Below are 123,880 nucleotides of genomic sequence, written 5' to 3' on the forward strand. Positions count from 1 at the left end.
AGTCTGTATTATGGTATAAACATTGTAAACTGTAACGTCGTTCGTCTGTTGTATGAAGAGAGTCAGACCGAAATGCAGCGTGTAGGTTATTCATGACTTTAATGAAGGAATAGCGGTACATGAAATAACTCAAAATACAAAAACAACAAACGGAACGTGAAACCTATTACAGCCTATCTGGTGAACACTACACAGAGACAGGAACAAACACCCACAAAATACAACGCGAAAGTCAGGCTGACTAAATACGGTTCTCAATCAGAGACAACGACAAGCACCTGACTCTGATTGAGAATCGCCCCAGGCAGCCAAGCCTAACTAGACACACCCCTAATCATACACAATCCCAATTAATACAAACCCCAATACGAAACACAACATATAAACCCATGTTACACCCTGGCCTACCCAAACATATACCAAAAACACAAAATACAATGACCAAGGCGTGACAGACCCCCCCCCCTAAGGTGCGGACTCCCGGACGCACTTCAAGAGCATAGGGAGGGTCTGGGTGGGCGTCTGTCCATGGTGGCGGTTCTGGCTCGGGACGTGGACCCCACTCCATTAATGTCCTAGTTCCTCCCCTTCGCGTCCTGGGATCATCCACCTTCTCCGCCGACCATGGCCTAAATGTCCTCACCCAGATCCCCACATAACTGAAGAGCAGCTCGTGACATAGGGGCAGTTCGGGACAGAGGGGCAGCTCGGGACAGAGGGGCAGCTCAGGACAGAGGGGCAGCTCAGGACAGAGGGGCATCTCAGGACAGAGGGGCAGCCCGGGACAGAGGGGCAGCCCGGGACCGAAGCAGCCCGGTACTGAGGGGAAGCCCGGTACTGAGAGGCAGCCCAGTACTGAGAGGAAGCCCGGTACTGAGAGGAAGCTCGGTACTGAGAGGAAGCTCAGGCAGGTAGTAGGCTCCGGTAAATCCTGGCTTGCTGGTGGAACTGGATGATTCAGGTTGTCTGGCCGATCTGGCGGATCTTGGCAGACTGTCACTTCTGGCGGATCCTGGCAGACTGGCGACGCTGGGCCGACTGGCGGCGCTGGGCAGACTGGGAGCACTGGACAGACTGGGAGCACTGGGCAGACTAGGAGCACTGGGCAGACTGGGAGCACTGGGCAGACTGGGAGCACTGGGCAGACTGGGAGCACTGGCGGCGCTGGGCCGACTGGGAGCACTGGCCGTGCTGGGCCGACTGGGAGCACTGGCGGCGCTGGGCAGACTAGAGACTCCGGCAGTGCAGGAGAGGAGAAAGGCTCTGGCTGTGCTAAACAGGCGGGAGACTCCAACAGCGCAGGAGAGGAGAAAAGCGCTGGCTGCGCTGAACAGGCGAGGCGCACTGGAGGCCTGGTGCGTGGTGCTGGAACTGGTGGTACTGGCTCGAGGACACGCACAGGAAGCCTGGTGCGGGGAGCTGCTACCGGAGGAGTGGTGTGTATAGGTGGCTCTGGATAGACCGGACCGTGCAGGCGCACTGGAGCTCTTGAGCACCGAGCCTGTCCAAGCTTACCTGGCTCGATGCCCACTCTAGCCCGGCCCATAGGAAGGGCTGGTATGTGCCGCAGCTGGCTCTGCACCCGCACTGGAAACACTGTGCGCTCCATAGCATAACACGGTGCCTGCCCGGTCTCTCTAGCCCAACGGTGAGCACAGGGAGTATGCGCAGGTCTCCTACCTCGCATAACTATTCTCCCTTCTAGCCCCCCCCCCCACAAATTTTTTTTGGGGCTGTTTTTCCGGCTTCCAACCGCGTCGCCGTGCTGCCTCCTCATACCTGCGCCTCTCCGCTTTAGCCGCTTCTATTTCCTCCTTGGGACGGCGATATTCTCCCGGCTGCGCCCAGGGTCCTTTTCCGTCTAATTCCTCCTCCCATGACCAGAAGTCCTCATATTGCTGCTCCTCACAATTAACAGGGAGAGTAGGCTCAGGTCTGACTCCTGACTCAGCCACTCTCTCTCTGCGCTTTCCCCCGTTACTTTCGGTTTTCGCTCTGTATAGCCGTGCTTTCCTTTTCGACTCCATACGTCTATAGCCCTCTTCGCATTGCTGTAGGGAATCCCAGGCGGGCTCCTGCACTCGCTCTGGGTCGGCCGCCCACCTGTCGATTTCTTCCCACGTAGTATACTCCATGCTTCTGCTGTCCATAACGTCCTCCTTTAGATCCTGCCAGTTCACACGCTGCTCGGTCTGTGAGTGGTGGGTGTTTCTGTAACGTCGTTCGTCTGTTGTATGAAGAGAGTCAGACCGAAATGCAGCGTGTAGGTTATTCATGACTTTAATGAAGGAATAGCGGTACATGAAATAACTCAAAATACAAAAACAACAAACGGAACGTGAAACCTATTACAGCCTATCTGGTGAACACTACACAGAGACAGGAACAAACACCCACAAAATACAACGTGAAAGTCAGGCTGACTAAATACGGTTCAATGACAAGGCATGACATAAACTCAGTTTCTGAAGGGTGAATACTTACATTGAAGGGATTTGATTCTTTATTATCTTTAAACTTTGATTATGGATTTTTTAATTGTATTATATACTCTGCAACTACTGTTAGTAAGGTGCCATGTTACTATTCTGATACTTCAGAAAGGACTTAGTCCCTTGAGAGGGGCATGTTGGGGATTAATCAGAATTAGTTGGGTAACATAGATAAGATGTTTTATTTTCATGATATGGTTATGAGTTATTTTTCATAAGAATGTTTTTTGTTGTACTATAGTGGTGGCCATTTGCAATTATCTGTTCTCTGTCAGGACTAAGTTGCTTGGGCCGCAGAGAGGGGAGAGGTCAAGGTGTCATCATGTGTAAACATATCTTTTAAACCATGTGAAGGGATGATTGATGGGGAACCAATTATCTCTTGGCTCCACTGTGTCTGTGTGCCAGTCACTCCCTACTTTTCCCATCGGGGAGAGGAGGAGGGCAGTGTCTGGAACCATTCTATGTTCCCTCTCTCGTTGCCCCTATCTTGACGTAAAGGCTCACTTTCCTCTCCGTGAGCTTGTCCAGAATTGGTTGTATTTAGGATGGGGTATCTAAAATGACAATTTGATATATATCATTAGGTGGGGGTAATGTCTTGGTACCATTTTGTACCAAGGACGAGATAAGAGCTTTGTTTTGGAGACCAAACTGAACGATAAGTTATAGCCAATTCTGTCTGGCTAGGGGATATTCCTCTCTGAACTAAAGTCTTTCTTTGTGTAAGTTCCTAAGACCTGTGGTTTGTCATGTCAACTAGGGGGGCTGGATCTTTGCTATAAAGGATCCCAGTTGCCATTATGTTGACTACTCTCAACTTTTCATTAGAGATACTGAACTGTTGAAAGTCAAAATGCTATTGCAAAAGCTTAATTATTATTAAAGGTGAATATGTAGCATAACTCTGACTGGTGTGTGATTTGCTCTCTCATCATTTGGTAAATGAAAGACAGGGTCTTTCAGCACGACAATGATCCTAAACACACCGCCCAGGCAACGAAGGAGTGGCTTCGTAAGAAGCATTTCAAGGTCCTGGAGTGGCCTAGCCAGTCTCCAGATCTCAACCCCATAGAAAATCTTTGGAGGGAGTTGAAAGTCTGTGTTGCCCAGCAACAGCCCCAAAACATCACTGCTCTAGAGGAGATCTCCATGGAGGAATGGGCCAAAATACCAGCAACAGTGTGTGAAAAACTTGTGAAGACTTACAGAAAACGTTTGACCTCTGTCATTGCCAACAAAGGGTATATAACAAAGTATTGAGATAAACTTTTGTTATTGATCAAATACTTATTTTCCACCATAATTTGCAAATTCATTCATTAAAAATGCTACAAAGTGATTTTCAGGATTTTTTTTCTCATTTTGTCTGTCATAGTTTAAGTGTACCTATGATGAAAATTACAGGCCTCTCTCTCATCTTTTTAAGTGGGAGAACTTGCACAATTGGTGGCTGACTAAATGCTTTTTTTGCCCCACTGTATTTGTTTGGGGAAAATGAACATTTTAATTTTATTCTATAAACTACTGACAACATTTCTCCCAAATTCCAGATAAAAATATTGTCATTTAGAGCATTTATTTGCAGAAAATGACAACTGGTCAAAATAACAAAAAAGAAGCAGTGTTGTAAGACCTCGAATAATGCAAAGGAAATAAGTTCATATTAATTTTAAAACAACACCATACTAATGTTTCAACTTTGGGGTGACAGGGTAGCCTAGTGGTTAGAGCGTTGAACTAGTAACCAAAAGGTTGCAAGTTCAAACCCCTGACCTGTTCTGCCCCTGAACAGGCGGTTAACCCCCTGTTCCTAGGCTGTCGTTGAAAATAAGAATTTGTTCTTAACTGACTTGCCGAGTAAAATAAAGTTTGGAAGAGTTCAGAAGTCAATATTTGGTGGAATAAACCTGATATTCAATCACAGCTTTCATGTGTCTTGGCATGCTCTCCACCAGTCTTTCACATTGATGTTGGGTGACTTTATACCTCTCCTGGCACAAAACATTCAAGCAGCTCGGATTGATCACAGTCCAGAGGTTTTCAATGGGATTCAGGTCTGGAGATTGGGCTGGCCATGACAGGGTCTTGATCTGGTGGTCCTCCATTCACACCTTGATTGACCAAATTTCACAGTGGGTGTGAGACCTGGGGAGGCCTACAAGCCACATTATTTTGGTCTGACAACACTGCATCTGTTTTATTATTTTGACAAGTTGTCATTTTCTGCAAATAAGTGCTCTAAATGACAATATTTTTATCTGGAATTTGGGAGAAATGTTGTCAGTAGTTTATAGAATTAAACAAAAAATGTTCATTTTACCCAAACAAATACCTATAAATAGTACAACCAGAGAAACTGATCATTTTGCAGTGGTCTCTTCATTTGGTCTAGAGTTGTATATCTGTTTCTGTGAGTTGCTTTATTATGTTAATGTTAATTATTATGCATGTGGCAGTAGTTAAGTTCAGGACCATATAGGGACATGGATAAGTATAGGGGAGGGGATCAGTAAATAAGAGATGAAAAGGCCTTCCCTCTGCATTTGGATTAAAATACTTGAAAATAAACTCAACAGTATAGTACTTCAAGTACAAGCATTGTGTGCCAGGCTTCAGCAAATATTGGAAAAATATTGGAAGTTTTTTTTTCTTATCACAGAAACACAAAAAAATTGCTTTAAATTAATAATAGGCGTAGTATTCCGTTCAAAATCAAATACATATTTTTAGTGAATGAGATGAGTTTAGGTATTTGTGCTCTGTTGTAAAGATAGCTTAATTATCATTATTCATTTCACAGTATGGGAATGGTAACGCTGCCAACTGGCAGGCACAAACCATGTCTGTTCGATTTCCTCACTCAGTAATGACTGTTCTGTAGCAATTTCCCTGAGGCAACTAGTTTCCTAGTAACATATGTCTTTAAAAGCTTATATGTGCTCTGTGAGATAATTATGGTAACTGCCCTCATGTTTTCCTAGACGAGAATGACCGCACATTTTCAATGAGCACAAAAGGAAGTGCGATTGTTTTTATTTTTATTTGTTTTTGGTCATTCTGTACTTGGGAAATGGAAGAAGACATCAGTCATTTCAGCAAGTTAATGGTAAAATTCCCCATTGAGTTTGAGCATGACAAAGTGGTTATTTTAAAGACACATTCAAACAATGCATGTTGTTCTCTATGTTAAAACCAATATAAATGAGTTAATCACTAAATACATCCTTGAAAAAAAAGGAAAAAGAAGAGTCATTTATATCCATTCGCCAAGAGAAATAAGTGCACTTCTGATAACCAGGGGACAGGAGGACATGAAGAGGAAGACTAGATGGGGAGGTAGAGAGATGGGACAAGAGAGCACAAAAGAAAAATAGGAACAGAAATAGGGATTGATTAATAACAAACCTCTGACCATTCCCTACTTAATTATTATAAGTATTTACAAAACAGGCAACTTTTAAAACCAAATACTGCAGACCACATAAGATCGAACATTTAGAGTACAAATTCAAATATCATGTGAACTATTATGTAAAGCAGTGGATCCAAACTCCGGTCCTCTAATAGCCCCAACAGTACACATTTTTATTGTAGCCCCAGAAAAGCACACCTGTTTCAACTTGTCAACTAATCATCAGGCCCTCAATGAGTTGAATCTGTTATGTTTATCCAGGGCTACAACAAAAATGTATAACGCACACGGAAATGCATGAATAAAATTGATTTAATATGACAAACGGTCAACATAATGCTTGTCTGTGCTTTCTGTGGAACCACTTTGGCAAAAAGACACTGAACCCCTAATCGGATGATAGTACCTTATATGGTGGCAAAAAAGTGCTGTAATAATGTTTGTTTATCTAGTGTATCTGCATTTAATTAAAGGCATATGGTGTACTGATGAGACTTGCTACTTTTGCTTTTATACTTCCCCTTTGTCTACACGACTGACTCATGGTTTTGGACTTAAGACAAAATGCTGTTATTCCATATTTAGCAGGAGACTGAACTAAGCTGTAAGAGACAAGCAGGACAGATGGTTTCGGTTTATTTTAGAAATAGTGTTGAGATATCGAACACTTAAAGTACAAATACCATGTGAAGAATCATGTACATCAGTGGTTCCCAACTCCGGTCCTCGAGTACCCCCTACAGTACATATTTTTATTGGTCCTCATTTTGCTGGAAGTTCACTGGAAGTTATTTTCCACTGGCTTCCTTTCCTTGTCCCCTTTCCTTCATGACCACAGATTAGTTAAAGGATTGGTTATATCTCCACCTACACCTTGTTTAATTAACCTATACTCACAAGAAATCAGTGTCATATTGAGGAGGGGTGACTAGGAAATGAAGCTATTCCATACAACTGGGACATGGCTATGTGTTCCTGTCTTACTGCAGCAGGAGAGTGCTGCTCAGGACCATGAGGAAGGTGGTTATCAGCTGTACCAGCCCCTGGCTAAGGAGGTTACTGCGACTGTTCTCATACTTGTTGTTGTTGTTGTTGTTGCTGTCGCTGCTACGTTCAGCTGTCTGCTTCTCCAGGAAACGCTCAGAGTAGTTCATGTACAGCTCCACACACTTACGGTTCTTCAGCTGCTCCACCAATGCAGTGTAGCCAATCTCCTCAATGCTCACTGTGAGGCTGTCATCCTCCTCCTTACCCGTATCCTCTCCAGCTATCTCCACAGAGGCTGGGGTGAGGGGCTTCACTGTGTCTGTTCCCTCCTGGTTGCTAGCTGGACTGCTGTTTCCCACCTCAGGAGTGATGGGCAGGCTCTGGCTGTTGGCTTCCTGGGGGTTGTTCCTCTGGTTGTTAGGTGTGGCCTGGGAGTCGCTGCCCTGATCCTGCAGAAGGTCGTTCCTCTTCATGCAGGTATCCATGAAGCTGTCGTAGGACTCTGCCCGCGGTGGTACTTTGTAGGTATAGTCCCAGCCATAGTCGTTTTCATCTGTGGAGCGTTCACCGTATTTGCTGTACATGTAGTTGTTGTAGGACTGCTCCTCCTGAGGGTTGCGGAAGTTGAAATGTGGGCGGGGGAAACGCCCAAGGCCATAGCCTACTGCCATACCTGCCACGGCCCCAACCCCTGCAGCCATAAGAGCCTTCTTAGCAAAGCCCTTGGACTGAGTAGATGGGTAGTGCCCCATATTCTGAACTGAGCGTGAGAATGGAGAGCCACCTCCCATACCCCCATGCCCACCTCCATAACCATAGCGAGGACTGAGGATCTTATTGTTTGGGTTCCAGTTGGGTTGGTAACCTCCTCCCATCCCTCTACCAGGGTAGCCCCCTGCCTGCCCCCAGCCAGTATTTCCCCCTCTTACTGGGTAACCTTCAGCTGGGTATCCCGGGTTGACTCCTCCTCTCCCTGGGTTCTGGTTGGGGTAGCCTCCTGCTGCAGGGTAACCACCCGCTGCTGGAATCTGTTTTGGATAACTCCCAGGATTTGCCCGGCCTGGATACTGCTGGTTGGGATAGCCACCAGCAGCTGGGTATCCTCCAGCTACAGGGTTCTGGTTTGGATTTCCCCCAGGATTGGCTCTGCCTGGATACTGCTGGTTGGGGTAGCCACCTGCAGCAGGATAGCCACCTGCAGCAGGATAGCCGCCTGCAGCAGGATAGCCACCTGCAGCAGGGTATCCACCTGCAGCAGGGTATCCACCGGCTGGGTTCTGGTTCTGATTGGTACCTCTCCCTGGATAACTACCTCCTGCTGGGTATGAGTTGGGGTTCCTGTTGGGGCTCTGTGGTTGTCTGGGGTAGCTTCCTGTCTGCGTGTTTGATGTTTTTGATGGCTTTTTTTCTGAACCCCTGTTGTCGGATGAAGACTTTTTGCTGCTGCTACTGCTGACACTTCTCTTGGCCCATGTAGAGTCAGTATGAAGTAGAGCTAGGAGGGCCAGAGACACAAAGGCCAGCTCACATAGCTTCCCCATGATGAATGCCCTGGGGGAAAAGATTATGGAGTCATTTACATATTTGGACTAACACAGAACCCAAACCGGCTGCGCGTGTGCGCCACATCGGGCATAGATTTATTTTGTCCCCCTACACCAAACGTGATCACGACACGCAGGTTAAAATATCAAAACAAACTCTGAACCAATGACATTCATTTGGGGACAGGTCGAAAAGCATTAAACATTTATGGCAATTTAGCTAGTTAGCTTGCACTTGCTAGCTAATTTGTCCTATTTAGCTAGCTTGCTGTTGCTTGCTAATTTGTCCTGGGATATAAACATTAGGTTGTTATTTTACCTGAAATGCACAAGGTTCTCTACTCGGACAATTGATACACACATAAAACGGTCAACCGAATCATTTCTAGTCATCTCTCCTCCTTCCAGGCTTTTTCATCTTTGAATTTATATGGTGATTGGCATCTAAACTTTCATAGTATTACCAGACAACCGGCAACAGGTTCATCTTTCAATCACCCACAAACCAATGTTGAGATAGGACGTGGGTACCTGCTTCTATAAACCAATGAGGAGATGGGAGAGGCAGGACTTGCAGGCTATCTGCGTCAGAAATAGAAAGGACTATTTTAGCCCTTGGCAGTGCAGACACTCTTTGACACGGCGAGCTGTGTGGGTGCAATAATTGAATAACATAGATTTCTACATTTATTTTGCAAAGCTCGGGCACGCGACCCGAGCGGTGTGGTCAGCCTGTTAGTCCAATAATCTTTCTGAAGCCTTATTCCCTTATTTCTGTTTTTATTTAAAACTGAGCTCGCTGACAGTAAAATGTATTTGCTTAATTATATGTATAAGCCTACTGTGTTGTTTCCAGAAAAAATGTTTACAATATTCTCCTTAAAGTAACAGAAAATAACATAGCTGCGGGAAGATGTTTGAAGGGGGGTTGCTGAAAGAAAAATCGCAGGTGTTACTGACGGATATATAGGTCCGCTAATACCGGACTAGTAAAGGCCCAGTCCACTACCTTTGTGAAGAAAAATAATAGTTTCTAAAGAATTTATATTTTTCGGCTTTTATTTCAAGCTAATCAGTAGGCTAAATGTAATCAAATTGGCTACCACGGTGCCATAAAAGACAACAAATATCCACTGGAAGATGTACTTGGCTGTTTTATGTATATACAATATGTAATCTCTTTTACCTCAGATATAACTGGAGCATGAAGGAATATTAGGCTATTCACGCAGTTCAATTTTTTTGGAAGCGGACCCGTTATTTGCATATTATAATACGGTTTTATTCAATAAAATTGCGCTATAGCGCTTTTATGCACGACAGGCTGTATGTCACCTGCTACTTATTTACAACGAATGGGAATATCGTAAAATAACATACCCTTGCTGATTCGAGACGATTCTGTTCCTTTTGAAGAAAGTAGTGTTTTCAATCTAACTGTTTCTGTTATGATTCTGTCATTCACTCACTGCTTTCATCCAGAAGGGAGGGATCTATTTATCATGGATCACCGCACATAGTCTATTCGTCCCTGTCATGGCACTCATGGCGGTGACAATATTAACACATTCTGTCCCTGTTATAAGCCATTTAATACAGACTTCAGTTCACTCTATATTTGATCAACATTTAGGCTAGGCTAAGCAATCAATTTGAAATCCGCTGTAATGTGAATTTACGCGCAAATCCCATTTGCTTCCAATGCATGATTCAGCTAATGTCCAATGCATTCAACCATTTTAGTGCTAACAACTTCTTATAGGAATGCTTACTCAATTTATTGCCATACTGCTACACTTTTTCCAACAACACCCACTACGGATATTACTCATTGTCCCCACTCAGGGACTTTCCATTGGCCTGCTACTGTAGCCTGTATGTGTCATACAAAGAGAAGTGATACAAAATCACAGTGGAACTCAAAACAACTGCTATCCAAAGTTGACATGTTGTGAACACCAGGTGGGGACAAATGGATGTATATGTTTGTGTTCAGGAATTATTCAAATCAAATTAAAATCAAAACAAATTCTATTGGTCGTGTACACAGATTTGGAAATGTTATCGCAGGTACAGCGAAATGATTGTGTTTCTAGCTCCAACATTGCAGTAATACCTAGCAATAGAAATAGTAAAATAAAAACACAATAGGCCTCCTACACACATAATCCAGAAAAATTAAGAAATATCAGGACAAGCAATGTCAGAGACTGGACTATAAATATATATACATATAATGTATGTATATGCATACAGGACCAGTCAAACGTTTGGACACACCTACTCATTCAAGGGTTTATCTTTATTTATTTTTTGACTATTTTCTACATTGTAGAATAACGGTGATGACATAAAAACTATGAAAAAACACATATGGAGTCATGTAGAAACCAAAAAGGTGTTAAACAAATCTAAATATATTTTATATTTGAGATTCTTCAAAGTAGCCACCCTTTGCCTTGATGACAGCTCTGCACATTCTTGGCACTCTCTCAACCAGCTTAATGAGGTAGTTACCAGGAATGCATTTCAATTAACAGGTGTGCCTGGTTAAGGGTACATTTTGGAATTTCTTTCCTTCTTAATGCATTTGAGCCCATCAGTTGTGTTGTTACAAGGTAGAGGTGGTATACAGAAGATAGCCCTATTTAGTAATGATCAAGTCCATATTATGGCAAGAACAGCTCAAATAAGCATAGAGAAAATGACAGTCCATCATTACTTTAAGGCATGAAGATCAGTCAATCTGGAGAAAAAAAACAAGAAGGAGAGTGATGGAGTGCTGCATCAGATGACCTTGCCTCTACAATCACCCAACCTCAACCCAATTGAGATGGTTTGGGATAAGTTGGACCGCAGAGTGAAGGAAAAGCAGCCAACAAGTGCTCAGCATATGTGGGAACTCCTTCAAGACTGTTGGAAAAGCATTCCTGATGAAGCTGATTGAGAGAATGCCAAGAGTGTGCAAAGTTCCGGGATTCTTCCGATGGCATTGAGGAGAACACCACATCAGTCACTGGCTTTATCAATAAGTACACAGAGGACGTCATCCCCACAGTGACTGTACGTACATACCCCAACCAGAACCCATGGATTACAGGCAACATTCGCACTGTGCTAAAGGGTAGGTGCGGGACTCTAACCCGGATGTTTACAAGAAATCCTGCTATGCCCTGCGATGAACCATCAAACAGGCAAAGCATCAATACAGGGCTAAGATTGAATCATACTACACCGGCTCTGACGCTCGTCTTATGTGGCAGGGCTTGCGAACCATTACAGACTACAAAGGGATGTACAGCCGTGAGCTGCCCAGTGAAACGAGCCTACCAGACGAGCTAAATCACTTCTATGCTCGCTTCGAGGCAAGCAACACTGAGGCATGCATGAGAGCGTCAGCTGTTCCAGATGACTGTGTGATCACGCTCTCCGTAGCCGACGTGAGTAAAACCTTTAAACAGGTCAACATTCACAAGGCTGCAGGGCCAGACGGATTACCAGGACTTGTGCTCCGGGCATGTGCTGATCAACTGGCAGGTCTCTTCCCTGACATTTTCAACATGTCCCTGACTGAGTCTGTAATACCAACATGTTTCAAGCAGACCACCATAGTCCCTGTGCCCAAGAACACAAAGACAACCTGCCTAAATGACTACAGACCTGTAGCACTCAAGTCCATAGCCATGAAGTGCTTTGAAAGGCTGTGGGTGATCTGTTTGAGCGATATGCGAATTGGAGTGGGTCTAGGGTTTCTGGGATAATGGTGTTGATGATGCAATCTCTATGGCACTCCACTCTGCCCTTTCCCACCTGGACAAAAGGAACACTTATGTGAGAATGCTATTCATTGACTGCAACTCAGCGTTCAACACCATAGTACCCTCAAAGCTCATCACTAAGCTAAGGATCCTGGGACTAAACACCTCCCTCTGCAACTGGATCCTGGACTTCCGGATGGGCCGCCCACAGGTGGTGAGGTTAGATAACAAAACATCTGCTACGCTGATCCTCAACACTGGAACCCCCCAGGGGTGAGTGCTCAGTCCCCTCCTGTACTCCCTGTTCACCCACGACTGCATGGCCAGGCACGACTCCAACACCATCATTTAGTTTGCAGACAACACAACAGTGGTAAGCCTGTTCACCAACAACGACAAGACAGCCTATAGGGAGGAGATCAGAGACCTGGCCGGATGGTGCCAGAATAACAGCCCATCCCTCAATGTAACCAAGACTAAGGAGATGATTGTGGACTAAAGGAAAGGGAGGACCGAGCACACCCCCATTCTCATTGACGGGGCTGTAGTGGAGCAGGTTGAGAGCTTCAAGGTCCTTGGTGTCCACATCACCAACAAACTAGAATGGTCCAAACACACCAAGATAGTGAAGAGGGCATGACAAAGCCTATTCCCCCTCAGGAAACTAAAAATATTTGGCATGGGTCCTGAGATCCTCAAAGGGTTCTACAGCTGCAACATCGAGAGCATCCTGACTAGTTGCATCACTGCCTGGTACGGCAATTGCTCGGCCTCCAACCGCAAGGCATTACAGAGGGTAGTGCGTACGGCCCAGCACATCACTAGGTCTAAGCTGCCTGCCATCCAGGACCACTACACCAGGCGGTGTCAGAGGAAGGCCCTAAAAATTGTCAAAGAGCCCAGCCACCCCAGTCATAGACTGTTCTCTCTACTACCGCATGGCAAGCGGTACCGGAGTGCCATGTCTAGGAAAAAAAGGCTTCTCAACAGTTACCACCAAGCCATAAGACTCCTGAACAAGTAATTAAATGGCTACCTGGACTATTTGCATTGTGTGCCCACCCCCCAACCCCTCTTTTATGCTGCTGCTACTCTCTGTTTATCATACATGCATAGTCACTTTAACTTTACATTCATGAACATATGTACATGCTACCTCAATTGGCCCGACCAGCCAGTGCTCCCGCACATTGGCTAACCGGACTATCTGCATTGTGTCCCGCCACCCACTACCCGCCAACCCCTCTTTACGCTACTGCTACTCTCTGTTCATCAAATATGCATAGTGACTTTAACCATATTTACATGTACATACTACCTCAATCAGCCTGACTAACCGGTGTCTGTATGTAGCCTTGCTACTTTTATAGCCTCGCTACTGTTTTTCACTGTCTTTCTACTGTTATTTTTATTTCTTTACTTACCTATTGTTCACCTAATACCTTTTTTGTACCATTGGTTAGAGCCTGTAAGTAAGCATTTCACTGTAATACCTGTTGTATTCAGCACACGTGACAAATAAACTTTGATTTGAAGTTCTCATGAAAGCAAAATGTGGCTACTTTATAGAATCTGAAATATATTTGGATTTGTTAACACTTTTTGGGTTACAACCTGATTCCATATGTTATTTCATAGTTTTGATGTCTTCACTGTTATTCTACAATGTAGAAAATAGTCCAAATAAAGAAAAACCCTTGAATGAGTTTGTGTGTCCAAACTTTTGACTGGTAGCTCTCTGTTCACAACGTTCACATCAGCAAACTTCTACAAACGCAACATGTAAAGTGTTGGACCCATGTTTCATAAGCTGAAATAAAATACATTTCACAGAAAAAGTAACTCTGTCATTAATTTTCACGTTTTGAAAAATAGATCTTATTCGTGCATCGAACTGACTGATCTCTCCTTGAATGATAAATACTTTATTGAAGAATCCCTATTGTTGACCAATCACCAACGAAGGGGCGTAGACTTCGACTCGAAAAACTCACCGAAGTCCAAAACATCGTTATAATATATGCACAAACTCTACGAACTGTTTCGGCTGGGAAACATGCGGACGACTTCGTCGGGGGCACAATGCTGTTTTCCTCGAAGAGGGCGAAGAAGGTGTTTAGCTCGCTCGGCGCGAGGCGCTGGCTTTCCCGTTGTAAATCCGTATGGAGTCCCTGCCTCAGCCTACGCCTTGTATCTGAGCCTTTGAATTGCGACTCCACCTTGTCCCTGTAATGTCGTTTTTCCTCTTTGATTGCTGGAGGTCGCAACTGGTCTGTTTGTAGGCTACACATCCATTTCCCAGTCTCCTTGCAATGATTAAATGCAGTGGCTTTCAGTTTTGCACGAATGCTGCCATCTATCCAGGTCATACATAAAGTCGCTTGAAATGTGCCTTTCGTCTAATTAGGCAAGGAGTTCAATGATGGCTTTGTTTTGCAATTCAAACTACTCGGCGCACGAAGCACTGATGTAGGCTTTAACAGAGGGTCTGAACTCCCGGTGTTCCTGACAAGTAAATAAAGCGCAACTCTCCTAAAATGGATTTGCTACCGAGAGCAGGGAGAGCCTGCATTTGCGTGCGCATTAGTTGTGACGTCGGGCAAACGAATCACAAGACTGGAGGACCAGTATTGAGCTGTGTTTCGGGTGTATTTGTGTGTGACTGTGGAAACATGTCGGCAAGGATGGTGCACACCGGAGGACCCGTGTCAATGAAATCCACCAAAACTTAAAGAACCAGTGCAAATTGTGCAATTTCACCCTATAAAGAATTGGACAAACGCCGGCGACCAGTTTTACGATTGTGTTATCGGTCTACTGACTCGTGCGTTTTATTCAGTGGCAGAATTATCCAAAACGAATGTTGGAAGAATAGTCTCCAAAAGTAGACACGGGACGTCGAAAGTGGAGAGAAGGTCTCGGCAGGTAGAGACGGCCGCTCGCTCTTGGAATGTTATCCGTACTCTCCTATGGCAGACTGGTTGCGAGGGCTGTCCTTGGCGGACTCTCTCAAACTGATGGTCGGGACTACAGTCTGGTCACCGCTAGCTGCGGATTTGGGAAAGACTTTCGTAAGGGGATCTTGAAGAAAGGGATGTGTTACGGGGATGACGCTTGTTTCATTGCCCGGCATAGGTCCGCTGACGTCTTGGGTAAGTATTTTAATACTCCGTTTATCTGTTTGGTGAAGACACCGTTGAAGTAGCCAAGCAGTCGTGGATATTAACAAAATACACACTTAAATATGCTACGTTTTTTGGGGGATAATAGCATTTTTCAAATTTGACCTTCATGTAGCCTAGCACATGTCACTCACAGTCATGTCACGAAAACAAAAGGGGGTATTCCCTACCCTTTTCCGGACTGAACCTCTGTCTTAAGTTGGCCCCATTTTACAATACTTCTACGGTACAACTGTGGTTTGCAGGACTATACGCGACCGAGAAACATTGCGGCGCCTTGAGTTGTCAAACATATGTATACTTTGTTGAAGAAAAAAAATGTGTACTTTGTTGAGTAATTGTAACGACCTTTCACCTAGAAGTCTGGAAAAGCCCCCCCAGTGCTACTAGTGGCGATAATGTGAACATGTAGGCTACATAAAGTAATACTATGTATACACCATCTCTTTTATCAGCGTGACAAAATGTGGATGTTGAATTTAGAAATAGTGTAACATTTGCTACTAATTGTTCGGATATTCGATGCACATAACAATTGGATCGTTGCGCAAGCGTTACACTAAAGGTATTATTATGCTATTGTGACAATTTCAGGAGAAGTGAATATATCTTAATATTCATTAGCTATCAGTTGTTGTGGATTTTACAAATATTTCACGAACGCTTAGGGGGATCTGTCCCGTGCTTTTTAAAGGTCAGAACGGTTGAGCATGGAGGCAGCCATGTTGCCAGGACAATTTCACGTTTCGTGCTCCATTCACAACCAAGTGGGAAGTTGGTAATTACCGGATGGAGGCATTAACGTGCTTTGAACTCGTTGAGAACGCCGATTGGCTAATGGCCAACAAGCCGTGTCAACCATAAACTAAAAGTACACCTATCATGCTCCCTCTGGGCACAGACGTTAATTCAACGTAATTTGATTTAAATGACGCGGAAACAACGTTGTTTCAACCAGTGTGTGGCAAGTGGTTTTGGAAACAGATTATAGTGTTCAAAAACCACATTAATAGAGATTTTTATAAATAATGTTTTGTTGCATTTAACTGCCGAAAAGGTTGTTATCAAGGTCATTAGTAGGTGAGATCAGCATGTGGAAGGAGTCACAGCTCAGGGATGATAGTTTCCCACTAGTAATTACCAGTTGGAGGGGCATTCAAGTTGATTTTTTTTCCAGTTGTACATGGGTAAATACCACCTTTCCATTTGGTTATGAACACAGCTTCATAGATGCATGGGAAAGTGCATTTGTCCTTACATCAACCACCATGCATTGTCATTTTACCAATTCATTCATTGAAACAAAAGTGTCTATTTGAAACCCATTAAAATTACTCAATTAAATCACAAGAATGCAACGCATTTGCACAATAGTAAGAATGGACAAATATCAACCAACACTTAATTTGAGAAGATTAGGCATATGCTTCTCGGTGTTGAGCCTTTTGTTACTTGCAGAAAAACACATGCCACGTGGTTCAGCTGGGGGGGATGAACAACTAACTGGCAGTTTTATGGATGACATTTATATCTCTAACACTCTTATTGTACATCATTGAATAGAGTTGGGGTTAAGCTAATTCGTCTTAGCTTGGTTTAAAGATGCACAAATCACTCACCCATTTCCTGGTTGCTAAAATTCTAGTAGTTCGCCTAGTTTCAGTTTGTGACAAAACATGTATAGTTTAGAGAATCATTGTACCATATAAAAACCGCTGTGAAATATATATTTCACAAAACCAAACATTCTGTATTTTCAGCTGTTTATAGCCTTTGTACAAAACTGAAAATAAAAGATAGAACAGATGTACCGCTTCTTAGACTTGCTTTCAATGAGAATGACAAATATATAACTCACATTTCTATGTGAATTGTCGGTTCAACCAAAAAGTTACATATTGCCGCTTTAAGTTGCCCTGTTTTGATAAGATGTAGGCCTAACCAATGTTTTCTAAAAAAAAAATCAGTTACTGAGCAAATTTCAGGACTGCTGAACGCGAACTTGAATTTTGTGAAAATCCTGTGCAATTTACGACGTGTGTTTCCTGTGAACACTGAGGCTGTTCCTGCTTTAATTCACTGTTTTAAGTGGCCAAGTAGGCTACTGTGGCTATTTGATCATAATGTAGGCCTACCAGAGTGGCCAAAAATAAAAACAATAGCCAAAATGCATCACTTAACATGGAAATAGCTGTTCTATCATTCAGCATATAGTAGCAGCCAATGTGTGGTGTTCAATGTAGGCCTACATTCCATGAGCCCAGAACTACACCGCAGGACCTGGTCAATGACCTGTAGAGAGCTGGGACCACAGTCTCAAAGAAAACTATTAGTAAAACACTACGCTGTAATGGATTAAAATCCTTCAGCGCACGCAAGGTCCCCCTGCTCAAGCCAGCGCATGTCCAGGCCCGTCTGAAGTTTGCCAATGACCATCTGGATGATCCAGAGGAGGAATGGGAGAAGGTCATGTGGTCTGATGAGACAAAAATAGAGCTTTTTGGTCTAAACTCCACTCGCCGTGTTTGGAGAAGAAGAAGGATGATACAACCCCAAGAACACCATCCCAACCGTGAAGCATAGAGGTGGAAACATCATTCTTTGGGGATGCTTTTCTGCAAAGGGGACAGGACTACTGCACCGTATTGAGGGGAGAATGGATGGGGCCATGTATCGTGAGATCTTGGCCAACAACCTCCTTCCCTTAGTAAGAGCATTGAAGATGGGTCGTGGCTGGGTCTCCCAGCATGACAACGACCCGAAACACACAGCCAGGGCAGCTAAGGAGTGACACCATAAGAAGCATCTCAAGGTCCTGGAGTGGTTTAGCCAGTCTCCAGACCTGAACCCAATAGAAAATAGTTTCTGTACCAAATATTAAGTTCTGCTTTTCTGATGTATCAAATACTTATGTCATGCAATAAAATGCTAATTCATTACTTAAAAAATCATACAATGTGATTTTCTGGATCACATTTTTTTTATTCTGTCTCACAGTTAGTGTACCTATGGTAAAAAATTACAGACCTCTACATGCTTTGTAAGTAGGAAACACTGCCGATTTTGCAAGTTATGAGTTGTTCTCCCCACTGTAATTGTGGTATCAGTAACGTCATTGGTTGATCGAGCCTGCTGTCTGATCAAAAACTTAATGGTGCCATGATTTGTAGGGAATTATTGTGGCCTTTGTGTTTCCTCGATTGCACAATCACATTAGTATAGAGTATATATTGTTGTCCTTGTTAAATAGAGCCAATGGACTTGACTCAATGATATTCCTACAGTGCGTTCTGCAAAGTATTCAGATCCCTTGACTTTACAGCCTTATATAAAATATTTTCTCCTCAATCTACACACAATACCCCATAATGGCAAAGCCATAACAGGATTGTAGACATTTTTGAAAATGTATTATTTACATAAGTATTCAGACCCTTTGCTATGAGACTCAAAATTGAGCTCAGGTGCATCCTGTTTCCATTGATCATCTTTGAGATGTTTCTACAACTTGATTAGAGTCCATCTGTGGTAAATAGATTGGACATGATATGGAAAGGCACACACACCTGTCTATACAAGGTCCCACAGTTGACAGTGCATGTCAGAGGAAAAAACCAAGCCATGAGGTCGAAGGAATTGTCCGTAGAGCTCAGAGAAAGGATTGTGTCGAGGCACAGATCTGGGGAAAGGTACCAAAAGATGTCTGCAGCATTGAAGGTCTTTAAGAACACGATCTCAATCATTCTTCAATGGAAGCTGGCTGCCCGGCTAAACTGAGCAATTTGGGGAGAAGGACCGTGGTCAGGGAGGTGACCAATAAACCGAGGATCACTCTGACAGAGCTCCAGAGTTCCTCTGTGGAGACTGGAGAACCTTCCAGGACAAGCATCTCTGCAGCACTCCACCAATCAGGCCTTTATGGTAGAGTGGCCAGACAGAAGCCACTCCTCAGTAAAAGACACATGACAACCCGCTTGGCGTTTTCCAAAAGGTACTTAAAGGACTCTCAGACCATGAGAAACAAGATTCTCTGGAATGATTGAAACCAAGATTGAACACTTTGGCCTGAATGCAAAGCACCACTTCTGGAGGAAACTTTTCACCATCCCTATGGTGGTCCTTGCTAGGGCTGTGGTGGTCATGAGATTATGACAGCCGGTGATTGTTATTCAAATAACTGCTGGTTTATCTGTAATTTACCATTAATTAACAAACACTTTAAGCATCGCTGGCTTCCATGCATAGCCTACAAGACACTGATGAGGACCTTTGGAACATCTACATTTAAAAATAGTCTAATACATCCATTTTAATATAGTCTACACCATCACAATAAATCAATTTATTTTAGGCAGGTTTCCGAAGATCAGGAGAGTATATTCTGAGTCGTCCTTATGTTAGGCTCTAATCTGGCTATGCCATATCGCTGTGGGCTACACTAGTTCATTTAGCAGTTAAAATTTGCATGTAATTCTTGTGGCATTATTTTAAATGATTGTATACTAAAAACAATACGATAGATCATAGTTGAATAAAATGGAAATAATATTTTTCCCAAAACAATTTGAGTGCGCACACATATTCTGTGATGAGCGGTTAAGGAAGAAACAGGTCCTCCTATATGTTTGGTTTTGAGTTATTTATGCAACTTTAGTTGTGATATAGCCTAAGTTTGTATGTTTGGATTTCTAATGCATTCTAAAGCTGCATAATGATTTGAAAAAGTCTAATGAAAGGGAAGCGCTCTGCTGTTTCTTTCGCAGGCTGCAAACACTTCCATCAGTCTCTCATTCACAATTTGACAAACACTTGATATGCCGCCACAGTATTCTCAGTTTAAACTGGTCTTTACATATAGCCTACTAATATACAGTACCAGTCAAAAGTTTGGACACCTACTCATTCCAGGGGTTTTCTTTTCTTTTTACTATTTTCTACATTGTTGAATAATAGTGTTGGCATCAACTATGAAATAACACACACATATGGAATCGTGTTGTAACCAAAAAAGTATTAAACAACTTAGTAGCCACCCTTTGCCTTGATGACAGCATTGCACACTCTTGCCATTCTCTCAACCAGCTTCATGAGGTAGTCACCTGGAATGCATTTCAATTAACAGGTATGCCTTGTCAAAAGTTAATTTGTGGCATTTTAGCCAATCACCTGTTGTGACAAGGTCCGGGTCGTATACAGAAGATAGCCCTATGGACCAAGTCCATATTACGACAAGAACTGCTCAAATAAGCAAAGAGAAAAACAGTCCATCATTACTTTAAGGCATGAAGATCAGTCAATACAGAAAATTAAGAACTTTGAAAGTTTCTTCAAGTGCAGTTGCAAAAACCATCAAGCACTATGATGAAACTGGCTCTCATGAGGACCTCAACAAGAAAGGATGACCCAGAGTTACCTCTGCTGCAGAGGATAAGTTCATTAGAGTTACCAGCCTCAGAAATTGTGGCTCAAATAAATGCTTCACAGAGTTCAAGTAACAGACACATCGCAACATTAACTGTTCATAGGAGACTGCGTAAATCTGGCCTTCATGGTCGAATTGCTGCAAAGAAACCACTACTAAAGGAGACCAATAATAAGAAGAGACTTGCTTGTGCCAAGAAACATGAGATATGGACATTAGACTGGTGGAAATCTGTAATTTTGGTTTGATGAGTCCAAATGTATGGTTCCAACCACCTGGTCTTTGTGAGACGGAGAGTGGGTGAATGGATTATCTCGGCATGTGTGGTTCCCACCGTGAAGGATGGAGATGTAGGGGTGCTTTGCTTGTGACACTCAGTGATTTTATGTAGAATTCAAGGCACACTTAACCAGGAATGCTACCACAGCATTCTGCAGCGATACGCCACCTCATCTGGTGTTTGCTATCATTTGTTTTTCAACAGGACATTAACCCAAAACACACCTCCAGGCTGTGTAAGGGCTATTTGACCAAGAAGGAGAGTGGTGGCCTCTACAATCACCTGACCTCAACCCAATGGAGATGGTTGAGTTGGACCACAGTATGAAGTGCTCAGCATATGTGGGAACTCCTTCAAGACTGTTGAAAAAGCATTCCTCATGAAGCTGAGGAGAATGCCAAAGACTGCAAAGCTTTAAATGCAAAGGGTGGCTACTTTGATGAATCTGAAATATATGTTGATTTGTGTAGCACTTATGGTTACTACATGATTCCATGTGTTTTATTTAATAGATTGGATGTTTTCACCATTTACACACAATCCCTCATAATGACATTTACACCCAATACCAAATAATGACCCTGCACATCTATTTTCAAGTCTCTCCAGAGATGTTCGATCGGGTTCAAGTCCGAGCTCTGGCTGGGCCACTCAAGGACATTCCGAGAGACTTGTCCCGAAGCCACTCCTGCGTTGTCTCGGCTGTGTGCTTAGGGTTCTTGTCCTGTTGGAAGGTGAACCTTCACCCCAGTCTGAGGTCCTGAGCGCTCTGGAGCAGGTTTTAATCAATGATCTCTCTGTACTTTGCTTCTTTATCTTTACCTCGATTCTGATTCGACTCCTAGTCCCTACCTCTGAAAAACATCACCACAGCATGACGCTGCCACCACCGAGCTTCACCGTAGGGATGGTGCCAGGTTTCCTCCAGATGTAACATTTAGCATTCAGGCCAAAGAGTTCAATCTTGGTTTCATCAGACCAGAGCATCTTGTTTTTCATGGTCTGAGATTTCTCGGTTTGGCTGGGCGGCCAGCTCTAGGAAGTCTTGGAGGTTCCAAACTTATTCCATTTTAAGAATTGAGGCCACTGTGTTCTTGGACCTTCAATGCTGCAGAAATGTTTTGGTACCCTTCCCCAGTTCTATGCCTCAAAACAATCCTGTCTTGGAGCTCTACGGACAATTCCTTTGACCTCGTGGCTTGGTTTCTGCTCTGACATGCACTGTCAACTGTGGGACCTTATATACAGATGTGTGTGCCTTTCCAAATCATGTCCAATCAATTTAATTTATCAAAAGGTGGACTCTAATCAAGCTGTAGAAACATCTCAAGAATGATCAAAGGGTCTGAATACTTATGTAAATAAGGTATTTCAGTTTATTAATTATTTTTTGCTAAAATTTCTAATCCTGTTTTTAGTTTTGTCATTATGGGGTATTGTGTGTAGATTTATGGGGAAAATGTTTTATTTAATCCATTTCAGAATAAGGCTGTAACGTAACTGTGGAAAAAGTCAAGGGGTCTGAATACTTTCCCAAATGCACCGTATGGAAAGTTGAGAATACACATAGTAGGCCTAGCCTATAGAAAGCTCAAGCGATCCTATTTTCATCAACTGTTTTCTCATGCAAGCAATTGCATATCCTATAGAAATGTTGTGCCACAGGATCACTTATTTTATTTCATGCATTAACCAGCGATGAGGAACTGGCTCTCGCTGCGCAATAGATTATCCTATTCCGCTCCAACTCTGAATGCCAGAGCTCTCATGAATTGTTTGCGTTGATTTTCAATTTGATTTTCATTCATTTCAGAGTGATTAGGGACAATAGAGCGCAGAGTACTGGCCATGACCAACAGGCTGTTAGCAAGTTTGGTATTCTACTGATGACCATCAGAGGCATCAGAGCACAGTTTTGGAGAAGCTTATAGTTACCGTGACTCAACGGTCACATGGAATTTAACTGTGCTCATGACTCCTGACTGCAGGTGTAGCGGTAATACGGTCACCGTAACAGCCCAAGTCACTGCAGACCCCATGGATTGTGTGTGTGAGGGAGACTATCAACGTTTCGACGCACATATGGATAGAGGGGTGCTGAGAAGGAAGGCAAATGACAAACAAGTTGTTTTGCTGTGGGAAGTTGGCCAGCAATATAAGCTGTCTTTTAACACAAGGTGGTGTTGTTCAGTGTAAGTTCGTGATTGATTTTGCCATAATGAGGCTTGCTAGTACCGCTACTAGCCTAGATGAGCTAGCTAGCTTTGTTTACTATACCCAAAACGTGTTATAGCCCAACGTTATAGCTAACGTTAGCTAGCTTGCCTCAGTGCATTTCACTAGGAGCAAAACTAAAGAAATGCTTTGACGAAGGGTAAATGCATGACTTTGGCTTTCTCATATTAGTCGTAGAGTAACTACCGTTATTTTGTAGCTAGCTAACATGTGTCTGGAGGTGTGTAATATTAAGCATCATGCTGCTACAGTAGGAATACAAATGCTACACAATGATTGCCCATGAACTAATAATGTTTTTTGTCATTCTCTAACAGACGATACTGCTTTGTGCCCTACAGATTAGTTTTGAGTTTGTTCTACTTGGGGAGAAGCTAGGCAGAGGACACCGAATCCCCTTGCCTGCGTGTGTTGTCCGGGCCAGATGAACAAATTATCCCTCAAACGATGGGCAGTACAGTACGTTGGATACTGTTAGGCTCTAATTTTTCAGAGTAAATAACTCACGGACTCTAGGGAAGCTTAACCAAGTTTAATTCTTCCCAAAGGGTCGTTACAGCTGCAATTCAGACAAAAACATGTTCTTATCATCACAAGTGTATATACAGTTGAAGTCGGAAGTTTACAGATACTTAGGTCGGAGTCATCATTTTGGCAAGTCGGTTAGGACATATACTTTATGCATGACACAAGTAATTTTTCCAACAATTGTTTACAGAGATTATTTCACTTATAATTCACTGTATCACAATTCCAGTGGGTCAGAAGTTTATATACACTAAGTTGACTGTGCCTTTAAACAGCTTGGAAAATTCCAGAAAATTATGTCATGGCTTTAGACGCTTCTAATAAGTTAATTGACATAATTTGAGTCAATTGGATGTGTACCTGTGGATGTATTTCAAGGCCTACCTTCAACCTCAGTGCCTCTTTGCTTGACATCATGGGGAAATCAAAAGAAATCAGCCAATAACTCAGAAAAACAATTGTAGAACTCCACAAGTCGGGTTCATCCTTAGGAGCAATTTCCAAATGCCTGAAGGTACCACGTTCATCTGTACAAACAATAGTATACAAATCAAATCAAATTTTATTTGTCACATACACATGGTTAGCAGATATTAAATGCGAGTGTAGCGAAATGCTTGTGGTTCTAGTTCCGACCATGCAGTGATAACCAACAAGTAATCTAACTAACAATTCCAAAACTACTGTCTTATACACAGTGTAAGGGGATAAGGAACATGTACATAAGGATATATGAATGAGTGATGGTACAGAGCAGCATATAGTAGATGGTATCGAGTACAGTATATACATATGAGATGAGTGTGTAGACAAAGTAAACAAAGTGGCATAGTTAAAGTGGCTAGTGGTACATGTGTTACATAAGGATGCAGTCGATGATGTAGAGTACAGTATATACATATGCATATGAGATGAATAATGTAGGGTAAGTAACATTATATAAGGTAGCATTGTTTAAAGTGGCTAGTGATATATTTACATTTCCCATCAATTCCCATTATTAAAATGGCTGGAGTTGGGTCAGTGTCAATGACAGTGTGTTGGCAGCGGCCACTCAATGTTAGTGGTGGCTGTTTAACAGTCTGATGGCCTTGAGATAGAAGCTGTTTTTCAGTCTCTCGGTCCCAGCTTTGATGCACCTGTACTGACCTCGCCTTCTGGATGATAGCGGGGTGAACAGGCAGTGGTTCGGGTGGTTGATGTCCTTGATGATCTTTATGGCCTTCCTGTAACAACGGGTGGTGTAGGTGTCCTGGAGGGCAGGTAGTTTGCCCCCGGTGATTCGTTGTGCAGTCCTCACTACCCTCTGGAGAGCCTTACGGTTGAGGGCGGAGCAGTTGCCGTAACAGGCGGTGATACAGCCCGCCAGGATGCTCTCGATTGTGCATCTGTAGAAGTTTGTGAGTGCTTTTGGTGACAAGCCGAATTTCTTCAGCCTCCTGAGGTTGAATAGGCGCTGCTGCGCCTTCTTCACGACGCTGTCAGTGTGAGTGGACCAATTCAGTTTGTCTGTGATGTGTATGCCGAGGAACTTAAAACTAGCTACCCTCTCCACTACTGTTCCATCGATGTGGATAGGGGGGTGTTCCCTCTGCTGTTTCCTGAAGTCCACAATCATCTCCTTAGTTTTGTTGACGTTGAGTGTGAGGTTATTTTCCTGACACCACACTCCGAGGGCCCTCACCTCCTCCCTGTAGGCCGTCTCGTCGTTGTTGGTAATCAAGCCTACCACTGTTGTGTCGTCCGCAAACTTGATGATTGAGTTGGAGGCGTGCGTGGCCACGCAGTCGTGGGTGAACAGGGAGTACAGGAGAGGGCTCAGAACGCACCCTTGTGGGGCCCCGTGTTGAGGATCAGCGGGGAGGAGATGTTGTTGCCTACCCTCACCACCTGGGGGCGGCCCGTCAGGAAGTCCAGTACCCAGTTGCACAGGGCGGGGTCGAGACCCAGGGTCTCGAGCTTGATGACGAGCTTGGAGGGTACTATGGTGTTGAATGCCGAGCTGTAGTCGATGAACAGCATTCTCACATAGGTATTCCTCTTGTCCAGGTGGGTTAGGGCAGTGTGCAGTGTGGTTGAGATTGCATCGTCTGTGGACCTATTTGGGCGGTAAGCAAATTGGAGTGGGTCTAGGGTGTCAGGTAGGGTGGAGGTGATATGGTCCTTGACTAGTCTCTCAAAGCACTTCATGATGACGGAAGTGAGTGCTACGGGGCGGTAGTCGTTTAGCTCAGTTACCTTAGCTTTCTTGGGAACAGGAACAATGGTGGCCCTCTTGAAGCATGTGGGAACAGCAGACTGGTATAGGGATTGATTGAATATGTCCGTAAACACACCGGCCAGCTGGTCTGTGCATGCTCTGAGGGCGCGGCTGGGGATGCCGTCTGGGCCTGCAGCCTTGCGAGGGTTAACACGTTTAAATGTCTTACTCACCTCGGCTGCAGTGAAGGAGAGACCGCATGTTTCCGTTGCAGGCCGTGTCAGTGGCACTGTATTGTCCTCAAAGCGGGCAAAAAAAATATTTAGTCTGCCTGGGAGCAAGACATCCTGGTCCGTGACTGGGCTGGATTTCATATTGTAGTCCGTGATTGACTGTAGACCCTGCCACATGCCTCTTGTGTCTGAGCCATTGAATTGAGATTCCACTTTGTCTCTGTACTGACGCTTAGCTTGTTTAATAGCCTTGCTGAGGGAATAGCTGCACTGTTTGTATTCAGTCATGTTGCCAGACACCTTGCCCTGATTAAAAGCAGTGGTTCGCGCTTTCAGTTTCACGCGAATGCTGCCATCAATCCACGGTTTCTGGTTAGGGAATGTTTTTATCGTTGCTATGGGAACGACATCTTCGACGCACGTTCTAATGAACTCTCACACCGAATCAGCGTATTCGTCAATATTTCCATCTGACGCAATACAAAACATGTCCCAGTCCACGTGATGGAAGCAGTCTTGGAGTGTAGAGTCAGCTTGGTCTGACCAGCGTTGGACAGACCTCAGCGTGGGAGCCTCTTGTTTTAATTTCTGCCTGTAGGCAGGGATCAACAAAATGGAGTCATGGTCAGCTTTTCCGAAAGGGGGACGGGGCAGGGCCTTATATGCGTCACGGAAGTTAGAGTAACAATCATCCAAGGTTTTACCACCCCTGGTTGCGCAATCGATATGCTGATAAAATTTAGGGAGTCTTGTTTTCAGATTGGCTTTGTTAAAATCCCCAGCTACAATGAATGCAGCCTCCGGATAAATGGTTTCCAGTTTGCAAAGAGTTAAATAAAGTTCGTTCAGAGCCATCGATGTGTCTGCTTGGGGGGGGGGTATATACGGCTGTGATTATAATCGAAGAGAATTCTCTTGGAAGATAATGCGGTCTACATTTGATTGTGAGGAATTCTAAATCAGGTGAACAGAAGGATTTGAGTTCCTGTATGTTTCCTTCATCACACCATGTCCCGTTAGTCATGAGGCATACGCCCCCGCCACTCTTCTTACCAGAGAAATGTTTGTTTCTGTCGGCGCGATGCGTGGAGAAACCCGTTGGCTGCACCGCCCTGGATAGCGTCTTCCCAGTAAGCCATGTTTCCGTAAAGCAGAGAACGTTGCAGTCTCTGATGTCCCTCTGGAATGCCACCCTTGCTCGGATTTCATCAACCTTGTTGTCGAGAGACTGGACATTGGCAAGAAGAATGCTGGGAAGTGGTGCGCGATGTGCCCTTTTTCGGAGTCTGACCAGAACACCGCCGCGTTTCCCTCTTTTTCGGAGTCGTTTCCTTGGGTCGCTGCATGCGATCCATTCCGTTGTCCTGTTTGTAAGGCAGAACACAGGATCCGCGTCGCGGAAAACATATTCTTGGTCGTACTGATGGTGAGTTGACGCTGATCTTATATTCAGTATTTCTTCTCGACTGTATGTAATGAAACCTAAGATGACCTGGGGTACTAATGTAAGAAATAACACGTAAAAAAACAAAAAACTGCATAGTTTCCTAGGAACGCGAAGCGAGGCGGCCATCTCAGTCGGCGCCGCAAGTATAAACACCATGGGATCACGCAGTCGTCATCCCGTTCAGGAAGAAGACTCGTTCTGTCTTCTTCCTGAGTGGGATGGACGTACTTTGGTGCAAAACGTGCAAATCAATCCCAGAACAACAGCAAAGGACCTTGTGAAGATGCTGGAGGAAACCAGTACAAAGTATCTATATCCACAGTAAAACGAGTCATATATCGACATATCCTGAAAGGCCGCTAAGCAAGGCAGAAGCCACTGCTCCAAAACCGCCATGAAAAAGCCAGACTACGGTTTGCAACTGCACATGGGGACAAAGATCGTACTTTTTGGATAAATTAAACAAAAATGGAACTGTTTGGTCATAATGACCATCGTTATGTTTGGAGGAAAAAGGGGGAGCCGAAGAACACCATCCCAACCGTGAAGCACAGGGGTGGCAGCATCATGTTGTGGGGATGCTTTGCTGCAGGAGGGACTGGTGCACTTCACAGAATAAGATGGCATCATGAGGAGGAAAATGATGTGGATATATTGAAGCAACATCTCAAGACATCAGTCAGGAAGTTAAAGCTTGGTCGCAAATGGGTCTTCCAATTGGACAATGACCCCAAGCATACTTCCAAAGTATGGCAAGGTGGCATAACGACAACAAAGTCAAGGTACTGGTGGACATCACAAAGCCCTGACCTCAATCCTATAGACATTTTGTGGGCAGAACTGAAAAAGCCTGTGTGAGCAAGGAGGCCTTACAAACCTGACTCGGTTACACCAGCTCTGTCAGGAGGAATGGGCCAAAATTCACCCAACATATTGTGGGAAGCTTGTGGAAGGCTACCTGAAACATGTGACCCAAGTTAAACAATTTAAAGGCAATGCTACCAAATACTAATTGAGTGTATGTAAACTTCTGACCCACTGGGAATGTGACGAAAGAAATAAAAGCTGAAATAAATCATTCTCTCCTATTATTCTGACATTTCACAATCTTAATAAAGTGGTGATCCTCAAATGTATTAGAAATACAGTGTAGACATTGTTAATGTTGTAAAATGACTATTGTAGCTGGAAACAGACGACTCACGAGTCCTCAACTGTCAGTTTCATTAAATAGTACCCATGGCAGAGGAAGGTTGGGAAAAAGTGTTATGGACAGGCGAATATACGTTTGAGGTGTTCGGATCCTAAAGAAGAACATTCGTGAGACGCAGAAAATAATAAGATTCTGGAGGAGTGCTTGATGCCATCTGTCAAGCATGGTGGAGGCAATGTGATGGTCTGGGGGTGCTTTGATGGTGGTAAAGTGGGAGATTTGTACAGGGTCAAATTGATCTTGACGAAGGAAGGCTATCCCTCCATTTTGCAATGCCAATAGCCTGTGGACAGCTCTTAATTGGAGCCAATTTCCTCCTACAACAGGACAGTGACCCAAAGCACAGCTCCAAACTATGCAAGAACTATTTTGGGAATGCAGTCAGCTGGTATTCTGTTTTATAATGGAGTGGCCAGCACAGTCACCGGATCTCAACCCTATTGAGCTGTTGTGGGAGCAGCTTGACCGTATGGTACTTAACAAGTGCCCATCAAGCTAATCCAACTTGTGAGAGGTGCTTCAGGAAGCATGGGGTGAAATCTCTTCTGATTACCCCAACAAATTGACAACTAGAATGCCAAAGGTTTGCAAGGCTGTAATTGCTGCAAATGGAGGATTCTTTGACGATAGCAAAGTTTGAAGGACACTATTATTTACATTTAAAATAACATTATTTATAACCTTGTCAACGTCTTGACTATATTTCCTATTCATTTACATTCCATTTACATTTAAGTCATTTAGCAGACGCTCTTATCCAGAGCGACTTACTATTCATTTTTCACGGAAAACAAGGACATTTCTAAGTGACCCCAAACTTTTGAACGGTAGTGTACATGTCATACATTCCTGTTCCTTCATACTGCTGTGTAAACTCACCTCGGTTTCCGGAGCAAATAAACTGTCTTGAATACAAGCCATGTCTACTTATTTGCTACATTGATTGACTTATCGGTTTTATTTTAAACCTATTTTGTTTTAGCAATAAGATTGTATCTAGTTACTTCCAAGTACATTTAACAAATATCACAATGAATTGATCCAGTTGAAGTTGAAGTCACCACTTTATTGGTTTCTGATGCAGCTGGAATCATTTAGTCACTTGTCAGTACACTTGTAAATATTTGATTAAACTCCATATGTAAAAGATCGAAAAATATCTATACTACAATGCAGTTGTGATCATATTAAACATTCTATATTATACTACAACATCAATCAAACTTCCAGGCAGGGTCCTGAATGTTCTTCTGCTGGTGAACTCTGTCTTGTGTTGGGCAATGGCAGCTGGTCTGGCAGAAATTCATGAGCTCCATGATTCATGAGCTCCATGACACTTTGGCTCTTGCCAGCCTCGCGCAGTTCCCCCCCTCTTCCGCGTCAGATGATCTTTAGCTTGTTCCCAGCTGAAAGCTTTCATCCAATGGTTCTACAGGATCTGTACTACTAAAGCTGGTGTCAGCAGCAGGATTAGTCTGCAGGACAATATTTTACTACTGTCCCCATCAATACACACTCAAACAAGGTACTATATCCACCCATCCCCCTCATGTCAATAGATCATGCGTATTACTAACTAGAGGTCGACCGATTAATCGGATTGGCCGATTTAATTCGGGCCGATTTTCACGTTTTCATAACAATCGGAAATCTGTATTTTTGGGCGGCAATTTTTTTTTATTTTATACATTTTTTAAACACCTTTTATTTCATCTTTATTTAACTAGGCAAGTCAGTTAAGAACACATTCTTATTTTCAATGACTGCCTAGGAACGGTGGGTTAACTGCCTCGTTCAGGGGCAGAAAGACAGACTTTCAACTTGTCAGCTCGGGGGATCCAATCTTGCAACCTTACAGTTAACTAGTCCAACGCAATAACGACCTGCCTCTCTCTCCCTCGTTACACTCCACAAGGAGACTGCCTGTTACGCAAATGCAGTAAGCCAAGGTAAGTTGCTAGCTAGCATTAAACTTATCTTATAAAAAACAATCAATCATAATCACTAGTTAACTACACATGGTTGATGATATTACTAGATATTATCTAGCGTGTCCTGTGTTGCATATAATCTGACTGAGCATACAAGCATCAAGTATCTGACTGAGCGGTGGTAGGCAGAAGCAGGCGTGTAAACATTCATTCAAACAGCACTTTCGTGTGGTTTGCCAGCAGCTCTTCGTTGTGCGTCAAGCATTGCACTGTTTATGACTTCAAACCTATCAACTCCCGAGATGAGGCTGGTATGACCGAAGTGAAATGGCTGGCTAGTTAGCGCACGCTAATAGCGTTTCAAACTTCACTCGCTCTGAGCCTTGGTGGTTGTTCCCCTTGCTCTGCATTGGTAATGCTGTTTCGATGTGGTGGCTGTTGCTGGTTCGAGCCCAGGGAGGAGCGAGGAGAGGGACGGAAGGAAATAGTCCTATAATAACTACAACCTAAAACTTCTTACCTGGGAATATTGAAGACTCATGTTAAAAGGAACCACCAGCTTTCATCAAGGAACTGAAACGTTAGCTTTCTTACATAGCACATATTGCGTTTTACGTTCTTCTCCAACACTTTGTTTTTGCATTATTTAAACCAAATTGAACATGTTTCATCCACTTGAGGCTAAATTATTTTATTGATGTATTATATTAAGTTAAAATAAGTGTTAATTCAGTATTGTTGTAATTGTCATTATTACAAATACACACGTTTTTTAATATTTTAAATCTGCCGATTTTAATCGGCATCAGCTTTTTTTGGTCCTCCAGTAATCAGTATCGGCGTTGAAAAATCATAATCGGTCGACTTCTAATACTAACCTTCACACACACAATACACCCCCCCCCCCAATTAAAAAAACACTAGCCGGTCACCCATACCTTTCCCTCCTTACTAATAACTCTGCTTTTCTCTAATTTAACAATCAACTAAGCCTCCCAAATACAGATAAAACTACAGTAGAAGTTGTAGCCTACTTATAAACACACCACGTGTGACCTTAAGAAACAGACCATGTTTATGTCTAGCTCCAGTATATGTATTTGCTAATCATAGAGTCGAGATGACTTACACAAGTTCCTGGTTCTGACGTTTTCTGAAAGCTAGCTAGATTTTGGTTTAGATAAACAAATGTAGTTCGCTGACTAGTTATGTTAGCTAGCAAAGTTATCTACGTTACCTCTGCTTGTCTTCGTAGTAAGGTAACTGATGAAATGTTACCCCAGCAGCCTGTGCTTCCTTGCACATCCAGGTACTGAGCACCACACAACTTTACAGTTGTTATCAATCCAAAAATGAATAGTTATTCACAAGCCGATGTTCTATGAATGAGTGGCTGTTTCAGTGAGTAGCATTAGCTACTTGTTGACACCCTTTCTCAACTGGATCCACCTCGACAGGGGCGGTACTAGGTCTTGAAATGGCTATGAATTCTGAATATTGTGATTTGTGGTGACGTTTCCGTTTTAAGCTATAATTGTTTCCACCACACCATTTTTTTATTTCTAGGATTTAGATAACATTCAAACAGTAGTACCCAACATCTGATTTGGACCAAACGTACCAATGAGTAACACATGAGTTGTCAAAAGCCACCCTGCCAATCCCATCAACCAGTATACAGTATCAGTTCTCTGTTTGACAAGTATTATGAAGCTGTGGCAGGGTGTATTGCTTCTCCATACTATACTATATTCCCTGTGAATCTGGTGATGTTCAGAGAAATTATACTGAACAAAAATATAAACGCAACATGAAACAATTTCATTGATTTTACGGAGTTACAGTTCATATGAGGAAATCAGTCAGTTAATCCATGGATTTCACATGACTGGGAATACAGATATGCATTTGTTGGTCATGGATACCTCTGTAATTTATGCCTGCCCGTATCATAACCTCACCGCCACCATGGGGCCACTCTGTTCACAACCTTGACTTCAGCAAACCGCTCGCCCACACCACGCCATGCATGTGGTCTGCGGTTTTGAGGCCGGTTGGACATACTGCCAAATTCTTTAAAACAATGTTGGAGGCAGATTATGGTAAAGAAATTAACATTCAATTCTCTGGCAACAGCTCTGGTGAACATTCCTGCAGTCATCATGACAATGGCACACTCCCTCAACTTGAGATCTGTGGCGTTGTGTGTGTGAGGCAAAACTGCACATTTTAGTGGCCTTCTATTGTCCCCGTCACATGGTGCACCTGTGTAATGATCATGCTGTTTAATCTGTTTCTTAATATCCCACACCTGTCAGGTGGATGAATTATCTTGGCAAATGAGAAATAAGCATTTCTGTCATCTTTTATTTCAGCTCATGAAACATTGGGCAAACACTTTACATGTCACATTTATATATTCTTTTCAGTATATGAAAGTGTGTTTTAGGCACCAACAAACAGCGTTGCATAGCTAGCAGAGGGGACTCTCCTTGTATGGGCCCTGACTGTGGAATCTTTAATTTATGTGTGTCTGTATGGAGTAGTTGGCTGGATGTCCTTTATTTCCCTGGAAACCTGTCCTCTGGTACTGGGCTCTCTGTGAAGGAGCGAGAGTGAGAGGGAGGTAGGGAGGGAGGGGGAAGCTTATCAAGGTATGCAGTGTGTGTTCATGGCTTCTCTCTTCTTCTCTGCCCTCACCCTCCTTTTACCTAAGGTCTTCCACCCTGCAGCACTGCAAAGAAAGTGATTCTTTGTGAAATATTATTCTCACCTTCTCTCTCCTCTGACTGAGTCAGCTCCACAAAGACTGAAGGTTTTGTTATTGAGCAGCAGACCAAGCCCATCTGATGAGGAACAGGGCCCAGTAGAACTGGTCTTTTGGGGCTGTGCAGGGAGGAGTGACGACACTGCAGTGCGCACTGATGCCAGGCCCCTTCTGTCAGTCTGTGTGGCTCATTTGACCCAGTCTCCAGATTGATACTGATGTAACACCAGACCTGAGACCAGCCAAGTTCAAAGGTCAACAGTGTCCGTCATGCTGCCAAATCCCCAAATTACTCTTAAGCACTGAAGCTAAGTAGACCACAAGACGTATCACTATTAACCTACTCCATGGTGCTTATCAGACTGTCTCTCGGGCTCAGGGAGGGGCAGAGTAGGATCCCAGGAAGAGGATGTGGTGTCCAGGGAGGCCCTTGCCCTGGTAGCAGCACTGGCAGTAATGGGAAACCACAGTGTGTGGTTAATCGTATCGTGAGGCTCCAAGGTGTGTGGGCACCGGTCATACCTCCACCTTGTGCCCTACATTGAGAATGTTGTTGCAGCCCTGACTATTGCCTCATGGGCTACAACCAGTTTAAAAGGGAGAGTCTTAGGGATGTTATTTTCCGAGTCATTTTGTTTTTGTGTACTGTGTTCTAGAGATGCTTAACCCACAGGTCACATGGCTGTAAATCAAGGCAGGGGCCCCTGAGTTCTCCTTTTCTGGCCAATTTTAATCAAGTGGCTTAATTCTATTTATTTATATTGTCAGTCTCGTACCTTTTGGGACGTCAGTAGTGATGGCTTGTTGCTATGTACCATTGCTTGGTGTTTAAGGATCGGCTATTCCTCTTTTTTTGCTGTATTTGAGGGTTGACACAGACTGTGCTGAGAGAGAGAACCCCTTTTGTGCAGGGTTTATGGAGTGGACAACGTTGGTGTTATTACAGCTTTGATAGTAGAAAATGACTAGGGCAATACTGTTACCGTGGAATTGCATACAGCGTACTTTCTCTGTCCATCGCCGTTGTAATATACTGGGAAGCCAAAATGTTCTCAAACTGGAGATTTAAATGATTGAGAATCCTCCTGGTTTAGAGAGGCAGGGTAGCCTAGTGGTTAGAGCGTTGGACTAGTAACCGGAAGGTTGCCAGTTCAAATCCCCGAGCTGACAAGGTACAAATCTGTCGTTCTGCCCCTGAACAGGCAGTTAACCCACTGTTCCTAGGCCGTCATTAAAAATAAGAATTTGTTCTTAACTGACTTGCCTAGTAATATAAAAAAATAAAACTCTCCGTTGTACAGAACTAGTTCCTGTCTGCTTGTCACAAAAGGACTGTTTGAAATGCACCAATTTAAGATTTGAATTCTGATTACAACATGCGCTTTGGCTCTAGTTTTTTCAGTTAAGATTTACTCCAGGCAGACAATGTAGTGTATAGCCTATAGGCCTAGTGTTTACATTTGTTTGTATTTTACCCCCTTTACACTTTTTGATCTTCACTCATCGCTGCAACTCCCCAACGGTGCTCGGGAGAGGTAAAGGTGGAGTCATGCATCCTCCGAAACGTGACCCGCGCTCCTTAACACCCGCCGGCTTAACCGGGAAGCCAGCTGCACCAATGTGTCGGAGGAAACCCCGTTCAACTGGCAATGAGCCAGGTAAAGCCCCCCCAGACAAACCCTCCTCTAACCTGAATGACACTGGGCCAATTGTGCGCTGTCCTATGGGATTCGCGGCCGGTTGTGGCACAGCCCGGGAATAAACCCGGGTCTGTAGGTATGCTGCGATGCAGTGCCATAGGCCCTAAGTTGTTGGAAACTGACAAGCATTGCGATTCTATAAGGAGAAATAGTAGATTTGTCACTACCGGGTCGGCACACAGCAGTTACCGCTTTTGTTCTAGCAAGAGAACGAACGGCCTCCCACTGTGATAAGTACCTATCGGCAGGGAGATTCTCGGTGTGTTTTAATGCTTTACTGTGGAATTGCCCATAACCATTCACTGTTCTGATACTTAATAATAATAATAATATATATAATATATGCCATTTAGCAGACGCTTTTATCCAAAGCGACTTACAGTCACTTATACACTTATTTTTCTCTGTGTGTCTCAGGTGTGGCGGATGGTGTAGGTGGATGGAGGGACTACGGGGTGGACCCGTCCCAGTTCTCTGCCACCCTGATGAGGACATGTGAGCGACTGGTGAAGGAGGGCCGCTTCACCCCCAGCAGCCCTGTGGGCATCCTCACCTCTGGCTACTATGAGCTCCTACAAAACAAAGTACCCTTGCTTGGTGAGTACACATACTACATTCTCACTCACAGTATAATGCATATGGGGGGGACAGGTGAGTAATACACACTAGAGGGCGAACGATTATTCGGCATGGCCGATTTCATATTTTCATAACAATCGATAATCTGGAAATCCTTGTCTCATCGCGCACCAGCGACTCCTGTGGCGGGCTGGGCACAATACGAGCTAACCAAGGTTACCAGGTGCACGGTGTTTCCTCTGACACATTGGTGCGGCTGGCTTCGGGGTTGGATGGCGCTGTGTTAAGAAGCAGTGCGGCTTGGTTGGGTTGTGTATCGGAGGACGCATGACTTTCAACCTTCGTCTCTCCCGAGCCCGTACGGGAGTTGTAGTGATAAGACAAGATAGTAGCTACTACAACAATTGGATACCATGAAATTGGGGAGAAAAAGGGGTAAAAAAAAAATATACCAAAAAAATATATAATATTAATAATAATTCAGTGTTGTAATTGACATTATTACAAATATATATAAAAATTGGCCGATTTTTAATCTGTCGACATCTAATACACACACAGTGTAATGCATGTGGAGGGACAGGACAGGCCAGGTGAGTAACACACACACTCCAACTAACACAGGCCCGCTGAGCTGCACTATCAATCATTCCAAAAAGATCATTATAACAAAGCTTTCCTCCCTAATAATGTGGCCCTAATTAAAAAATTCTCCGCTCCCCAAGTAAAATAGAGTAAAGTTAAAGGTACTTTTTTTTTTTTTTACTTCCCTGTGTTCTAATTCTAAAGGTGCTGGAGATGATTCTTTGATTATGAACTGGACCTTGGAACTGAAATGGTGCCGTCCTTCAGTCTGCCACCACCCAGTTCCAAGGTCCAGTTCCAGAGGTCATTGGAACAAACACCTGACCAAGTCTGTAGCCCCCCCCTCAGTTACCATTTCGGTCCATTTCAGAGCACCTAAAAGGTCAGTGGAAGGAACAGTTACTGACGCTGCTCACGGGTCCACATGGTTTTTTAATGGCACTGGTGTGTAAACTTGACAGACTGAGGCCACATTTTTCAACTGAGACCCGACACCACAGGCAAGGCTGCCTGCTCTGAGACACTACAGTCCACCAAGTTACACGATGTTTGCCTATGAAAAGTGACCTGCTTCTTATTTTAGGATAGTGTGATAGCAGCTAAAGCCAAGGTCTGTGCTTGACTGTCCCTTCTGAAGGACAGTGGTAGATAGAAGCTGCATAGTGGGGACAGGGGAAGGACATCTGTTTTTAGTCTGTGCCAGACTGACTGGTCTAGCATGTGATCTCACACACCCCTTCCCTGCTGTACTGGATAACCCCACTTTTTTAAACACAAGTAGAAATGGATATCAAGTGATGGCAAACCACCATATGTTGGTATATTCCCTCTCTTCTGCCCCTCTCCACTTCCACAGGTAGCAGCACAGCATGTATTGTGGTCCTGGACCGAAGGAGCCACCAACTGCACACGTGTAATCTAGGGGACTCTGGTTTCCTGGTGGTGCGAGGGGGAGAGGTGGTGCATCGCTCCGATGAACAGCAGCACTACTTCAACACCCCTTTCCAGCTGTCCATCGCTCCCCCAGGGGCAGAGGGAGTGGTACTCAGTGACCGGTCAGTCTCCTTCACCTCCTTCTCTGACCCTCCACCTGGTCTCAAATTACCATTCGTATTGAGAAAACTGGCTTTATGGCCCCGCTATAGACTTTAAAATGACTAACACCAAATCAAAACTGTGTAGAATGTTATTCAGTTTCTTGACTGTGTCCAGCTTGCTAAAGCTAGACAGTCGGGAGAGCATTCAAAATTCCAACAGCTATAGATAGTTTACTATTTTGGGCTGATTTTGATGGTGAGGAAAGATAACACATTTTCAGTGCGGTCTGCTGGACCACCTTGGTAGACCGATTCCGTAACCCCCTGTGGGAAAAATGAGTTTGACCATCCCTGCTTTAGACGATATACCTGGAGCAAATGACGGGTTGTCATTGGAAGTAAGGTTAACATCGTATCTAGAATTTCCCTTCTCGTCAGTTCACAGAAGGATTTGAAAGGAACGGTGGGCTAGATAACGAATAAGCTTTGTCCTCATTCTGGGACTGTAATTATTGGCTCAATAACAGCCATGTGACGCTGTGCCCTTGTTTAGTTAGTTTAGGCCAAACAACAGCCCACCCTCCAATAGCCCCCAAGTCATTTTCAGCCTGGCCTGGAGACCACGTGAGCTCCTAGGTGCTGGCAGGGTATGTTTTCCTTCTCTCTTTTTTTTATTGAGGGGCCATGTGACAGCAACCAACCCCTTACTTCAGCTGTTCTGCCAACAGTGTGTAGTGCCTGGAACCATGCCAGACACGCGCTCACACACACAGGCCAGTAGCAGACGGGGCGGACCTTTCCGCTGGCCTTGTTCTTTTTCTCCAACCGGAAATCTCTGGGAAAAATAGGGATTATTTTGAGCTCCTCCATGTGTTTCTACATTTAAATGAGACCTTTATTGTTTTATATTGCAGTCCGCACTCTCCTATAGCGATCGCATTAACACGCAAACTTGCACAATGTTACATTATGCTTCCATGCATACGTACTTCTCAGCAGACACACCCTCACATGTTCACATTTGCTCTCTGTCTTTCTGATATGGAAGGGGTTTAATAAGGGGCAATTCCACAGTTTCGAGGGCAGAGGGTTACGTCCGGCTCCCCTACCCTATCTAGGAGCCAGAGATCATGCTGGGCCTGGCGGGCGGGCGGGCGGGCGGGTGAGTGGGGCTGGAGCAGGGCAGGCTGCACTGTGTGCCAGGGGGAATCTGCTGTCTTATTACCCAGCCATTATATCCATCTGAGGCACAGTCACCTTTTGACCAGATTCCTCCTGATCATATTTGTGAGGATCATGTGTCTATCTGGTAGCAGCTCTCTGGTGCCCTCTGGCTGGCCCTGATTAATAGTGCTGTCCTGTGTTCTCCTCCCCAGCCCTGAGGCCGCTGATAGCGCCTCCTTCGATGTCCAGCTGGGTGACATCATCCTGACCGCCTCGGATGGCCTCTTCGACAACATGCCCGACTACATGATCCTGCAAGAGCTCAAAAAGCTCAAGGTAACCCGTCGCAGTGCCTCCTAGCTGCTTTCACACCTACCTAAATCTACACATTCACCTTAGTAAATACCTGCACACATTTCTTTGTCCTCATGCTAATGCTTGTATTTCTCAGAGCGCCAACTATGACAGCATCCAGCAGACGGCACAGAGCATTGCAAAGCAAGCACACGAACTGGCCTATGACCCCAACTACATGTCTCCTTTCGCTCAGTTTGCCTGTGACAATGGCCTGAATGTAAGAGGTACGTATCAGGTTCTTGGGAAGTCCTTTCCGTCCCTAATAACACCTCCAGCTCCACTGTATTTTTATGCCCACCGTCAGCTTGCAGATTGGGTTATTCAAGGTTGACTTTGATCTCTGGAAAACCAATTGACACGTTCTCTTTTGTCTTGTGTCCTGCAGGGGGGAAGCCTGATGACATCACGGTGCTGCTGTCCATTGTGGCAGAATACACAGACTAAGTGTGTGTGATGCTTATTGGAACCGTTTACTTCCCACCATTCAAGTCTTCCACCTGCCTCCTTCTCAAGTGCACTGGTTCCTGTCGGACGGACTGCAGCCCCCCCCCCCCCCCCCCCCATATATCCCCTCACTGACCTTCCTATCTCACCGCCACAACATGGAACACAAACTCCTCACCACAGAATGTAGCTCGATCTGTATTCTTCCATTTTGTTTTGGTACTGTATTAGTGAGAGGAGGCAGGCAGCTAAGACTTTCTCGTGTTAATTGTGATGCACACGGTGTAGAACAGCACACTGCTTTCTTCCCCTTCTCCCATATCTTATTTCAAAACATCACTTAATTGGGACAGACCGAAGTGCAGTCCTGAATGCAAGGGGGGGGGTTGCTTTTGCGGGGAGGGACCCGATACGGGGATAGAGTTGGGCTTGGTCACCCTGAAACAAGCAGTGGTATTCTAAGTAAAGTAAGCCATGGTTTGTGGTTGTTAGGGAGATTTGAATGTCTGTGTTGTAAATCTGTGTTGTAAATGTCGTAGCTGCGTGATGATCTGTTCCAAGGCTTCTATGTGTGTGGCTGGATACTAAGACTGGGGAATTGAGCAACTGTGTTGTTGTGGGTTTTAGAGAGGGTTGTGACTTGTAATAAGAAAGGATGTAGATACAGTACGAGTTTGGTGATGTTGTCTTAGACTTGTATGAAGGGGTAGCTGGCCAGTACCATTTACTAGCGCCTCTAGCAGGGATTTCTCCAGAGTGTCACCTATAGGCTAGTCTGAAATGTCACCACATTGAGGTTACTGAAAAGTTCTGTCAGTGCACACAGCCGCATGGATTTGTAAATATTGTTTGTTGTGAAACAAGGCAGTGTGTCTTCACTTTGACGCTGATAATGATGCAAAGGATGATCATTTTGCTTTGTGACAGATGTGTACGAACGAGCATTCACAATCTATAAAGGTAAATATTCTCAATCCCTCTCTTCCGTGGGCCGAAAGAACCACGACATTGACATGGACCCGTTTGACCCGGTAATAGTGTCAGAACTATGACAGCATGTCTGCGTGGCACGTCTTTGTCGACGTGTGTGCGTGCGTGTGCACTAAGTGGGTGTAGGTTCTTGTTTGAATGTCTTTGCTGTTGATACGTGTTAACTTGCGAAGCTAATGCTAGCATCTGGGAATGCTTTCAACCGTACCAATAGGGCAGGTATGAATTATATATATATATATATATAAAAAAACAAAGATTTATTTTTATAACTTTAATGTTATTAGTTTGAGAGCCATGATGTGACGGTTGAAATGTGTCATCCAACATATGGATTCACCGTGTGATTCTTTTGTGACGCCTTATATAGGTCCATGGATGGCAAATACGAATCATACCATCTTACTACTCAGTAGGAATCATACCATCTTACTACTCAGTAGGAATCATACCATCTTACTACTCAGTAGGAATCATATGTGGTCTGTGTGGTGGGTGTGTCATCTCTAAAAAAATATTTTTTCTAGATTTGTTCTGTCTCCCAATAATGATTTACTTGCTGCTTTTATTTTGTCAGTTCAATGTGTTTGACTGTACATTATTTACGTGAATGGTGTGTGCGCCATTTAGTTATTTTTGATCATCCTGTACTGGTCTTGGCACGCTGTTGGTTTTTCTGCATAATAGCAGAATACACACACACCTCTCTTCATTGTTAGCCAGTGTTTGTTCTGTTATGATTATGAAGCCAGTGCACCAAAGAGGAGTATTCACTATCTTTGCCCCATTGATTTCATCTGGGTTTGGAGTAAAACATGCACCAATACTGTAACATAAAATGTCTCTGTATTTTCACATTGAGAGCATATCTGTCAATCCGTTTGACATGTAATCTGTCATTTTGCTTGTGGGGAATGATGCCCAGTTGTATTTTCGGTGCAAAACAGTCAGAAGACTACTAAGGTGTCTTTTTATTTGTGCCTAAAATGCAATGTGACCAGAACAGGGGCTTGGTTGTATTGGCATCTCTAGTTCTATGTGACAGGTAGTCCGTGAGCAACCAACTACAATGCAGTCTTTTGAATCCTTAAAGAAACCAAAGAAGGAGAGCCAAACTTCACAAGCATGACCAGGGTACATTTTTTTTTCTCATCTAAAACCTACAGTCAGGCTAACATGGCGTAATGGAGACCAATTAAGTTGTCACTATTTATCATCTTGCGTAGTTTTGCATAAAAATAATTTGAAAGAACATCAAGCAACCATACAGGCAAGATCAATGGGTACAATTAAATGTATGTTTGTGTACTAAATACTATTTCAATTTGGTTTTAAGTTAATTCTCTGTAGTCTTTGACTTCATTTCATGAATATCGTCTGTCCTATGCATTCTGTATTTGCATGACAAGCTGTCTTTGTCCCAGCTATTTGAACTACTGGAATTTGCTTACCTGCAAAGGTGCCACTGTCGCTCACAGCTTGCCTCTCCTCCAAATGTCTGATCAACTCCCCTTAATTTAAAGGTTGTCCTTCAAACACTTAAAACATGCACTGACGTTCATTGGTCATTCTCATATTTCCAGTTTGCTCTTTCCGCCAGTCTGTGGGGGTGCACTGTGTTAATGAATAATTACCTGATCTGATTTTGAGACAGTCAATGTCTATGGTTTAAGGAGACACTGTGTTGAAGCAGGAAGGGCGATGCAGGTTGAAGTGCTTTTATTGATAATGGTGAGCACCGATTCCGCCTTAACAAATAGATGTATCTTGTATGTTGCTCAATGTCAATTAAGTCCCTCTAATTCTGTCCACGCTCTTGACAGTTTTTCAATGGTGCTTCTGCTGTCAAGACGAGGTCTGTGTATTTTTCTCTAAGCAATGTTTGTGAGTATGAAAGCTACATGTGTGTGCGCAGTGTAATAATGCAGGACTAGATTCCGTAAATGTGTTTTCAAAGTTGCAAAATATTTAAATAAAGAATATAGTATTTATACTAAGATGCATGCCTCTTGAGTTTTTGTGACTATGCATTGATTAAAGGCTTAAACGGGAATTTCATCAAACCATCGCAAGACTGCATTTATCTTTTATCACATAATACCTAGTTTTTATACAGTATTGCTTTCCCCCTGTGTTATATGAAACCATCATTAAAAAGGACACAATGGCATTGCCTCTGACAAATTTCACTAGCAGTGTGAAACATTTCCTAGCTTGCAGATTAACATGCCCTGTTGAGGTCAGTTCTATATAGCTGGGATATTTTTCACATGTATTCATGGGAAGGTGCTTGATTAGTTTGCCTTAGTCATGGTCAAATGCTGGTCACCTTCCCAACCCATCAGGGATCGCATGACTGTCAATCAACCCCTTGCAATGTTATTGAATGCCTCCCAAGCATTCATCAAAGGACTTTGGTCTAATGTAAGATCTAACCTGACCATCATCTTTTGATGATCTTCCCTCACGTGGAAGACGGCTTATCAAAACCCAAAGCCACTGGTCCGGATTAGTCACCATTTTATTTTCGTTTCATGTTTGTTTTTTTGCAATTATGCGCCCAACCAATGAATCCACAGTTTGAGTGAGAGGATTAAGGCAGGGAAAAACCCTCAGAGTTACTGCAAATAAGGCTGACCTCATTTCCCCGCAGTTCTTAAGAAGCTTTCCCCTTCTTTGCGAATCCAACAGATTTCTAGAGTTCTGAATGAAACGGATTGGACCCTGTTGTTACAAAAGACAATACAATTCCTGTGTATTTCCCACGTACAGTTAACTTTTGCAAATATATTAATGAGCATTGGCATTGTGTCTGAGTGTGCGTGAGGCAAAGCTTGTGATTTTTTATTTGTGTGCTCCTGCAGCAGCATGTGACTGAACATGAGGGTGAGAATGAGATGGAAGGGACTGAAATCTGCCCCGTGGGTGAATGTATAACACTAAATAATTATCTAGAGCAGCGGTTCCCAAACGTTTTATAGTCCAGTATGCCTTCAAACATTCAACCTCCAGCTGCGTACCCCCTCTAGCACCAGGGTCAGCGTACTCTAAAATGTTGTTTTTTGGTGTCATTGTAAGCCTGCCACACACACACACACACTATACAATACATTTATTAAACATAATGAGTGTGAGTTTTTGTCACAACCAGGCTCGTGGGAAGTGTCAAAGAGCTCTTATAGGACCAGGGGCACAAATAATAATATAATAATAATCAATCATTTGGTTTTATTTTGCCATCTTACATATAAAACCTTATTTGTTCATCAAAAATTGTAGATAACTCACCACAGGATAATGAGAAGGTTGTGCTTGAAAGGATGCACATGACTCTGCAATGTTGGGTTGTATTGGAGAGTCTCAGTCTTAAATCATTTTCCACACACATGTAACCGATGTGAAATGGCTATCTAGTTAGCCGTGTGCACGATAATAGTGTTTCAATCGGTGACGTCACTTGCTCTGAGACCTTGAAGTAGTTGTTCCCCTTGGCTGTCGTCGATGTGTGCAGAGGGTCCCTGGTTCAAGCCCAGGTTGGGGCGAGGAGGGGGGAGGAAGCTATACTGTTACATTGATACTGTTGACCCGGATGACTTGTTGCTGCGGAAAATGAGGAGATCAAAAGGGGGGTGAGTGTAACTGATTTGAAATGACTAGCTAGTTAGCGGGGTGTGCACTAATAGAATTTCAATTGTTGACGTCACTCGCTCTGAGACCTTGAAGTAGTTGTTCCCCTTGTTCTGTAGGGGCCACGGCTTTTGTGGAGCGATGGGTAACGATGCTTCGAGTGTGGCTGTCGTCGATGTGTTCAGAGGGTCCCTGGTTCGAGCCCAGGTAGGGGCGAGGAGAGGGACGGAAGCTATACTGTTACACACAGTCTATGCTTGAATTTAGTTTTCATGCTAGTGAGGGCCGAGAATCCACTCTCACATCGGTATGTGGTTGCAAAGGGCATCTGTGTCTTTACAGCGTGATTTGCCAAGGCAGGAAACTCTGAGCGCAGCCCTATCCAGAAATCTGGTCGTGGCTTCTGATTACATTTTCACAGAACCGCTTGTTGCAATTTCGATGAGGCTCTCTTGTTCAGATATCGGTAAGTGGACTGGAGGCAGGGCATGAAAGGGATAACGAATCCAATTTTTTGTGTCGTCTATTCCAGGAAAGTACCTGCATAATTACGCACCCAGCTCACTCAGGTGCTTTGCTGTATCATATTTGACATTGTCTGTAAGCTTGAGTTCATTTGCACACAAAAAGTCATACAATGATGGAAAGACCTGTGTGTTGTCCTTGTTAATGCAGACAGAAAAGAGCTCCAACTTCTTAATCGTAGCCTCAATTTTGTCCCGTGCGTTGAATATAGTTGCGGAAAGTCCCTGTAATCCTAGATTCAGATCATTCAGGCGAGAAAAAACATCACCCATATATAGGCCAGTCGTGTGAGAAACTCGTCGTTATGCAAGCGGTCAGACAAGTGGAAATTATGGTCATTAAAGAAAACTTAGCTTGTTTCTCAATTGAAAAAAAGTGTCAAAACTTTGCCCCTTGATAACCAGCGCACTTCTGTATGTTGTAAAAAGCATTACAAGGTTGCTGCCCATATCATTGCATAATGCAGAAAATACACTAGAGTTCAAGGGTCTTGTTTTAACAAAGTTAACCATTTTCACTGTAGTGTCCAAAACATCTTTCAAGCTGTCAGGCATTCCCTTGGCAGCAAGAGCCTCTCGTGGATGCTGCAGTGTACAGAAATGGCATTGGGAGCAACTACTTGCATACGCATTACCACTCCACTATGTCTCCCTGTCATGGCTTTTGCGCCATCAGTACAGATACAAACACATCTTGACCACCAAAGTCCATTTGATGTCACAAAGCTGTCTAGTACTTTAAAAGTATCCCCTCATGTTGTCCTGGTTCCAGAAAAGGATGTCTTCCATAATTGACCCCCCATGAACATAACAGACACATACTAGGAGCTGTGCCAACCCGCCACTCCTGTTGACTCATCCAGCTGTAAGGCATATAATTCACTGGCTTGTATGCGAAGCAGTAATTGTTTCAAAACATCTCCTGCCATGTCACTGATACATCGTGAAACAGTGTTGTTTGATGAAGATATTGTCTGTATGTGTTTTTGGGCCTTTTCCCCCAGCATTGTCCCAGCCATATCCATGGCAGCAGAAATAATTAAGTCCTCCACAATAGAATGGTGCTTGCCTGTCCTAGCCATTTGTTAGCTCACCATATAAGAGCTTCTAGCCCCTTCATATTAATGGTATCTGTTTATTTTATACATGTCTTACTACTCGAAAGTTGTCTTTATTCTCGCTCAAAAACTCCTGTAGCTTATTTTCAAATAGGCATGTTTTGTTTCTAAATGTCTGCGCAAGAGTGAAGGTTTAACGCGAGAAAGTAACGGTTAATGTGATTGGATGTTAATTATTTGACTAGGTTACCTGTATTTTACATTGTCTTGTTATTTCGCTGAACACTAGATGGTTTCATTTGATTTTTGGCAGTGAAACGAGGCTACTCAGGCGATTTTTGAAAAACTCACCCAAATGTATAGCCCCGTTGGAAAATATAAATGTACTGTTTGAAAATGTAAAAAAATAAAAATAAAATAAAAAGTTCATCACATTTTTATTTGGCGTACCCCCGACGGCATTGCACGTACCCCAGTTTTGGAATACCTGCTCTAGAGTCCTCTCTTTCTGTCTACCCCTCTCTCCCAATCATTGTCTTGCACGTCCCTTTTTATATTTCATTCAGTCTTTAATATCTTTCTCAGTTCATCGCTTTATCTTCTCTATTTTCCCACACGTTTCAGACAATATGGCATATGAGCCTTTGTGACCTTGAACAAACTCACATGCCATTGTGTCACCACCCTAACAGCCCCCTATCTGCAGGCTATGTATTGAATACAGATGCCAAACCAATTTCCATATCCACCCACATGGTGAACAATGCTAAATGTGATGTGTGTTGTGATCTGAGCTCTTCACAGACCAGTGGAGGCAGAGTGTGAAAGGACTGCCCTGAAACCACGAGACATACATGTGCTATTGTATTTGTGCCAGTGCCAGGGTGCCACACACTGGGGTCAACTCAGGGGTTTTCAGTCCTCCACACATAGGCCCACTTATACTACCAAATATAGACTGACATCTCAAATTAGAGGCAACTCAAAAGTGAGTTGTGTGTAATCATAACTGGGACAGTGTCCAGGATGATTAGTGGTGTTTCCAGCCAAACAGCCTTGAGCATTATAAGTGCTGTATTATTAGCTATTATTATTTGGCTATTTATAAGTAGGTTTATTTATGAATAAAATGCATTTTCATTATATTCTTCTATTCCTATCAGGCATTATCCAAGACAATTGTTCAAACATTAACCTTAAAGGTGTCTCCCATATTTGCGCCAGAGGGTCTTGATATGAATAAGGTTAGCTATTTGCACTTGCACAGAAGAGGTTTAATATGGTCCTCCCCAAACCCACACATTCTCTGAGGCGGTTGTGGCCCTCATGGTAGGACAACATCAAGAGGGTTAACAGCAAACAAAGTCTGTTGACAGTTTGACGGTATCCCCTACCACCTGCACCTGTCATTTTGGAAGGTTTGAGGCCAGACCCCCATTTTGAGAATCATCCATTGCGTTAAAGTGTTATCATTCCATTTCTGTGGAATCAAAACCTCATTGCATTCAAAATTCATTAGAGACACTGAAAAAGAGACATTCACTTGCATCTCATGGAGCAGTAATTTAGGACATGTTAGCTAAATGCATCGATAGGTGGCGACAAATATCAACTAACACTATTTGCTGACAATAGCCATAGACATTAAAACCAAACACCCGAGATTTATGGGCACGTTCCAGGTCATCTTTGTTGTAGTTGCGCTGCGCAGATGATCTCACGAGCCCTGGACAAGTGTTTGGCTTGTCTGGAACCACATTCATATGATATGGCTGTCATTGTAAATAATAATTTGTTCTTAACTGACTTGCCTAGTTAAATAAAGGTTAAATAAAATAAAATAAAAATATGAACACATGCACAATATGTCTATACCATATTGATGTTGTTTCCGAGAACTAAACGTATCCAATCTTTGTCATGTACATATATTTGTATATATTGAAAGAAATATAAGCGCATCATGCAACAATTTGAGTTACAGTTACAATCAGTAAATTGAAATAAATTCCTCTTGCACTAATCTATGGATTTCACATGACTGGGAATACTGATATGCATCTGTTGGTCACAGATACCTTTAGTAAGTAAGTAAGTTAGGGGTGTGGATCAGAAAACCAATCAGTATCTGGTGTGATCACCATTTTCCTCATGCAGCGCAACACTCATTTGCATAAAGTCGATCAGGCTGTTGATTGTGGCCTGTGGAATGTTGTCTCACTCCTCTTCAATGGCTGTGTGAAGTTACTGGACATTGTCGGCAACTGGAACATGCTGTCATACACGTCAATTTAGAGCATTCCAAACGTGCTCAATGTGTGACATGTCTGGTGAGTATGCAGGCCATGGAAGAACTGGGACATTTTCAGCTTCCAGGAGTTGTGTACAGATCCTTGCTACATGGGGTCATGCATTGCCATCAATAAAATGCAGTTGTGTTCGTTGTCCGTAACTTATGCCTGCCCATACCATAAGCTCACCTCCCCCATAGGGGAACTCTGTTTATAACGTTGACTTCAGCAAACTGCTCGCCCACACGACACCATACACGAGGCCAGTTGGACATACTGCCAAATACTCTTAAACAACGTTGGTTGGTGGCTTATGGTAGAGAAATTAACATTCAATTATCTGACAACAGCTCTGGTGGACTGTCCTGCAGTCAGCATTCCAATTGCACGCTCCTTCAAAACTTGAGACATCTATGGCATTGTGTTGTGTGACAAAACGGCACATTTTAGAGTGGCCTTCTATTGTCCTCAGCACAAGGTGCACCTGTGTAATGATCATGTTGTTTCATCCGCTTCTTGATATGCCACACCTGTCAGGTGGAGGAATTATCTTGGCAAGGGATAAATGCTCACTATAAGGAATGTAAACCAATTTGTGCACAACATTTTGAGATAAATAAGCTTTCTGTGCACATGGAACATTTCTGTGATCTTTTATTTCATATCATGAAACCAACACAATTTATTTTACCAGGCAAGTCAGTTAAGAACAAAGTCTTATTTTCAATGACGGCCTAGGAACAGTGGGTTAACTTGCCTGTTCAGGGGCAGAACGACAGATTTGTACCTTGTCAATTCTAGGTTTGAATTTGCAACTTTCCAGTTACTAGTCCAACACTCTAACCACTAGGCTACCCTGCCGCCACAATACATGTTGCGTTTATATTTTTGTTCAGTATATATATATATATAAACAATAACGCCTGGGTGTGATATGTGGCCAATATACCAAGGCTAAGGGCTCTTCTTATCACAAAGCCCCAATGTGCCTTATTGCTACTATAAACTGGTTGCCAGCGTAATTAGAGCAGTAAAACATTTTTTTTGTCATAGTACGCGGTCTGATATACCACGGCTGTCAGCCAATCAGCATTCAGGGCTCGAAAACCCAGTTATAAATAAACGACCTCGAACATGGTCTTTGCTGAACTGACTGTCAGCTGACGCTAGCAAGCAGTGTCTCGGTCTAATTAATCCGCGCTAGGCCTGTCAGAGTGAGTTATTGATGAGAGGTTGATGCATATTGGCTTTCAATGGTTTTATCTGGCTGACCAGTCGTTCAACAACACCATCTTGCTTGCTAGTAACGGTAGAATTAGACTGCTTTTTGTGTTGCTCTGATTTGTGTTGGTGTTGTTGACAAATAATGGCATGTTTCTCAATGCTAGCGGTTAGCTACCTTTAATGCTAACCTAGCCAGCTAGCTTCTTTAGCGGTCTATCCTGTTCATTGATTCTGACTTTCCATTTTATTTTTAGTTAACGTTAATTGTTTGGTTTGCTAACTGTAGCTAGTCAAGAGTGGTTTTTGATTCAGACTAGTTAGCTAACTATTTCGCTCTAATTTAACTCGACGATGCTATGCGGGTTACGATAGCTAAGGACATGTTGACGACCATAAAAAAAACTTAACTTCAGACAATAGCTAAGCTTTTCACTGAAATGTTTGACTTAGAATTAAATAACTGGAGGTTTACTTGACTAATGATATTAGAAGTTAAGCTAGAGAGAGGGTGGTTTAAATGGCAAGAATTAGAATTGAGCCAGGTAATGGACTTCAGTCAGCAGAGTCCATCAAAAGTTTGGGGGGCACCAGAGAAAGCCTGGCACTGACAGATGAAGGCAACTCTTTCGGCTCGGACTCAGAACTAAATGGCTATACCAGCGAGAGACAGACGGATAAATATGGATTTATTGGGGGTGCACAACAATATTCAGAACAATCGTAAGTATGACCCGTCTGTTTATAATTTTCCACCAGCAACGAAGTAGTCTAGATCTGTGGCTGATAAAATGGTCAAAGTGCATCTTCCTTCCAGATTAGGCACTCTTTTCATCTGACTAAACGCACCACTTTGTTTGTAATTTTCTAATATTCACTTCACATTTGAATCAGTAGTAGCCTGTTATTTGCGGTATAACTCCAGTGGATGCTCTCCACCAAAGACACAGAGAATGGTAGACGCTCTTATCCAGCGCTACTTACATTAGTGTGTACATATATTTTGGTACTTTTTCATAGTCTTCCACCGTGGGAATCGAACCCACAACCCTGGCGTTGCAAGCGCCATCTACCAACTAAACCCCACAGGAGGACTTGGAGGTCAACAGAAAGTTAGTCCTCTCTTGTTCTGTGTTACTCAGAAGATGTAATTTGTCAAGTGACCTGCCATATTCTGTCTAGTCCCTTACTAACCTTTAGTAACACCTGCCTTGTCCAGAATGACCCCCTACCCCACCCGTAGCAGGTTTAGTTTGCTGCTCTGTGAACCTCCTTGAGGAAGCTGTGTACAGAGTGTCTGGTCAGACAAGATGGATGAGAAAGCCTCTGTCATGTAAGTCTCTGCATCACTCAGAGTAACTGATAGAATGAGGGTTGATACACCTGGGGACTGTGGAAGAACTGCAGGTCCTTTTTCTATCTTTTCACCCTCTCAGCAGCTACTCTCCCTGGGGTCCAAACAGGCTTGAAACAGTTAATCACCACAAAACACAACCACTTGGATCATAAATAAAACAATGTATCATACAATATTACTCTAATCTTAAACATTTACAATATAGAATCCAGAATACCAGTGCATCAGGTTGTGTGTGTCCTCAGTCTGCATTGTGCCATGAGGTGTTGTTTTATCAGTTTCTTAAATGTGTTTTTACTGCTCGCTTGAATTACTTGACATGGAAGAGTTCCATGTAGTCATGGCTGTATGTAGTACTGTGAGTTTACCAGAGTCTGTTCTGGACTTGGGGACTGTGAAGAGACTCCTGGTGGCATGTCTTGTTGGGTATGTATGGGTGTTTTGATCTGTGTTAGCTGTTTGGAAAGAGCTTTCAACACCAATACCCCTCAAAGACATAGTGATGCGGTCAATTTCTCCTCTACGTTGAGCCAGGAGAGATTGCCCACATTTACATGTGCACAGTATTCTGGATAGTAGCTCAAATCCTGCCTAAAGTCTTATTTGGAGTAAGCTGTTTACATGGACCTTTTGATATCCCGCTCAGAATATCCCTGTAACCATGAATAAACAGAATACCCGACCTCTCTAATACTCTTGTGGATGAATGGAAGCAAGTCCCTGCATCAATATCAATATACCAACATCTATTGGAAAACCTTCCCAGAAGAGTGGAGGCTGTTTATAGAAGCAAAAGGGGGACCAATTCCATATTAATGCCCATGATTTAGGAATGAGATGTTCAACAAGCAGTTGTCCACCTACTTTTGGTCATGTAGTGTATCTTAAATATATGTGGGTATTTGGCAATGTTTCTTAAACTTAGATCAGACAGAACATTTTCTCAAACTAAATGTGTTGATGTTAGTTGGCGGGGATCTTTACTTCAGCAGTATTGTTTTGATGCATTTCTAATACCTTAAGACTTTTTCTCGTAGATGTTTTCGAATACCCCTTTTCCATCTGTTGCTTATTCAACATGTTTGGGATGGAAAGGGGTAGGAAATATATGCCTTCATTTCTCATACTTTTAGCTTTAATTTGACACCCAATTTGACATGCTCCTATGAACTTTACATGTTGGTGCTCATGGGTCCTTTTACATGGAAATGGCCATTCATAAACACACAGGCTTTACTCAATGCTAGTGGTAGATCATTAGTAAAAATATACAAACGTAAGGGGCCAAGACAGCTACCACGAGGTATGCAAAACTCTTCCTGGTTTATGTTAGAGGCTTTAATTATAGAACACCCTGTTTTCCTTTAGATGGGTAAACGCTCGATCCACGGTGTGTTAGATGTAAAGTCATACATTTTTTTTTTAGCAGCAGCCTATGATCAATAATGTAAATAGCTGTACTAAAGTCTAACAAAACAGCTCCTACAATCTTATCAATTTCTTTCCGCCAATCATTTGTCTTCATGCCGTACATGTTGATTGACCTTCCGTGTAAGCGTGCTGAAAGTTTACTACGGGTTGGTAGCAGGCTGATTTGGTCAGCTGTTTGAACCAGTGAAGGGTGCTGCTTTGCTATTTTTGGTTAACGGTATGACTTTCTTCCCTCCAGGCCAGAGTGCTCATACTTTTCTGTAGGCTTAGATTGAAGAGATGGCAAATGGGAGTAGCAATATAGTCCACTACCATCCTCAATCATTTTCCATCCAAGTTGTCATTACCAGTTGGTTTGTCATTATTGATGAACAATATTTTCACCTCTTCCACATTCACGTTAAGAGTTAAAAACAACAATGCTTGTCTTTCATAATCTGATCAGTAATGCATGGCTTTGAAGGTTGAGTTTGTTGGTACGTCATGCCTAAATTTGCTAATCTTGCCAATGAAAGTCATTAATGTATTTTGCAATATCAGAGGGTTTTGTGATGAATGAGTCATCTACCTCAATGAAGGATCGAGCGGACTTTGCCTTTTTGGCCAAAATGTCATTTTGACTCATCCATTATATAATTTCTCTTTAGAATAGGCATTTTCATAAATGAACTAAAATATAAATGCAATTTCAATTGTTTTACTGACGTATAGTTCAAATAAATTCATTATTCCCTAATCTATGAATTTCAAATGACTGGGCAGGGCATAGCCATGGGTGGGCCTGGTAGGGCATATAGCCATGGGAGCCAGGCCATCCAATCAGAATGATTGTATTTATTTATTTTCCCACAAGGGCTTTATTACAGACACAAATTATCCTCAGTTTCATCAGCCGTCTGGGTGGCTGGTCTCAGACGATCCTGCAGATGAAGAAGCCGGATGTGGAGAGCCTGGCGTGGTACACATTGTCTGCGGTTGTGAGACCGGTTGGATGTACTGCCAAATTCTCTAAAACAATGTTTGAGGCGCCTTATGGTAGAGAAATTAACATCAAATTCTTTGGCAACTGCTCCAGTGGACGTTCTTGCTGACAGCATGCCATTTGCACCCTCCCTCAACTTGAGACATAACATTGTTGTGTGACAACTGTACATGTTACTGTGGCCTTTTATTGTCCCTAGCACAAGGTGCACCTGTGTAATGATCATGCTGTTTAATCAGCTTCATGATATGCCACACCTTTTAGGTGGATGGATTATTTTGGCAAAGGCAAAATGCTCACGAACAGGGATGTAAACAAATTTGTGCACAATTAGATTTTTTTTTGCATAAGGAAAATATCAGGTCTTTTTATTTTAGCTTGTGAAACATGGGACTAACACTTTACATGTAGCGTTTATATTTTTGTTCAGTATAGAATTTTCATTGTTGGACATAAGACTGTAAAAATACCAAAATCAGCTCAGATTTTTGTTTTGGAAATCTGTTCCCAAGTATTCCCACGCATAATAGAGGTGATCATATACAATTGTAAGCAAGGTTTAAGATTGCAATGTTCCGATTTTTGCGGTCAAAATCTTCAAATTGTTTGTAGTTATGTTCCAACCATCCGCTCAAGAAATCGGCCCGCAGCGGAATCTAGTTGATTATCCCTGCATTAGGCTATGGAAAATTAACATGGGTCTCATCAATAATCTCTCAAGCCCATGTGCTAGTGATTAGCCAGCTATTCTTTTATGTCAAATTTGGCCAACTTGGCTCTATTTGCTAGCTAAGGTTGAACAGTTAGAAGGGTGTGTTCATAACAATTTCTGTCTCCCAACTGTTTGAAAAGCATGTTGACCTCGCCACTTTGTTCAGATGTTGAAATCAAGTGGCCTACATTATTTCTCAATGAGAAATTCCTTTCTATAATTGTTTTATACTTATTGCACATTTATAAAACAGACTGAACAGCTAGTATAACAGTCTTTGGCTAAAATGCTGCTAGCATTATGTGGTACCCTGACAAACTGAGCATTTTCCAGAATCAATGTTCATTGATACACTTGTTTTAGGTGTCTGCCCTGCTCGCAACTTGAGTAGTTGAGACATAAAAAGGGTATCGTTAGAACTTAAACTTCTCTATTATAGTCAATATGTTTTGGTGTCCATGTGACCGATTCTGTTGCACCAAACACGGAGTTGAAACATCTTGTCAGAGGGGAAGATGCGACCTCTCAACTTTGTTGGTGTGAGAGGGTCTTGGTGTGTGTAAGCGGAAGAGGTGACACGAGAGGTTTCACTCTCGCAAATTTGTTTCTCCAAAATGAAGCGTGTGTTTCTATAGGCTTATTTTGGTCCTAATCTTGTCGCCTGCCTTCCCGCCTTTGGGGCAACGACTCATTGTTAGGACGGAGATATGAGCATCTTGTCATTATACACAGATCTCTGGTATAAATCGGAAGGTAGACACTAGAGCGAAGAAGACGAGACCAAAAATACAGCATGAGAACAAGCGAACATAAGAGCTCAAAAAGAACAACCTTGATTCTTGCTATACAGGCATTTGGAATATCGCGTAAAAACATTTTGAATTGATCAAATTTATCGCCAAGCCCTAACTTATAAATTGACTTAACTCATTCTGTTAACAAATCAGTAACCGAATTACAAAAAAAATCAGTAAATCAGTCATTCCTGCAGTTGAATTTTCTACAATGGCATATCATAGTAGTCACAAACAACAGTTTAATCAACTGTTACTGTCCTCCCTTTCACTGGCGTTCTGTTATGTTCAGCGCATAACTGTTTTATTTCTGTCCGTCTGGTGGTCTAAGTGTGAGTGTTAAAACAGTTTGGACAACCCCTCGCTCTCTCTGCGTCCCCGCTTAATGTTACCTCTCCCGGCTCTTACTGACACCTACCCCTCTCTTACATTAACTGGAACTAGCATCCGAACCGACACTGGTGTCATTAGACCTTAAAGCAGTTGAAATTTGATCAGGCCACCCTAGCCTTGATTTCGACCATACACAAACCAGAATTTCTGACCTGGCCAGGCCTTGATTTGAACGTCTATAGACTGTTTAGGTCTGGAACAAATCTTAACCCATCAGATGTCTGTTTGGATAGTACAGTGTGTAGAATACTACCCATTTTTGCAAAGCAGGATATTGCATATTTCTACATTTGTGTACCTATTTATACATTGCCATAAAGCGTGACATTCAAATCCATAATTATGCATTTCTTTGTAGTACAGATCAGGGACCATGATGTAATTCTGTTACTGGGTGTAAATCCACTTGACTTTTTTTCCCAAGGTGTCATGTCATAGCGGACACCCCATTCTTTTTGCGGACCTCGTTGAATCTTAATTTGGAGCAGATATTTAGCGTTGAAGGTGAGATTATACTGAAATTTCGTTACCAAACTTTTTATCTGCACAGTTCTTCCAGTAAATGTTTTTTTTTTTTTGTAAAATGTTCAGTGTAAATTGTTAAAATGTGTCCTTTTGCGTAGAGTTGTATGGTTTGTTAAACTTTGAAATCAATGGTTTTGTTTGGCATACATTAACATTTTAAGTGAATCTGTTAACTTGAAATTGCCCATCAACACTTAGAATGGGGTAGTTTTTTTATAGACTATAATAGAGCTGGGTGCTTTGGTTTAATTCATTGGCCTCTTCTGGTGATTGTCAGCCATTTTACATTTTTTGTGACACTCTCAGCCAAGTCATTGTTGGCTGTACTGTTACACATGCAGGCGTTTAGGACAGTCCAGCAGATTATTCTCAGTGGGCCCTTTGGCCCTTTGCTGCTGTCCATCAGTTGGTAGAGCATGGCGAGTCCATGAAGACTCTGGAAGTCCTGCAGTACCTTGAATAATCAGTTCCAGACATGTCATACCATGTAGGCTAATCTACAAAAGATGTAAATGTTTTCTCCATTGTAAAAAGCAAGATCACCATACAGACTCGTAGTTTATTGTTTTCTAGTTGTTTACTGCTGCCATGGTGACTTGACAACCTTTTGTGTATTATGGCATTGTTCTTCCCTCATTTTGCTTACCAGTGTGGTATGTTAGACTGGGTACTGCTGCCTTGCAAAACAGAATCCTGGCCTGATGGGTCACCTCTTGTTCTGAACAAATGCCTTCAAACTCGTATGCTTACAGCCTATTGTGATGTGCATTTCTCTCCAGTGTTTAGGCTCCCAGTGAGTGGTTGCTGAGCAAGAGTAGGAATGGCGAGGTAACAGAACTTCCCCTTACTTCTGTTAGAATTTCCTGTTTTTGTGTGCTTTGCGGATCGTGGCAAGTGTCCCACTGTTTTGTCTGAGGATGGATTTCCTGTGAGGAGTAGGAAGAGATCAGCCGCTGCCCCGCCCCTTCCCCCAAGAGTGCCAGGATGTGATGAAGTATACCACATCCCAGCACAGTGCTTTGTTTGTATGATGTTTTGTATTTGAGTGAGTGATCAGAATAGGGTTGGGCTGATATGATTTGATTGTGATTGACACATCTATCGTGATGTGCAAGACTATGCTCTATTTGAACTTTACACATCAAAACTATGTAGTTTAATCAGTTAGGCTCTATCAAGATGTTGAAAATGAAGTCTAAATTAACCAAGCCTTCTGTTTTTTTGCCACACAGTGAATATTTCATGAGAATCTGACTAATATTGTAAATGAGCACAAAATGCAGTCTGGAATGATTTGGTCGTTAACGCCGCAAATTATTTTATCGGATATCGTAACATTTGGAGTGACATATTGCACAACCCTAGCTCAGAATGATCATCTTTGGACTACACCTGTCCCTGTTTACCTAGTCTCCATTTCTGAGATCAACCTTGACCCGGGATACGTGTAATATGAAAGTCTTCACTAATCCAGCAAGGTTAATGCTAATCACTCTGCTTAGCCCTGTGCTAGCTGCTATTTCTCCACCTTGTAAAGCAATTGCTTGTGAGGCACTGCTGTGTACACCGCATGAGTGACCACTTCTGCTTTGTGGTTTTAGGTCTAGTATCTCATGTGATCTGATCTGGCCTGCTGGACGGAAAGAGAATGTAGGCCTAAGTGTTCAGCCCATTTGGTTGGATGTAGACTAATGACTGCAAGGCCGTCCCTAAAAGGAAATAAAACAAATGTAAACATAAAGCAGACTCGTCAGAGCCTTTTTAGGCTAAGAGCTTGTTAGTTTTAGCCTGTCCAATCTGTCATGTGTTATTGTTAAGTCTGCTACAGAACCCACAACAAAGAGGCTTATCTGGCTGTTCGGTCCTGCTCCATTGGAAGGGAAGGACATGTTGTCCTTCGCCTAATGCTGTTATGGTTACCACAGTTGCCACTACCTTGACCACAGTTGCTACCACTGTGACAGAACGTGTGTGTGTGTCTCAAATCAATTCCATTTAAGGGGCATTATTGGCATGGAAACATATGTTTACATTGCCAAAGCAAGTGAAATAGATAAACAATAAATGAACAGTCCACATTACACACACAAAATGTCCAAAAGAATAAAGACATTTCAAATGTCATTATGTCTATGTACGATGTAGTAATGTGCAAATATTTTAAGTACAAAAGGGAACATAAATAAACCTAAATATAGGTTCTATTTAAAATGGTGTTCACTGTTTGCCCTTTTCTTGTGGCAACAGGCCATACATCTTGCTGCTGAGATTGTACACTGGTATTTCACCCAATAGGTATGGGAGTTTATCAAAATGTGACACTTCACAAGGCTATGCTCACTGAGTCTGTACATGGTCAAAGATTTCCTTTAATTTTAGGTCAGTCAGTGGTCAGGTATTCTGCCACTATGTACTCTCTGTTTAGGGCCAAATAGCATTCTAGTTTGTGCAGTTCTGTCAATTATTTCCAATGTGTCAAGTAATGATCGTTTTGTCATGATTTGGTTGAGTCTAATTGTGTTGCTGTTCTGTCTCTCTCATTCATGTAGCCCTACAACAGACAACCTAGTTTCATTCATTCCAGAGAAAAGTCTTATGCTTAATTAATGAGTGCAAAAAAATCTGTCATGGTGGTTTTCACCCCTCTGCATCCACCTTGGTAATTTGACCACAGTTAGTCCAGTGTACTGGGTGTGTCAGTCAGCTGGTTACAATAAAGATGCTCTTCCTCTGAGCGACTCACACACGCAGCCTCTTTAGGGCCCCTTTGAACCACCCTCTCCTACCAAGGGAAGGAGCCCAAGCCCAGCAGTCCTCCAGAACCATGTCAGATTTCTCTTTTTTTAAATCTGGAGACTCAACAATGGCAGCTATTGTCCTTGTCTCATCTTTTTCTATTCTGGTTTCAATGGACACTACGATCATATGGCTCCAGTTTTCTAGTCGAAAGAGAGCACGCTCCTCTGGCGAATGATTTTCGGAAGCTACAGGTAGCAGCTTCCTGTGAGGGATGGGTCTTCCTCCTTCCCTGACTCGCCTCATTTCGTTGGTGTCTGCATCGTGTTTTAGACACTGGTGTGTAGCTGTAGCCTAACACTCTCTTTCCCCTGACTCCCACAGAGCTGAAGACATCCCTCCTGAAGTGCTGAGACAGAGAGAGGCCAAATGGCTGGACATGCTCAACAACTGGGACAAATGGATGGCCAAGAGACACAAGAAGGTCAGTAAGTCCAACATCTGCTGCTCAACACCGGCTGATAGGCTACCGAAAGCCCGATGCTGACCATAACCGCTTTCTTTATCGAAAGCATGTTAACCTTGCAAGCTGTCATGTGTCACCCTTTCTCTTATTGAGTAACTGTTATGCAGTAAGCACCAGAAAATATGTAAGGAAAGTAATTGAACACATACTTGAACAATCTACCCCCCTTGCCTGATATTGAATGTATTCCACTGAATGAATTCCCATGATTTTTAATCTCACTGTACATGATTGAGTGCTACTGTCACAGCCACTAAATCCCTGCCCCCCAGATGAAGCTGCGCTGTCAGAAGGGCATCCCCCCCTCGCTGCGAGGCCGGGCGTGGCTCTACCTGTCAGGAGGAAAGGTGAAGAGGGAGCAAAACAAGGGCAAGTTTGAGGTCGGTCACTAACCACCATCGCTACACACAAATTCATACAGTCTTGTACTTTTTCGCATGTGTATTCAGCTAACTGTGGTTTTTAAAGGAGCTGGACAGGCAGGCAGGAGACCCTAAGTGGGTGGATGTGATCGAGAAGGACCTCCACAGACAGTTCCCCTTCCATGAGATGTTTGTGGCGAGAGGAGGCCATGGGTGAGTATCTCATTTGATGTGGACCAATGGCTATTTCTCAGTACGTTTGTTTTTTTGTAACCCAAAATCGTGTGCAGGCAGCAGGACCTGTACCGTGTCCTCAAAGCCTACACACTGCACCGGCCTGAAGAGGGTTACTGCCAAGCTCAAGCTCCCATCGCTGCTGTGCTGCTAATGCACATGCCTGCTGAGGTCAGTCCACGCATACCATCCCTGAATATGCAAAAAACATTTGAATAGTCTGTTACTCACACCACAGCTGTGCTGAATTCATGTTTGTGCTTTATTTAACAGGATGCATTCTGGGGTCTGGTGCAGATTTGTGAGAAGTACCTTCCTGGATACTACAGTGTAGGGCTGGTAAGACTGACCACAGGTGTACCACACTGATACGCTAACATTTATTTACGCTAACACAAGGAACCAAGGTCACATGATGATGAGAATCTGCAGTTTGTTGGTTGTGACAGGGAGGGTTTTATATTGGGGTTTAAAGATCAGGCTTACCGCGTGCAGTTCGTTGGGTTTTCCCAAGGGCAGAGCTAGAGAGTAACTCAGAAGAGCTTACCTATCACTAAAATACAGTTAAACATTAATTCAGCATGTTTATCATTGTCTGGAACTTCCGTGTCTTGCAAAAGAAAAGCTGTACAATGTTAGGTGACAGTCATGTTGAATGCAGGTATCATATTACTGGGCAAGCTCTTTAGCTGGCATGTGCTGCTGTCATTACATGTCCTGTAGTCTGATGTCTGTGACCAGCTAATAACAAATGGCCCTGAGTGAGCGGGTGACCAGGCAATGTTGACCGGTTAATGAAACTGTTACATTTTTTAAAAAGGAAGGAGTCTGTTCTCTCTCCCCCTCACCCCTCTTTGCCTCTCAACCCCTCCATTTGTCTTTCTCCCCCCATCTCTCCATTCTGATGGGGGTTCCTGTGTGCTCCTGAAGGAGGCGATCCAGCTGGATGGGGAGATCCTGTTTGCTTTGCTGAAGCGGGTTTCTCCTCTGGCCCACCGCCACCTGAAGAAGCACAAACTGGACCCCATCCTGTACATGACTGAGTGGTTCATGTGTGCCTTCTCCAGAACCCTGCCCTGGGCCTCTGTGCTACGTGTCTGGGACATGTTCCTTTGTGAGGGTGAGACGCAGAATGTCTTAACAGGGTCTTTGTAGTGCAATATGTCTAATGCATGTGGCTATGAGACATGTATGACATTGGTAACGTGCAATGCATGTCATGCTGATTCCACACAGTAAACACTTACATTTTGTCCACATGAGAGCATTCTCTGAGAGGCACGCTCTTTAGACAGACTGACATGGACACACACCCCCAGCATACTCATAATCACCTACATTATAGACACATTCAAACATACAATAAAACACACAAATATGTCATACAAGACTCAGGACACTGCGACTTCATCTGTTTGTCTGGTGTTGTCCGGTCGTCCAGGAGTGAAGATCATCTTCCGGGTGGGCCTGGTGCTGTTAAAGTGCATGCTGGGCTCTCAGGACAAGCTGAAGACTTGTCAGGGACAGTACGAGACCATGGAGCTGCTCAAGACCATAGACACACGCTACATGCTGGAAGGATTCCTAGTGCGGGAGGTAGTGATGCGCAACCAACATCCACAGCCAGACTTCTAGAAACATCCATACTGGAAAATGTGTCATGGTTTTTAGCCACTTTGAAAATTGCTGACATGAATGCAAGGACTCTCATGGCTGTTAAGGGCTATGGTGTAAACTGAAAAGACCCTGCTGCCACCTAGTGGTACTTTAATAAAACTATGATATTAGTCATGATTTCTGCTACCTTATCAAGCAAGCTGATAAGAGTTTAAGACTGCTAGGTTAACCACTGCCGCTTATGCTCTGTCCCAGATTATAGAGCTGCCGTTGTCAGAGCGGGACGTTGAGAAGGAGCACCTGGCCCAGCTGCGGCGCTGGAAGGAGACCCGGGGTGAGTTGCACTGCAAGTCACCTCCCAGAATGCACGGCGCCAAGGCTATCATGGCCGCCGAACCACCCAGTCGCCAAGACCTGCGCCAGAACCCCACCATCATAGTCGAGTCATCCCTGGCAACCAATAAGAATGTGGAAGGCCAGGAGGAGGACAAGGCGAGGATAAAGACCAAAGAGCAGAAGAATGGAAAGAACGGCACCCCGGTGACATCCAACCCTGAACCCTGCGACACTTCTACCAAGCCCACCCCACCCCTCAAAGACCCACCCTTGCAGGGCTCCAATCAGAGCCTGATTAGCACAGAACATGACACCTACCTGTAGCAGATGGAAAGAGCTTGGACCAGCTGGGGATTACAAAACCTGTTTACTGCTCACGGACTCCAGATCTCCAGTATACCCTTAACCTCGGACCCCTTCCCACTCCCATCTTCTTGACTGACTCTTTCAATAATAGCCAAATGCGTCTATAGCAAAACACTCCATAAGAATGGAAGCCTCTGGTGTATCTTCCATATTGCCCTGGGTGCTACAACAAGTGTAGACTGTTGTTTTTTACACATGTATGGGGGGTGTCAATTTAATCATCAGTTGGAAGAGTGCAGCACTTCGTTCAGTGGACCATACGGATATACAGGCACTTTGGCTGAAGGTAGATTGTATAGCCTGCTGCTGAAATCAATCACGTCAGTTTATCTCAATCTTTTCTTATTTAAGTATTTTAGGCTGATTTCAAGATCAGGTGACATAACTATGAAGTCTGTTTAGGCAGGAGTCCTGGCCCTGTCCCAGCTGATCCGGGGTCATTACTGGATGCTTGAGCACTACGCCTGTTTGTCACTTAATATGTACTGTAGTATAAGACACTACATTGCCAACACACACCAATCCTGCATTGTTAGATTAACAGGAAATGTCAATAGTTAAATTGTAAGCACAATAGAATATAGTTCGAATACCCTAGGTTGCCAACATATTGTATAAAGATAAACGCTATTGTCATTCACTCATTGGTGCGTCTTTTTCTCTCTGGTTGTAGTTGATGAACACTAGAGGGCTCTGTGGGTCCATTGTTCAGCCCTGACCAATGAAGGACTTGAACGACAGGCTCAAGGAGAAACCAATCATCTGTATCATTTATAGTTTCTAATGAAGTTAATTAACATTTGCTGGACAATTCCTGTCACTAGACCAACAATTTGATGAGGTACCATGTTTATGTGTTGTAAGAGCCATGTTGTCTAAATCATTCCTTTAGTGTGTATGATTCTGTGCAGGTCTCCAGGAAACAGTCCGTGTAGTTATGTAGTGGGAGAAAGCCAAACGATGGAACGCTCATGTCATACTCAGCCATGTTGATTCTGCTTTGTCGATAAAATGTGCTTACGTATACTCGTTTTATTATATCTGTGCATAATTGTTTTATGTGATCGTCAATATTACGCACGGGTGTGTTAGTCAAATATTTGCCTTTAGATTAGAACTGCAGAAGTTATTTTCTGAAGGGACTGTTTCATATCAAGTAAAATATACATTAAAAAAATATTGAACTTATGTATGGTAAAAGGATTTCTGTAAATTGCTATGGATTTTCACACTTGCACATAGTTTAGAACTTCACATACTATAGATTTATATTTGTCTAAGATGAAGCACCTTGTTCCTGGTCAAGTCCTTTAAGAATAAAATGTACATTTTGTTTGTCTTCTGTAAAGTTGCCCGTGTTTACATTGTGTGACGTCTGTCCATGTAAACTCTAAATGTGTGGCAACCAACACTGACACCACTAATGTATTAGGTGTCTGTTGCACTTTTCATAATCGAAATCTCAAAACACTTCGTAAGCAAAAGACACAAGCTATATCATGACAGGTCAACCAATAGATGCCAAGTCTTTGACAGCTGCATCCTCTGCAGATAGAGGGTCAGTTCATGGCTTGAGTGGAGGAAACTGGTCAGGGGATGGCGATCTTGTAGAGTGCAAGTCTGGGAACCAGCCTGAGTCATATAGCCACTGGGCTTCTCTTCCACTCTGTGAAACACCCACTTAAGTGATGCCTCAGCAGCTCTGGGTGCCAGAACTCACCACACCAAGTTCAGGATAGTAGCCAGTAGTCCTCTATATGAGCCCTCTGCCTCCACTGTATTCCTCCATCTCCCATTCTATTCCACTCCTCACATGTTCTCAAAAGAACGAACTGGCAACCAGGTGAAATTAGAAAGCTATACGTGAGCTGTGGAGAGACAGCAGTTTTTCATTTACTTGTGTATACAATAGGGGGTGCCATTGCGCTTTGAACCGGAAACTAGCATGCGTCCAATCCTATTGAAATGTGCTAATCGTTGATCCTGGGACATGTTTTTTTACACCCACGTTAAGTGTGGATGGATCTTTTCCAGCTTGGACCACATTTGGGAATAGTGGATAGGCTACTAATGGTGAAGCAGTTAGAAAATGAAGCACCCTGGGGGCCATTTGGGAGATTCTCTGTTGCTGGAACTTAATCTGTAAACATTTCAAATTGTGGCCACCTACGTGTTAGGCCTTGTGTTGGTCTCATTGTAAGTATTACTCAGATCAGAATCCGAATAGTCTAGCTATCAACTTTCCACATGGCCACGGGTGATTACATAGTAAAAGCACTCCTTTCCCCCTTTTTGTTTGCTTATGAAACTACATCTCCCTGTATCTACTTGCTGTATCTATACCAAACCAATCACGTTTACATGAATACAATTCAATACACTTGGACTAATCTGTTTTGTCTGTCTCATTTGATATAGTGGGATATTTGGTGCAAACGAGAGTGATGGCAAAACCGAAAGGCCAGAGAGGACTGGACAGAGGGTAATGTGATCTCCATATACTGCCCCAGTCCCCCACCCTCCCACACACACACATTAGCCACTTCCTTGGACACCTGTTTCTCTAGGTCTTTCAGCTCTGAGCGGTATTTGCATCTCAAAGACTGCGGAATCCCACAACACGTCTTGCGTTAATGGATGTGCAGAGCCTGTAAAATGTGCAGCAGCACAACAATAAGGACAGCCTTCTCCCTCACTCTGTTGCATTTATCTAGACCAGGGTTTCCCAAGCTCGATCCTGAGGCCACCCCTGGGTGAACATTTAGTTTTTTTGCCTTAGCTCTACACATCTGATTCAAATAACTCCTCAAACATTGATTATTTGAATAACCCGGGGGTGCCCCAGGACCAAGTTTGGGAAACCCTGATCTAGACGGTCCTTGTGATCAGAAAAGCCATTTTCTCGCTCTTTCCCTTCAACATAATTTACATCGAAACATCCTGAAATATTCTTTGACTTTTTGATGCGGCTGTCTCACTGCCATAGATACTGTAACTTAAGGTAACAGACCTGAGATGTCTGCTCTTCATTTTGTGGTGTGTCCTCTCCATACACTTCCTATCCTTTGTAACGGAATACATTTTAGGGCCTCTGTGGATAGCCTCTTCCGTGGAGATGAAGATTTATTTACTACACCCCAAGGAAAAGGAGAGAGGGAATCCTCTCTTTCACAGATGGCCAAAAGATAAGATGTGAATTAGAGATCAGACGATGGAGTATTTCTTTCTCTTTCCTCCGAGCCACCATCATTGTGTCCAACTATCAGAGGATGCCTGTCTTTGGAAACTTTTCCATGGCTTCTCTCTTGTCTCCTTTTGGCCTTTCTCCTGTTTACTGGGATAAACAATGTATCTCTTTCTGCTCTCTGCCTGTCCCCCCCCCCCCCTGTTCCACAGAGACATTCAGACAGAGGCCCAGACTACAGGGGGCGTAATAGGAGACCAGTGAATAGCCTCTTAGCTAATCTGTGCAGAACAAGACTTGACCCAGACATGCCCCTAGAACCAACCCAACCTATGGGACCCAGACATACTGTAGCAGTGTAGCCCACTATAACCACTGAGGTATGACTATAACTAGCTACCCTTACAGACACTCAACATTTCCTTCTCAAAGTAGGTCGCAAAAAATCAAGAAATTGTTCCCGGTACAGTCATGTTTTAAAAGATTAGGATCCTGTGTTATGAATCCCTTGCTCATCATATTTCCATTATGTGATAAATGTTTTATAGGGAGATGTATGGTGGTGTGGAGGGATGATCTCACAGGGCCATATGTGGACAGTGTCCGTCTGGGGGATTACAGTCTGGCTTAATGAGCCCTAAAGCTCCTCAAAAGCTTTTTGGTGACTGAGGGTCTCCCTCTCCAGTTATCCCAGTCATTCGGCCCACTGTCTCGCTGTTCATGAAGGGGTGCGGAGAGAATCTAGAGTTCAAGGGCACAGGTCAATGTTATTACGACACTCTTTTTGTCTTGATTGGTTCATCTGACATGCAACATCTGAAGAAAAAATTATAATCTTGCCTTTGTAGTGAGAATCACTACTATTGTGATGCTGTCTGAAATGTACAAAAGTACAATTATATATACCAGCCATAAAACACTGCAGCATATTACTCTAGTTGTCACATGCAAAAGAATGCAAGGTTATCTCTTTTTATGTTTACAAATGTAAAATGGAACACTCCCATTGAGGAGGGGCAAGTTACCTGTAACTGTCACTTGGTTATTCATCATCTGATTGTCCTAAACCATGAGATTCAATGTCACCACTGAATGAAATGGATTTCCCCAATCCATTCATATGATGTTTCCATGTCCTTCATGTCTTTGGGAAACAGCTTTGATGAACCCAGATTTCAGTAGTCTCCTCCTGCGCGTGTGGGACAGGAAGTTGGTTCAGAGTAGCAGGGGTCAGGGGTCAAACAGATGCTTTTACAGTAGACCAAGGACAGGAAGTGTATGTGCATTTTTATTGTGCACACTAGATAACACTACCCAGCTAGCATATCATGTTCTGAGAACCATATGTTTATTAAAGCTTGGTAAGCGCGTAGTTGTTATTTTCCATACAGCCTTTCCACAACTTTCTTGGAATGGTGCAGGATAGTTTCCTAGGAACGCGAAGCGTTACTTGTTGGTTATCACTGCATTGTCGGAACTAGAAGCACAAGCATTTCGCTACACTCGCATTAACATCTGCTAACCATGTGTATGTGACAAATACCATTTGATTTGATTTGATTTGATAGTTGCTTGAACATTAAGTGGGAATTCCAGTACTTCAGCATAACATTTCCTACAGGTTTCCTCATGGTTCTATTTAAAGTCATGTTCTTAAATTGTTCCAAGAACCTTAAGAAACAACTTTCTTCGGTGAGAATTTAAGTATGTTGGTTGGTCCTTTGTGCATGTAAGTTTCCTTTAACAATCAGTCTTCCAGATAGATGGCACAGACACAGGAACCGTGGTATAAAACTCTTTAGTAATAACATGCAATTGCAGATAGAGATTCATATACAGAATACCTCAGTAGTCTATAGTAAAGATCTGTGTGGCGAAACAGGAGACCACACTCTTTATACAACCTACCGTCAATCATATCTTAACATTGTTGCATTGGATTAGATACAAAGTATGTAAAATGAGAAAACATGTCTAGACTGTGGTTTCTCACTCTACTATTTCGGCCTTGAGGCCTTGTGACTATCAGCAGGTGCAGACAATTCTCAGCCTGAGAACTAAAGCAGTACATCTCCATTTACCCAGTACTTTTCCATCATTGCGCATTGCAAGCATACAAAGGTTATAACATATATACAGTAATCATGGCATAGTGGTGTAGCCCCACACCTGACCCCCAGAGTAACCCCCAACAAGTACTTCAGCATAAAATGTTTCATATAGGTTTCCCTCCTCTCTACATTTTCCTCCTCTGTCTCTGCTGCTAAAGCCACTTTCTACCACTCTAAATTCCAAGCATCTGCCTCTAACCCTAGGAAGCTCTTTGCCACCTTCACCTCCCTCCTGAATCCCCCCTCCTCCCTCTCTGCAGATGACTTCGTCAACCATTTTGAAAAGAAGGTCGACGACATCCGATCCTCGTTTGCTAAGTCAAACGACACCGCTGGTTCTGCTCACACTGCCCTACCCTGTGCTCTGACCTCTTTCTCCCCTCTCTCTCCAGATGAAATCTCGCGTCTTGTGACGGCCGGCCGCCCAACAACCTGCCCGCTTGACCCTATCCCCTCCTCTCTTCTCCAGACCATTTCCGGAGACCTTCTCCCTTACCTCACCTCGCTCATCAACTCATCCCTGACCGCTGGCTACGTCCCTTCCGTCTTCAAGAGAGCGAGAGTTGCACCCCTTCTGAAAAAACCTACACTCGATCCCTCCGATGTCAACAATTACAGACCAGTATCCCTTCTTTCTTTTCTCTCCAAAACTCTTGAACGTGCCGTCCTTGGCCAGCTCTCCCGCTATCTCTCTCTGAATGACCTTCTTGATCCAAATCAGTCAGGTTTCAAGACTAGTCATTCAACTGAGACTGCTCTCCTCTGTATCACGGAGGCGCTCCGCACTGCTAAAGCTAACTCTCTCTCCTCTGCTCTCATCCTTCTAGATCTATCGGCTGCCTTCGATACTGTGAACCATCAGATCCTCCTCTCCACCCTCTCCGAGTTGTGCATCTCCGGCGCGGCCCACGCTTGGATTGCGTCCTACCTGACAGGTCGCTCCTACCAGGTGGCGTGGCGAGAATCTGTCTCCTCACCACGCGCTCTCACACTGGTGTCCCCCAGGGCTCTGTTCTAGGCCCTCTCCTATTCTCGCTATACACCAAGTCACTTGGCTCTGTCATAACCTCACATGGTCTCTCCTATCATTGCTATGCAGACGACACACAATTAATCTTCTCCTTTCCCCCTTCTGATGACCAGGTGGCGAATCGCATCTCTGCATGTCTGGCAGACATATCAGTGTGGATGACGGATCACCACCTCAAGCTGAACCTCGGCAAGACGGAGCTGCTCTTCCTCCCGGGGAAGGACTGCCCGTTCCATGATCTCGCCATCACGGTTGACAACTCCATTGTGTCCTCCTCCCAGAGCGCTAAGAACCTTGGCGTGATCCTGGACAACACCCTGTCGTTCTCAACCAACATCAAGGCGGTGGCCCGTTCCTGTAGGTTCATGCTCTACAACATCCGCAGAGTACGACCCTGCCTCACACAGGAAGCGGCGCAGGTCCTAATCCAGGCACTTGTCATCTCCCGTCTGGATTACTGCAACTCGCTGTTGGCTGGGCTCCCTGCCTGTGCCATTAAACCCCTTCAACTCATCCAGAACGCCGCAGCCCGTCTGGTGTTCAACCTTCCCAAGTTCTCTCACGTCACCCCGCTCCTCCGTTCTCTCCACTGGCTTCCAGTTGAAGCTCGCATCCGCTACAAGACCATGGTGCTTGCCTACGGAGCTGTGAGGGGAACAGCACCTCAGTACCTCCAGGCTCTGATCAGGCCCTACACCCAAACAAGGGCACTGCGTTCATCCACCTCTGGCCTGCTCGCCTCCCTACCACTGAGGAAGTACAGTTCCCGCTCAGCCCAGTCAAAACTGTTCGCTGCTCTGGTCCCCCAATGGTGGAACAAACTCCCTCACGACGCCAGGACAGCGGAGTCAATCACCACCTTCCGGAGACACCTGAAACCCCACCTCTTTAAGGAATACCTAGGATAGGATAAGTAATCCCTCTCACCCCCCCCCCCTTTAAGATTTAGATGCACTATTGTAAAGTGACTGTTCCACTCGATGTCATAAGGTGAATGCACCAATTTGTAAGTCGCTCTGGATAAGAGCGTCTGCTAAATGACTTAAATGTAATGTAATGTAAATGTTTCCTTATGGTTCTATTTAAAGTAAGGTTCTCAAATTGTTCCCGAGAATGTTAAAACTTTCAATACAAAACCACAAGAAAACGTTTGTAACGTTCAGAGAACGTTCTAAGAATGTTATTAAAAAACATATATATTCCGTTCTCAGCATCAACAAAACTCTTTCTAGCCTATATCTTGTTAACCTTTTCACATGTGAGTTCCAAATATCTCTAATGGTCGCCCCAGCGTGAGTTGTTCTATGCAAGTGATGTTAGAATGTACTCACTTGTTCCAAAATGTGATTGTTACGCAACAGAACAGTTAACACGCGCTGCATGCTAATTATCTATAGGATATGTTTCAGCTTGTCCATTTCAATTTATTTTCTAATAAGTTTTATTTTCTAACAACAGTTTGAATTGATGTGTCTTCCGCCTCCTCATTAATTCACATAGAAGTATCCATTTCAGCGGAACATTTATGTTTGAGGCTTTACCGAGCCAGACAAACTTCTCAGCCTCTTAGAGGAGAGCCCAAGCACTTACCCAGTGTTTCCGCAGATCAAGTATGCAGACATTTGCGCAGTCTTGCATGAACTGGTACATTTTCTGACTGGTGGTCGCATTGCCTTCATTGTAGTTTTCCTTACAAATAATAATTTTGGACATGTGTGCGTTCCTACCAAGGTAAGTGCCTTATTTTCTGTATATCATGTTGTCGTTTCTACTGTAGCATTCAGTATGTATGTATGTACACTACCATTCAAAAGTTTAGGTCACTTAGAAATGTCCTTGTTTTTGAAAGAAAAGCAAAAAATGTCGTCCATTAAAATAACATCAAATTGATCAGAAATACAGTGTAGACATTGTTAATGTTGTAAATGACTATTGTAGCTGGAAATGGTTGGTTTTAATGGAATATCTACATAGGCGTACAGAGGCCCATTATCAGCAACCATCACTCCTGTGTTCCAATGGCACGTTGTGTTAGCTAATCCAAGTTTATCATTTTAAAAGGCTAATTGATCTTTAGAAAACACTTTTGCAATTATGTTAGCACAGCTGAAAACTGTTGTTCTGATTAAAGCAATACAACTGGCCTTCTTTAGACTAGTTGAGTATCTGGAGCATCAGCATTTGTGGGTTTGATTAAAGGCTCAAAATCGCCAGAAACAAAGCACTTTCTCCTGAAACTCATCAGTCTATTCTTGTTCTGAGAAATGAAGGCTATGTGTGGATGACACAACTAGTTTTTCCAACAATTGTTTACAGACAGATTATTTCACTTATAATTCACTTTATCACAATTCCAGTGGGTCAGAAGTTTACATACACTAAGTTGACTGTGCCTTTAAACAGCTTGGAAAATTCCAGAAAATTATGTCATGGCTTTCTGATAGGCTAATTGACATAATTTGAGTCAAATGGAGGTGTACCTGTGGATGTATTTCAAGGCCTACCTTCAAACTCACTGCCTCTTTGCTTGACATCATGGGAAAATCCAAAGAGATCAGCCAAGACCTCAGAAAAAAGATTTTAGAACTCCACAAGTCTGGTTCATCCTTAGGAGCAATTTCCAAACACCTGAAGGTACCACGTTTATCTGTACAAACAATAGTACGCAAGTATAAACACCATGGGACCACGCAGCCTTCATACCGCTCAGGAAGGAGGCGCGTTCTGTCTCCCAGAGATTAACATACTTTGGTGCGGAATGTGCAAATCAATCCCAGAACAACAGCAAAAGACCCTGTGAAGATGCTGGAGGAAACAGGTACAAAAGTATCTATATCCACAGTAAAATGAGTCCTATATCGACATAACCTGAAAGGCCGCTCAGCAAGGAAGAAGCCACTGCTCCAAAACCGCCATAAAATAGCCAGACTAAAGTTTACAACTGCACATGGGGACAAAGATCATACTTTTTGGAGAAATGTCCTCTGGTCTGATGAAACAAACATAGAACTGTTTGGCCATAATGACCATTGTTATGTTTGGAGGAAAGAGGGGGAGGCTTGCAAGCCGAAGAACACCATCTCAACCGTGAAGCACAGGAGTGGCAGCATCATGTTGTGGGGGTGCTTTGCTGCAGGAGGGACTGGTACACTTAACAAAATAGATGGCTCATGAGGCAGGAAAATTATGTGGATATATTGAAGCAACATCTCAAGACATCAGTTAAGGTTGGTCGCTAATGGGTGCTCCAAATGGACAATGACCCCAAGCATACTTCCAAAATTGCAGCAAAATGGCTTAAGGACAACGAAGTCAAGGTATTGGAGTGGCCATCACAAAGCCCTGACCTCAATCCTATAGAAAATTTGTGGGCAGAACTGAAAAAGCTTGTGCGAGCAAGGAGGCCGACAAACCTGACTCAGTTAAACCAGCTCTGTCAGGAGGAATGGGCCAAAATTCACCCAACTTATTGTGGGAAGCTTGTGGAAGGCTACCCAAAACGTTTGACCCAAATTAAACAATTTAAAGGCAATGCTACCAAATACTAATTGAGTGTATGTAAACTTCTGACCCACTGGGAATGTGATGAAAGAAATAAAAGATGAAAGAAATAATTCTCTCTACTATTTTTCTGACAATTCAATGATTAAAATAAAGTGGTGATCCTACTGACCTAAAACAGGGAATTTTTACTTGGATTAAATGTCAGGAATTGTGAAAAACTGAGTTTAAGTGTATTTGGCTATGGTGTATGTAAGCATCCGACTTCAACTGTACATACACACACTCACACACTTTTACACTCATTTGCTGTTGCTACTCTTTTCTTTATTTGATTATTTATCCAGATTCCTAGTCACTTTACCCTGCCTTTACATATGTGCATCAAGTAACCCGTACCTCTGCACATTGATCTGGTACTGGTACTCCCTGTATATAGCTCCACATTGATCTGGTACTGGTACTCCCTGTATATAGCTCCACATTGATCTGGTACTGGTACTGGTACTCCCTGTATACAGTTCCACATTGATCTGGTACTGGTACTCCCTGTATACAGTTCCACATTGATATGGTACTGGTACTCCCTGTATATAGCTCCACATTGATCTGGTACTGGTACTCCCTGTATACAGTTCCACATTGATCTGGTACTGGTACTCCCTGTATATAGCTCCACATTGATCTGGTACTGGTACTCCCTGTATATAGCTCCACATTGATCTGGTACTGGTACTCCCTGTATATAGCTCCATTCTTATGTATTTTATTTTATTTAGCTTGTGTTAGTTACTATTTAATTTTATGTATTCCTTTTTAACTCTGCATCGTTAGCAGGGTTTATAAACAAGCATTTCACTGTAAAGTCTATACCAGTTGCATGTGATGAATACGATTTAATGTGATTTGGTGAGAGGAGTGTGCTTTTTGTTGATTTGTCGTTTGGGGAAGTTTGTTTTGTGTTTATCTGTCTATGTGTTTGCTGCCAATCTGTGTTTGATCTCGAGTCACTTCCTGCCATTGTTATGTCACATCCCCACTGTCTCCCCTTTTCCCGTCCATCCAGTCCTCTCTCCCCCAGCAAGGAAACCAGGGGTTCAGAGAGCATACGCACAGAGGGGAATAGGGACTGTGTGTGTGTCGTGTGCACCATGGAACACTTGCCCTGATAAAGCTGGGACCATAGATATACAGTATAATTGCTGGGACACACACAGACAGACATTTGCTGATATGAATTGGGAGCAGCAGCAACAACAGCAGAAACAGCAGCAGAGGAGCCAGTGATAAGAATGAGTTAGGGACAGACAGAGTAGAGGGGTTTCCTATTACTGTCTTCCCAGGGATGAGACTACTTGACCAGAGAATATGTAGGTCAATGGTAGAACAGAGACCAAATGTTTGTGGGAGAAATGAATACACATACAGGAAGTGTGTTTAACTCTGTTTACAGTAAACAATAGGCAAAATGGTACATGTCATACATGTGTGTGTATGTGTGTAGCAGGGAGCATATAAGGGTTGAATTGGTAGATACAGAACCTGAACCTGAGAGGTAACTGCAGTGACCTCAGAGCTCTATTATAATTGAGACTGATGACAAAACCATATGGGCGGCAGGACCTTTGGTCTCAGGGTACAATAGCTTATTGTGTTCCAACCGGTGTGGTCATGGGTGTTACGTACAAACTCCATAGCACGTGTGTGTGTGTGTGTGTGTGTGTGTGTGTGTGTGTGTGTGTGTGTGTGTGTGTGTGTGTGTGTGTGTGTGTGTGTGTGTGTGTGTGTGTGTGTGTGTGTGTGTGTGTGTGTGTGTGTGTGTGTGTGTGTGTGTGTGTGTGTGTGTGTGTGTGTTCACCTCAGATAAAATGTAGGGTTGGGTTACAAAAATGCCTCGAAACCAAGACCTATCATAAAACGGCTTTGACGATTCTCATGTTACATAGGGAGGATAACACACCAGAGGTCCACTAATCTCACCATACATTTAGAATACTCCTCACAGTTTGTTAAAATGTTGGAATTCCTCCCATTCTCCTGCCCACCAGTTCAGATGGTGGGAACGATACCGGTCCTAATTAGACCCCGGAGAGAAGAGTAGTAAAGCAGGGGGAGGAAGGGCCTCATGGTCCAATACAATGCCAGATATTACCCATAGGAAGAGGAAAACACTGGCACTTTATTGTAGGTCTGTTGTTGTTGTTGTAGACAGCATGGGCCAAGGCCCCGGTCCTTATCTTCATCGCCTCCTGAACAGGTTTATATGAATCAGACGGGATCCTCAAATCAGGGGAAGAGGCCAAAGTGATTGAGACAGAGACCATGTTCTCATCATCCTGAGTATTTCAATGCAATTATCTTTCTTTTTATCCTTTCTCCCTTTCCTGCCCCTCCTGCTTTACTACTCTTCTCTCCGGGGTCTAATTAGAACCGGTATCATCAACCGTCACTGCCAATGCTTGGATCAATCACAATGTATCAATCACACTGTTCTGGGAAACATGATCACATACTGTAAGGTGCTCCCCAGTTCGCAACAACATCTTATTTACCCAAACCGAGGTCATGGCCTGAAGCACTGGTCCACATCCTGTGCCAGACAGGAAGTCCCTGTTAGCTCTGAATCTCTATCTCCTCTTCCTTCTTGGGTCTAAACTCTCTCTTCCTTCCAGCTTATAAGACTTGTTGGGGCCCCACCTTCATATGATGGTTGTTGTATTCTCTCTGTTGTATTAGCTATTTATACCCATTATGAAAACAATGGATTGGGATTTTCCCTCTTGTGCACATGTTTACTCTAAATATTCATATTGCACAGTCCCTCTTTATTAAAACAACAACTGAGTGAAAGGAGGATGATTTATCTGAACAAGGTGGCCAGCATAGTGAAGTGTGACCCACAAACAGAGACCGGACACTGGTGTGTCAGCCAAGGTTTAGAGCACGTGTCAAACTCATTCCACGGAGGGCCGAGTACTTGATTGATGATTTAAAGTCACAAATTAGTAATTAGTAAGGAACTCCCCTCACCTGGTTGTCTATTCCACATTAACGTATTCACTACTTCCAAGTCACTGTAAAAAAAATATGATGATATCTAAATGATATCTAGACTACACATTTCAAGAGCAGATTCCTCTGGAGTCAGATGTGTAATATAGCCTATTAAACACAAAACACATCTCTCAAGTGAGAATTAAGACGGTCTGATACTGAAAAAGAAAGGGCATTCTTGCATACTTCACCCATATTTATTTATTTTATATTAGCAAATAAGGTAGAGTGTAGTTCCAGTAGTTTGCTACACCACTACATGGCAAAAAAAACGACTGAAAACACGACCAAGATCTGAATTGACTTTAACTACCACCAAGCTACTGCTAAATGTAATTGAATTACAAGTTGAACGACATGTAGGATGAATTCTGAAAGAGTGGAACATCATATAAACTGGGACAGCTTAATCCTGACGCGTTTATTTCTTGGTCTGACAAAGACAAAATTACAACTATTGTTGATAAGCCCTTGCAGAGAAACCACATGATCAAAATCACATCACTTCATTGTTGTGACATCATAGAGGGGGGCAGAGCAAGTTTTAGATAGGGAGCTCACGGTAAGATCAGTGACATAGTTATTTTTCTTCTGCTTTGAAGTTAAGGCTATAAAACTGTCATAAATAATGCTCTGTGTCCAATGCTTGACTTGGACTGAAATAGATGCCGGTACACATTTTGGGTGCCAATACCATTTATATGTAGGTGCAGGAGCTCTACAATACTTTAGAGCTCGTAGTCTATTAAATGAACAGGAGCTCAAACAGTAGAAAATGTGGGGTCTCGGTATTCAGCTACAGTGAGCTCCTGCCCAAGTCAAGCACTGACTATGCCAAACTGTGATGTTAATGTGCATACTATGTCCTGGTGCATTAAAATACATTTAAAAAATAGCCAATATTTTGTTTCAATGTTTTTATTCAGTTATTTTTTGTTGTTGTCCTGCTTTACCAACCATTGCTAGCTAAAGTGTGACTGCATGGAGCAGCTAAAGTAGGACAGAATGGAGCAGCTAAAGTGTGACAGCATGGAGCAGCTAAAGTAGGACAGCATGAAGCAGCTAAAATGTGACAGCATGGAGCAGCTAAAGTAGGACAGCATGGAGCAGCTAAAGTAGGACAGCATGGAGCAGCTAAAGTGGGACGGAGCAGCTAAAGTAGGACAGCATGGAATAGCTAAAGTAGGACAGCATGGAGCAGCTAAAGTAGGGCAGCATGGAGCAGCTAATGTGGTACAGCATGGAGCAGCTAAAGTAGGATGGCATGGAGCAGCTAAAGTAGGGCAGCATGGAGCAGCTAAAGTGGGACCGCATGGAGCAGCTAAAGTGGTACAGCATGGAGCAGCTAAAGTAGGACGGCTTGGAGCAGCTGAAGTAGGGCAGCATGGAGCAGCTAAAGTGTGACAGCATGGAGCAGTTAAAGTAGGACAACATGGAGCAGCTAAAGTAGGGCAGCATGGAGCAGCTAAAGTGTGACAGCATGGAGCAGTTAAAGTAGGACAACATGGAGCAGCTAAAGTGGGACATCATGGAGTACCTAAAGTAGGACAGCATGGAGCAGCTAAAGTAGGGCAGCATGGAGCAGCTAAAGTGGGACAGCATGGAATAGCTAAAGTAGGACAGCATGGAGTAGCTAAATTAGGACCGCATGGAGCAGCTAAAGTGTGACAGCATGGAGCAGCTAAAGTAGGACAGCATGGAGTAGCTAAAGTGGGGACAACTTGGAGCAACTAAAGCAGGACAGTCTTATAGGCTTTTTCAATGGATGAAAGAGATCCCGTTTACATTAGGGATCCCCTGTACTTAGGTTAGGCAGAGCTCTGGGTCTTGTAGCACTATATCCTGTTTATTTGTTCTTGTAGAACTGATATTAGTACTGTTATTTGAATTAATTCAGAAAAAGTGGGACACTTTTAGCATCTCCATCTTCTGTAACCTCTTCAGACATCTATCCAACATCTTAGCCCAACACATTATAAATATCTGAAATCCTCAGATGTTTCGACATCACACAACATTACTTTGTCTGTACAACTGCGCACAAACATTTGATTCAGTTTAGGGGTGAACTTTATGCTATGATGTTGTGGTGTATTGTCAAATGCAAAAATGGCATATGCTTACAAAGTAACAGGTATGTTTGCGTTAACTTTCATATAATTGTAACATACAAAATACACGTCTATGTACTGTATATCTATATTTATCTGAGTGTCTTACTTATACAGTGGGGCAAAAAAGTATTTAGTCAGCCACCAATTGTGCAAATTCTCCCACTTAAAGATGAGAGAGGCCTGTAATTTTCATCATAGGTACACTTCAACTATGTCAGACAAAATGAGAAAGAAAATCCAGAAAATCACATTGTACGATTTTTTATGAGGCTGGGAAGACTGAATCTGCAATAGGTAAGCAGCTTGGTTTGAAGAAATCAACTGTGGGAGAAATTATTAGGAAATGGAAGACGTACAAGACCACTGATAATCTCCCTCGATCTGGGGCTCCACGCAAGATCTCACCCCGTGGGGTCAAAGTGATCACAAGAACAGTGAGCAAAAATCCCAGAACCACACGGGGGGGACCTAGTGAATTACCTGCAGAGAGCTGGGACCAAAGTAACAAAGCCTACCATCAGTAACACACTACGCCGCCAGGGTCTCAAATCCTGCAATGCCAGACATGTCCCCCTGCTTAAGCCAGTACATGTCCAGGCCCGTCTGAAGTTTGCTAGAGAGCATTTGGATGATCCAGAAGAAGATTGGGAGAATGTCAGATGAAACCAAAATATAACTTTTTGGTAAAAACTCAACTCGTCGTGTTTGGAGGACAAAGAATGCTGAGTTTCAATCAAGGAACACCATACCTACTGTGATGCATGGGGGTGGAAACATCATGCTTTGGGGCTGTTTTTCTGCAAAGGGACCAGGACGACTGATCCGTGTAAAGGAAAGAATGAATGGGGCCATGTATCGTGAGATTTTGAGTGAAAACCTCCTTCCATCAGCAAGGGCATTGAAGATGAAAGGTGGCTGGGTCTTTCAGCATGACAATGATCCCAAACACACCGCCCGGGCAACGAAGGAGTGGCTTCGTAAGAAGCATTCCTGGAGTGGCCTAGCCAGTCTCCAGATCTCAACCCCATAGAAAATCTTTGGAGGGAGTTGAAAGTCCGTGTTTCCCAGCAACAGCCCCAAAACATCACTGCTCTAGAGGAGATCTGCATGGAGGAATGGGCCAAAATACCAGCGACAGTGTGTGAAAACCTTGTGAAGACTTACAGAAAACGTTTGACCTCTGTTATATACCCTTTGTTGGCAATGACAAAGTATTGAGATAAACTTTTGTTATTGACCAAATACTTATTTTCCACCATAATTTGCAAATAACTTCTTAAAAAATCCTACAATGGGATTTTCTGGATTTTTTTTCTCAATTTGTCATAGTTGAAGTGTACCTATGATGAAAATTACAGGCCACTCTCATCTTTTTAAGCGGGAGAACTTGCACAATTGGTGGTTGACTAAATACTTTTTTCCCCACTATACTTATTACATATATTTTCTCTAATTTCACTTAGGATCACTGAAAGTTATTGGTTGAGCTGTCCCTTCCACCATCCACTCTCTGTTCTCAAGCACACCATAAGAAAGCTTCAGTAGGAGACAAAAAAACGATGCATTCCTTGAGAGTGGATTTCCATTTCCACTAGCATGTCACTTTTGCACATGGAATGTACCCGCCCACTTGAGGATCTGTCTTCTTCAGCCATCTATTTCCTGTGTTTGAGGGGTACAAAATCCACGCCACTTAAATCTCACTGGATTGATTGCTTTAATTTTAGCCCTGCAACTCAAACTTTTGCTTGTCATTTTTTCCCATTAATGTTATGACAGCAGAAATGTCAAACACACCCTGGCAATAGCTGAAATGGGCTCAATGGAATACATTGTCTTTCCATTGAATCTATAAGAACACTAACAGTGGCTTTTAACCAGAGGCGGAGCCTCCTCTTGACAATGGTTCGCTCCAAGGCTTCTCTTCGCTTAACATTTGCATAAAGTAGAGCAGAGCTCAACTTTTTTTACTGCTCCGCTAGAAGGGTTCTCGTCGCTCACCTTCCCACCACTGGAGGCTCCTCAGAGGAGGAAGGGGAAGACCAGACACCTCAGTTAATTTCATAAAAATAAAAACAGTGAAACATACTATACTAAATATATTCCCGTCACAAATAATTGATTGAAACACACAGTTTTGCCATTAAGGTCTACAGTAGCCTCAACAGCACTCTGTAGGGTAGCGCCATGGTGTAGCCGGGGGACAGCTAGTTTCCGTCCTCCTCTGGGTACATTGACTTCAATACAAAACCTAGGAGGCTCATGGTTTTCACCCCCTTCCATAGAATTACACAGCAATTATGACAACTTTCAGAGGTTGAACATTCAGAGGATAAACTGACATGTTGTCCACCCAATCAATGGATCAGAGAATGAATCTAGTACTGAAAGCATAAGCTACAGCTAGCCAACACTGCAGTGCATAAAATGTGGTGAGTAGTTGACTCAAAGAGAGAGAAAGACAATAGTTGAACAATTTTGACCAAATTAATTTCTTTAAAAATGAAGGAGAAGCAAGAGAGAGAGAGAGAGCGAGAGAGAGGGAGATCTAGCTATATTTTGTATTTTTTTCTCTCACTTTCACTAGCTAGTTTAGCCTATTCAAACACCTGACTCAGAGAGGGACTCTGTGTTAGCTAGCTGGCTAAGGCAACACTGGAACTTTTCCAAGTCAAGGTAAGCTTTTGATTTTATTAATTTATTGCCACCTGGGTCCGCATGTGTAACTGCTAAACTACATGTTGACTGTACACTGTACTGCATGATTGTAGTGGGTTTACTAAAGCGTTAGTTCTAGTAGCTATGTTGACTATAACGTTAGCTAATATGGCTACAACGATGCAGGCTGTGTGTAACGGTTAGCGGTTACGATATGAAGGTTTCACATGGTCACAGACAGCTGATGTGTTGTCCACAAGCGAAGGGAAAAGGAGAGAGGAGGAGAGCGCGTAGATGCAAGAAGGAATTATACAATGAGCAAAATAATTATGCTGTTTTCATGTGGCTGCTATGAAAGTGAACTGTGTTTACGTGGGATCAGGGGTGTATTCATTCAGCCGATTCTGTTGAAAAATGTTTCTTAAACGGAAGCAAACGGAACGAAATACGAGAAACTTACCTGAATTTGTCCAATAGAAACTCTTGTTTGCAACTTTTGGACAAATGATTACACCCTAGATCAGCTAGATGCAGGCAACAGTGTGCAAGGTAGTATTGAATGTGTCACTGTCTGTCACCTTGATTACTCTAGTTTTTCTTTCGACTTGTGCACCTACGTTGTAAACTTTGATTCATAGGCTAGGTTGTAGCAACCTCATGATGGGTATAGGGACAATTTGAGTATCATGTAGTAGCCTAAACCTATCGATGATACATTGAGCTGGGTGAATGGAATATCAATGACAGTCATCCAATATGATGTAATAAAGATAAGGCCATGCTCATAAAATACATAATCGTCCTCCCTCATCTTAAACATCACCGAACGCCACTGCTTCCCCCAATCCCTTGCCCTCATTGAAAATGAATGTGGGCAGTTCTTCACCTGCCAAATTCGCTGTTGGTGAAAACCTTCTGTAGAGCTTCGTCGGGATTTAACGCACCATCTTGACACTTAAATCACAAGAGACAGAAGAAAGATAACACATTTTTGTGGATTTGAAAAAAAGTTATAATTTAATGCGCAGCGGTCTAAGGCACTGCATCTCAGTGCTTGACGTGTCACTACAGACACCCTGGTTCGAATCCAGTCTGTATCACAACTGGCCGTGATTAGGAGTCCCATAGGGTGACACACAATTACCCCAGCATCGTCCGGGTTTGGCCGGTGTAGGCCGTCATTGTAAATAGGAATTTGTTCTTAACTGACTTGCCTAGTTAACTAAAGGTTCAATATAAATAAAGATACAGTTGAAATGTTTACAATTTAGATTATCTGAAACCAAAGCAATTTAAGACTTGGATTAAAGCGATATTACGTCTGATCTTGCAAACAACATAAAGTATGTACAGATAGGTGTAATCTAGAGCCAAGTGTGTTGATTTTGAATCAAACTATTGACACACTTGTTGAATTATGCAACAGAACGGGGCAACAACAGTAATTTATGAGACAGTTTAGACAGCACAGGTGAGTGCAGGTAGAGTTGACAGAGCAAGTGTTTGGTCATTGCAGCCCTGTTCCACCCCTTCATGTTAATGTATTCATATATGCACATCCACCCAGTTTGTTTATGCAAATTAGGCACATCTGTTTTTCGTTATTTTAACATACAATAATTTGTAAAATAACTGATACAATAAGTAAAGGTATATATGAGTGCACCCCCCCCAAAAAAAAGTGCCATTTGACAATATATTGAATACCTGAATTCCCACCAGAATCCCCAAACTATAATTCAATCAATATCTGATGATCTATAACAAATATAAAAAGTTTAGAATATCTTCATCCATTATCCAACTGTTCTATTTATCTTAACAATGTCGATGTCTATTGCTAAAGGAATGCCACAAAACGCAAGGGAGGAAATCTTGTAGAAAGGGCACATTTCTGTGAACAAAGGGACACACTCTGGGCCCCTTCTCTTTGTGTCCCAGGTCCTCTGATGGGGGCTGATAAGGGACATTTAAGTAAACAGAGCGCTGGTTGCATGCTGCCTCCACAGCAGGCGTGACCTCCCATATTTCACCTCATCTAATTGGCCAAGGGAAAGGCCCCAATCACGCAGATTTATAATCACCGGTACTCTGTCGTCAGGACGATGAAGACCGGAGGTCTGGATGCGTGTTGTCATCCGGCCACACGTCTGTGTTTGGGGTGTATAATGGATTGCAGTAAATGCACGGAAAGTCTCGCTGGAGAAAGCTGAAATGGAAATGCAGAAGAGAAGCAGAGAAAGAAATTAGGAGACGAGCCTCAAAAAGCTCATTCAGGATTCTAAGTGCTTAGGTCACTGTGGGACAAAGCACAATTTAGGACAGAACATGCTTGTAGATTTCTGTCTAGCTTTCTGTCTGCACGAAGCAGTTAAGAAAATAAGGAAATGATGCACATTTAATTGTAACTATGCTCTTTGGCATTCATTAAAATGTTTAAAACCCTTCAAAGCTGCCTGGAGGTGAACTCAATATAGAGGCCTGTTATGAGGTCAGTTATTCACAGCGCTTTGGATCCCCTCTCTCTGACTACTATCTTGTGGGTTCTTTCCGATTAAGTGGCACAAGACGTACAGGTTTTGGATAAGTTTGTCCAAGTGTTTCTCACAGGTAATCCATGTTCCTTCTAGACACGAAGAGCATGACATGACATTACACTGCCTGGACTATTCATAAATGATCATCCCTCATCTTTGGAGCATTCCCATGCGTTTGTGTTTTGTTGCGATTTGTGTGGTAGACCACATCCACGGTATTATGACATGTTCTCGCGTGAACATCCGTCGCTCGCCAACGGTATCAGGCAGTCTGAGCTCTCACAGAAGCAGAGACATGTCCAGTCAACCACTTGCTGTAGGATTTTTTACATGTCCAGACAGACGGTCACACTGCCCATCATGTGGTCTTCCTCTCCCCATTAGTGGTCCATGTGAATGAGTAGGGTTGTTAGGGGTGAGGAGTGGGGGCTGGGCTGTACGAGGTGTAACCTCGTCCATCTTGGTGGCTCCAGTGCTTAGCAGGCTGGTGTCAATCATCTCAACCCCCTGGAGGTGGAGAGGACAGTGGGATGGACCATAAAGTTGCCCAAATGTTCGCACTCTCCAACCGGGAATGGTGGCTTGTTTTGGAGACAGTCCACACACCATATCTATCTTATTTTGACATGGATGGTGCTTCACTAGTGTGACTTTGGTATGATTTTCCTCACTGTGTGTAATGTGTTTGTACACTCTCAATATAAAGTTATAAAACAGATATGTAATGTCACTGGCTGTAGTAGTGACTGACTGGCTCTGTGTTGGTCAGCTCGCAAATCAATCCCTGCAGAGCCAGCTGTCACAGTAAGTTACAGCGGACCAATGCATGTGGTCTCTGACAGCTTAACACACACACATCAAACAACTGTCTCTCCCTCTCTCTCTCTCACACATCACACATCACACCGGCTGGATCACCTCCTGCTCATTTGGTGCAAAAGACACAACAGAACCCTGGCTCATAAACAAACTTCAACACGCAGGTCATGTGACGATGAAAGATCAAAGGGGCTCTCAGCAGCCATGTAGACAGATGTCTATATGTGTAGCGTGTGTGTGTGTGTGTGTGTGTGTGTGTGTGTGTGTGTGTGTGTGTGTGTGTGTGTGTGTGTGTGTGTGTGTGTGTGTGTGTGTGTGTGTGTGTGTGTGTGTGTGTGTGTGTGTGTGTGTGTGTGTGTGTGTGTTTTCGTATAATCTTGCATTTGAGCGTGAGTGTGTGCATGTGCTTGTGAGTGGTCTCCATTCGTATCAAATCAAATCCAATTGTATTTGTCACGCGCCGAATACAACAGGTGTAGACCATACAGTGACATTTTTACTTACAAGCCCTTAACCAACAATGCAGTTTTAAGAAAAATAGCTAAAGAAAATAAATAAAAGTAACAAAAAACTAAAGAGCAGCAGTAAAATAACAATAGCGATGCTACATACAGGGGGTACAGGTACAGAGTCAGTGTGCAGGGGCACCGGTTAGTCTAGGTAATTGGGTGCTATGCAATGCATATAGTCTGGGCTGCCATTTGATTAGCTGTTCAGGAGTCTTATGGCTTATGGGTAGGAGCTATTAAGAAGCCTTTTGGACCTAGACATGGTGCTCCGGTACAGCTTGACGTGCGGTAGCAGAGAGAACAGTCTATCACTAGGGTGGCTGGAGTCTTTGACAATTTTTAGGGCCTTCCTCTGACACCGCCTGGTATAGAGGTCCTGGATGGCAGGAAACTTGGCTCCAGTGATGTACTGGGCCGTACGCACTCACCTCTGTAGTGCCTTGCGGTCGGAGGCCGAGCATTTGCCATAGCAGGCAGTGATGCAACCCGCCAGGATGCTCTCAATGGTGCAGCTGTAAAACCTTTTGAGGATCTGAGGACCCATGCCAAATCTTTTCGGTCTCCTGAGGGGGAATAGGTTTTGTCGTTATGCAATATCTCTCAATATGGTTTATTGTTTATTTTTTACTTGCTCTAAACCAACGGATGATGGATGAAGACCTTGGGTGTGAGAACAGGAGATGACAAGAGATGTGATGTGGTCAGCAGCAGGACATACTGTACATGTATAGGAAGATTTATGGTGTCCTACCTGTGTGTGGTTTACAACACAAGGCCAAACATGAGAGGATGAGAGCAAAAATAAATAGCGCAATAGGAAAAACACCAATGGAATGTTGGAGAAACAGAACTATGCTCACACTGACTGACAAAATGACATTGACTGACTTGAAATTCCTTTGGAACATTGGAAGATGTCATTCATGTTAATCATCAGCATTAGCCATCTGTTTCTTATCTCTGATCCCTGTCAAATTAGCCTGTCTGCTCATTAAAGGGTTGATAACTTATTTAGTGCTGGATGGTTGGTGGGCGTGAATTGGATTAGGTGTAATATTTAATTTAACTTTAGATTTCACTGCCTTGACCAACATATCCTTACAACGCCCTTACAATGCCGCACAAAACACAATCTCACATATAAATAGAATCCCATTAGAACAGGGGAAGCTTGCGTTGACTCAACTCACTCTGCTCCTTTCCTGCTCAGAGCTGCCAAATGTCCTGCAAAAGAGCTCAGGAGACAGCTCAGATGAGAGGGGGGGGCAGAGCAGAGGAGATGGGGGGCAGGAGACAGAGCAGAGGGAGAAACACAATTAAATTGGTTTAATCAACACAAACTACCAAAACAAGTAGCAAAAACAAACTGCTTAATATCGGGTAAGTGACGTTTGAAGACTAGTGCTGCCGAGAACCAGAGACTTCCACATAGCCTGGATCTGGCTCATCATCAGAGGAAGAGAGAGATGGGTGGAGAGGGGTAGGGGATGGGGATGGAGAGAGAGAGAGAGAGAGAGAGAGCTGTGGGTGAGACAGGAATAGGGGGATGGAGGAGGAGGGGACCGGCTGAGCAGATTGTTGAGTGATGGTTGTGTCTGAGAAGGTCAGTGCCCTGGCGCCACTGCTGCTGCTACACTGCTGAGAGACAGAGGAGGGTGTAGAATGAGCCCTCCCACCTGGGCTCCTTCAGCATGGATACACGGGGACTAGATCAGACTCACTTTACATCAGTCAACGGATGATTCTCACCAACTAAACCATTTGGACAGATTCCTATTTCTGAGTGGATATGAGACAAACTACTGAGCACCTGTACTTAATGATACAATATGAGGTCTACATATACCTGGTCTCAACTCACTACCTCTGTCTTGTCTCATCCCACGTCACACACGGACCCACAGGATACAGGACATGTCTAACTGTCCTTTAAGCACCAGACTAGTCAGGGAAAAAAAGGTTTTACTTTGTTATGATGACAAAGTCTGCAGTGATACAATTCTAACATCAAATCAAATAAAATTGTATTTGTCACATGCGCCGAATACAACAGGTGTAGACCTTACTGTGAAATGCTTACTTACATGCCCTTAACCAACAATACAATTCATGGAATAGAATGAAGACAGTATTTCCTAAAGAAATAACAGGCAGTGATTGTCAACAATAACAGTGTTCTGGATGTGGGAATAATGGAATGAACCCCGGCGGGCCAAGTCTCTTGGCTGTCTATCTTGAGTTGCTTTTTATTGGTCAATTATAATAAATGATATGTTCTTGTTCTTAAATAAGTAACATAGGGCAAACCCCACCCTGGGACATCTAATGGACAGATAAGAAAACAGTAAGCTAAACATTTCTTATTTTACCTTTATTTAACTAGGCAAGTCAGTTAAGAACACATTCTTATTTTCAATGACAGTCTAGGAACAGTGGGTTAACTGCCTGTTCAGGGGCAGAACAACATATTATTCCCACATCCAGAACACTGTTATTGTTGACAATCACTGCCTGTTATTTCATATTTCGTGGTCAAACCTTGTCAGCTCGGGTGTTTGAAATCGCAACTTTCCGGTTACTAGTCCAACGTCCTAACCACTAGGCTACGCTGCCGCCCCGACAGTATCAGACAGTCTGAGCCTGAAACATGTAAATAATATATATATGTAAAACAGGCCAATAACGTTTTCTGTCCTAGTTCATGCAGCACAACAAATTCCCATTAGAAAGAGAATAGGATATTTATAATATAATATTTCGTGGTCAAATTTTCTCTATCAATGTTCATTTGCTGGACCATGATATTTGATTATTTATCCACATTAATTATGCTGGACACAACCAAATTATACTCACCCTATAGCACTGCAGTAATAACATAATGTTTTATTTGATACATTGCACACGACACACGCAACATGTTTGAACATGCAGTGCTGTGCAATTGTGCGATCATTGACATGGAAATGTATTATTCTAATTTGGGTGCTCAAGTGTACAATTGCCTACTTTGGCAGTGGTTTCCCCTTAAATGCTGCCACTTTATCATTGTAATTGTCTACTTTTAGACTAGGTGCTTGCCCAGGCTTGCCTAGACAGGCAGGAAAACCTATATTTTTCAAATCAATTCCATATCAATTCAATTATACTTTTTAGGACTTCTGAAGGCTGTAAAACATGTAGAGCAGATCCCACAATTCACCTACAGTCTTTAACATGTATTAAACGTGTGCGTCATAAGAGTTACAATAATGTTCTTTCAATGCCCTATTTTGTATTTTCATTACGTTTTCGCTTTTAAATTGAGGTCTGCTTACCGTTTATTGGAGAGTTCTCTTCACACTCGAACGTTATGGAGTCGCGGGGGCGTGGGTAGGGAAAGGGAAAGGGGGGTGCTGGGATCGGCCTTGAAGGAGGTGACAGAGGGTTGTGTGAGGAACTGCCGGGGTTTAAAAAGGCAGCCTGCCCAGCGCTGTGACACCAGACCTGAAATCACCCTCGACTGGTCAGGACCTATTTTATGCGCTTTTTATGAACTTCTTGCACACGGATTTGGACCAAGTTTCTAATTGCTTCATCAACGTTATTGATCCATTGATCAACATTATTTTACCTGATAAAATAATATACATTTTTAAAGAAGAAAAGGATACTCTAAGAAGAATGGAGAAGTGGACAACCCCTGAATACTATGACTATGATTATGAAGAGCAGGAGAACAGCACCATGTGTGACTACTCTGAGTGGAAGCCTTCCTACTCAGTCATCCCAGTACTCTACATGCTCATCTTCATCCTGGGTCTCTCCGGCAACGGTGTGGTCATCTTCACTGTGTGGAGGGCTCAGGCCAAGCGCCGGTCAGCAGACATCTACATAGGCAACCTGGCCATGGCTGACCTGACCTTCGTGCTGACTCTGCCACTGTGGGCAGTGTACACTGCATTGGGATACCACTGGCCCTTCGGTGTGGCCCTCTGCAAGATCAGCAGCTACGTGGTGCTGCTCAACATGTACGCCAGCGTCTTCTGCCTCACCGCCATGAGCTTTGACCGCTACCTGGCCATTGTGCACTCTCTGTCCAGCACCCAGCTGCGTACCCGTGGCCACATGCAGGCCTCCCTGACGGCCATCTGGCTCCTCTCCGGCCTACTGGCTGCCCCCACACTCATCTTCCGCACCACCAAGGATGACGAGAGCAGCGACCTCATCTCCTGTGGCATGGACTTCAGCCTGGTGTTGGGTGGGGGTAATCAAACCATCAGTCAATCAAATGAATTGAAGCAGAAGGAGTCCATGTGGATCGCAGGGCTCAGCATCTCCTCCTCTGCCCTGGGCTTCCTCCTACCCTTCCTGGCCATGATGGTGTGCTACTGCTTCATCGGCTGCACCGTGACACGCCACTTCAACAGCCTGCGTAAGGAGGACCAGAGGAAGAGGCGTCTGCTGAAGATCATCACCACCCTGGTGGTTGTGTTTGCTGCCTGCTGGATGCCCTTCCACGTACTGAAGAGCGCTGATGCCCTCTCCTACCTGAACCTGGCTCCAAACACCTGCGCCTTCCTCCGCTTCCTCCTGCTGGCCCACCCTTATGCTACCTGCCTGGCCTACGTCAACAGCTGCCTCAATCCCTTCCTGTATGCCTTCTTCGACCTGCGCTTCCGTTCCCAGTGCCTCTGTCTGCTCAACCTGAAGAAGGCCATGCACACCAGCCCCGGCAGCTCCATGTCCTCCCAGAAGACAGAGGCCCAGTCGCTGGCCACTAAGGTGTGACGTTTATGCCGGGGTCAGGGGGCATGGAAGAGAGATGCCAGCCAGAGGGAATAGGTCTCTAGCTGCCTTTTCCTGTCCTGCCTCCATCGTCACCTGAACACTACAGGTAAATGTAAGATTTCAGAGGTGCATGATATCATTACCTATCCAGCAAAATGATATCATTACCTATTCAGCCACATGCATGTGGACTGCAGACTGAGTGCAAATGTACGTGTCCTCCAGACTGTGTGACTGAGGAAACTGATAGTCAGTCTTCTGGCTGTAATCATGACCACTGACATCCTCCAAGCTCACTCTCAGTGATTAGGAAGTTTGTACAAACCCCTTGAACTGCTTGATACAGGGGGCCAAGCTCCATGCCAGGGTGATGCAAACCAGAACCCAGCCATTTTGGACAGAGTTGAATGTATTTCAAAGGGACAAAGCAGCTCATATTGTTCTCCTGGTGTTCCATGTTGACTTAAGACAAGTTCTTAGGTGGGTTGTCCCATGGCTCTGGCTTTTAACACTGGAGGAGTGTATTATACATGCATTTGTACCATGCTGTTCTTGTTTTTTTTAAGCACTTGCTCATTGGAATGAGGTGAGACCTCTTCCTCTGCCCCAGTCATGACGTACGTGTGTGTGTGTGTGTAGGTCCAGGAAAGGTGTTGCAGATTGATTAAAAAAGTTGTAAAGGGAGATAAGGGCACGGAGGGAGGGGGGTGGTCCCAGACGGACAGATGGCAGCTGACAAATGTTGTCGAGTGAGGAGAGCCAACTAATAGGTGGCTGCTCTGACAGATTAAACTCTTTGTGTGTGTGTGTGTGTGTGTGTGTGTGTGTGTGTGTGTGTGTGTGTGTGTGTGTGTGTGTGTGTGTGTGTGTGTGTGTGTGTGTGTGTGTGTGTGTGTGTGTGTGTGTGTGTGTGTGTGTGTGTGTGTGTGTGTGTGTGTGTGTGTGTGTGTGTGTGTGTGTGTGTGTGTGTTGAATCAGGATTGGGGAAGGCATGAATTAACTTGTTTTTATTTGACAAAGATGTGAATACATGCTGTACAATGCTTTCATGTGATGATTTGAAATAAAAAAGTTTTCTGATGAACTAAAATCCTCTCTTGTGTCATTGTGTTACTTGTTACGATGTCGTGCAAACACTATTCAGTAGACATGCGTTTGTCCTGTTAGCACACCGCGTTGAAGGGTGACAGTCTCCCTCCCAATGTGTGCAGTTAGAACAGAATCAAAGCTGTGTCTACAGGAAATACATATGAGTTTGATTTCCCACTCTTACGTTTGTTTCTTTGCTCCTTTATGACAGTGTTCCCCTTCAGACCATTAACAGAAATTTGTTGACAATGTGTTGATAAAATGACGGAGGACAATGCATTCTTTCTCAGAGAACTGTGTCGATCATGTAAACCAACGGAAACCCTGCTACCACATCTCTCCCTCGCTCCCTTCAGCAACATGTAAGCTTGAGTAGCTTCGTTTAAAGCAAATATCTAAGATTCACTCCCCATGTGTAATGTCAAAATATTGTAGTGTACCGTTATCAACTCACTGTTCCATTGTTGGGATGCTTTGCACTGAGACCAGTTTAAGCCAATAAAGATAATTGAACTATTGTTTGAGTCATTTGCAGACAAGCACTGTGCGTACAGCAGTTCACTGACCTGTAAGAGACCATCCCCATGATTAACAGATTTGGTTGTAATGAGCTTTGTTCTGGGCATAATCAGTAACAGCGGGGGGTAGGAGGAGTGGGCTAATAATTCTGGGCCACTTACAGACACCACACTCCTTCTGTGACACAATATTTGCCTTTGTTGACATGATGCATTGGGCTTGAAGGAACCTGAATCTGATTCAACAGTGCTCTCCATCATTTCACAACCGTGTTGGAATTCCTCATCGTGGAATTCTCTGTGTGTTTGAGAAGCCCAATAATGCAAACATGTTTATTCTGCCTCTTCTCAAGCACTACTACACTACAAACTAATATCATGCCTGATAGAGGCTTTAGTCGAGAGAAGGAGGATATTGAATGGTTAGTTAATTTATCTGACATGAGATTTCAAGTCCCCGTGTCTTCCTCATCAGCAGCTGTCTTGACTAGGTCCACATCAGACACACCTGGCATCGCTCTGTGTAAAAACACAGCCCTATCCCCCCATCTGCCGACACCACTGTGCAGGGTCAGAGAAAGGTGGGAAAGACAATCTGAATAGATTAAACTCCAAGGTTTTCCAGTTTTATGGAGGTAATTTGATCATATTATACAGATTTCACGGCCTGAACCTTGCATATGCTGGGCAACATAGCTTCTCTTTGAGCTAAAGAGGGTGTTTATCCATAGCAACATGAGAGACATTTGTCCCTCTGGTCCCTGCACTTTTTAAAATAGATTACACAAGAGATTTCCAATCAACATTCCTATATAATAACAGTGTGTGGGTTTCGAGTGGGCCTATATTTATGACAGCAGTCTTACCATAGGGATTTTTCATTCAAAATCCTCTCACTTCATTCCCTTAATGGACTTCGCATGGGATGACAAACAAGTTGACAAAACAGAGTTTGTCTTCTCAAATGGAAATGAGCTCAAATGTTAGTCTCATAGGTCCTTTACATTTTAGCAGACACTGCAAGCATCATGCTCTACCAACATTGCAAGCATCATGCTCTACCAACATTGCAAGCATCATGCTCTACCAACATTGCAAGCATCATGCTCTACCAACATTGCAAGCATCATGCTCTACCAACATTGCAAGCATCATGCTCTACCAACATTGCAAGCATCATGCTCTACCAACATTGCAGGCATCATGCTCTACCAACTGAGCTACACCGAACTTGATCTACATCGCTTTGCTGAGCCAGTATGAATGTAGTTTTTTTCTAACAGGAGAGAAAAAGAACACTGTATGATGTATGTTGGAACTATTGATCAAGGAATAAAGACACCCCAGTTAGCACATTTGGTGCCTTGGAAATAATGGGAATGTACCTTTTTGGTTTCCCATTGGTTCTAGGATTGAAGCCATATGCTTCCTGACCGTTAAAACGGAACGATTTTGAAACGTTCTGAGAACGGTTGTGAACATTTTATTATGGTTCCCTGATGGCTTATACATACTTCATACATTTCACAGACACTGTACATTTTAAAATAGTTGTATTTTTATTTAAAAATAAGAACAATTAGTTCTACCCTTCAGCTTCCCTCAACCCCTCCTATCCATCTCTAAAAAACATCCAGTTTTGATTTCTACTTGCCATATATCTTTCAACTGTGCTGTGATGTTTCACAAATGTCACGAACCTTTCTATTCTCATAGTTTCTACTGATTTTAAATTAAAGATGAACATGACTACTAAGAGTATTAATATATTATTGATCGAATGACTAAGGCTTTTCTAGTCACCCAGAAGTGCTATTTACAGACTTAATTTTAGGTAAATGTTGTGATTTGTCAGCCATTCCTGAACCTGTGACCAAAAACAAGCTACATATGGGCAGTACCAAAACAAGTGATCTAATGATTCTGTCTCTGCAAAACAAACAGCAGAGCTGGGTTGGTTGTATCCCCCATATACTGTACACAACATTCTATTGGCTGCAATAATTTTGTTTATAATAATTGAAATGAAAAAACTACGTTTTGAATCCGGTGTTGTTTTGTATATCAGTTCATAAACCCTGTGCCATGGAATCGGCAGATCTGACATTTCTTCCCAACTATTTTGTCCTTAACTGGTATGCTTTTTTTATTTATCAATTTTCTTTTAACTAATTTTGGTCTTGCAGGGCCAACAGACAAGTTCCTTAGCTTTTCCCCCTTCCACTTTCCTCCTCCAGTTTTGCGGTAATGCTACAATCAGTTGGTTGTAATTTTGGATAGAGCAGATATTCCCACATATTTGTGTTAACTGCATGTGTGACATAACTCCATCAGTCCTATTTATGATATCGGGTGTGTTCATTAATTCACTCTGGAGTGCCAGAGTGCGCTCGGAGTACGGTCAGAGTGCGCTCAGACTCAGAGTGTGGTCAGAGTGCGCTCAGACTCAGAGTGTGGTCAGAGTGCGCTCAGACTCAGAGTACGGTCAGACTCAGAGTGAGTAGGAGAACGGTCAGAGTGCGCTCAGACTCAGAGTGCGCTCAGACTCGGAGTGTGGTCAGAGTGCGCTCAACTGGTGTTGCATGTTTGCAAATTCCTCAGGTATTCTGCGCACTGGCACACTCCGAGGAGAATGTTCTGAAATCTGAGTAGATAGCCAGAGTGAATTTACGAACTCTCTCATTAATCATGCAAACACATCCCTTTCTAATTGTGGCATGGCCTCAGTGAGATTCAAACCCATGATCTTCTGTTCTCTATCCATGGAATTAGTCCACTGCGCCACCAGGATAGCATTAGCATGCCATGTTTGTTCATTTAAGTCTATTCAAACAGACCCCATTTCAAAGGAAATTGAAATCAAGTGTAGTCAATTAGCGTGCTAATATCAAACGTTCCAAAATGTAAATGAAATGTAACCATGTTTGAACTTTTAGGTAATGTTCTGTTAAAGTAATGAAATACCAAGAAAATAATGTTTTTTTTGTCAAGTTCAAACCCCCGAGCTGACAAGGTACAAATCTGTCGTTCTGCCCCTGAACAGGCAGTTAACCCACTGTTCCCAGGCCGTCATTGAAAATAAGAAAATGTTCTTAACTGACTTGCCTGGTTAAATAAACGTTTAAAAAATAAAATAAAAAAAGGAAAATTCCACCCCAAAGCCATATTTTTGTATTTAGTTCATTACAGTTTTTCTCAGTCGCTTTGGTGCATTTCTTTGATCAAAAGTGCAATTCTTGATACTACTTGTGCAAATTCCAAATCATCTAGTCACTTGTGCACATCATTAAAGCAATTTCATATTCCTTTGAACAAATTGCAATTGATAATGTACCAGTGTCAGCTTTTTTCCACATGATCAATTGCTCATGTCGTGTTGAGCAAAATATAGTAGATGGTTCTCTGTTGAATAGTCTTACCCCTCAAAACATCTAGGCATTAGTTCCTTGCATAAGCCATTACATGCAAAATTGTTGAACTATTTGTCATAAACTGTCAAGCATAGTTTTACACGTTTCTATTAGACCTTTTGTACAAAAACGTGAATTGATGAATCGTGCAGGTGAAATTGACCCTCACGCATGAACGAATGTAAAGTGTTAGTTCAACCAACAATCAACCAGTTGTCTGAATTGCTCAAAGGTGCATCTCATGAAGAATCAATTGGCACATATATATAGACAGACCACATGAAAGAGTTGCAATTTTTCAAAAAATGGATGGACCAGGAAACGAACAGGGTCAACAGCCAAGAGGAGGAAGAAGAGGAGCAAGGATGCGTGGTGGAAGGCAAAACAGGGGAAGAGGCAGAAGAGGACATAGGCGCATATCTGATGACATAAGGGCCACTATTGTAGACCATGTTGTCAATCATGGCCTTACAATGGCTGAGGCCGGTCGAAGGGTGCAGCCGAATATTGGGAGATCAACCGTGTCCCCAATAGTTCAAACATTTCGAAGAGAGAACAGGTATGTCCACCAATGTACAGTGTACTGTTACTGTATATAAGCAGTATACTGTATACTTCCTACAATGCTTCATATTACAGTAGTCCACTTGTATTTCACAGCATACAGAAATATACTCTATACAGATACATACTGCACCTTACATGCACCCACCTGTATGTTTTACAGTAAAATGTGTGTTCGCATAGTTTTTGTCTATGTGAAAGTGTGCGATGCATCACTGCATTTTTCCCCACATAGGACTGCAAGATTACCTCAAACCGGTGGCAGAGGATGCCTTTTCACACCTCAACAGGAGGAGGCTATTTGCACCATGGTCAATGCCATGAGACTCAGGGAAATACAAAGGACCATTTTAGAAGACAACGATGTCTTTGAAAACATCCATACGGTTAGCATCTCAACCATCGACAGGGTGCTGCATAGAAACCAGATGAGTATGAAACAGCTGTACCGTGTACCATTCCAAAGGAATGAGGACAGAGTTAAGGAGCTACGGTACCAGTATGTACAGGTAAAACATATATCTATGTAACTACTTTACAGCAACATTTTATAGTGATACATAGTACAGTAAGCATAAACTGCACACATTTCCATTGCTGTGGAAGGAACATGCAATATATGTACATTTTATGTCACTCTTCCTTAGCAAAACAAATTGAACTGTGTGTTCTGGGATATAGCGTATAATGGAGTTGGAATCAAGTGAACCCTCTCACAACTTTGTATACGTGGATGAGGCTGGCTTCAACCTGACCAAATGTAGAAGGCGGGGTTGGAATATCATCGGTCACAGAGCTACTGTGGAATTGCCAGGCCAACGGGGAGGAAATATCACCATGTGTGCTGCTATTTCGGAGCATGGTGTCCTAACCCATATCCCCCTTATAGGGCCATACAACACCCAGCATCTACTCAACTTTTTAGAGACTCTCTACAGGGCTCTCATCCCTGATGATGAGAGGCGTCTGTTTAGAGAGAATTTGCCAAAGTATGTGGTCATTTGTGATAATGTGAGTTTCCATCGAACAAACATCATAAGGCAATGGTTTGTGACACACCCGAGGATGCTCGTAGAATTCCCCCCACCTTATTCACCATTCCTTAACCCGATTGAGGAGTTATTTTCAGCATGGAGGTGGAAGGTGTACGATCATCAGCCACACACACAGATGACCCTGCTGGCTGCAATGGATGCAGCATGTGAGGACATCACAGTAGACGCCTGCAGAGGATGGATAAGGCATTCCAAAATATTCTTTCCACGTTGCATTGGAAGGGAAAATATCCAGTGGGATGTGGATGAGAATATGTGGGTCGACAGACAGGAACGTCTGGATGTGTAGAGACAGCACAACAGTGCTGCGGGAAAAGCTGTGCCTTAGGGGTGGTTTCCTGTGTTTCTTTCTAATTTAGTTTTTTTTTCCTATGTGCCCCTTGGGTTGTCCAGTCTTTTTCAATCAATAACCCACATATAGTAATATGTAAATAGTACTGTTGAAATTGATATATGCCATAGAAGTGCAGCCTTGTGCATTTTCAATACAGTAACTGTCATCCAAAGTTTACATCAGGTAATACTGTCAAAGTACACAGTTACATTGACAACATGCCTAAACATTTTGACAACTTCTTGAAAACTTGAATCCTTTAAATGTGCTGAGAATGTTCCAAAGCCAAGCAACTATCCTGCATCATTTCCAAAAAGTTGTGGGAAGGTTGCTTGCAAAATAACCATTGGACAACCACGCTCTCACAAAGCTCTCAGAAACATATGGTTCTCAGAACATTATGTGCTAGCTGGGACAGCTCTGCAGTGGCACTGGTGTCTCTGCTCTTTCTTCTCCTGTTTCAAGACAAACACATCAACACCCCACTGAGCCATCTAGATGACCAATGTAGCCCCTACCTAGTTAAAGGCAAGCATCAATGGTACTTATAATACTTGAAAACATATATAATAGTCATTTCAGAGGTAAAATCAACATCAGCAATAGAATATATGACAATCTTTTTTATCAATATCAAGTCCTTACAGGTATTTCCAGTGCAATACACATTATGCAAAGACAACCTCACACTTAATAAACAACATAGACACATATCAAACAGCATAGAAATAATTTCACCTTTATAAAATAAGTGATTATACCACAGAATGTCATTAGACTAGAGGAGAGAAGTGGAGATGCAGTGTGCTAGTTATTATATCCTTTGCCCTAATGGCTATCACCAGTGGACATGTCAAAACGCCCATGACACTGTATGGGAGGTGTTACCACATCCAGGCAAACCACTATGAATATTTACCAACCCCAGAACATTGTGGGTCAAATAAGACTTCCTTCTTTTGCTTACATTGATGTGTTGTTTGTTAGCAGGATTGTGTTTCAAAATCATTGTAGATAACGCTCTAACCCTAGATTAGGACCCGAGGTTAGGAGATGAGCCATTTTAGCCAAACACCTCTCCCTCCCAACATACCTCCACAACTCCTCTACCTGTATTGAGACACCCGAGTCAAAATCACAATGGGGTAATGCTATTAAAAAAAGTCAGGCCTCTTGTCATACACACATCTCCAGCTGTCATAAATCAGAGCAGAAGAAACCAGGCCAGGCAAAAGCAAAAATAGATCCAGAGGAAGTGTGTGCACGTTTCTCCTCTATCTGAACAATGGGGAGAAGGTAGCCCAGGCCACAAACCGGACCTTGGACCAAGCCTGGTTGTGCTGTGGCGGGATGGGGAGATGACCCCTGGAGCGTCTTGGAGGACCCCTGCCTTCCTGCTGCCTGCCTTACCCTCCTCCCTCTCTGGAGGGTGATGGACCTCAGTGGACAGGATAGAGTCAGCAGGCCAGGCAGGAAAGACAAGCGGCAAGGTAGGGGTTCCTGTCCAGGGATATCCTGTCTTTCAGCAGCATCGCTCTGCTTCATCCCCCTGGCGCGAGAGACACACGCCTCACCTGACCCTATAGGAGTTCAGGGTGTTAGCAGGAGTAGTTACGTAACACTGTGATAGGATCTGATCAAACTTGGCATACGACCCCACTCTAAGGCAATTGAGTAGTGGGATAGGAGGGATGGGTGGGGGGGTTGATCCACCTCACCCTGCTGAAATAGACTTTCTGTGAGAAACCAAAGAATTCACCCTCACCCTGCCTATCTATCGCTTTTCAGCCCAGTCTCCACACAGACGTGAGCATGTGACCCAAACACCTGAGGTGACATAGTGGAGCCCTTTCACACAAGAAGAGTATCGTTAAGGGAGTCACGTAGTTTCCGACAGCCACAGGGGAAGAAGGGGTTCTGACTGGGGGACCACTCCGGAATTACGGGTATGAGGAACTGAATTATCCTGAACGGATCATCCTCTCTAGGGCACAAAGCACCCCTTCATCTCCTTCTCTATCCCCATTGTGAGGGAGCCCTCTGCACAGAGCTCTCTGCACAGAAGCCATCTCCCTCTCTCAGGCCCACCCGAGGACTAAATGAAGCCTCTGTCATCAGCCCCAGCATAGAGCCAGTTCAGCTGGACCCATTCAAGCCCTCTGAGCATAACATTACTCCATCTCAGGGACTGACAGCTACAGACAGACAGACAGACAGACAGACAGACAGACAGACAGACAGACAGACAGACAGACAGACAGACAGACAGACAGACAGACAGACAGACAGACAGACAGACAGACAGACAGACAGACAGACAGACAGACAGACAGACAGACAGACAGACAGACAGACAGACAGACAGACAGACAGACAGACAGACAGACAGACAGACAGACAGACAGACAGACAGACAGACAGACAGACAGACAGACAGACAGACAGACAGACAGGTACAAATGTGTTAAGGTCAAGAGTTGCATTAGCTAATTCCATCTTCATTTGATCAAAGGGTAAGTTTGTAATGCAAAGATGCGTTATTTTCTATGTATAGACATTTTCAGCATTATTAATACAAACTGAATAAACATTTGTTATAGAATCATTGTATATAAAAATTCTCTCACACACATGAGCACACACACACACACACACACACACACACACACACACACACACACACACACACACACACACACACACACACACACACACACACACACACACACACACACACACACACACACACACACACACACACACACACACACAGAGACAAGCTCTTGTAAAAAACTATTCATTTTGCTGTTCCACATTTCAGCATTTGGGTTCTATTATTGCAAGCGCCATTGGTTTTGGTGCCTGCAACAACAACTAGCTGCCACCCACCCACCAACCGACCAACCTAACCAACCAAACCCTGCACACACACCACACAAAAAACACACATACAACGCACGCACGCACACACACACAGATGCTCTCTTAGAGCCTACACTGTCTCCTCTTCCTGACAGGTGGCAAGCTGAATAAGGACTCCCAGAACAGATTCATGGCAGAGAATCAACCCCAAAGGAGAGGAAAGGAGGAACTAGAGACGAGAAGCGATGATCAGACAAAAAAAATGAATATAAAGGAGGGGGGGGGCAACCCTTACAAAGAACTCCTACAGGAATCCTACAGGAATTTGCCCCTTTGTGCATGAATTGTGCAGGTGTCCTGCAGAAATTCTGTAGTATTGACAAAATACTGAAGGTTAAAGCCCTGATGTTCCTGCAGGATTTTGGTCCTGCAGGGGTGGTGAGTAGCCTAGTGGTTAGAGTGTTGGGCCAGTAACTGAAAGGTTGTTGGATTAAATCCCCAAGCTGACAAGGTAAAAGAATGTTGTTCTGCCCCTGAACATGTCACACCCTGATCTGTTTCACCTGTCTTTGTTATTGTCTCCACCCCCCTTCAGGTGTCACCCATCTTCCCCATTATCCCCTGTGTATTTATACCTGTGTTCTCCATTTGTCTGTTGCCAGTTCGTCTCGTTTGTCAAGCCAACCAGCGTTTTTGTGTCAGCTCCTGCTTTTCCCCAGTCCCCCTTTTCTCGTCCTCCTGGTTTTTGACCCTTGCCTGGCCTGACCCTGTACTCACCCGCCTGACCACTCTGCCTGCCCCTGACCATGAGCCTGCCTGCCTGCCGTCCTGTACCCTTGCACAACCTCTGCCTGACCTGACCCTGAGCTTGCCTGCCGTCCTGTACCCTTGCACAACCTCTGCCTGACCTGACCCTGAGCTTGCCTGCCGTCCTGTACCCTTGCACAACCTCTGCCTGACCTGACCCTGAGCTTGCCTGCCATCCTGTACCTTTGCACAACCTCTGCCTGACCTGACCGTGAGCTTGCCTGCTGTCCTGTACCTTTACCCCTGTTGCTGTAATAAACATTGTTACTTCGACACGGACTGCATCTGGGTCTTACCTTGATACCTCTCTAGTACAAGGCATTTAACCAACCGGTAGGCCGTCATTTTAACTGACATTCCTAGTTAAATAACGGTTCAATTAAAAAACTTTGAAATATATATATATTCCTGCAGGATTTGGTAATTCCTGGAGGATCAAGTACATTCCTGCAGGAATCCTGCAGGTCCAAAATCAACAGGATTTTGATATTCCTGGCTGCAGGATATGGCAATTTGAAGTTAACTACAGGATTTGAGATATGTTGTGACAACAGAGAAAATATACTTTTGAAATATAGTGCAATATCAGACACCATTTCAACTCAGCAGATGTGAGAAAATGTATAAATGACAATGTCCACATGCAATAAATATAGTGTATGCTACTATATTTGATAGATACCAACACAATTAATAATGGTTTCAGTAGGTCCACAGTTCAGTCAATGTAATAATGTCAATGTAATAATGCATTTATATATCATGTTGCCAGTTATTTATATAGCCCTTCGAACATCAGCTGATATCTCAAAGTGCTGTACAGAACCCTAGCCTAAAACCCCAAACAGCAAGCAATGCAGGTGTTGAAGCACGTTGGCTAGCAAAAACTCCCTAGAAAGGCCAAAACCTAGGAAGAAACCTAGAGAGGAACCAGGCTATGAGGGGTGGCCAGTCCTCTTCTGGCTGTGCCAGGTGGAGATTATAACAGAACATAGCCAAGATGTTCAAATGTACATAAATGACCAGCATGGTCAGATAATAGGTATGGGACAGGTAACACGTCCGGTGAACAGGTCAGGATTCCATAACCGCAGGCAGAACAGTTGAAACTGGAGCAGCAGCACGGCCAGGTGGACTGGGGACAGCAAGGAGTCATCATGCCAGGTAGTCCTGAGGCATGGTCCTAGGGTTCAGGTCCTCCGAGAGAGAGAAAGAAAGAGAGAAAGAGAAAATTATAGAGAGCATACTTAAATTCACACAGGACACCGGATAAGACAGGAGAAGTACTCCAGATATAACAAACTGACCCTAGCCCCCCGACACATAAACTACTGCAGTATAAATACTGGAGGCTGAGACAGGAGGGGTCAGGAGACACTGTGGCCCCATCCGATGATACACCCGGACAGGGCCAACCAGAAAGGATATAACCCAACCCACTTTGCCAAAGCACAGCCCCCACACCACTAAAGGGATATCTTCAACCACCAACTTACCATCCTGAGACAAGGCCGAGTATAGCCCACAACGATCTCCGCCACGGCACAACCCAAGGGGGGCGCCAACCCAGACAGGAAGATCACATCAGTGACTCAACCCACTCAAGTGACTCAACCCCCTCCTAGGGATGGCATGAAAGAGCACCAGTAAGCCAGAAACACCTTTATTCATACATACTCTGAATATATAAATACAATGTAAAAAGTTGTATACATTTTTATAACACATAAATACATAGTTAAGTTTAACGCTTCCAACAGATGTAGTTCCCTTGTACACCTTGGATGTCTTTCAGGTAAACACAGGTGGTACATATGTCTGTGCATTTGATTAATTTAACCTAATTTGAATTGCCAATCTCTTTAAGTATCCAAGAGGACTGTGCCTCCTTTCTCTTAGTCTCTTATTGTGCATTTTGTTGTCATCTCTGCGTAGCCCACTTCACTGCCTACGTCAACAAAATACCTGACCATCCCCACTGACCCATGTTGGGTGACCACTACATGGTTTACTAGTTTCGATAAGGTACTTGCTGTTTTGGAATAAATGTGATTCCCATTAACGATTGCTCTATGATGAAATGTACATGTTTTTTTTGTAAGTAACGTCTGATTCTTCAAGGAGAAAAGCCTCCCTTGATGTAGGGTTCTGTGCAACAGGATACCCTAGTAAAAATACAATTATTTTTTTCACATTTGTTGGCGAGTTTGTAGCCCCTTAATATTTATTCACTAAACCTTTTGCTAGCTTGGTTTGATTCTGTGGTGAATGTAATCGTGAGTAGTCTTGGGATGTGTTGGTAGAGACTGAACGTTTCCACTATTTGTCCGGGTACCAAGTCTCACATTACTACTTTCAAAGATGAATGCACTTTGAGCCCACAAAGGTCCGCAGTTTCGGACAGATGTAGGTGCATGCAAAAGTATGGTGACATTGTAGCTGACTTGACATTTCCCATACAATTGTTCAAACCTAATAACATATTTTCAAAGGAACATCTCAGCCATATCAATGTCATGAGAGGTAACCGTGTCTTTCAGTAGACAATAGATACTGTACTGTACCCTGCACCAGTAGCAGCAAATGTTGTAAGCACTGCCTGGGTAAAATCCCATTTAAACAGGGGAGGCTATAGAGAAGCAAGAAGTGTCGAAACTCTGTGGCTTTCCAATATTTGAGTAAATTAATTCAGCGTGGTGGTCTTGTCTCATTTACAGGTGGTTTTATGGCAAGCAATATTTTGATTATACGCTCTACTTCTCTTCCAATGTACCAGGATTCAGGGTGATATTTGGACTCAAACCACAGTGTTGTCATTTGATGACATATGCCGAGGAAGATGCCCTGCATGCAATCAAAAGCAAACCCTGCCATCCCGCTGTAAATGGTAAGGAACACTAAAGGAGATGGGCCCTTAACACCATGTATGATGTTCCCTGACTCCACCACCAAGGCAACCTCTCTGCGGTGTTTGGTGTCTGTGCGTGGCTCTGGCTCATTCTAAACAGTAGGATACACTCTAGTGAACCCATTGACCTTTTCTACCCCTTCTCCTTTATGATAGCACCAGTTGCACCCATGTTCACCATTAAATTGTTTGATATTCTTTGTCATGTTTTAACGTTGAACAGTGCTAAGATGTTAGTGTATGATTATGTTAACATTTATACAGCCAAGACCATCAGCAGAGGGGATGACCCCTTTGGGCATATGTAATGCCACACTGCAGGCCTGCAGTAGAGGTGGCACCTCCAGCACAGCCATGTGAAAGACCTGGCTGTGGCTGGGATTGGGAGGGAGGCGATTGCTTCTCATGGATAATCTGGAAAATTGGAAATACCAATAAAGGGACTTCAGGAAAGCCGGTCCTTGATGAGGGAAAAGTCAAACTGGTAATTGGTGAGGGAAATTTCCACTAAAACCCCTTTAGTAACTCATAAAATGTTTTACTTTGATCAGATTTGGATTTGTAGAAACAAGTAGTTTCCAAAAATACAGTTGAAGTCGGATGTTTACATACACCTTGGCCAAATACATTTAAACTCAGTTTTTCACAATTCCTGACATTTAATGGCAGTAAAAATTATCTTAACTTCTTGGTGACAGGGGGCAGTATTTTCACGTTCGGATGAAATGCATGCCCAAATTCAACTGCCTGCTACTCATCCCCAGAAGATAAGATATGCATAGTATTAGTAGATTTGTATAGAAAACACTCTGAAGTTTCTAAAACTGTTTGAATGATGTCTGTGAGTATAACAGAACTTATTTAACCCCGAGGACAAACCATTCAGATGTTTTTGTTGTTGAGGTCACTCTCTTTTCAATGGTTTTTCATTGGGAATCCAGATTTCTAAGGGACCTTCTTGCAGTTCCTACCGCTTCCACTGGATGTCACCAGTCTTTTGAAATTGGTTGAGGTTTTTCCTTTGTGTAATGAAGAAGTACGGCCATCTTGAACGAGGGTAACTTGTAGTGTACTGTTAGATAGAGGCGCGTGACCAGAAAGCTAGCTAAGGTTTGTTTTCCTCCTGTATTGAACACAGATCATCCTGTCTTCAATTTTATCGATTATTTACATTAAAAAAATACCTAAAGTTGTATTACAAAAGTAGTTTGAAATGTTTTGGCAAAGTTTACAGGTAACTTTTGAGATATTTTGTAGTCACGTTGCGCAAGTTGGAACAGGTGTTATAATAAATAAATAAATAAAGAAATTGATTTTTTTGGATATATATCGACGGAATTAATCGAACAAAAGGACCATTTGTGATGTTTATGGGATATATTGGAGTGCCAACAAAAGAAGCTTGTCAAAGGTAAGGCATTTAGTATATTTTTATTTCTGCGTTTTGTGTCACACCTGCAGGGTTGAAATATGCTTTTCTCTCTTTGTTTACAGAGGTGCTATCCTCAGATAATAGCATCGTTTGCTTTCGCTGAAAAGCCTTTTTGAAATCTGACATGTTGGCTGGATTCACAACAAGTGTGTGTTGCTTTAATTTGCTATCTTGGATGTGTGATTTAATGAAAGTTTGATTTCTGTAGTAATTTATTTGAATTTGGCGCTCTACATTTTCCCTGAGAGAGGTTTTAAGGTCAGTTAGGATCACCACATTATTTTAATAATGTGAAATGCCAAAATAATAGTAGAGAGAATGATTTATTTCAGCTTTAATTTCTTTCATCACATTCCCAGTGGGTCAGAAGTTTACATACAAGTGCAGTTGAAAACCGTAGTCTGGCTTTTTTATGGCTGTTTTGGAGCAGTGGCTTCTTCCTTGCTGAGCGACCTTTCAGGTTATGTCGATATAGGACTCATTTTACTGTGGATATAGATACTTTTGTACCTGTTTCCTCCAGCATCTTCACAAGGCTGTTGTTCTGGGATTGATTTGCACTTTTCGCACCAAAGTACGTTCATCTCTGGGAGACAGAATGCGTCTCCTTGCTGAGCGGTATGACGGCTGCGTGGTCCCATGGTGTTTATACTTGCGTACTATTGTTTGTACAGATGAACATGGTACCTTCAGGCGTTTGGAAATTGCTCCCAAGGATGAACCAGACTAGTGGACGTCTACAAAGAGGCAGTGAGTTTGACGGTAGGCCTTGAAATACATACACAGGTACACCTCCAATTGACTCAAATCATGTCAATTAGTCTATCAGAAGCTTCTAAAGACATGACATCATTTTCTGGAATTTTCCAAGCTGTTTAAAGGCACAATCAACCTAGTGTATATAAACTTCTGAACCACTGGAATTGTGACACAGTGAATTATTAGTGAAATAATCTGTAAACAATTGTTGGAAAAATTACTTGTGTCATGCACAAAGTAGATTTGCCAAAACTATAGTTTGTTCACAAGAAATTTGTGGAGTGGTTGAAATTCGAGTTTTAATGACTCCAACCTAAGTATATGTAAACTTCAACTGTATATACACTATTTGACCAAAGGAATGTGAACACCTGCTTGTCGAACATCTCATTCCAAAAATCATAGGCATTAATATTGAGTGGGTCCTCCCTTTGCTGGAAAGCAGCCTCCACTCTTCTGGGAAGGCTTTCCGCTAAATGTTGGAACATCGGAACATCCAATTCATCCCAAAGGTGTTTGATGGACTTGAGGTCAGGGCTCTATGCAGGCCAGTCAAGATCTTCAACACCGATCTCGAAACAACATTTCTGTATGGACCTCGCTTTGTGCACGGGGTCATTGTCATGCTGAAACAGGAAAGGGCCTTCCCCAAACTGTTGCTACAAAGTTGGAAGCACATAATTGTTTAGAATGTCATTGTATACTGTAGTGTTAAGATTTCCCTTCAATGGAACTATGGGGCCTAGACCATTATTCCCCCACCACCAAACTTTACAGTTGACACTATGCATTGGGGCAAGTTTCGTTCTCCTGGCATCCGCTAAACCCAGATTCGTTTGTCGGACTGCAAGATGGTGAAGCGTGTTTCATCACTCCAGAGAACGCGTTTCCACTGCTCCAAAATCCAATGCCAACAAGGTTTATACCACTCCAGCCAACACTTGACATTGTGCATGGCTGCTCGACCATGGAAACCCATTTCATGAAGCTCCAGATTAACAGTTATTGTGCTTTTTTTTGCGCTACGAGCTTCAGTACTCTGCGGCCCTGTTATGTGATCTTCTGTGGTGTACCACTTCGTGGCTGAGCAGTTGTTTCTCCTAGACGTTTCCACTTCACAATAACAGCACATTTAATTGACCGGGGAAGCTCTAGCTGGGCAGAAATATGACATTTACATTTTACATTTAAATCATTTAGCAGACGCTCTTATCCAGAGCGACTTACAAATTGGTGCATTCACCTTATGACATCCAGTGGAACAGCCACTTTACAATAGTGCATCTAAATATTTTAAGGGGGGGGGGTGAGAAGGATTACTTTATCCTATCCTAAGTATTCCTTAAAGAGGTGGGGTTTCAGGTGTCTCCGGAAGGTGGTGATTGACTCCGCTGTCCTGGCGTCGTGAGGGAGTTTGTTCCACCATTGGGGAGCCAGAGCAGCGAACAGTTTTGACTGAGCTGAGCGGGAACTGTACTTCCTCAGTGGTAGGGAGGCGAGCAGGCCAGAGGTGGATGAACGCAGTGCCCTTATTTGGGTGTAGGGCCTGATCAGAGCCTGGAGGTACTGAGGTGCTGTTCCCTCACAGCTCCGTAGGCAAGCACCATGGTCTTGTAGCGGATGCGAACTTCAACTGGAAGCCAGTGGAGAGAGCGGAGGAGCGGGGTGACGTGAGAGAACTTGGGAAGGTTGAACACTAGACGGGCTGCGGCGTTCTGGATGAGTTGTAGGGGTTTAATGGCACAGGCAGGGAGCCCAGCCAACAGCGAGTTGCAGTAATCCAGACGGGAGATGACAAGTGCCTGGATTAGGACCTGCGCCGCTTCCTGTGTGAGGCAGGGTCGTACTCTGCGGATGTTGTAGAGCATGAACCTACAGGAACGGGCCACCGCCTTGATGTTAGTTGAGAACGACAGGGTGTTGTCCAGGATCACGCCAAGGTTCTTAGCGCTCTGGGAGGAGGACACAATGGAGTTGTCAACCATGATGGCGAGATCATGGAACGGGCAGTCCTTCCCCGGGAGGAAGAGCAGCTCCGTCTTGCCGAAGTTCAGCTTGAGGTGGTGATCCGTCATCCACACTGATATGTCTGCCAGACATGCAGAGATGCGATTCGCCACCTGGTCATCAGAAGGGGGAAAGGAGAAGATTAATTGTGTGTCGTCTGCATAGCAATGATAGGAGAGACCATGTGAGGTTATGACAGAGCCAAGTGACTTGGTGTATAGCGAGAATAGGAGAGGGCCTAGAACAGAGCCCTGGGGGACACCAGTGGTGAGAGCGCGTGGTGAGGAGACAGATTCTCGCCACGCCACCTGGTAGGAGCGACCTGTCAGGTAGGACGCAATCCAAGCGTGGGCCGCGCCGGAGATGCCCAACTCGGAGAGGGTGGAGAGGAGGATCTGATGGTTCACAGTATCGAAGGCAGCCGATAGGTCTAGAAGGATGAGAGCAGAGGAGAGAGAGTTAGCTTTAGCGGTGCGGAGCGCCTCCGTGATACAGAGAAGAGCAGTCTCAGTTGAATGACTAGTCTTGAAACCTGACTGATTTGGATCAAGAAGGTCATTCTGAGAGAGATAGCGGGAGAGCTGACCAAGGACGGCACGTTCAAGAGTTTTGGAGAGAAAAGAAAGAAGGGATACTGGTCTGTAGTTGTTAACATCGGAGGGATCGAGTGTAGGTTTTTTCAGAAGGGGTGCAACTCTCGCTCTCTTGAAGACGGAAGGGACGTAGCCAGCGGTCAGGGATAAGTTGATGAGCGAGGTGAGGTAAGGGAGAAGGTCTCCGGAAATGGTCTGGAGAAGAGAGGAGGGGATAGGGTCGAGCGGGCAGGTTGTTGGGCGGCCGGCCGTCACAAGACGCGAGATTTCATCTGGAGAGAGAGGGGAGAAAGAGGTCAGAGCACAGGGTAGGGCAGTGTGAGCAGAACCAGCGGTGTCGTTTGACTTAGCAAACGAGGATCGGATGTCGTCGACCTTCTTTTCAAAATGATTGACGAAGTCATCTGCAGAGAGGGAGGAGGGGTGGGGGAGGAGGATTCAGGAGGGAGGAGAAGGTGGCAAAGAGCTTCCTAGGGTTAGAGGCAGATGCTTGGAATTTAGAGTGGTAGAAAGTGGCTTTAGCAGCAGAGACAGAGGAGGAAAATGTAGAGAGGAGGGAGCGAAAGGATGCCAGGTCCGCAGGGAGGCGAGTTTTCCTCCATTTCCGCTCGGCTGCCCGGAGCCCTGTTCTGTGAGCTCGCAATGAGTCGTCAAGCCACGGAGGACCGAGCCGGCCTGGAAGATAGGGGACATAGAGAGTCAAAGGATGCAGAAAGGGAGGAGAGGAGGGTTGAGGAGGCAGAATCAGGAGATAGGTTGGAGAAGGTTTGAGCAGAGGGAAGAGATGATAGGATGGAAGAGGAGAGAGTAGCGGGGGAGAGAGAGCGAAGGTTGGGACGGCGCGATACCATCCGAGTAGGGGCAGTGTGGGAAGTGTTGGATGAGAGCGAGAGGGAAAAGGATACAAGGTAGTGGTCGGAGACTTGGAGGGGAGTTGCAATGAGGTTAGTGGAAGAACAGCATCTAGTAAAGATGAGGTCAAGCGTATTGCCTGCCTTGTGAGTAGGGGGGGAAGGTGAGAGGGTGAGGTCAAAAGAGGAGAGGAGTGGAAAGAAGGAGGCAGAGAGGAATGAGTCAAAGGTAGACGTGGGGAGGTTAAAGTCGCCCAGAACTGTGAGAGGTGAGCCGTCCTCAGGAAAGGAGCTTATCAATGCATCAAGCTCATTGATGAACTCTCCGAGGGGACCTGGAGGACGATAAATGATAAGGATGTTAAGCTTGAAAGGGCTGGTAACTGTGACAGCATGAAATTCAAAGGAGGCGATAGACAGATGGGTAAGGGGAGAAAGAGAGAATGACCACTTGGGAGAGATAAGGATCCCGATGCCACCACCCCGCTGACCAGAAGCTCTCGGGGTGTGCGAGAACACGTGGGCGGACGAAGAGAGAGCAGTAGGAGTAGCAGTGTTATCTGTGGTGATCCATGTTTCTGTCAGTGCCAAGAAGTCGAGGGACTGGAGGGAGGCATAGGCTGAGATGAACTCTGCCTTGTTGGCCGCAGATCGGCAGTTCCAGAGGCTACCGGAGACCTGGAACTCCAGGTCGAACTGAGATAGTTGAAAAGGTTGCATCCTATGATAGCGACACGTTGAAAGTCACTGAGCTCTTCAGAAAGGCCATTAGCAGCCAATGTTTATCTATGGAGATTGCACGGCTGTGTGCTCTTTTATACACCTGTCAGCAACGGTTGTGACTGAAATAGTTGAATCCACTCATTTGAATGTGTGTCCACATACTTTTGTATATTAAGCTACAGAGTGTCGCAGCGGTCTAAGGCACTGCATCTCAGCGCAAAATACATCACTACAGACCCTGGGTTGATTACAGGCTGTATCACAACCTGCTGTGATTGGGAGTCCCATAGGGTGGCACACAATTGGCCCAGCGTCGTCCGGGTTTGACCAGGTAGGGGTAGGCCGTCATTGTAAATAAGAATTTGTTCTTAACTGACTTCCCTAGTTAAATACAGGATTTAAAAAATATGTATATTTATACTCCGGACTCTGACATTGTTCATCCTAAGATTTCTATATTTCTTAATTCCTTTATTTTACTTTTAGAGTTGTCTGTAATTGTTGTGTATTTTTAGATATCACTGCACTGTTGGCGCTAGGAACACAAGCATTTTGCTATACCTGCAATAACATCTGATAAATATGTGTATGCGACCGACACGCTTGTATTTTATTTGGGCAGCACTGAGGGAAACGGTGAAAGATGAGCATAATCTTCACATTAGGTATAGGTTTACATAGTTTGTCAATGTATAGGTGTGTGGCGTGTTAATATACATTTTTCTTCTGTGTTTTTCAGACAAAAATGCTTACGTTTCCCTAAATTACCCTTTCATTCAGTTATAATAACACACCACCTTGCTTTGCTTCCTACTTTTCTCAGGGATCAGCTTTTCTACTTTTTAATCTGGAAAGGAACAAGCCTTGTGTGGAAGGTTCCACACCACCTTGCTTTGCTTCCTACTTTTCTTAGGGATCAGCTTTTCTACTTTTTAATCTGGAAAGGAACAAGCCTTGTGTGGAAGGTTCCACAACACCTGAGCTTTGTAGTGTTGTCACTTCAATGATGCCATTTGCCTGGTTTGGACCAAAGAGTTGTGCTTTTTTTCTTTCGGCATAAGAGAGACAAGAGAATATCAATATTTAATAAAAGTAAAAAGGAAGTTATGTCTTCAGTGTTATTTTGTAACATGTTTAATAGTAGGCCTATATCATTACATAGGCTAATCATTACCTATGTGACTGAGTTGACAGTCTATTAGTAATATTGCCTATTTGGCCTTAATATCCATGTTTAATAACGATCAAATTTGTTGCTGTTCCAAGTACGACCCTTTTCATTGAGTACGATTTATGATAGTAAGTACGATTCTGGTAAGTATGACCTAACCGTTACTTGTTATTTCCTTTGTCACTGTTCCTCATGTAACACACACGCACACATACAGTTTCTGCCATTACATCCTGTGAACGCTGGCCATCTAATCTCTTTAATCTCCTCCCCAGTTAAGACCAAGCCTATGAACAACAGTGAGACTGACTAACACAGGCAGCAGCACTGGACAGCCATGCAGGCGATTCTCCAAGGAATCATCTTTTATGAAATGGACAATAAAACTCATCCTTTGTTGCGGCATTGAATAATAACATTGTCATGCTATCTGGTTTCCTGTGCTTTATGTCCATTCTTTTGAAACTGTGTATTGTCCTACAGTAAATTCTCTATGAAGGATGAGGAAGGGATCCTGCAGGTTGTCCTACAGGGAAAATGGCCCTGAAAATCTTGTGGGACTATTTTTGTAAGGGAACCTACAATTTAAAAGTAAAAAACACACGTTCTCAACAAACTTTACCTCCATAGCAACATATCCCATAGTAATATTGTTTTATGTCATTTTTAGATTAGATGTATAGTTCCTACAAATTATCAATCAATGTTTCTATGATTCACATTGCTAAACCAGCACAGGGGGTCACCTACTCGACCCCCTGCTTCTCCTTATACTCTGTCTACCTAGAAAAGTATGATCACTTACGATAAAATCAGATATTAGCTTAATCATTATTTACTCGGTGAAATAATGGTTTAAACTTTTAACACGATAAATAAATGCAAGGGTTTAAGATTTAAATGAACTGCATTGCAAGTCAAAGCCATGTGTACTACAGCAGTATACTGCCACTTAGTGATTTAATTCGGAATTACAACCCAACCGGAACTAGAAGACTCCGAATAAATATTACAAGGGAATTTAACGACAGGACAACATATTGACGTCGGTGTTACATTGTTATTTGTCCGTGTTTCCGCAAATTTGGTCGAGGTTACATCAGCTAATCGACAGGCTAGCTAACTAATGGGGGTTGCGAAACATTGAAATTGTCTTAATCAACTGACAAAAGCATTTTAGTATGCACCGAAGACGGGAGATAGGATTACGCCACCCGTTGTGCTCTTTTATGACAACCTATAACGTTAGCTAACGTTATTGATTGTTGTTGGTTAACTAACTTTGGAAGCTGCTAGATATGTATTGTTACAGCTGTTAAATCTTTGTTGAAGTAAATTAGAAGTAGAGTAAGTCTCCATACGGAGGGAGATCATGGCGACTCGTAAACAGAAAAAGATGATAAAATACGTGGAAGATGGCAGTTTGATGAAGCTGAAGTCCTACTTCCGGAAACACTCCGACCTCGACGTCAACTTCTCCCAGGGTAAAAAGCGCAGGACTCCCCTGCACCTGGCCTGCTCGCTCCGTGATGACGCCATCCTTCGGCTTTTGTTGAAGTATGGAGCCAACATCCTTCAGAAAGACAAGAAAGGGGACACGCCCCTACACATTGCTGCTAACAAGGCTCTGAAACATGGCAAAAGAGGTGATTACTAACAACAAAAAGAAGCAGCTAGGATAATAACATGCCTTCTAACCTTATATTTTTTTTAAATATGTATTCTAACCTTATTTTTTATTATTATGTAGTCTATGATGACCTCGTCTTGCCCCTTCAAAAGAGTTGCCCAGATGCCATGGTTGCACCAAATAATGCAGGAATTACACCTCGGGACCTACTGCAATGGATGAAATTTGAGAAGGTATGAATGTCTCTGCCATATGCATGTGTAATATGTGTTTTAGGAGAGAGCTATGACATGATTGTATGGTGTGTACATCCTTGAGAACTGTTTCTGATGTTACTTTTCTCCCAAAGACTGCACCTAGGGAAAAGTCTTCAAAAGCGACAGACGCTGAGAAAGAGTGGCAAGAGAAGCTCTTTGGGGAATGCCAGGATGAGTTTTTTGAAACATTTGGACAATATGATGGTAATATTTCACTCTTTAATAATTTGATTTAAATCATTGTACATCGTCAAAAACGTTTTGTTTTTTTCTTCAGCAGATGATTTATTTGCGGAAGATACCGATGAGGAGGACTTTCAAGACTGGGCAGATAGAATTAGACAGGAGTATGTCACTAAACAGCATGCAGAGGCTCAAAGACTGGCATCCTCAAGTTTTCATGGGAAGAGGAAGAAAGAGGCGGATGAGGAGGATCGGGCTAACAGAGAGCTGCATGAGAGGCTACAGAGGGAGCATGAAGAGTACCTGGCACGTGCCGCACGGAAAGAGGAGGAAACGCGCCAGGGGAAGAAGCGGCGCTACGAGGAGCGATGTGCAGATACATTCAACACTGACACTGTAGCAGCGGCAACAACAAAACTGAGTTATCGGGACATCCCCTGGCCGGCACCAAAGGGCTCAGTGGAGGAGATGGTGGAGGTGATGCTGCATGGTGCAGATAGGAAAGACATGCCAGTGTTCCGTAAACTCCTCAGGCGCCAGCAGACTGTTTGGCACCCGGATAGGTTTGCCCAGCGCTGTGGGACCCGGCTGGAGGAGGGAGACAAGCAGAGGATCCTGGAAACTGTCACTGCTCTCTCACAGGAGCTCAATAGACTGGCTCAGAGCCTCAGGTGACAATGTCAGACTGGAAAGGACCTTATGAGATGTTGAACAGTGTCGTTTAGCCACTCACGGTCCTGTACATGCAGGGCAGTGGTTATGTTTGCAGTGGTGGTCAGTCATTTTGATCTGTCAAAACTCATTTCCACTTGAAGTACCTAATTTCTTGGATAAACTTGGCTATACTTCTTATTCTTGTCCCAATGCCAAAGTGTTGAGTGAATGCCATATTTCACAGTGTTGTGTTCTGTACTCCACTGATGTAAGAGATGATGTTGCTAGAGGGAATGGGTGTTTGCCTTGTTAAATTTTTCTAATTAAAAATAAATAACCTGTGATATCTTGATCACATAAGTGTTGCTTGAATCAATACTTGGAGGAAGCACATTTGGCAGCAAACCGCCATGAATCTTTATGCACACCTCTTAGGGGTGCAACATTTATCCATTATTGGCAAAGGTTCTGCCAAGTTGGTTAGGGATCATTGATGGACACTGGACATCAATCTTCATGTTATATTACTGATTTTTAAGCTGTCGGAACTGAGAATATTTGTATACACAAATGTTGAAACAAAGCCTGTGTAGAGACAAAATATATATTTAGTGAACACTTACGCATTAAATTAGAATGGTTTACATTAGTAAGTGTTAGTAGCATCATTAATAATATTGATAATGTCATGGTAACCCTGCATAAACAAGGAGAAAAGTCAAAAGAAAAGACACTTGTTATTATGATGTTGTCAGGAACCCGGCCTGCCTTATTCACATAAGTTGAGCATGTTACCTAACTGAAAAGAATCCGAAGCTATTTGGGTTAAGGATTGGGAAGGGGATCAAAAGGACCATGATGACACAAACTGCACAATACACTCGACTAAGTCAGAGTGCTGATGAGATCAAAGTGGGTAAGAAAATGTAAAAAGCAAAAAGATCACAGTAAGTAAACAGTTTGACACTTGACTTGATTTAAAAAGAGAAACAATTGGACAGCATTTATTAACCTACCACAACCTACAATCCTTATACAGGCCTACACACACAAAGAAAGGGCAGATGGTTCACCCTAATTTGAATGATGGAACTGAATAAATAAAAGGATGCTCTAGTTGCCAGATAAGGTCCAAACCCCCAAACTAAGTAATGGCTGTAAGGCAATTTCGCCCTCCATATAATCTAGCAGAAAAAATGCACATTCAAATATGATTTAATCTACAATTCTGTGTTTTTGGAAATGTTATAGAAGCATACATTGACTGTACTAGGCCTAATGGCTGTGTGTTTATTTATATATTGCCACAAGGGCTCATAGCCTATGAGTCATAGGCTTTATTGAAAATAATGTGTTATTTTCTTATTGGTACTTTCGCTATCAAAGTGTATTATTATTTGAGTGTATAGACGGTGGGTGTAGGCCATACCCTACCTTTATACACTTTTGGTAATAGCTGCGTATTCTCGGGTGTCAAAATTCAATTTGGGGACTAAAATACAAATATCTGGCAACCTGCAGGCACGCTCAGACTATATAGGCATCCAACATACTGCGATTAAAGAAAATTATTTTATTTATATACTTACCCACATTTTAACTTGTACTTTTTATGTACAATTTTGCATATTGTCTGCTGGCATGACTGAAATATATTTTTCTTTTCTATTTTGCGTAATGAGCAATCTTACACATAGCATTGCGACGGGGATAGAGTTGACTCTTTGTGATAGCGACACAGGATGACGCGTATTATCTGACACGCTCGATAAAATATGTGCGAAGCGATAGAAGGGTGAGGGTGTATTGTTTGTTTTCTTACAAATTAGGGGACCTAATGATCTAGTGTAAGAGCTCGAGCGTTATTATCGGTAAAATAACTAACCCGTTAATAGGCAGAGTAATTTTGCCATATTGAGAGCTCATACTCGATACAATATATTAATTTTCGGAAACGTTATTGCAAAGCTTGGCATTATAGACACCGGCAGAGTTGTGATTTCGCGTTGGTATGATTTATTGGCTGCAACTACTGCTACAGTTGTCGTAGAGTGAATTAATAGGCCGGAGGAGATTTCGTCAGCAAGGTGCCGGTGGCAGATAAGATGGGGTCGGTGTTCCGAAGTGAAGAGATGTGCTTGGCGCAGTTATTTCTTCAGTCCGGTTCAGCATACGATTGCATAAGTGAGCTTGGAGAAATGGGTCTGGTCGAGTTTCGAGATGTAAGTAGGCTATTCCACTTGTCTGTCGAGCAAATGTGGAGACTTGCAATGCAATAATAGAAGCATAGTGTATATCAGCTAGTTAGGCCTACCCAGTGTCTGTCAGTTGTCAATTATATGTCTGTTCTTTGTGTGTGTGTGTCTGTGTGTCTGTCTGTCTGTCTGTCTGTCTGTCTGTCTGTCTGTCTGTCTGTCTGTCTGTCTGTCTGTCTGTCTGTCTGTCTGTCTGTCTGTCTGTCTGTCTGTCTGTCTGTCTGTCTGTCTGTCTGTCTGTCTGTCTGTCTGTCTGTCTGTCTGTCTGTCTGTCTGTCTGTCTGTCTGTCTGTCTGTCTGTCTGTCTGTCTGTCTGTCTGTCTGTCTGTCTGTCTGTCTGTCTGTCTGTCTGTCTGTCTGTCTGTCTGTCTGTCTGCATCGGACTACCAGTGCACCCAGGGTTATGCCTAAGTGTGTCTATCAGTCCAGTTAATGTGCTACTCGTGGATCAATTATTTGTAAATATATATATATATACAATGTAGCACAAACTGATTAAGTAAATCAATAAAAGCCTTATCTGATCACATATCCCCCTATGCTGTGATTGTCTGGTAGTCATGATGGAGGTCTCTATGCAACTGCATATGGTCTGGTTGTCTATATAATTCTGGGGCTCCAAAAACCTGTTACCCAGGCACCTTGCTCACTGGGTTTGTTTAATTTCGTTGTTGTGACCTGACCTAGATTTCAAAAGCAAATTGATTTGGACCTTTCAAAATGAAATGTTGATATTTAAATGATACATTCTGCACAAAAACATCTACTGGAAAGGAATCTATTTCATGAACTCCAGGATGTGAGCATTGGGCCACTGGCATTGTCACTGACCACTGTGCTCCTCTGGTTTCAGATCAACCCCAGTGTCAACTTGTTCCAGCGACGCTTCGTCAGCGAAATCAAGAGATGTGAAGAGATGGAGAGAATTCTGGGTGAGGTCAATGAGATGGACACTAGACCAATACAAATGTAGAATCCTAATTTTAGCCAGTTTGCTACAGCAGAAAAATAATCCTGCATCATTTTTTAGTTGACCTTTATTTAACTAGGCAAGTCAGTTCTTATTTTCAATGACAGCCTAGGAACAGTGGGTTATCTGCCTTGTTCAGGGGAAGAACAACATATTTTTACCTTGTCAGCTCAGGGATTTGATCTTGCAACCTTTTGGTTACTAGTCCAACGCTCTAACCACCAGGCTACCTGCTGCACCATAATAATCCTGTGAATTATTATGTGTATTATAATGAATGGACATTTTTGTAGGGATTGATACATTTTTTATTAGGGCAAAACAAGTCTGACATTTCAAAGTGGAAATTACAATCTTTGAAGTCTTTTTAAAGCTAAAATACACTACAAGTTTGCCTTCCCTGCAGTATAGGAAAATTCTCAACAATAAAAGAGTGATCAAATTAAGATCCTACATCTGTACCTTTGATTTACTGGTGGGGTTTGATCAAGCTCTGGTTACCTCTACAGAGAAATACATATTGCTTTTGGTAACAGCAAAGCATTGGGATTGAATTACAAGTCATTCCACTGTAAAAGACTGTCTTTGTGCTAGATATAGAACTCAGTTGTTCTTCTACAGATAATTTTAGCAAGACCTCTTTATGTTTTGATCAAACGTGTCTGGATTTTATAACTGTAAATACTCTGGATGTTTCAACAGATCCCCATGATGATTGTGTTTTTTTGTGCTCAGTCAGTGTTTGTTTATCTGATTAAACAATAAATAAATAAATCATTTTTTTGTTTTCTTTGTACAGGGTACCTTTTGAGGGAGATTCAAAAGGCAAATATTGCTGTGCCAGAAGATGATGAAATCTGTCCAGTCGCCCCTCCCCCCAAACATGTCCTTGAAATCATGGTAGGTCTGAGATTCTGTTTGTCATGTAACAAACGAGTGCTATGGTTGATATTCACTGTGGATGAATTGCAGAGTTGATAAATGTTTGATTTAGGGTATTGATTGTGTGTTATTAATGGTTGAGGGGAACTAATTCCCATATGATTACTGTGGTCAAGGGGTGTTGACCGTGTGTGGTCTGTCTGCTGTGGTTAAGGGGTGTTGACCGTGTGTGGTCTGTCTGCTGTGGTCCCCCAGGAGCAGCTCCAAAGGCTGGAGGTGGAGCTTAGCGAGGTGGCCAGGAACAAAGAGAAGCTGCAGCGGAATCTTCTGGAGCTGACCGAGTACACGCACATGCTGAGGATCACACACACCTTCGTACACAGCCGCTCCCGGGTTAGTGCCATCATGTCTATTTACACAACTATGACTCCCACCATACACATTACTATCACATAACCTCGCCTCATAACTGCCTAATGCCATTTAAGTGACACATACACTTATCATACTCACCCTTTGCTCGATTGCCCTCCCAGACACAACTGTCAGTTGACTGTGACACCATATATTGGGTCTTTCTGTCCTCTCTTCATGCATTGAATATCCTCATCACCACACATGAGTATCACCTGACTTTGAACAATGAACATTTGTTCATGTGATTCCACAGCCAATGATGCATGTTTTATTTATCTTGTAGATTATAGGCCAGGGTTCCCCAACTGGCAGCAAATTGTATTTTTATTCGCCCCCCAAGTTTTCTGAGAATTACATTTTTTTAATGTTGGTTGAATTTTCAATGTTGGACATAAAAGACTGTAAAAACACCAGGAAATCGTCTCCAAGTGATTTTTATTTTGTAAATCTGTTCCCAAGTATTCCGATGCATAATAGACACGTGATTGTACACAAATGTAAGCAAGGTTCACAATTATTATGTTTTAGTCACATATTATATCTGTTCAGGCTTCTTGCGGTCAAATTGCAGTCTACAAATCATTTGTCATTATGTTCCGGTACCCCGACCATCCGCTGCACAAAGAATTGGCCCGCGGCTGAATCTAGTTGATGATCTCTGTAATAGGCTACACTTGACAATACGTGTAGCAATGAATTTCAACCATTACGTAATATATTTGCTATTACAGATTTACAAAAGGTCTATAAACTAATAATTCACAGTTTATAAACTACTTAAGTACAACTTTAAGACTTACCCTTTTTTCAAATCAAAGGCTACTGGTATTTTTGGGTTGATCATGCAAACCTGGCCTTTCCTTGTATGCAGCATGAGGCCCTTGGCCCCCAGTATGAAGAGTTCCAATCCATTGAGTCAGACACTGGAGGCTGCACTGGCATGCAGAGACTGGGAGCCAAGCTGGGGTGAGTTTCACAGACAAACATGTATAATAGAAACATAATGTGTCACTGAGTGTCAGTTTGAGTAAGTGGTGAGTCCTGAGTGGTAAAGTCTTCCTCTTGGCTGTAGGTTTGTGTCAGGCCTAATCCACCGGGTGAAGGTGGAGGCATTTGAGCGCATGTTGTGGAGGGTGTGTAAGGGCTACACTATCCTCAGCTATGCAGAGCTGGGCGAGAGCCTTGCTGACCTGGACACGGTGAGTAGAAATAGAAAGCAATACGGATTTCAGAAATCTATGTCTACCGTCATGCCATTTTTTTTGGGGGGGGGGGGGGATAAGACACATATAATATGTATTGTGTGTGTACCTTACAGGGTGAGATCAGCAAAAATGTTGTGTTCCTTATCTCATTCTGGGGAGACCAGATTGGACAGAAGGTCCAAAAGATCTGCGATTGGTATCTATGCTTTTGCCAGCACAAAACACAAAATCATCCATTGCATGCACACTTCTTAATCTCTAAGGCCTGTGTCTCTCATTGATATGTATCAGTGATATTTTTGTATCCTTTTCTTCCAGTTACCACTGTCACCTTTACCCCCACCCTGAGAATGACGAGGAGAGGGCAGATGTAATGGACAGCCTAAGGACACGCATCCTGGACTTGAACAATGTGCGGGCAATTGACAGGGCATTACCCATATGTATGTATGTATGTATGTATGTATGTATGTATGTATGTATGTATGTATGTATGTATGTATGTATGTATGTATGTATGTATGTATGTATGTATGTATGTATGTATGTATGTATGTATGTATGTATGTATGTATGTATGTATGTATGTATGTATGTATGTATGTATGTATGCATGCCTGCCTGCCTGCCTGCCTGCCTGCCTGCCTGCCTGCCTGCCTGCCTGCCTGCCTGCCTGCCTGTCTGTCTGTCTGTCTGTCTGTCTGTCTGTCTGTCTGTCTGTCTGTCTGTCTGTCTGTCTGTCTGTCTGTCTGTCTGTCTGTCTGTCTGTCTGTCTGTCATGTTATAAAGGCACGGCCTAAACAATGTATGATAGATGTTGGCTAGATAATACTTGGATGACATCTCTCCATGTTCCACATTTGCATAGACACTAGTTATAAGACCTTTTGCAAATACTTGAACATGTCAAATCTTTAACTGTCCCCTGGCACCACTAGGTGCTACACCGCACTGAGGAGTACCTGAGGCAGGGGCTGCAGAAGGCCTCAGAGTCAGCCTTCACCTGGGTAGTGCAAGTGAAGAAGATGAAGGCCATCTACCACATCCTCAACCTGAGTAGCTTTGACGTCACCAACAAGTGTCTCATAGCTGAGGTGTGGTGCCCTGTCAATGACCTGACCAACCTGCGGGGTGCGTTGGAGGAAGGCTCGGTGAGTGAGGCTGTTGAGGATACCATAGTCCTACAGATACAGTAGTTTGTTTTGTCAAATCTGGCAGTAGTGTGTATAAATGTAATACATGCTATTTTCCCTTTTCAGAGAAAAGGTGATGCCACTGTACCATCCTTTGTAAACCGAATCCCAAGCAACGACACACCACCTACGCTCTTGAGAGCAAACAAGTTTACCTCCGGCTTTCAGAGTATTGTGGAGGCTTACGGGGTTGGAGACTACAGGGAGGCTAGTCCAGGTGAGTACAGATTCAATACACCAGTGGAGGCTGCTGAGGGAAGGATGGCTCATAGTAATGGCTGGAACGGAATCAATGGAATAGCACCAACCACATGGAAACCATGTGTTTGATGTATTTGAAAGCATTCCACTAATTCCGCTCCACCCATTACCAGAAGCCTGTCCTCCCCAATTAAGGTGCCTAACCTCCTGTGCAGTCGACAGACAAACCTACAGGTAGGCTAGTTTGGAACACTTTAGACACAACATTTAGGCAATCTCAGGTGAGCACTATTGAGTGATTCCTCATGAAACCCAGACAAAAAAATACTGTACCATGATTTTGGGATATTCACGAAATGTGTCCTTTGGAGGAAGCACTGTTGAAATATATTTGATATTTTTATCTATCTTATTTAATGAAGTTGGCATATTTATTCAATGTTGGCCTTACCCAGGCCTCCTTTAAGACTCCATAGTGTTTCATCTGTAGGTGCTGCAAAGCAAACATTGGTGTCATATGAAGCTTTACCGCTTGCTCTGTAATGTGAGTAGTATTTTGATTTCAAAACCTTTTTTTTTACATTAATTAATATTGAGAAATATAAACATGAATATTGAAAATATACCCATTTTGATTTGGAAAAGTATTCAATATATTGTTGAACATAATATACTCTACTGGCATATCAAAGTTCCAGAGTGGGATCATCATTCCTACTTTTAGAGTTATGATCCAATTTGTATGCATTACCAACAGAATGAATGTGAAAATAGTTTCAAAATGGCCGCCCTCGGCTGGTGATTTGCAGAGTGTGCAATGATAAAGGTTAAAGGAGGGCTATGATTGGTTACATTGTCGTTTATGCCAATTTCTCTGTATAAAATGGGCCATAATTTAAAAACTAGCAGAGATCCCACTCTGGAACTTTGATATGCCAGTACAGGTAATTATGGTCAACAATATATACAAAAATTTGGCAGTATCATATTTTCAATGACCCCAATTTTTGCTATGTAGCATCTACAGATAAAACATTATGGTGTCTGAAAGGAGGCATGGGTAAAGCCAAAAGGTCATAAATACGCCAACCTTGAGTAATTATTTCTCATTTAGGCTTTTAAATACAAATGTAAAATATATGTCAACAATCCTTTCTCCAAAGGACTATTGTATGGATAAAATTTCATGAAAATCCCCCAAATCGTTTTTGTCTGGGTTTCGTGAGGACGAATACATGTAATGCAGACTAGTCAGGTTGAGCACAGTTATAGGAATAAATGAAAGCTAGTTGTCCATGCTGATCATTTTTAGCATTGGGCCAGTAACTGAAAGGTTACAGGTTCCAATCCCCAATCCGACTAGGTGAAAAATCTATCAATGTGCCCTTGATCAAGGCCCTTAACCCTAATTGCTCCTGTAAGTCCCTCAGGATAACAGTGTCTGCTTAATGACTAAAATGTTAAATGTATCTCTGCTTGGCAGTTCCCTACACCATCATTACATTCCCCTTCCTGTTTGCGGTCATGTTTGGGGACCTTGGTCATGGTGTGGTCATGGCATGCTTTGCCCTGTGGATGGTGTTGAAAGAGAAGAGCCACAAGCGCAAGCGCTCTGATAATGAGGTGAGAGCGTTTTAAGTGTAAATTCTATCAAATTCGAACTGTGTTTTTGTAGTTGTCTTGATGTTGATGAACTGCCATGAATGTTGGTCTTGGTTTCTGTGTTGTCCTCAGATCTGGACAGTGTTCTTCGAGGGACGTTATATCATACTAATGATGGGCCTTTTCTCTGTGTACACGGGGCTGATCTACAATGACTGCTTCTCAAAGTCACTCAACATATTTGGCTCAGGCTGGAGTGTTAGGGCTATGTTCACAGATCAGCAGTGGACGTGAGTGATCAAAACGAACACACAAAAACATGCATATTACTACGTTCCCAAGCACAGTATGCACAGAATAGATGGCCAGTGTACCTGTCGACGTGAACATATCGTTTTAATTTAGCTGTAGCTGACTGAGGTTATTGTACTCATATTCACCTCTTATTCCAGGAATGAAACTCTCCAAACGAATGCTTTGCTCACCCTTGATCCCAATGTCACTGGTGTCTTTAGTGGGCCATACCCCTTTGGCATCGATCCTGTGAGTATACATACACACGACACACGGACACAAAGCAATGCTCTCAGATGCTAAACACACAAACCCACAATCACATGTCCCTTCTCATGCCTTTCCAAATCACTGCTCCCAAATCCCAGAGATTGGCACTGTCTGACGTTATGTTCATGTTATGCTTTGTATCACACCCACAGATATGGAACATGGCAGTGAATCGCCTGTCCTTCCTGAACTCCTACAAGATGAAGATGTCCGTCATCATAGGGGTCGTGCACATGAGCTTTGGGGTTGTGCTCAGTGTCTTCAACCATCTGTGAGTGAGCAGTTGGTGGTTCCTAACAGTAGTCACACAAGTTGAAATGTTCAGAAAGGGCTTCTCTAAATGTAAATCCGTCCTTTCCTTTCCTCCCCTTCCCTATTCTCTTCCATTTATCCAGGCACTTCAAACATAATTTCAACATCTACCTGCTGTTCCTCCCTGAGTTGCTGTTCCTGCTATGTCTCTTTGGCTACCTGGTTTTCATGATCCTCTACAAGTGGCTGGCGTTCGGTGCACGTGACTCCCGCCTGGCCCCCAGCATCCTCATCCACTTTATCAACATGTTCCTCATGCAGGGAGAGGACAACACCCCTCTCTACCCTGGACAGGTGGGTGTTGGGGATGGGGTCATGATTCTGAGTTTCCCCGCGGAGTCTGGGGTTCTCAGCATCTGTATCTAAATCTCTGAATGTCTCTTTTGACCATCTGTCCATGTGGCTCTGTGTTTGACTGTGTGTATTTTGATCCACAGACTGGGGTGCAGGTCTTCCTGGTGGTGGTGGCTCTGCTGTCTGTGCCTGTGCTGCTGTTAGGAAAACCAGTCTACCTCTACTGGCTGCACCGTGGAGGGAAGGGCCTGCGATTGCGCAGGGTGAGTATGGTGGAAAGAGTCATGTATGAGCTTGTTACCCATGTGTTTTCAGTAAATAATATAGGTGCACATTTTAATGTCTGTTAGGGATATGAGAGAGTTCGGCGTGTGAGTGAGGATGATATGTCCCAAGCACCAGCATACGATGATGATGAGGAAGAGGGATTGGATGACCTCATGACCAGCAGAGAGACCCAGCCTAAGGAGGTCAGAACCACAACTGTGCATCTCATATACACATTTGAGTACATCACTGTTGCGTTTCTGTCTAATCAATGTGTTTTTCATCTTTCAGTTTGACTTTGGGGATGTATTCCTGCACCAAGCCATCCACACCATAGAGTATTGCCTGGGTTGCATCTCCAACACGGCCTCTTACCTACGTCTCTGGGCCCTCAGTTTGGCCCATGCTCGTAAGTATCGGACTCACTACACCTTTAAAAGGCCACAAGGGGGCAATTACTATCAATTACTGTCTCTATGTTCAGATATTGATCCATACATCTTCCTCTTACTGTGTGTCCATCTATATGTCTGTCAGAGCTTTCGGAGGTACTGTGGGCCATGGTGATGCGTCTGGGCCTCAGGATGACCTCCAGACTGGGGGTGCTGTTTCTGGTACCAGTGTTCAGTCTTTTCGCTGTGCTCACTGTGTCCATCCTGCTGGTCATGGAAGGGCTCTCAGCCTTCCTCCATGCCCTCCGGCTGCACTGGTGAGTCGGTCTTTATACTAAACTACGTGATGCCTTACTGACTGACTCATTCAGCCAGTCAATCAATTACTCTCTGTTAATAATCCCTCATCTACTCTCACACGCTCTCTCATTCCCCAGCGGTCACCTACTCAGTATAATTCAGTATCTTTGAATCATTCACTTAGAAATGTGTTCACACATGCATTCATACTGGTTGTTTACATTCTGTATGTGAATTCTCTCCTTTCCTAGGGTGGAGTTCCAGAATAAGTTCTATCATGGGACAGGTATCAAGTTTTCCCCCTTCGACTTCTCCACTCTGCCCTCAGTTTTTGAGCAGGACGGTTTACTGTGACCAGCGACAACCAGATTCACTGGATTTGAACAGGAAAACATGTACCAGGAAGGATGCTATGAGTTAGAGCAAGATGGCACACTGATGAAGAGGAGAAACTGCAGAGCAGTGCTGGGATGACTTGTAGCAAAGTTTTTCAGCATACAGCTTTTGACACTATTGGCTGCATTGACTGCCTTACATCATAAATATGTCCACATCAGCTAACCTCAATTCCTGAATACAGTGGGATTCAAAACTGTCCATCTAGGTCTGTTGATAAGTACTTTGTACTGTTCTGGAGTAAGTGATGCATCTCATGTAATGGCCACATTAAGCTAATTTTGTGGATCCAACCATTTTATTAGCTTTTTGTAGGAAAGATTGTTTTTTTATTGTTAATTTATTACTTAAAACTCATATTTATCCCTTAAAGTACAGAAAACATGTTATAGAAGCAACACATAAAGGACAGGAGGTCATATCAAATATCGTGATTTCTAGTGCCATAACAATTTCTTACCGATAATGACAAATGTGAATACCACGGCTGCTAATTGCACAGCTTTTCACAGTGCTTATCCATGTGAAGACAGCTTTGGACATATAGTACTGTATAATGAATTGTATACTTGTAGATCATGATGTTTCTCCTGTTATTATACAACATGTGGCATTCCTGAGAAGATAAAAGATGACAGCTCAATTATGTATTTTTGCAAACGACATTGCCACAGAGCACTTTTCAAATAACAATGCAGAAATGATTGTACAATAAAAGTCAGCATTTTCACTGATGACTAGTCTTACTGTTGTAATGCAAAATGTTAGGTGCTACTGCTGACAAGACAAATTTAACAGGATTTAAATATTTACAGTTGAAGTCAGAAGTTTACATACACTTAGGTTGGAGTCAATAAAACTCGTTTTTCAACCACTCCACACATTTCTTGTTAGCAAACTATAGTTTTGGCAAGTCGGTTAGGACATATAATTTGTGTAGTAATTTTTCCAACA

General features: G+C 43.2%; 6 protein-coding genes across 11 annotated transcripts; 5 read left to right on the forward strand and 1 right to left on the reverse strand.

Annotated features, from left to right (window-relative positions):
- Positions 1–3,685: 3,685 nt before the first annotated feature.
- On the reverse strand, positions 3,686–15,709 carry LOC124048832 (FHA domain-containing protein FhaA-like). Of its 3 annotated transcripts, none has more exons than XM_046369950.1 (2): positions 14,236–15,709; positions 3,686–8,445 (listed from the first exon to the last, which is right to left on the reverse strand). In XM_046369950.1, the coding sequence occupies exon 2, from the start codon at positions 8,433–8,435 to the stop codon at positions 6,888–6,890; it is 1,548 nt and encodes a 515-aa protein (XP_046225906.1). In that variant the 5' UTR covers positions 8,436–8,445; positions 14,236–15,709; the 3' UTR covers positions 3,686–6,887. The 3 variants fall into 3 exon arrangements, with proteins under 3 accessions (XP_046225906.1, XP_046225905.1, XP_046225904.1); XM_046369949.1 differs by having other exon boundaries at positions 14,191–15,709; XM_046369948.1 differs by lacking the exon at positions 14,236–15,709 and adding an exon at positions 9,819–10,704.
- On the forward strand, positions 14,237–42,489 carry LOC124048837 (protein phosphatase PTC7 homolog). Of its 2 annotated transcripts, none has more exons than XM_046369954.1 (6): positions 14,237–15,348; positions 35,752–35,931; positions 37,355–37,553; positions 38,912–39,035; positions 39,151–39,280; positions 39,442–42,489. In XM_046369954.1, the coding sequence occupies exons 1-6, from the start codon at positions 15,147–15,149 to the stop codon at positions 39,498–39,500; spliced, it is 894 nt and encodes a 297-aa protein (XP_046225910.1). In that variant the 5' UTR covers positions 14,237–15,146; the 3' UTR covers positions 39,501–42,489. The 2 variants fall into 2 exon arrangements, with proteins under 2 accessions (XP_046225910.1, XP_046225911.1); XM_046369955.1 differs by lacking the exon at positions 14,237–15,348 and adding an exon at positions 34,866–35,292.
- A 6,655-nt stretch (positions 42,490–49,144) lies between these two features.
- Positions 49,145–62,933, forward strand: LOC124048838 (TBC1 domain family member 10A-like). 2 transcript variants are annotated; one of them, XM_046369957.1, is made up of 10 exons: positions 49,145–49,934; positions 58,526–58,625; positions 58,940–59,047; positions 59,136–59,242; positions 59,320–59,434; positions 59,537–59,602; positions 60,194–60,383; positions 60,705–60,859; positions 61,136–61,214; positions 62,256–62,933. In XM_046369957.1, the coding sequence occupies exons 1-10, from the start codon at positions 49,732–49,734 to the stop codon at positions 62,267–62,269; spliced, it is 1,137 nt and encodes a 378-aa protein (XP_046225913.1). In that variant the 5' UTR covers positions 49,145–49,731; the 3' UTR covers positions 62,270–62,933. The 2 variants fall into 2 exon arrangements, with proteins under 2 accessions (XP_046225913.1, XP_046225912.1); XM_046369956.1 differs by having other exon boundaries at positions 61,136–62,933.
- Positions 62,934–86,567: 23,634 nt separating this feature from the next.
- Positions 86,568–88,962, forward strand: LOC124048839 (apelin receptor B-like). Its single transcript, XM_046369958.1, has one exon. It carries the CDS (start codon positions 86,631–86,633, stop codon positions 87,867–87,869), a length of 1,239 nt encoding a protein of 412 aa, XP_046225914.1. The 5' UTR covers positions 86,568–86,630; the 3' UTR covers positions 87,870–88,962.
- Positions 88,963–109,988: 21,026 nt separating this feature from the next.
- On the forward strand, positions 109,989–112,031 carry LOC124047849 (NF-kappa-B inhibitor-like protein 1). Of its 2 annotated transcripts, none has more exons than XM_046368172.1 (4): positions 109,989–110,598; positions 110,703–110,815; positions 110,932–111,043; positions 111,117–112,031. In XM_046368172.1, exons 1-4 carry the CDS (start codon positions 110,325–110,327, stop codon positions 111,695–111,697), a joined length of 1,080 nt encoding a protein of 359 aa, XP_046224128.1. In that variant the 5' UTR covers positions 109,989–110,324; the 3' UTR covers positions 111,698–112,031. The 2 variants fall into 2 exon arrangements, with proteins under 2 accessions (XP_046224128.1, XP_046224129.1); XM_046368173.1 differs by having other exon boundaries at positions 111,120–112,031.
- Positions 112,032–113,366: 1,335 nt separating this feature from the next.
- On the forward strand, positions 113,367–123,660 carry LOC124047851 (V-type proton ATPase 116 kDa subunit a2-like). Its single transcript, XM_046368174.1, has 20 exons — positions 113,367–113,898; positions 114,785–114,863; positions 115,701–115,801; positions 116,039–116,176; positions 117,072–117,166; positions 117,273–117,399; positions 117,519–117,601; positions 117,724–117,817; positions 118,344–118,556; positions 118,665–118,815; positions 120,283–120,422; positions 120,534–120,691; positions 120,854–120,944; positions 121,118–121,236; positions 121,361–121,571; positions 121,715–121,834; positions 121,922–122,041; positions 122,130–122,247; positions 122,376–122,547; positions 122,782–123,660. Exons 1-20 carry the CDS (start codon positions 113,782–113,784, stop codon positions 122,882–122,884), a joined length of 2,550 nt encoding a protein of 849 aa, XP_046224130.1. The 5' UTR covers positions 113,367–113,781; the 3' UTR covers positions 122,885–123,660.
- The last annotated feature ends 220 nt before the right edge of the window (positions 123,661–123,880 follow it).

The sequence above is a fragment of the Oncorhynchus gorbuscha genome, linkage group LG11, assembly GCF_021184085.1.
Source record: "Oncorhynchus gorbuscha isolate QuinsamMale2020 ecotype Even-year linkage group LG11, OgorEven_v1.0, whole genome shotgun sequence".
Lineage (NCBI taxonomy): Eukaryota > Metazoa > Chordata > Actinopteri > Salmoniformes > Salmonidae > Oncorhynchus > Oncorhynchus gorbuscha.

Coding starts and splice junctions, on each gene's coding strand:
- LOC124048839 (XM_046369958.1), top strand. CDS start 86,631: ATGAACTTCTTGCACACGGATTTGGACCAAGTTTCTAATTGCTTCATC.
- LOC124048838 (XM_046369956.1), top strand. CDS start 49,732: ATGGCAAGAATTAGAATTGAGCCAGGTAATGGACTTCAGTCAGCAGAG. Junction 58,626..58,939: donor TGGCCAAGAGACACAAGAAG/GTCAGTAAGTCC, acceptor CCTGCCCCCCAG/ATGAAGCTGCGCTGTCAGAA. Junction 59,048..59,135: donor AAAACAAGGGCAAGTTTGAG/GTCGGTCACTAA, acceptor TGGTTTTTAAAG/GAGCTGGACAGGCAGGCAGG.
- LOC124047851 (XM_046368174.1), top strand. CDS start 113,782: ATGGGGTCGGTGTTCCGAAGTGAAGAGATGTGCTTGGCGCAGTTATTT. Junction 117,167..117,272: donor AGACTGGGAGCCAAGCTGGG/GTGAGTTTCACA, acceptor TCTTGGCTGTAG/GTTTGTGTCAGGCCTAATCC. Junction 122,248..122,375: donor CCTCAGTTTGGCCCATGCTC/GTAAGTATCGGA, acceptor TATGTCTGTCAG/AGCTTTCGGAGGTACTGTGG.
- LOC124048837 (XM_046369954.1), top strand. CDS start 15,147: ATGTTATCCGTACTCTCCTATGGCAGACTGGTTGCGAGGGCTGTCCTT. Junction 15,349..35,751: donor TAGGTCCGCTGACGTCTTGG/GTAAGTATTTTA, acceptor TGTGTGTCTCAG/GTGTGGCGGATGGTGTAGGT. Junction 37,554..38,911: donor GGAGTGGTACTCAGTGACCG/GTCAGTCTCCTT, acceptor TCTCCTCCCCAG/CCCTGAGGCCGCTGATAGCG.
- LOC124047849 (XM_046368172.1), top strand. CDS start 110,325: ATGGCGACTCGTAAACAGAAAAAGATGATAAAATACGTGGAAGATGGC. Junction 110,599..110,702: donor TCTGAAACATGGCAAAAGAG/GTGATTACTAAC, acceptor ATTATTATGTAG/TCTATGATGACCTCGTCTTG. Junction 110,816..110,931: donor AATGGATGAAATTTGAGAAG/GTATGAATGTCT, acceptor TTTCTCCCAAAG/ACTGCACCTAGGGAAAAGTC.
- LOC124048832 (XM_046369950.1), bottom strand. CDS start 8,435: ATGGGGAAGCTATGTGAGCTGGCCTTTGTGTCTCTGGCCCTCCTAGCT.